At 38.4% G+C, this 144,179-nt stretch overlaps 2 long non-coding RNA genes across 4 annotated transcripts; one reads left to right on the forward strand and one right to left on the reverse strand.

Annotated features, from left to right (window-relative positions):
- Positions 1–32,139: 32,139 nt before the first annotated feature.
- LOC136291742 (uncharacterized) lies at positions 32,140–62,326 on the forward strand. The gene is made up of 4 exons (XR_010721689.1): positions 32,140–32,182; positions 32,325–32,376; positions 60,617–60,934; positions 61,039–62,326. It is a non-coding gene; the product is annotated as an uncharacterized lncRNA (long non-coding RNA).
- Positions 62,327–66,969: 4,643 nt separating this feature from the next.
- LOC136291741 (uncharacterized) lies at positions 66,970–101,004 on the reverse strand. 3 transcript variants are annotated; one of them, XR_010721687.1, is made up of 4 exons: positions 100,891–101,004; positions 75,923–76,050; positions 75,574–75,643; positions 66,970–67,137 (listed from the first exon to the last, which is right to left on the reverse strand). It is a non-coding gene; the product is annotated as an uncharacterized lncRNA (long non-coding RNA). The 3 variants fall into 3 exon arrangements; XR_010721686.1 differs by lacking the exon at positions 66,970–67,137 and adding an exon at positions 68,824–69,421; XR_010721688.1 differs by lacking the exon at positions 66,970–67,137 and adding an exon at positions 68,824–69,421 and having other exon boundaries at positions 100,888–101,004.
- Between the last annotated feature and the right edge of the window lie 43,175 nt (positions 101,005–144,179).

Raw genomic sequence — 144,179 nt, forward strand, 5'->3', positions numbered from 1 at the left:
AAAAGACAATGGTGCGTTCATTTGCGTAAAGACCTTGACTGTGTCTTTGAGTTTAACTAAATGTATGGGACCTGAAGTGTCTGGAAATCTCAGTGAAGTGAAATTGTTTCCAACAGACCAAGGGGTCTCTTCAGACCCTTGGAGCACTCACAGGGCTTAGGTCATGCTACAGCTCAGGATGACCAAGGTATTGAGTAATTAGTGGCCATCCTCAAGGATGAGTGGGACTCATGGTTTTCGCAGCATAAATTACTGCCATGTTCTGCTCTGTTCTCTGTTCCACGTATTTTGATCACCAAAATATTCATGCTGAATCACATTCCTAACTGGGCAAAATTCCCCGTGTTTTACCCTTTACTTTGTCTACTGCATCCCAAGAAACTTGAGATTGCTACAAGGTTTTCTATATCATATCTAATAAGGTTCAACAGTGCTCAGTGTCTAAGTCTCAGTTCTCTGGAGAGTTCTCTTTTAAGTTCCTGAATGTGTTGTAGGAATCTGACAACACAGACTGTGGGATGGGGTGTTTGTGCTGAACTGAGACAGTATGGAGGTGTTTTAATTGGTGTTCTACTGGAGGTGTTCTAATTGCCCATATTCTGCCAGCCCTAATGATGAAAGGTAATCACAGGGAAATAGTTGGACTAATGTGATAAACACAATAGGAGCGCTACTACAGGCTCTACTAAATGGAAATGAACTCTAGAATCCATAATTACTAATCTGTTTTCAATCAAAATTAGGTGATTTGAGATACTAAATTTTCAAAGTATTTCCCAGAGAGCAGTTTTCACCTTAGTTGTTTAAACCACTGAGTTTCCTCAGTGAGAGAGTTTTCTACTCATTCTTTTACACAAGAAGGTATACTGATATTAATTGCATTTTCTGCTATTTATATACAATAATCTCAAACAGAATAGCCTTCAAATTTTCTTCTAAGGATTGACTATCAATGATGTGCACAGGCTTTTCTTCTGCCTGAGCCTGCTGTGGCTGAGCTGCCAGTCACAGGCTTGCCAAAAACACCATGAAGCACGGAACGATTTATTGTTTATAATTAGTAAAAAAATAAAACAAATTTAAAAATTTACTAAAAATTTACTAATCACATCAGCATCTTCTGTCCTCTAAGTGCATAATACCAGAACCCTACTTGTTCAAATATAAAAAAAAAAATGCAACTACAGATTATGCTTAAATTTTCATCACTTCAAGTACCTTTTTCTCATGAGGTATTAATACAAGCTCGCCAGTTCTATGTATGTATCAAAATTGGCATTAGGTGGAGGACTTTCACAATCAAAAATATATTGTCAAAAATCAAGAAATAAGTGGGCTCTTTATTTCAAGATCGTACTATTTTCTCTTTTAGTGACAGAAACTGAATCCTGCTCTAAAGTAAAGAAAGGGAACTGGAAAACATCCCTCCAACAGTGATTTTCATATGCTGACCTTAGTCATGAAATCTGCCCAGAAAAACCTTAAAGTCCAAGATGCTTGAAGAGGATGCAGGGCAATTTTGTAGCTATACTGACTGCCATACAGAAAAACTGGTGGTAAATATTTTAACAGAAAAACTTTTTGTAGAAGAACACATTTATCAAAATGCACTCTTGAAATTATTATATTAAAATTATTAAAATAAAGTCGTCTAAATTATCCAGATAAAATGTTTTAATTTGTTTTAATTTTTTTCTCAAACTAGAATCACGTTGTGTAATTTTGCCAAAAAAAGTCTTGGATGTCAGATTTTGGTGCTGATATGTAAAGGGCTATTTTCTCCCCTTGTTATATAGTTTCATGCTCTTCCAAGATGAAGGAACAGTCTCTTTGTTCTTCAGATTTTTATCACAACATGCATTTCTAGCCAGATGATAGTACTGAGTATTATTCAGTATTTATGTATGGAACAGCATGTTTAAAAGTTTGGAAACACAAAGGAAAATTCTTTACATCCCCATAGTATGTTTTTGTTCAAGTCAGCTCTCACTGGATTGTGAACATGCTTTGGAAGCAGTGTTCTACAGCCCATGTTTCTTCTGGAAACATGGCAGGCAGAGAAAAAAGTTTGGTGACAGTCTATAGGCCCTATATTTTATGAACTAGTGACAGAAATACAAGCATAACCATAACGTAAATTCAGGAGGATAATACCTAAAGTACTCTAGGACTTAGTAGCAAAAGGAACTTCTTTTTTTGGGATTATCCTTGAGTAAAACATAATCCAGCACCCTCATAAAGAGACAGTGGCCTCTGTCTCAGCATCCTCCCTGCCCTTACCCTGAGACCCTCACATTTTCTACTTAGCTGAAGTATTGATAGATGAGATCTGTGATAAGTTTTGTCCCTCTTCCTGTGAAATAGAAATCTTGAGCTTTTTCACACTGTACATTCACACAAAAGAATTAATTTGATTTAATCATAACTTGAATTAATCATAAGCAGAAATGGCATTTTCCAGGACAGCCCAGAATGGATTGATTAGAGCATTCTCTAGTGATGTGAGAATTCTGAATTATGTAAGAAACGATTCTGAGAATTTTGCTGGCTCTCTCTGTCTCTCAGACTCCAAATCCCAAACTGGAGTTGAAAGGGCTTTATTGAAAGCTGTCCTTAAAACTCGTGCAGCATTGAAAAGTTTGTTTTAATTCATTAACATTTTCAGACAAGGATATTTCAGTAAGATCCAACTTTCTGACTTTATCATATTCTTCCCTGGCAGCTACAAAAGATCTACATTTTCATTTCTGATTAATTTAAAAGATGACTGAAAGCTAGAATAAAATGTCATTATCTGATATGTCCATAGTGATGGTAGAACAAGAGAAATGTTAAAAATGGAACAGTATGAAGCAAATAGTTGATTAAAGATACTCTGGCCAACAATTTCTGTGTTTCCAGTCACAACTGTATACTGGTTCCAATAGAAATCAGAAACAGTTCTCTGGTGGTTCAGTGTTGTGGATTATATATAGGAGAGCTTGACAATTTGAAAACCTCTCTTTCCTCCATTAAATCCCTCTCAATTTCAAGGTCTAAAGGCTCCTTCCATGCTAATCTCCTTCATGCCTATACCTTGCCAAGGACTTCCACACCATCCTGCTTGTCAGTGCTGCCATCAGTTACCTGATGAGTGCTCTCACTGCTGATTTTGTGTAGTCACATCAGATCGAGCCACAATTCAATCTTACTTCAATTCCTGGCTCTAGCAGTGGCCAATTCCTGGTGTTTCAGACAGTCAGTTCCCGCTGAAAATATTCTTGCTTAATTTGAGGTGTTCTGCATGGAAAAAAGATTACTTGGGATGAATCTGGACTTTTTCAGCTTCTGTGGTGATCAGTTTATAATAAACATCATTACATTGAACAGCAAATAAACTTTGCATGTCCATAGGATATCACTCTTGTCCATTCTCTTCCATGGATTTAATTCTCCTTCCATAATATGCAAATATATATGTAATATAATAAATTAGACAGAATGTACACAGGATTTAGCAATTGCCCTCCCTTCCCTGCCTCACCTGCACTGAGTTTTTCCTTATAGTTATTCTGAGCTCCAGTGGTCTCTGAGACTTTAACATCTGTTTCATGGAACACAAATCCCGGAGTTTAACAAATAGAAATGCAGCATTGTCTCAGTCAGATATTTAAATACATGATCCTAAGTGGAAGACAGTGCTTCAGGCTGAAATTACTCTGCATGATAATTTGCTGTTCTTATTTTAAGTAGAATCCGTTTTACTTTTTATGAAGGACACTTGGCTCTCCTATTACGGGACAAGAAGCCAAAATGAAGTAATATTGTGTAAACCAGTTATTCATTCAGACATGCCAACTAACAAGCCTGGAATTTTTCCAGAGCATAAAATTTGACATACCCCTAGGAAAAGGTCACATAAAATAAACAGTTTAGGCAGACGGGGGGAAAAGGCATCAAAAAAAAAAAAAAAGTCCCAAATTCCAGAAAATTCAGAACAAAATATTTTAATACTGCCAAAACTGTTTGTTCATTTTCTCATATTGATTAAGAGGGAAACAAAGGCTATTTGACAAGGCTATTTAGGTACCTAAATGCTAGATAAAATCATTGCTTTTAAGTTCTTATTTGCCCTATTCACTCACTACAGCAGGAAAGAATAAATCAACCAGAAAACTTGCATAAATCACAATGATGCCTTAGTTCACCTTAAGACACAGAAAATCTGAGTTCAAATGTCCTTTTTCTGATTTATAGTAGGAATGACAGCTATATCTGTGAGATACTCTGACTTTCATCTTGTTCAATCTTTCTGATGAATCAGGGTTTTTTTAAGAAATTGGAGAAAAATTAAAACTGTTCGTTTATTAGTAAGGTGTCCCAAATTTGTTTCATATGTTATATGGTGCTGCCCATCTCCAGATCTCCTACTAATACAATTTCCTTCCATTGTGGAAATTGACTGATTCACAGTTTACTGCTTAGTTATGATGTATTAAAACTCTGTGAACATTCAAAGTAAAACCAAATTTAATTTTTATTTCTGTAGGTGCTTCCCTGACAGCCTAAGATGCTACCTTCTCTAAAATGAAACATAAAGATTGTCTTCCATTATTCTGCTGCTGCAATTCAGAAACTGCAGGTTCAAAGAACTCTGAAAGATGCTGCTGACAGTGCGGTCTAAACATGCTTGAGGCTCTATCAAAAATTCTGGTTCCAATTTTTTTCCCAATATTATAATATAATTATAATATAATGTATTATAATCAATATAATATGTGTGCAGAGCAGCATAGGGTTTGGCATGGACAAGTGTGTATGGTGAGAAGGGGGGAAGACAGCCAGAATGACAATTTCCCAGTATTTCACATGAACACTTGCAAAATAAAACCTGATTCTGCTGTTTCCTCTTGTTTCAAAGAATGTTTTAGCTCCCCACTTCTCGCATTGCTTCAATGCAGTGATCTATATTTCTCCTTCTCTTTCTCTCAACTCATAATTTTTGAAGCTTGGCCTTTAGACCTGTTCCTCTCTTTAATAATTCCATTACAAACTGTAGTTGTGACACAAGCTGTCAGATTAGCTCTCATTCTGGGCTGCTGAACAAACAACAACATCATTAATTTCTCTATGAGAAAATAGTGGGCATACAGCTATTTGCCAGCTTCATGTGGAATTCACACAATATAGCGGGATGGTGTGGACAGCACATAAGGGCAACACTTCATTCAATGCATCACTGCCTCAAATGAACATGACCCACAGCTTTGCCCACACAAAGCTGTTTAAGATTTTTTCAAGGGCTGAATTCCTCTGTCCAGTTCATTTTAGGCTATATTCCTCTATGTTATTTTATTGACAATGTATCCATGCCTATGTGTTTCACATCTCCTATCAACTCATTTAAATAAAGGACAGCTATAGGAAACCTCCACTTTCCTAGTCTACTAATACAGGCTCAGATAATCTGAAAACAGTGATGTTCAAATGGGTTTTCAATTCCTTGCAGACTCCATAAAAAACAGGAAGGGAAAATCCCTCCTACAAGGGCCTGTAGTGGCAGAGCATGGAGTAATGATTTTAGAGTGAAAGTGGACAAGTTTAGATCAGATGTATAGAAGAAATTCTTTACTAAGGGTGGTGAGACACTGGAACAGGTTGCCCAGAGAGGTGGTAGATGCCCCATCCCACAAGGCCAGGTTGGATGGGGTGTTGTGCAATCTGCTCTAGTGGAAGGTGTCCCTGCCCACAGCAGGTGGGGTGGACTAAAAGACCTTTAAAGGTCCCTTCCAAACCAAACCATTCTTTGATTCTTTGATTCTATAATCACACTCTAATGGTATGTTCTACTTTTGTTCTCTTTTTGTGTCCTGAACAGCTAGGTCTAGGCTTAGAAATTTTCACCTCCTTTTCATGCACAGTTCTCTTATTCTGTAAAAGCCTTTTTCAAGCATCTGTCCTGCTGAATTTCACTGTATATGGGAAATACATAGTTCTGTTCAAACAAAAATTCCATGAAAGCTTAAAGCTGCTGTTTAATTGGAAATATTAAATGGACAGTTTGAATTGGAATTGGAAAAGCTCTTTCCAGAAAAGATAAAACTCATTCCACATTCTAGTGTCTCCCTTATATTTTAAAATATTCCCAATGAAACGTGTTTGTAAACAAAGTGCATGTAGGAGTGAAATTTCCATAAAATATGAAAGAAGAAATCTGGGACTGCTCTCAGTATGCTCTTCTGTAACTGCATTGGTTTTAGATACTCTAAATTCCTAATTTACAATTTGCATAATGGTAGGGATCTAATGATGCATTTGCATCCTGACCAAAATCTTCCTTGTTGGGCTTACTCCCCAAGGTAAGGCTCAGAACTAAAAGACTAGAAGTTGGGGCACCATAACAGGCTGTGTATCAGAAGAGACACCATATTATTTTCTTTTTTTTTTTTCTTTTTTTTTTTTTTTAATCAGAGGTTTTCCCTCTCTTCAAGCTAAGAGATCTGCAGATGGTTAAATGCTGATTCTTCTTTTTTTTTTTCCCTCTAAGGGAAAAAAGGACACTCCAGAGCACAGAATTTAATTCTGGGTTAGAATAACATTGCAGTAATGGGCCTTTCCTACATATGCAAAGGACCATTCTACTGTTCATTTTGCTGACAGACTAAGGCTGCTGTCTGTGCTCTCCTGAGGCATCTCCCTGGAGGGGTGGCAGCACTCCTGGGTAAGGGATGCAGCCCCTAACTGCACCAGGGTTTGGTTCTCCAGAGCTGTTCTGCTCTGAGAGGAGGCACCGGCCAGCAAAACATCTGTCACTGTGGAGAGAGGAGTGGCCCCCAAGGTAAACAGCTCATTGTGAGGCATTTAGAGGAAGCATTCTGATTGTAGGGAGGAGATAATAATGGGGTGGACTGTAAGCACTCTGCAGGACTCCATTTAATGTTCTCTTCATTTACCAAGCCATTAAACTGGAGCTGATTTTATTATCATAATTTTTTCCACTGGCATCTGAAGAAGTTTTATGGCTTTCAATAAAGCCTTCACTCTACTCAGAATCCTGTTTGATTTTATTATAATATCTTCTAGTGAGATTTATGTTCTTGTTTTTCTTAAGATCCACATTTTAACGTGGCCATAAAAAGAAGTTAGATTTGCTTGTTTGAGGGAATCTTATTTAGTTAATTATCAGACACCACGTGGCAAATCATTTAATTTGGCTTCTGTTATACAACAACTGTTATTTATTTCTTGACTTCACGTTGGAAAGAAGTTAGGCACAAACAAGAATAGGAAGTAAGAATCCTCACGTAAGAAAGGTACCTATTTCATAAATGGGGGTGTTCGTTTGGAGAAAGTAAAGAGCCTCTCTCAAATTAGGAATTTTTATAACCATCCCAGACCTTTTTGAAGTTAACTTCATGTTCTTTCTGCTTTAAATTTAAATTTTGTTTTGCAGTAAAATTTCATGTGATAGTCTCATGGCAGTGTGGCCATTAAAGCTTTGGTCATCCCTGAGATTTCCTTCCAAGACAGTATTTGACTGTTTCCTAGGCTACAGGTTTCTTTGTAGACTAGCTTTAAGGTTTCTATAACTATCTAAAAGATTGGACTAAGTCTATGATGATTAAAAAAAAAAAGTATGTGTTCCTCCTAATGCAACAGATAATATTTTTGAGGGGTCTTAGTAATTCTTATAATCTATAAATTGTATATTAACTAAATGAGTTCTAAACTCAATAAAACCAAAGCAGGAGAAAAAAAAAATCTGTTCTATTCTGCCATAAAGCAAGTCATAATGTGTGTTTTAATCAAGAGTCAATATAGCCCATGTCTGCCATTCTAACTCTAAGTACTAACAAGTGATATAAATTTTAGAGTTGATACAGGGTGATCCTCCATTATCCTTCTCACTTGATGGTCAGCACTGGCTTATTCTGTGAAGTGAGAGAGAATCTCCTATTTATAAATGTGCATTGAGAATTTGGAATTCCACAGGTTTAGACTGCTTCATTTTTTCACTGGAAGTGTCACTGGATTATATTTTTATTACTTAGGTAATATTGGAGGGTGGTTCCTCCGGATGATACTCTCTCATGTGAACCAAAGGAGGCTCTGGCAATAAGTCTGACTTCCAATAAAATCATGAATCAAAAAACAGATGGGAGAAGATCAGGGCTTTGCTCACCAGATAAAGACTGAAGCCTGCAGAATTTTCTCTCCAGGAAGCTCAATGTTGATGGCTGAAGTCTATCACCTTTTTATTGATCTTCTAATGAAAATTTAAAGGCCTTGTTTAAATACCTGTTTTATAAATTTTTCCACTTATGAAGGAAACATAACATTTTTTTGGGCATTTTAGTTTTCTTTGTATTTTTAAAAATTGCTATTATTATTACTATTATTATTATTATTATTATTATTATTATTATTATTATTATTATTGGCATTCCAGTCTTTGTCAGCTCCATATTATTTCCTGTGTTACTCACACAAGAAAGAGTCCAGGCTAGAAAAAGAGAATTCCTTGGTCTCAGTTCATTTCAGTACCATTACAATTACTGTTAGTATAAATTTTGTTTTAAAAAAATTGCAATTGAATTTAATTCAACTATAAATATATGTTTATATGCTTGTTAAAAAATAAACTGAACTTCATTTCAAAGTAAAAAAATAATCAAAAATAATTTTACAGTTGCCTTTAATTTAAATTATTAGGCTTTTTAAAAATTCATCTCCATTCCACTGATTTCAAACTACTTCACAAACTCGACATTAATTAATTAAACATGTCCATTGACCCAAATCTATTTATGTTGGATATAAAAAATATTTGGTCTAAAAGTTTCACCTTGCCCTATGGCTGAACTTCAGTGACTATCAGTAGGAGTTTTATCTTCTTTAAAAAGTTGTGACAGTAATATTGTACCCTTGTGAGAAATTACTTAATTAGTGCCTTCCAATTACTGAGGTCACTGAATGGAAAATTCTGAAAGTGTAATATCATGCTGAATAGAAAGTGGAAGAGTAGACTAGAACTGATCATTGCTTCAATCAGATTTATCATGTTCTGACCTGGGTCATGCTGTCCCTGTGGACACCAAATGACCCCAAACAATTTATTGCAGAGCACACCAAATTGCAACAGCTGGTGCCTGCCAAATGCCCTGATGAATGTGCTTTGGCAACTTGCTGTTTCGACTTCTTAAGCAGCAAAATGCCCAACCATAAACCAAATCATTCCCAGAACATTGTCTTATTATGGTTCTCTCTGTCAACACTATTAAATTTATGGTCCACGTATTTCACCTTTCTCAAGATTTTTGGAAATAAGAAGATGTAAAAGAAAATTTCTGCCATAAAGTTTAGACCAGAATCACAGCAGCAGCGCTGGAATATTTGTTAAATGGGTACCAAGATCCCAAAGTGATGGAGTTCTGGTCCAAGGATAGCTACAATCCATTATATAAATGAGCAACCTGAGTATACAGAGTGAAGTGATTTAGACATTTCACTCAAGAAGTCAGAGGAAGAAGTATTAGTAAAACATGATACTCATGATTCTTAATACATAGCTCATAATGTATTCTGCAGTACTCCTTGCTAGAAATAAGTGCCTAAAGCAGATGAGGGAAATGACAAATTAGACAGGGCATGCACAAGGAAGTGGAGGACTTCTAAAGCAGTTATATCAGCAGCATCTGCACAAAATTATTCCTTATTTAAATTTTGTTACTTTTGTCTTGATTTGTGTCCTCTTGTCATTAACTGTAACAGCGTATTTAGAATTTAAAATTATGTCACTATCTAGAGGACTCAGTCATCTAGATGGTCTAGACATTAAAAATTGTGTTTGGGGTTTTTTTTATTTAAATGACTGTGCCTAATCCAAAATATTTCAGGCTAAATTCTCAAAAGTAGTTAGTGTCTTGCTTCTGTTGAAATCAGAGTTTTATGCCTGCAGGCCAGATGGAGAAGAGCTGTAGAGTCCAGAGAACAGGGCATAATAAAATAATAGGACAAGCAAGTGTAGGGAGAGTTTTATTTCTTGCTCTTAATTTTCCTTAAGAATTTAGCAAACCTTATTCTGTGTGTCTTTGGTCTCCTGTAACTGTAGTGCTGACTTAGGCTGTCTATGTGCAATATTAAGTGCTGGCTTTCATTGCTTTTTGCTGACTTACATGAACTGGCAAAATTTATAATTGTACCCCAGCTACTCAGGAAATTAACAGTCAATGAATATTTACTGGAAGTGAAACGTTGTCTACCAAAGAAATATAATGCCCTCTGGCTTCTGGCTGGTAGTATATCAGGAACCACTGGAGTCAGTTGATTCTGGTTTTGTCATGTGGCTGATTATTTGTCTTAAAACTCAGAGTCATGACATGGGCTCAGTGTATAATGTATCTGCTTATTGACAGCAATCCTTTGTTTTACACATATGTTACTTGGCATACAAGGAAAATAAAGTGTTCATAAAATGCCTTCTGAATCCCTTGACCTTCAAGAATTTTGAGAAGACCTAAAGGAAAATGAAAAATATTTCCAGGCATCCCTCAAAGTTTGTGACATGAAAGAGAAACTGGAAAAGAAGAGACCTGCCATACTAAATATGAGGAAGAGCTTCTTTACATTGAGGGTGGCAGAGAACTGGAACAGGCTGCCCAGGGAGATGATGGAGAGTCCCTCTCCAGAGGCATTAAACACCCACCTGGACAAGTTTGTGTCTTACCTGCTTTAGATGGCCCTGCCTTGGCAGGGGGTTGGACTGGATATCTCCAGAGGTCCCTTCCAGCTCTAAGGATTCTGTGATTCTGTGATACAGGGGGCTCAGAAGACTTGCCAACTTGACAATACTATAAATGTCACAAACTACAAACTATTTGACAAGAAGTAAAATATCCAAAAATATCCAAATACCATTTTAAAATGAGACTTGGAAATTTAGATTCCAAAATACTATGAAAAACCAAAATGCTTCAAGTTAGCAAATAGAACTTAGGCTCCTGATTTACAAGAATAATTCAAAATATTTTGAAATTGTAGCCCTTTAATTCTTGTTTTAAGAATACAAAGATCCAGATATCACTGTCAGTTTGGAAAACCCTTTCTACAGTAAATACTCATTAGATGACATGTTTGGTCTTAATTTCATACACTACTAATTTAGCTTATGCTATACATTGAGCTGAATAATTAACGGATGAACTAATTAATGACAAGAGTATATGAATTGTAATTAATAGCTAAGAAAGATTACTTGTAGAAAGGCTTTGTCTCTGCAGCTATGGGTTCTTGCAAGTTTAGTGTGAACTGTATTTTCCAAACAGGTGCTGTGACTTAATGTGTTCCACCACAGTGCATACCTGGGCATGAGATTCATTCCAAATTCAAGAATTTTATGAGTGGATATCCATTGAATTAATCAGAAACTGGTCATCAGAGATCAAATTTGTCTGCAATTATTGTGTAAGCCTATGGTCGGACACATTGAAGAAAATGCTGTTCTAGAAGTATATATATTTTATTTTCAATAAATTAGGCAGGTTAAGAGGGTTTTTGCTTTGGTGTTGAGTTTTTGGGGGGTTTTTTGATGGGGTTTATTATGTATTTTTTTCTCAAGGGTTATTTCCCTTCCTTTTTCTCCTATCTTCCTACCACTCTTACACCCACACCGAGTAATCATTCTCCATTTTCTGAACTTGCTTTGACATTTGCAAAATGGTCAAGTGGACTCTGCAATGACTCCAAGGGACGAGTCTATTGTTTCAAGCTTTAATGAAAACTCCAATACCATCTACGCATAGAGGCTCCTATATAATCAGTATGAATTAGGCAGGTAGAACAGTAATGACCAGTTCATGAGCTACCAGAAAAATGACCTTGGCCCACAGCTCAGTGTTAGCCGTGCTTATCCTGGAGCTGCGGGACCCTGAGGGATGATGGTGGCTGAACACCAGCTGCTGCAGTGAGAAGGAGCTGACTGCACTGCCCCTGTGCAGAAAATGTTGTCCTTGGTGGGGAGCACAGGCAGCAGGAATCCTTCCCTGGCACTAGGATAGGCTGTGTAATCCACCTGGCGAGAATGACTGCACAATCTCCTTTTCAGTGTTGACCCTGCACATTCATGTTGGTCTGGGATGTGCTCCAGCCCAGTTGTAGCTTCTGAGTTGCCCAATGGCAGGCAAAAATATCAAACAAAGCCTTTTTGCCCTTTATGGTTGTTGTGGATTAGTAGCAGCTCAGCAGTTCACTCACTCCAGTGGAATGGGGGAGAGAATTGAAAGTGTTAAGAGTGAGAAAATGTATGGGTTGAGACAAAAGCAGTATGTTGTTGTTGTTGTTGTTGTTGTTGTTGTTGTTGTTGTTATTATTATTATTATTATTATTATTATTATTATTATTATTATTATTATGAGCAGCAGCAGAAACAACAACACCAACAATAATATTGTAAGTAAAGGTAAAAAAAAAATCCAGCGGGATAATAAAAGCCAAGAAAGACAAGTGATGCAAATATAAACAATCACTGCCCAGCGCCCAATCAATGCCCAGCCAGCACCCTTGCAGGAGGGCTGTATGAGAAGCACAAAAGGCCTTGAATCTCTGTAAGCACTGCTCAGCATCAATTAAAACGTTCCTTTATAATCAACACTGTTTCCAGCATAAATCTAAACCATAGCCCTGTACTAGCCACTGTGAGGAAAAACAACTCTATTCCAACCCAAACCAGCCCACTGGCGAGCTTGGCTTCTGAGTTTTGATAAACATGCTTATTTTTGTTCCCTTTCAGCCCCTAAAGTGCTGACAGCCCTGAGCTGCAGAATTTACCACTCGTATTTACTCATATTAGATATTCAAAGAGCATATTTTTGAATCACTAAAACTTCTAAAAACACACCAAGTGACACCTGAGTCAGCTCAGGGCTTTCCTTTTGTTTATTATTTGTATGCAAATTGTTTATTTATTGAAAATAAAGTCTGATATTTGCGGGCAAATCATCATTTTGGGCATAGAGGTTTGAATTGCTTTCTTTCTGACACAAAAATCCAACATTCTTTTCTTAGGAGTAAGAACAAACAATATTTATAGTATTTAAGAAGACAATTCCAACAATCAGTGACATTTTGTCAAAAAAGAGGCAAGATAAATTGAGAATAAAGGAAGTGATATTTTGAGTGATATAGCATGTCATTTCCCTCTTGGCTTAGAGGTCCTATATGAATAATGACAGAATGGAATAAATGTCCCAGTGCTTTGTTAGAGGTGATTCAAGTCTTGATGAAGAATTTATATTGCCATTGTAAAACACTGCTAAAGACTTGACTTTTCCAAAGTAAGATTTCTGCTGTTTTATAGAAGCTAGCTTTGACTGAAGTAATAGATTTTGTTCAGTCAAGTAAAAAAGCTGATAATAATGTGTGTTATTAGTTTTATAGAGTGATAATGAAAAAATAAGAATATACAGAAAGGTCTCAAAAGCAGTGTTAATAGGGTTATTCTTTTCTTCCTGCATGTTGCATTTATTTTCAACAGAGAGTAGCCAACATAGAAAATCCACTGGAATGATTCATTAGAAGAGTAACCATCCATGTAAAATAGCATTTAGAATCTTCAGTTTCTAGAGCTATCCTTACTTCAGGGGCAAATTTTAATTTTATATTTTATTGCTTTGTTTATTTGGCTGTTTACTGTCAACATGCTGTCGCTGCTCAGAAACTGAGCTGTGCCTGGTTAGAGATGTCACGCAGCACATTCAAATCCACACAGTTGTCATTGGGACAAGTTTGATCCACAGGCTGCCTTAGATCTGTATAAAGCTAATGGATTTTAAGTGCCTTAGTTTCATTAAAAGCAATTACACTTCTTTTTAGAGGGAGACAAGTGTAAATACTAAAAGCTTCAGCAAGAGTCACGTGTGGCCAAAAGTGAAGCAATTTGGCCAGGCATCTTCCTATCACAGAATAAGAAGGTTAGTAAATATGCTGGGCCAGGAAGAGAGAGAAAAAGGATGATAAGCAGGAGAAGTATCATGTGTGTAAATCTTAAGCAGTAAAAAGAAGCAGAGCTTCTTAAAGCACAGAAATTGTCAGAGGGACAAAATTGGAAATTGATCCATGACACTGTGATCAGGATGGTCATGTTCATTCCTTTTCCATTGAGAGTTGCAAGATTTTTCTCACTTACTTTACTTTCTTTGGAAAAAAAAAAAACCCAGTGTGAGAGAATCTTTCTTGTTTTATCTATTCTTAGGAAGCTGGGAATTGACAATAAAGAGCTTTGCAAAGAGCAACATGCTGCAAAGCAAAACATCTGCAATGTATAGACAGGAGCTGATGGGGTGCCCCTCCATTTGCTGATGCCTCTGCTGTGCCTGAAAGCAGCACCACTCACTGCTTCCTTGAGCCTCCAGCTCCTCTTGTAACAGGTGTGGAGTTTGATTCCAGGCCCTTATGCAGGGCAAGAGTATGGTACACTACAAAAGCATGCCCTGTTTGCATCCTTCTCTATGGGGCATATCTATGGGGCATGGTAGAATAATCTCCTTATTTTGCCTTTACCCACTTCAGGAAAAACAGGGTCCCTTGCAGCACTTCCACCCGTCTCCTAAAACTTGGACTCATAAAGCACAGGCTAACAAATAAATGGGTTTTGGACACTCTTGTTCAATGCCATCATCTGCAGCCACATGTTTTTAGGTGGCTGGAATTTATTCTTAGGACACAAAATACAATTTTGAGTCCAGCTAAGATGAACAAAGAGGCTATTTTTATAGCAAGTCATGAACAATCATTAGCCAGGAGCAGATTCTGGACTGAAACGTGTCCCTTTGTATCTGTTTGAAGTTTAAAACTGTCAGTCTGGAAGATGAAGTCTGCCTTCTTTTGTTTTGGGTACTTTTAATCTTTTGGTACTGGTGATTGATAAAATAAGTTAGAATATCTTGTACGGGTGCTATTTAACAAAGCAAAGATCATTTAGGAACTCACACATCCAGGCATGTACACGCCCAACTGCTCCAAGGGAAAAATAAATTTAAATATTTCACCTATCTAATTAAATCATATGGAAACTTTGGGGTTTTTTAAGGATGAAAATGTGAGCAATGACTTTATGGTTAAAGCTATACTGAGATTTCCACAAGATCCAAATAATTCTGTTCGGTATTTTCAGAATATTGACTAAAAATTAATTAGCTGTTGAAATAGGCCAAATGATTCTCCAGTAGACATTTGAAGTAACTGAGTAGCATTTTAAATGAAAAATTTCCATAACAAAAACTATTTAAAGTCATTTAATAATATGTGCCCTAAAGTGCCCTGACTGGTTGTTTGTGGGATTTTTCTCAGTTTCATACATTAACTCCTAAATCAAAAATGGTGTTCTATTCTATCATCCATGTAACTGTAACTCAACACTTGTATACTTCAAGAAATGTCTACATAAATACCATATATGTCAAAAGTATCGTGTTACTGCTTCTTTTTTTTGTTTGTTTCTTCTAAATTCATGAAGACACCACTGCGCTTTTAATCCCTAATTCAATGTGAATTTCCTCTTGTAAGTGTCCTTGGAGAATTCTAAGGAAACAAAGAATTGCCTCGTGATGTTGCAGAAGATTTTCTTGAAAGGAGCCGCTTTTCCAGTAACATTTAATTATTTAGCAAAATATGTCCTCAGTGTAATGCCCTTTATGTAATCTTAATAAAGTCACCATGATCAGCCTTGCACATGAACCCTGTCTGAAAAGCTAATGTTTTTAGCGACTCTGAAGGCATACCAAAAGCTAAGGAAGCTCATGAGGAAAAGGTTAAAAGAATTAAGTGTGCATAAAATAACTATAAACTGAGGAAGCAGAAGTAGGAAATCTGCCGGAAAATACTGAAAGGACATTAATAAAGAAATTGAAAGTATTGCTTGTGAATATAGGAAAGAAAGTATCTATAAAACAAAAAAAGGGGAAAAGCTAGAATTATTTGTTAAACAGAAAGACTAATTACAGTGTTATCAACCTCTTAGGGGAAGCATTAGAAATCTCTTCACTCAAGCTGTTCAAATTTAGGCTTTGGCAAAGCGTCAGGGGATATTCTGCAAAGAACAATGCTTCTCTGGTGAGGTGAACAGGCTGGAGAGAAGCTGATAAAGCAACAGTATTAGCATGGTGCACAGCTGTGTGAGAAAGACACCGTAGATGCTGAAATCAAAAGTAAGCAGTTTTGTTTGAAAAGGGCACAGGTAATTACTGGTGCTGGAGTTTAAAAAGTCTTGGTGACATTCTGCACGGTTAGAGAAACTGGAAACTTTCAAAGCTTTCCTCTATTACCTCTGGAATAGCCCTTTTGGGTTCATTATGGCTAAACAATTTTAATAGTCAAGTCATCTTTCTTAATACAGAATGTGAAGCACTACGAAGAACAATACTCCACACCCTAAGAAATTAATTTAATACAATTAAAAATGCCATCTATGCAAAATGCAGGTACTCTGGTTAATGGGATGTGGTACGAGCTGCTTCATATTCTAAAAAATAATTTGAGGACCGTGGATGGATTTAACAATGTAAGAAAGATCCAGTAGTGCTGCAGTTGTTTTTCTTGAGTCTCTCTTCTTGTGAGCACATTGGCACAACCAATTTTTTTCCCTGTGTTATAAGCCTGTGCTTCTTCCTCTGCTGTTATTTATCTACTTCTAGATTCTATAGTCATTTCTGGATACCACTTTGCATCAAAGATGGAAACTGAAAGCTGTTCTGTCGTATTTTACTATCCATCGCTTTTTTAAAATTATTTATTAAATTTCTTGTCAGATGAAACTTGTCAAGTTTTAGTCTATACTATATTTGTCTAGTTTAGTTTTAGTTTTACAGTTTCAAAAACCAAGCAGTTTATAATTGGTAGAATAACAGCAACTTAACTATTTCAGCTAGTAACTCCTGACATAATCTGGTGTTTGTATTAAGTAGAATAGAAATAGAAAATGCATAAATGAACCCAAAATTTAGTAACTCTGTAATTTCACTCTGTTTCTCTGGGGGAGATCAGTACTTATTTGCTGCAGAATTTCAGGATCAATTCCTTACCATAAAGGATATGATCATCTTTAAGTATTCATAGGAAAGGTAGAGATGAAAGGTTTCGTGCAGATATTTCAGGAAAAGAACGAAATTAAATGAGTGAACCTGGCTAAGATGAAAGTTACTGTTTTCTGAATATTTTAAACACCAACTCACTCATGTAGACTTGACCAAAACAAATTTCCAACTTTTTTAGGAATGCTAGTGATATTACAAATGTGGAGGCAAGCATTTCCAATACCTTATACTAAGAGGAAAGTAGAACCTATCATCTATGAACGTAGGTCTACTCAGATGTGAAGAATTTACAAAAGAAAAGCCAAAAGATCATCTTTTATAATAACACAATGTAGTTGAGCAATGGAGATTGTGAAATGGTTATTTTATGAGAAAATAAAACCCTTTGGAAATAGGCTAGGTAAAATACAATGTAAAAAAAAAAAAAAAGTGTGCTTCAAAAGAAATGTGTCATACTGGGAATAAAAGGGACATTGGTGAAGGTAACTGTTGCTTCCTTTTATTGTTCTAAAAATGTTACCCTTGGTAAGCCCCCATTCCATAGGAGTATATTTTACTCAAGTGGAGCTATTGGAAAATGAAAAAATAAACAAGAAAGAATAAATATCAGTGAATATCCCAGCCAAGGTCCAGGCCTATGTCCCTCCTGACCTGTCAGGATGGAAAGGTTGATTCCACATTACACATCAGCCTGAGCACACCACAGCAACAGCGCTGTCACTAACTCCTTGCATCCCAGCTAGGCACATTTCTGTGGGCTGCCCACCTCACACACAAGCATTAACAGCTCCAATGGATCTCTGTAAATTCCCAGACGTGTTCATATTCTGCTTTACACTGCCTAACTAGCCTTGCCTGATGCTACTTCTGCTGCTGATAGTGACACAGGTGACAGATCACACCACAGAATGACACTTCATGAAATAACACATCCTGTAGGATGGTCTACTACAGGATAGCATTCAGGAGCACAGATACATCACACAAAAGTACTGTGCACAGTGGAAAGGCAGGTCTTTTCCCGAAGGCATAGCTGCCCTTTGCTTCCTCAGCAAATATTGGCAAGCCATGACTGGGAAATTTGATTTCCCAAGTGCCAGATATGCTAAGCAGGAAATATCTCCTACCCAAAATAGAAGTTCCCAATTCAATGAATATTAGCTCTTCTGAGAGTAAATCCTAGGCTAAAACTAATTTACAGATGTGTGAATTATCAGGGAATAAGAACTGCTACACCCCACCATGAGTCATCTAAAAGTACCCTCAATCTCAGTTTGATAAGAGAATGAAAGACGTTAAAATAGAATTTTAGTTGTTCTGAAATCAGTTGAACGAATCTGATTAGTCCCACAGAACTAAGCCTCTACTTTTCATCAGTCTCATGCCTCATGACCTCCATTTCTCTCAGCTCTCTGAAGCGAGATACTGTGCCCAGTTAGGTGCAGTCAGAGAATTCACTTCTGATCTAAGAAAACCTCTGCTATTAGCATTATTTTATCTCTAAAAACCTGCTGGGTTTAGACTCAAGATTTTTATAGCAGCAGACCATTGGATAAAACTAAAATACTACCATTTTTCTAAATACAAACCTTCTTAGTGAAGCAAGTAGGATTTAAACTTAAATCACATACACACACAGTACACAGTCTGAATTGGTAATATCTGATGAAATTACATATGATAAATTTCTCTGCAGATCCGTATTGATGCTCGTCTCCTGTAGCCAATGGGGGTTAAATCAGCCCTGGAGAATACTGTGGGATTAGGGTATTAGGAGTTCTGCAGACATGACTCTAATGCCAAAAAACAGTGGAGCACTATGAAGCACAGTGCAGTCATGGGTCACACTGAACACACTGACTTGAGAATCCCAGGATTTGATTATTCACTGCTCTGCAGCTTAGACAGTCACTTCTAACTAAGTGGAAAAGTCAATGTGAATGCCATAATTCTAATTTGACAGCCTTTTATGCCCTCTTTACATGAATTTTGCAGAGATGGAAATGAGTCCACAGGGATTGTGTCAGCAGAGAATATAGACAAAGAAATGGTGGGAGTAAAAAGGACACAAATTACACCAAATAAAAGAAATAAAACAATAAACCTCAAAACTAAGAAGAGATAACTGGACTGGAAGATCTGCATCAAAAAACATCTGGGGACATTTCAGTGTACTGCATGTAGATTTTAGAATTGTGGAGAAAGGGACATGCATTAGAGATCAAGCCATTTCAAAAACTCTTGTTTACCAGGGGCTTTCCTTGACTGTTCATGATTTCAAAGGTTATCATGTTACTCAGTAAGTGATAACATGTCCCTGGATAATCAGCATTTTTAGCAAAGAAATATATAGTAGCCAAAGTTGAAACTTCATTCCAAAATGGCAGAATAATTGTGATATTTAGATATTCTATGCCTTGCAGAGGAGTTTGCCATTGAAACACCAAAAGCTTTTCTTTGTATTTCCTAAGGTACAAAGAATAGTTTTGATAATAAGTTACTGCTTGATTCCACAGCATATGTGTCTGAGATAAGTGAGCTGCCACAGAGCCATCTTTGGTTTTGATGCACGCCTAAATCAACTTAGAAAGAGATAAAACACAGACATCACAAGCCCAAATAGATCACATGTCTTTACATTATAGGCAGCTGAAGAAGGAGGGTTACAGTAGAGAATGTTAGACAACCTATATGCAAGACAGCATTGCTGTTCTGTTTCTATCACCTTATTAACTAAACTTTTATTTATGAGAGTCGTCTAGAAGAATGATCAGTGAGTGACTGAATGGCTGTAAAATATCCACAGAAGAAAGATTAAGACCTTTCTGCACCGACTTTTTTTTTCGTTTTTTTTTTTTAAAAGGAGTTTTCATCTATGACCTGAAAAAGTGAGTCAGGTTCATTCCTACTGTGAATACAGGTGTTGGATTTGGCCCCAGATGACACAGAATAAGCAAAGAAATATAATCCTGACATGAACATTCTCCTCTTTCGTTCTTTGTGTGTTCCCAACCTTACTGTAATCATTAAAGCCATTTACAAGAGGTTGGAAATGGGGAAAGTATTTAAGAACCGCAAAATTTATATGTAAATAGATAATGCAAATGCACATACCTAGAGGTTTCTTTACCCATTTATTTAAACAGAAGGATGCTCAGTTAAATGCAGCCAGTCTCATTTAATGCCTTTCTGCTAGGAATGAAAGCATTTGGCTATTGGCCAATTCTATTCAGTACTTTTAGTCAGGCTCCAGCATATTACATCCCATCACATCTCCTCTTCTCTTCCTAAAGAACCCCAGGAAATCCCCATGGTTATGGTGTTGCAGATATCAACAGAGTCAATGCCAGATCAAGTACTCACAGAGTAGATTTCCTCCCAAAGTTGAGGAGATTATTTGGAACCATGCAATTAAAATACATAGGGGGGAAGGAGTGGTGACAAGGCTGGTTTGACTGCTGTCCAAATTCATCTATTCTCATGCTGTTTTTCACTCCTCTTGCCCTCATTTGGGCTATGTCCCTCTGAGCCCAGTCCTCCCTTTTTCTGTAGCATACAGAGAAGAGCAGTGAGTTGGCACGCTGGAGGTTATGCACAAAAGAAACAGTTTAAGTTTGTTTTTTCTTCTGAAACTAAACCTAAGGGCGTTCCCACACACATATATACAGTGGGTGCTAAATTTTGTCTACCAAAAGACAGGATTCAGGTCTACAGCACCAATATTATTCATCTCCCCTGTGGCCACTTTCTAGATTTGAAAAGTATGAGTCTCACTGTCAGATCATGTCCCTTTTTGTCCTTGAATAGGGATATGAGGTTAAACATGAGCCGACAACAAAGGAGGACAGCAGTTTGGAGGACTCCGCTGATTACCTGCTCAAAGGGGAAATTGCAATTATGGATGGTCGAACTCTTAGATGTGCTTATTTACACTTTCCAGACAGATTTCATCCATGGATATTATCATGCCCTTTGGCTCCAAAACAAAGCTGTAGTAAACTGGTGCAAACCTATTTAAGTAAGAGGGTATGTTGGAGGCAGCACTGATCACCAACCACTTAAATGGAAATTTCACACGAGGGAGAAAGGAACTGTGGAAGAAATTAATGATTTGGTTTTACTCCTGTGCCTGTGTTACAAATTTACAAGAGACAGCTAAGGGTCAAATGTGTATGTTCATCTCTTGCAGTGCCATGGATGAGCACAATTCCCAATTCTGTGCATGTGAGAATACACTAGGCTGAGCATTTATATATCTATATGCTGAAATGTGGTTGTTTATATTTTGTATTGCACGCTAAGGCAGAAGTTAAGTGAAATAAATGAGCCTCAGAGAAGTCACACATAAGGATTTAGTTGGTTCTGTTCCTGAACAAAGACTACCTGCAGGCATGTTGCAGGTGCCAGAAGTTAAATGCATATTTCTTTATCCTCAGCAGTAAAATAATCATATGGCTCAGATCCTGGCCCCGGGGTTCAGCAATAGCAGCACAGTGAATGCAGGGCTCCCATTTAAACACAGTTGATCATTGTCAAATCCTGGAATATGTTTTTACAGTGGAAGGACTCCTGGTGAGTGCTTGCTGAGTCAGCACATCTGCATTCCCCTCTGCGGCTATTCCATTACGCTCTGAGCAGCGTGGTCAGAGATGGGAGAGGTGTTTCAGGCTGTAACAAAGTGCTAGTATGTGCTATCATGTAGAACCAACATTTTCAGAACAAACTCTACTAGTTACTTCACAGAGCAGCATTGTATAAATTTGTCCCTACTTTCCTTAGTAACTAGTTCTAGTGTATTTAACGTATCTAGTGTGTTAATGGGATGATGTGGACAAAACACCTTTTCTTTTAGTTTTCTGGTCAGCATCACACCAAATCCAAGTGGTGTTTTCCTCTGCAGCTGTAGTGGAGGATTCACAATTCAGCAGAGTCCTCACAGATCCCTTTGGAGTTTGTTGGTAACCCCAAAGGCAGAACTGATGAAAAGGCTAAGCAGTGGGCAAAGCTAGGGAAAGAAGTAAGTAGAAAAATTGATATGTTTTCATTTATGCTTTGGAAATGCCTTAGTGTGGAATCCAAAATGTTCCACAAAATTAAGCTGAAGGTTCCTTTTTATCTTCCTGGATTTGGGGTTTGTTTTTTAGTGTGTGGGGTTTTTTTTTTAAATTATTGTTGTTATTTCTTTAAAGCAGTGAATAAACAGGCAGGATAAAAGCAAAGGATGAGGGACATTTTTAGACCAGTTGTTTCAGAGGAGTCACTTGATGAATCAGAACAAATCCCCTTTAAAGCAAAGTGCTGTAGACGTGTGAGTGTGTGGACTTTAGGCAATCCCTTTCTCCACGATAAAGACAGATATTCACAAATTCATGGCCTACATGTGGATGAGTTAACTCTGCTTCCTATACCTCTCTCCTGTCTTACCTTCCAATTCTTATTACTGCTTTCCAGAAATATCCTTGGAGAGAGGTCACATTTTATGAGAGAAAAAAGAGACATGAGAAGGAGAGAAGATGTTTGTACTCTGAGCCTCTTGGCTTTTCAAGTCTTTCCTGCAAATGCATTTCATTCTACAGGCACCTTTGTTACAGTCTAGAATTGTCCTTTAACATGATTTTATCAGTCCTATTCAAAGGCTGCTCATCATCTTGGACTGCGGGAATAATGCTATGCTCTCTTGCCTTCCCTCTGTGCTTTTCCATAAACACCAGCCTCTTGATGCTGTTCACATCTTTTTTCAGGACACATGGAACCCCTTGTAATTAACACCCAACAAGATCTCTCAGGCTTTGGTACTGATCTCAGCCAAAGGATAGATGCAAATTGAGCATACTGCCTTTCTTAGATGAGCCATCTCTATCCCTACAACCATGCGAATCACAAAAGCTCTTTGGGTAACACAGACTTATGGCTTGGGTTATTGGAAATTTCAAATCAGTCTATTTTATATAAATCTGCTAAAGACTTTGCAGTGGAAGGTATTGACAGCAATCTCACACATTACTGCAATAGACAAGCATAGGAAAATAGGTGAGATAAACTAACCATCCCCCTCACTCCTTCAATCCTGTTGTGTTTGGGCTCACAAGATTCACTATCTATCAGTAATTTTTGAAAACACTGAGTATCCTCATGCTCCAGGGGGCTAAATCACCAGTTTTGCTTCTGTGAGTGTTTCAAAAGTTGATCTTTAGTAGTAAAACTAAACTCTACGAAGGAAAATTAAACATATTCTTGCCCTTAGCTCACTATCTTTATTACTCAGGATTTCTAAAGCTACACTATGGGCAGAAGTGGAGTGTCCTCAGACCTCAATACGAGTGAAAACTGGAGCAATTTCTCTCTGAAGCCATGCTGCAACTTCTGCTGAGGTAGATGCTGAAATAGTCATGATGCATAAAGCTGCTTGACTCCTCATTACTAAAATCGAACAACACTGGTATTCTCCAACAGCTCATCCTGTGAAGACAATGGGGGAAAAATCTGGTTTGGAGCATGAAAAAAGGATATTTTTTGACATTTCCTGAATTCTTTTAAGAAGGTTACTGCTGCTTTGACAGAAAGGAAAATATTGCATAGCTGCTCCTTGCCAGCATGATTCTCTCTGGATTTCAAAGGCAAGATTTCTTTGTTTATTAAGAATTTGTTTTGATTGGCATACAGGAGTCTCAGAGCGTCCAAGGTCTCTGCTGGCTGTGAAAAACCTAGAGAAGCCAAGTGAATCTGACTATAACCTTAAGCAACTGTGGGACAGCCTTTGAATGAACAGAGATAGCTCTCTCCATTTTTGTGTGTGTGCCTGATTCATTGGAATAACTTTCCAAGCATTGCAATAATAATCTGTGTGAGTTGGGAGTTTTGGCATCTGATAGTTACATGTTATAAAAGAGCCCAGAGGTATTATGCAAAGAGCAAGAATGATAGAATGTTCTCCTTGGAAGGTTTGTTTGTGTGTGCTAAAAGGTAAACAACCCTTGATTTAGATTCCAGATGGGTTGTTTTATTTTCTGTTATTTCCCCTTGTTTTTCAAAAATTCCAGAAACATCATTGTCTGCCTATCTTACAGATATTTATGTGACCCTTGTGACTTTGCAGCTAACACACAGACTGCTTAGATTCATCACCGAAGGAGGGCAAGAAAAATGTAGTACAGCTGAGCAGCATAGTGGGTAGTATGTATTGCTCAGGAGCAAGGCAAGACTGGATTCAAATTCCTGAGCTAAGGGTGAGGTTTTGATTAGGATTTTTGGGCTAATAACTCTTTGATGTGAAAAACAGAAACTCCTCTTTGAGCAGGATGCTGAAAGACACTCCTGCTCAGATATTTAATGGAGATTTATAATAAAATTATTTACATAATTTTATCCTTTACAAATAAATTGTGACTTTTACGTTTACTATTCTAGGAAAATTATTGTAGTTAAATGTTTTCATTCCAAGTACTCTATTATAATACAAGATTTAGTGTGCTATAACTTGAAAGTGATAGTTATGCATGAAGTGGTGAGTAAAAGTTGAACAAGCTACTTTCATTTTGACACCTGTAGCTTCTTGAGTGCCTCAGTGCTCAGCATCAATATTGTCATGATGTGATATTTAAATAGTTACACGAAGGAATCGGGCTATGAACTCACAGAGAAAACTGAAGGGCTTTACAGTAAAACTAACCAACACTTAATATTCCCAGGCTTAGAGATCATAGTGGGCTATTTCATGTGTACAGAACCATGGATTTCCATTTAATTCTGAAGAGGTTATTTTGGGTGCAGCCTCAAGAGGGACTCATTAAGTTTTGCTGCTGCAGATCCTGATGTGTCAAAACATCAATATTACTTTCCATATTTACCCCAGTTTCCCAGCAGTGCTCTCCTAATCACATAAACGATCCAGCCAGATCCTAATGGACTGTGACTCTGGCAGAGCTGTAGGATTTAGCGATATGCTAGAATATTTTAGAAAAGTAGGACAAATTTTACTAGAGGAAGGCACTATTATTATATATAGTCTTACCAAAAAGAGAGCAATCATGTCAGTCACTTTTCCTCTACATCACACCTTTCTTATTCTCAGTCTCTTTGTTAGTTTATTGTCATTTTTCTTAAAAAAAACCCCAAGGTTCTCAGGAAGAAAAGGACTAAATTTATAGATGTGTTTGAACAGAACATGACAAATTGTGCTATGGAAAAAGAGAAACAAGAATAACATTCATAAAATTTTAAAATTCACTCTAAAACATGTTCATCCACTAAGATGTATCAAATTTAAGTCAGTGTTTTGGGGGAACAAAATGAAGAATTCAAGCCTCGTTCAATTTTGGTCTACTGTTTTATGTTTTCTTCAGCCTGTTTTATGTTTTCTTCAGCTTGTCAGGACAAAGAGATATGGGTCACAGCTGAATGGAACTTTTTTTGTCAAAGAAAACCTGAAGTCAAATGTCATTGTCATTCTATATAAATATTCAGCATGTGTGCAGTTCCTCCCAGGCAACATTTCTTTCTCCTTTAGGGCACTGGCCTGAGTTAAATTTCTCAACAGAAAAGTAAAAAATCAAAAGCAAAAGCAAAAAAAAAGGTAGAAATTACATAAATGGTTCCAAAATCCATATTCACACACTTTCCCAGCTGAAGGCTTAAGAGTATTCACTGAATCATTATTTGCTGAGGACAGGTTAAATTCACAATACTTTTGCTGTCACAAGACAAGCTTTTTCTGAAATGCTAATGATGTTGTTTTACTGTAGGAACTTCCACTGCATTTTAAGGAAAAAAAGAAAAACAGACATAAAGGAGCAGAAGGAACACTAGGAATACCCCAACAGTGAAACCACAGCCCACCACATGTAAGGGTGGTTTCCTGTTGGCAGCTGTCACAAATAATCTGGGCTTGCTGGAACCCAGCTTCTCATCCCCAAGCGCAGAAGTGATGGCACGGCACAGAAACCTCATCTCTGCCAGGGTTAACCCCATCTTCTCTTATCCACACACATGTCCCTGAGCTGCCTTCACACTGAGCAGAGGAATCTCAGCTGTGCTGTGAATCTTGCTGTTTGAAAACCAAGATTTTTCTACTAATTTTGACAAGTAATGACATCCTTTTTTTTGCCTCAGAATTCCTCTTCTTCCAGGAAGCAGATATTAAAGTCAGAGCTCCAATGTAATGACCGTCCAATGATAAAAATCCATGTGGTTCCCATAGAAACTTTCAGGGCGTACTGACATTTCCTCTCCAGTAGGAACACACATTACTGCATTCAGTGGTCTTTGTGCCCCGCTATCTCAGCCATCTTCTGGACCTCTGGGCATCTAACAGTCCTAACTCTTGGATACTCCAGCTTCCAGGGCAAAATGCTGCTACTGTTGTGCATGGAGTGCTTTGGGCATGTCATCCATGCTGAGTGTGTGCTGGTTTTGTGATAAGGGACCATAACAAGTGGGAGGAGAAATTGAAAGAAAGTCAATAAGAAGAGGATGTGAGAGCATTTCTCTCCCCCTTTTCTTTTTCCTTTCCTATATTCATTTGTCATCACAAGCCAAGTCTTCAGCTTTGGCATTTAAATTGATCTTGCTGGGTTTAAGCCCTTAAAGAGGGCTGACAATTAACAATTATTCATCTCCACACTTTAAGCTGCATCCTTAAGCATTCCACGTAGCTCTTTTACCTAGCCAGGGCAACAGCCATTTTTGTCTCTCTTTTACAGACTGCATTTGCAGTTTGTACGTCCACCATAAGATGGCATTGTCAGTTCCTACATTTGTTCTACCGTTCGGTGTGGTCAGGAGCCAAACTTTCAGCCGTACTTCTCGAACAAAAGTCAGTGGTGTGTCAGCACTTATCCCACCGAAAGCATGTGTAGCTGCTGGGAACACTAGAGGATAAGTGCAGCGTAACTATGGAATGAGTCAAAGTTTTTAAACCTTCTCCAAGAAAGCGGCAAGAATAAAAATATCTTTAGAGATAAATGTAAAGATCAAAAGGAAAAAAAAAAATCTCAGCTCCCAGAGAGACTGATGTTCTGAAAATTGTAATAAAAGCAATTTTACTTAGAAGTACTTCAGAATACAAAAGAAAACCCAAATTGAGAATTGGATATTTTAAAAAGGACTGGCAAGATATTTTGCTCAAAATGATGGCCCTGATCCCCAGTTAGGGCTGGAAATTGGTCAGGGCAGCTAAGAACTGGGTGTTGATTTTGGCAGTAGCTTGTTCGAAGTTTATCTCCAGAAACAGAGTAGAACAACCATGTCTGACCTGACCAGACAAAAAAATCTTCATATGTTCCTCTTCTTGCATTATTCACGAGCACTGTTTCAATGTCTGTAAAATGTTGAAGATTGTTTATTGTTTTTCATTTTTTCTTCTTCCTTATTTTTCATTTCTGTACCTTAATTCTGAATTTCATTAGTTATATGGGGCCTCTTGCAGTATCCCTTTCCATTTTTCAGCTGGGGTATTTACTCTAGTGCACTTTGTGGCAATAACACAGGCCAGCTTATTGATCCCAGTGGGAACATTCACATGACTCAAATCGTTCATTTGCTTACGTGCTCAGCTGAATTGATGTTTCTCAGCATTAGGTTCATCTTGAAAATTTACATAAATTTGAGCTCACAATCCTGGATTCATTAGTTTGACCACCAAGCCGAGAGTGTTTTCTCAGTTGTTTTAGCCCCTTCAATTAACTCTAAATTCACCTGGGAATGTTTCTGAGAGAAATGGGTCCTACACTGTGATGTGGACATGTAATATAAGATATGTACCTGTATCTACATTCCTGGAAACATACAGAATTGACACTTATTTCTCAACCTCAAAAATTAAGTTAAGAAAAAAATATCTTTATGCTGGTATATTCTGACTCATAATCTCTTTAATTTAGAAGTGCTTTTTGAAAATTATTTTGCCTTGGCTGGTAAACCAGTGCAGATGTGAAACTAGAAGAGACGCACACATATACATGTAATTATTCTCCTGTATTCCCCTCATAAAACCCAGCCTCATAAGGGTAGGATTGGAATCCATCACAAGTAAGGGGGTGAAAATTTTGGTGAGAAAGTGGTAACAAAGAGCAGAGCCTCTTAGCAAGACACTGCCCCAACAGCGAAAATTTCTATTCAATTAACTACTTCTTCAACCCTGCACATTCATCATCAGCTCTCGTGCTCCCCAAAGCCACTTCTTGCCTTCCCCACAGAGGGTCCTCCCACTCACTTTTACAAATGCTAATTAATTGCTGTACATGAAGTAACACGGATGAAGAAGGGAATGGGGACTTCTTAAAATGGTTAGAAGGCATTAAAATACTTGCCATTCATGAAAAATTACCACTATAGTTTAAAACAAAGTATCATTCCTTAGACAAAAAAAAAAAAGACAAATGCGTGCAATCTGGCATTTGTGAAGAATAAAAAAAATTATTATTTTTAATTTCTTATCAGTCAATACATTTATTGTTGATTTTGGCAATCAACTACACTTGTATCTTGGGAATCTGATAAAAAGTCTCAATAAATTTCACAAGGCTACTTTAAGTGGTCAGATAGTGTATTTTTAAGTCTACCTTTATTTGTATGTTGTAAGTCTACCTTTATTTCAGGTAATGCAGTACTAACTAATAGCACATTCCTTTGATAAGTCTTCAGGGTTACCAGAGGGAGCTCTGAAATGCAATTTCTGTGTTTTAACCAGGCATTTAGGCCTGAAAGTAATTTTTTAAAATACCTGAGTACAGTAAATCAAGTTTCATCTTTCTGGTTACATTTCCTTCTGGTACATCATCGCTGAAGACTGTAGTGCAGATTCCTCCTTCTGGATGCCACCATCTATAAGTCAAATCCTACAGATGAGAGGTGCACACTAAAAGCATTAATCAATCATTGCTCTTTTCAAATTTGGATGTATCAATCTAGGAACATATCAGTTAAAGGCACTTTTACCCCTTAATGAAATTTTTATGTTCATTAGACATTACTGCAGGTTATGAAGTACAACTACCAGCTTATTCTAGCTTTGTTAGTCCATTTTGTTTTTAAAGATACGGACAAATTTTCTACCCCAAGATTTTTCATCTCTGATAGCAGAATAGACCAGCTGTGCATGATTTTTTTTTCTTGATTGTCTGAAGAAATGTCATCACTTTGGGAAAATAAGTTGTTTATTCTGTATCTGAACTACTTTATTCACAGAATGGGATATTTTGTGCCATAGAGAAGTGCTCAGAGGATGCAGCACTTAAACATTTTTATGATTTATGTGGCAACATGAGAATCAAGAGGTAGGCAGACTATTGTTTTTTTGCTTTTTATTTTAACAGTTTAGAAGGGGAGTTTGGGAATACAACTGACTGACAAATCTTCAGCAGCATTTTTTTGAAATCTTTATTGGATATAAAATGTTTCAAGTGAAACATTTTGACCGATGTCTGTAGTGTGGAAATACACCTTGATTCCTGTCTGGCTGCTGAGATCCTGTTGTGCACAAACTGTAGGCACTGCAACTCCAATACAGATCTGAAATTTGAAGTCCAAAAGTGTTGCAAGAACCTTCCAGGGCCTGGAGACCCAAAGTATGCAAGCCAGATGGAGCCCAGTATTTCCAAGACACCCAGTTTATGCGGAATCAACAAAAATCCAGAGTGCAGAGTCAAAAAGATGTGGGGATCTTCAGAAGTCGACAGATAGCAGAACAAAACTCCTGTGCTGGTCTTTAAATGCCTTGCTGCTTGGCTGATGTCAGAGAACATGGCATTCAGGGTCAAGTTCATTTTGTGTTTATTGTCATCATCCTATTTCATCACTTGTGCTGTTAAGGCCTGTCCTTGTCCTGCTTTCAGTGAGCACCAAAGCAGGGTCAAAGACAGCATGTGCAGAGGAGATATCAGTGTGAATCTTGGTCTTAACTAGTACTGAACTAGAACGGTTTGGGCTCAAGCTAGGAGCAAGAGAGAAATCTGATGCTTCATGGTTAATGTCTAAAATAGTTTCCAGTTCTTGTACAGTTTCAGGTATTTAATCTTAAATTTGACTCTTGCTGTTCTGGAAAAAATATGTAACTTAAATCACATCTTTACCTCAAACACCCAGGGTGTAACATCTGTATGCTAGCACGGTGTGGCTACAAACACTGTGTGTACCACTGCACCTCAATGACACTGAGAACTGCTGAATCTTGTGCAGAAAATGCAGGTGTGGCAGTCTCAGAGCTCAACCATGGGAGACTGTGGCTGTTGTGGTGTGGTGATCTCAACCACCGAGTAGTGATAAATGGATGTAACTGATCTTTACCTGAAGGTGTTCCTGCCTTTTGCAGAAGGTTTGGACTAGATGACCTTTTAAAGGACCCTCCAGGAAAAAACATTTAGGGATTCTGGGATTTTTCATCTAGATGTTGCTATCTAACCCAAATACATGATAATATAAAATAAATGAAGTCCTCAGTGAGCAGTTGTGATCACCTGATTATTTAAGGTCTTTTGAGCAGAAGATTTTTCCAAGTCAGTGACAGAAGTCCACAATTCCAGAGGAAGGTGAAGGTACAGCTGAAATTGAAGAGAAATTTGGCTCAGGAAGAATCTATCTGAAAGTCCTTTTGTAGTGTGATTGTGACTTTCCTGGCAGTTATTTTGGCACCCTGCCAGACCATTCCCTGAGGAAAGTCAAGTACAGGCAGCAGTAGGAACAGTGTTTAAATAATCAGTGTTTGTGCTTAGATCTGTCCATTTTCAAATACAGCTCAGAAGAAAGTAATAAAGTGGTGAGGAATACATGAGGCTTTCAAAATATCAAGGAAATAGCCTCTTGTGTGTCAAAAATGGCTTATTTTGCACAGTGCTTAAATGTGATAGATATGGGATTTATCCTGTCCTATTTTTGGAATTGTTTAATGGTCAGTTTGTACGTCTCAGATGGCTGGTTAAGAAATTAGGCTGAAACACTGGATGGCCATACCATCAGCCTGCAAACTCCATTTGTGAATGTTGATTTGATTTATAAATTACACTGTATGCTGGTTTCTGTCTGGATGTTTCTCCCTGCTGGACAGTGTGGTGCTAGCTTGAAATGTAGAGTCTGCTTCCCTGTCCTTGGCTAGCAAGTTAGCTGCAGCCTCTGGAATAGTTAGGATTTTAGGTGGGCTGCAACCAAACAAAGACATCAGCTGGCTTGTACTAGGGGCAGGAGAAAAGATGGGCTGAAACTTTACATAACAGTAACTTTAATAATAGGCATTTATTAAGAATGAGGAGGCTTGCGCAGGAAAATGAGAGAGGACCTGAAGGAATGAACAGACTGACTAAAAGAGGTAAAGATTTTGAAAGATGTTTCCATGTGACTGTGTCTTTCCACAACTGATTACATTGTGAGCAGTGTTCACGTGTGAAGCATGATTTTAGAAGCCCCACTGAGAGTATTCTCCAAGCCTTTCTTTGTCTGTGGCATCATTTTAACCAGTGAGAAGCTATGTCCCCAAGCCCAGGATTTTGAGGATTGTGCAGTTTCTTCTGAAAAGGCTGTGGAAGAATTACACTCTTAAGTGGACACGGGCTGTGAGACTGTAGAACGCTAATTTTCAGGACAAAGCAAAAGTGAGAATATCTGTATCCAAAAATGCATGATTAGAAGAGCTGAGTTTATGACATACCATTGGAATCTCATTAGTTTTTACAGTGTAAGGGCATGGGATATCCAGAGAATGAAGATTCTTGCTGAAGTCTGGTAAGCATCTTAGTGGAGTGTCCGCCAGGGCTATAGAAAAAATGCTTCTGGGTTTTGTTGGTGCAATGCTGTTTTCTAATTTTGCTCTCCATGGAGCAAAGATTTTATTCCCCTCTCAATAACAAAATATCCTGTCTCCATGAGTGCACATTATGTATATTTAATGTCCTATCACTAAATGCCCTTGTAAAAAGTCCCTCTCCATCTTTCAGCAAAGAGGAAATTGTTTACTGTGAGGATGGTGGGACACTGGAACAGGATGCTCAGAGAGAAGTGGTGGGTGCCCCATGTGCTGTGCATTTTCTAATCTGAGCAGCCATTTCCACTTGGTAGAAAAGAGAGGCTGATGGGAACCTGCTGCTACCGGGCTTGTGGAAACTGACTTACAAGGATCACAAAAGGAGAATGTAAGAATTCACAAGTGTGACAGGCATTGTTTTTCTGTGTTTGGGTTTTTTCTTTTTTTCCCCACTGTTGACCTGCCCCTACTTATACTTACTTTAATAACTAATGTTCTTAAAATTTATGCTCCTATGCTTTTTGTCCTAGTCTACTTTCCTGGCTGTAAGTAGGTAAAATAGAAGAAAAGTCAAAGCAAAAGGTAAGTTTGTAACAAATACTTCAAAAATATCCACTGTTTTGTCTTGTGGGGTATTTTGGCGTGGATTTTTAAGATTTAAGTTTAAATTGTTATTTTAAATATTTTTATTTCTGGTTTGCTAACTTCTCTGAACTTATAGCTGAAAGCAAAACTTGCCGATTTGAAGGTCTCTTTACACTAGCATTTTGTATGTGGAACGTGAACACCTCACATTTGTGATGTTAACTGTCTATTACAATATAGGCAGAAGAATTGTTTATGTTACATACTGCTCATAAACATGTAAAATTTGATATTGTTTTGATGAAAGGCACACTAGAGGGAAGAAATTGAGCTTATACTTTGTTTCTGTCTCTGCTTGATTGTTTGGGAAGGCTTTCTCTAAATCCCTGACGCTGATAAGAGACATTTGAGAAGTTCCCCTTAGCCAGACCAAGCCTGGGCTCACAAGCACAATTCCATTATTTCATCTGGATTTTATTACTGCAAGCAGCTTACCCAGCTGCATGGCAGGAATGTTTAACCAGGAACAAGACAAACTTCCATAAGCTGCTTAATTCAGACTTGGGACTGTTCCTTCAAATCAATTGATATTGAAATAATTACTTCTCAGAATCTGTAGAGGAAAAGGATGTAAAAAGAAAATTAAAATCTAATTAAATGGAGGTAGAAAGCAGTGTCTGAGTAGACAAATCTTAAGCTTTAGCAAATTTTCAAAGGTTACATTATTCTTTTCGTCCCTAGAAGTCTGTCTTTTTACTTTTCTCTCCTCCTCTTGTACTTTTATCACTTTTTTTTAAGCAACAAGGAAAGCTTTTTTAAAATAATAACTTATATTTCTAGGCTAAATTAATGTAAAATTATTATTATAAAACTTTTTCTTTTTTTAATATATATAAAGAAAATGTCATCCAACAGAATTAACTGCGCTACCCTGACAGTTTCAATGTCCTGAGTAGAAAAACATAATGCTGTTTTCCTAGACTAAGGGTCTTTATTTGTAGTGTTTGCAGCTACATTTCAGCTTAGACAACTGTTCTGCTTCCTCTAATTCCCTCTTTATAAACTGTGTGGTGGTTCTCATCTTCACTATTAAACTGCAAGTTTAATTTATAACTAACATTATAAATTCACTGTGGTGGATAAAGTAACTAATCTATAGTATGGGCTAAACTTCCTTCTTTAGAACTAATTTAACTGCCCACCCCAATGTAATTATAGTGATGGATAGCAGAGTTTATGATACTTTAGTGAGGCAGAAAGAAGAAAAAAAGCCATATTGAGTGAGTGAGTGTGTGTGTGTGTGTGTATATAAATATATATATACACACACATATATACATAAATATAATATAAAGATTAAAATACTGAAAAAATTTTGCTTCGTCGTGGCAGGGGGAGTTATATTTAAAGTCAAGCTGATGCATTTTCAAAGGAAATGACACTGGAAATATGGAAACTTGTTTGTTTGTTTGTGTGTAAATCTAGATTGAAAGCACAGACAGTGAAGTGCATGGGGTAGGAAATGGAGGTCAAACTTCCCCTTGGGAAAGTATTACAGGGCAGAGGGAGAGAAGAGATTTATATTGGGGTCAGGGTGTTCAAAAGCAGTTTTCTCAAGTGAAGCAGCTAACCACTAAGTCAACAAAAATGAACAGTGGCCATATACAATACCTGAGGAAGAGTGAAAATGAGGCAAGCATGTACAAGACTTAACACATGTGTGCATGCCCTCTAGATCTCCTGCTTCATTCAGTATAAGTGATTTTCCAGTTCTGTTGTAGTTTGTCTCTCTAGTAATGCCAAATGTACCTATCCCCTAAACCTTTGTCCCTTTTTTTCTTGAACCCATATAAACGTTTTTATATTCACAACTTCCTCCAGCAAGGTATTAGACGTTTCTGCTACCATGTGCCTTCCTTGCTACTTTGAACATGGTTCCCTATAGTTTCATTTACTGGACTTCCTTGAAGAGACCATCTATCCCTGTCCAGCCTTTCTGTGTCTTTTCTGATTCTACACATCTCTTATATTCTGCCTAAATCCCTGCCACCTCCTGTAATATTTTGCCTACCTTTTGAGCCTCATAAGGAAGCTACTCGTTTTTTTACTGTTTTGACTTTTTTTTATCCCTGTTTCCCTTTCTGAAGGTTTTTGGTTGTCTAATAACAGACTGAATTCAAGCCAAGGGTTTCAGCCATACACATACCATTCTTATGTATTTATGTTCAGTAAGATGAATTGTAGATTGAAACAGTGGCATAGTAACCTGTTCTGTTTATCCTTCTTTTGCTAATTCCAAAAGTTTTCTTCTTTTTTTCACTGCTATTGAGTGCTTGCTTGTCACTTTGCGGAACCAATTACTGCGACCTCCAATTCTCTCTGTTAATGGCCATATATGAGACTAGGAGTAATTATCCTTGCTTTATGCTTATTTCTACTAGGTTTCACCTGCCAGGTGAATGGTTTTGTGAGGTCCTTCAGGTTTCACAGTCCTTCCTCATTCTTACTCCTTTGAATGCTCTTCCTAAAACTGCCACACTTCCTTGCCTTGCCACCAACACTGCTTTCAAGGTTAAGATTTAATAAAATGAATAGCACAAACTCAAGAGTTTCCACTAATTACTTTCCTCCACTGCCATACTAACCAATTATCCATATCATACCTCCTCCACCTTCCATCTTTTAGCTACTTGCTTCCTCATTACCAGACATTTCCCAATTATTCCACTGCTGCTTATTTGTTTTAAAAATCTATGGTATGAGAGTTTGTAGAAAAAAACCCAAAACAACAATTCAAACCTTTTGGTTATATAACTGTTTTTCTGTTCTTGATTTCTTCCAATACTTCAATAATTTGATGAAATACAAGACTTCCCTTTGCAGAGCCTGTGCTGGTATCTGTATCTGATACACAGATCTAAGGAGGTCATGTCTTTGTAGTTGCCCAGTAATTATACCTAGTGGAAATTGCTTTCTGTTTCTCATTTGATTTTCATCCTTTGTCCCATGATTTGCATAAAGTAAAGAATTTCTGAATTTGCATAATGAAAAACACTATTCTGAAAAGTGTGTTCTTTGCATTCATTTGGCTTTTTCTCACTCATTAGTTTCAAAGTTCATTCATGGTCTTTTTTTTTAAAGTATTGCAGCTTGGTCCCCCTGCAGTTCAGATGAAGTCCATCACTCTTTTGCAGGCTTTTTTTCAGATGTGTACCTAGGTATTGTTACAAATTGAAGAAAATAGACTTATGAAGTGTTTTGCTTCAGATAAATTTGTACTGGCTTCAGACTGCATCTATATCAAATAGACATGTTGAAGGAAAAGACACATTTTAATCACAAAAGGTTGACTTTTGCTTTAACTCTAGGAAGAGATAAGTTGCCACAGTTGAAAACATTTGAAAGTGGGTTTTGTGTTTAATGTTTAGCTGAAGAGATCTCATACAGCGTAAATATCCTCAATTCTGTGTTAATTTGTTTGTGGAAACATTGCATGTTTTTTCTTCTCAAAAGTAGCATTACAATGAACCAGCAAATTTCTCCAACTTCTCCTTCTGAATATTCCAAATATTAATTAATATATTGAGCTGATGATGGGGTTAGTGATGCATTGTAGAAATGTTAAAATTTCATATAGTCCTGCTTCATTCCTATAGCTATAATGAAGAAGGCTGTATTGTGGATAATTTAGATAATCTGCAGGGGAACTAAAGCAATGACTGTGAAGGAGAATGTGGCGTGTCATCCCCCTAGGCCATGGAGCACTCCATTTGCTGGAATAGCTTCTAACTGCTATTTAGTGGGCAGCTACTGGAAAATAAAATTGCTTCAGGCAAGTGCGAATCTTATTCTGTATTATTAATGTTTGCAGTCTGGGTGAGGAATAGGGTAACTCCATTTCTAATAAGGGGAGAAAACTAGAGGCTAAAGGAAAAGGAGGAAAAGATCAATATCTTCTTTTAGCAAGATTTCTTTTGGAGGATTGTTTCTGTTGTGCTGAGTTTTTGTTGAGGGAGGTAGGAGCAGTAGGTTAGACACCTGTACCTTCTTCTGGAGACAGTGATTTCTGTTATCTGATGGTCATCCGCAAGTGACTTGTTGATGGTAATCTCTGGTTTGCAAGAGCTCAGAGATTTCTGGAAAACTTAAAGTAAGAGAGGAGCATTGTGTGAGAGAAACATTTCACACCCTGAAAGCTGGATGAGTTCACCATAGTGTGCTGAAATCCTCTGGGGAAATAAGAATGTAGATTCTGTATGCTAACAATTGATGAGATTAACAGGATAGATTTCCACTAAGAAAATCTGAAAGATTTCAAATTCTGAGTTGTGTTTTGTTTGTTTAATGGGTTTTGGTTTGTTTAGTTGGTTTGGCTTGGCTTGGTATGAGGAAGATGAAATATTATAAATCTATATAAATAGAATCCAGAGGACCTTGTTCATCTGGGAATCTGTGTGTCCATTTATACCAAAAACTATTGGAGTCCAGAAGGGCTGTAGAAGGAGCCCATCAGAAAATCTTTTCTTCCAAGTTTTCCACATCCTAGCCATAGAGGAGACTTTCATCTTTATAAAGTAGATTTCCCGAAAGGGTGTCATCTGTGAACTGGCTGCCCTCAGGACACAGAGAGGAATGCTTCAGAGATGATACAATGTTTTCAGCAGAATGGTATGATGGTCTTGCCTCAGGCAAGATTTTCTGTTCCTTCCCACTCAAATTTTCTGTCAACTCTTCTCAGTGTGCCACCTGTTCTCCTGTGGACTGGATGTTAGACATAGGAAGTGCATGTGATATATCTCTTCTGGGAAATATCTTCCAAACTGTGCATGACTCTTTCCTGACACTTCCTAGTTCTTGTTCAGATTGAGTGAGGGTGTGCATGACTTCATCAAGAAGAGAAAGCAATATGTTCCAGAACACGTGGGCTAAAACACGCATGTGACGTGAATGAGAGTGAGTGAACTGGTCTGTACTCCTGTCTAACATGCAGATAAACTCTAATACCCATATTCAGTACTTACATTTCTTCCCTGGAGAAAGAAATCATGCAGTAATCACTGTGCTGGGAGGGATGGTCGTGCCTCTTTGCTTGCATCCATGCAAAAAAAAGCACACATCTGGCAAGCCAGATGTGATGATTTTGTATAATCAGCATAAATCTTTGGAGATCTTGTTGATCATTGTGTCTGGAGTGAATCCATAACTACCAAGTGCAGAGTTTACTTCTAAAGTCTATAAAATTCATTTTTATTTTAAATACAGTGGGCTGACTGGACATGTGCAAATGCTGAAATTCCTATTAGCAAACTGGAGTCAGAAAACATTAAATGAAGACTAGCAGTAAATCAAAGCCTGCAATCTGTGTTGGGATTGCTGAGAAGCACCAAGCAGAAACCTGCAACTTCTGCTAACATTCTGAGTGGTTTAGATTTTGACTGTGACAATAAAGATGGAGAGGATGAGAAGAAATCTGCATATAAAGCTATCGAGAGAAAAATAACTACCTGTCAAGTGAGATATGATAAGAGATTTTTCCTTAGTTTTCCACTGGATCAGTTGTGAAGCATCATAGGTAACAGCATTCAAACAAATGTCCAACAATGTTGCAAACAATAATTTGCATGATTTTTTCCCTTCAAACTCTTCCCAGAACAGAAGTAAAGCTGTACTGCCTAATTATTCATTTGCCACATAATTTTCCATTTGTGTAATTTCTTTTGGTGCATTGGCTACAGTCCATTGTACTATCCTACAATACCTCATCTGTTGTGTAAGTTTAAAAGTAGTTAATGATGGAGTACAAAGGGCTAGCTTGACAATAATTATTCAATTTATCCTTGATTTTCAGTATTCCTTTCCACCATCACATCATTTGTATTTGTTTTGGAGGCAGATTTTCTTACTTTTCATTATGAGTCTTTGATTATTCTGTTTGGAGAGGGCCATTTTTTACCTTACTGCAGGATAGTTTATCTCCTAAAGACAGCTCTGATTTTTTTTTCCTTCCATTAAGATATATAGCTTTGCTTTTAGGGTATACTCTCTGGGGGCTTCTGGGTTTCTTTTTTGAGAACAGAAATGTAGACTTATGCAGCATAATTGTGATCTTAGGCTTCAGGGAGGCTCAGAAACCAAGATTTTCCTCCTGTCCATCTCCTAAACACCAAGCCTTGGTGTGCTGTGTGACCAGTCAGACAAAGCACCTGAGAATCCCTTGGACTCTAAAGAAAAGCAGCAGACATAGCTAATGTGGTTCAATAAGAAGTTAATCCACTGTCTGCTGATAAGATTTACCTCATACTTTTTCTTCAGGGAAAAGTTGATCCCCAATATTCTTGAAGCCCCAGTGTCGCTGAGAGCAGATTGCTGTGAACGTGTAGGGCTCAGTGCTAATGGACACAGTGGCTGTATGCACACTGACTCTCCCATGTCTCTAATTTGCTACAAGAATAGGAAGAGGCTTTGCTGCTCCTTGGCCAAAAAAAAAAGCTCTTTCAAAGATGAATGCTGAACTTCCTATTGGGTCTCCAGACCTCTTGAGGTGAAGGCTGTATGGCCTGCAGCATAACTGAAATCATGACTAAAAGTCAAGCTGCAGAGGCAGGAATCCTGTTCAGCTGGTATTGATGGAGGAGAGTTAGTTGATCGTGTCCTTTTAGCCACAAGTCTGTATGTGGCCTTTCTGACCAGAGAGGGTTATTTCTGTCCCCAGCACCAGCCTCCAGAACCCACAAGAGACATTAACTACAGCACTGTGGAAAATGGAAAACAAACAACCTGTCTATTGACTTAGCTTTCATTTTATAGGTTAACTTACAAAGATTTTTTTTTTGTTTTCTGGTTTTGTTTTAAATTGAAAGCTGAGGTTTTCATTTAAACTTCTAAATCACAAATTCAGTGTTAGATAGGCAAAGAACACCTTTACTCACCACAAGTATTTATTAGCTACTCTCTAGTTTCACAGAATCACAGAATAGTTGAGATTGGAGCAAATCTCTTGGGACTGCCTAGTCCAACCCCCCTCTCTCAAGAAGAGTCAGCTGGAGCAGGTTGTTCAGGACAGTGTGCAGTAACATTATGAACATCTCTGAGGATAGAGAATTTACAGGCAATGTTTTAGTTTTGCAGCAAAAAAATTGTTCCGTGTTCATACGGAATTCCTTGTGCATCATTTCGCACCCATCGCCTCTAGTTCTCTCCTGTGAGAACATATTTGTCCTCGGGCAACTGTGACTCCACTTTTAAGCCCTCTCATTGGACATTTGTGTACTTTCGCCTGCCAAAACTTCTCTTCAGGCTGAAGAGTCCCAACTCTCTCAGCCTTTGCTCATGTGAGGTGCTGCAGTGCCTTTCCTGTCTTAGTGACTCTTTCCTGGACTTGCCCCAGGAAGTCCATGTCTTGAGCTGGGGCACCCAGAACTAAGAGCTAATACTCCAGATGGGGCTTCACCAGCACTGAGCAGAGGGAACATCACCTTCCTCAACCTGCTGACAATGTTCTTCCTAATGCAGGTCAGTATCTTTTTTTTAACCTCTAAGCTGAACAATTCTAATTTCTGATCTTATAAACAGTGAATACTTAAATATAAAAATAAAAACACTTCCTCCTCCCCCTCCCCCCCAAAAAAAGCCAAAATCAAAATAGGCAACCACTAAACAGCACTTAAAATTATGGATTAAAAGAAGAACATTTAAGTTTCTATGTAATCACCATGTCAGTAATGCTTAATGAGAAATGACTCTTTGTAATGAGCTATTTTTCTGAAATCATTGGGTAAAAGAAAAATTGTGACAACTTAAACTTAACGGTGTTTCCTCTCCCTTGCTCCCCTTCCCCTTCATTTTTCAAGGTAATAAGAAAAAAATATCATTTGTGGGAAGGAGGACATATTCAGGATTTTTGTCCGAACATATTTGATTTTACTAAAACCAGAACTTTGTTTTCATCAAAATTTTCCTCTTATGATTAATAGGAAAAACACCAGGTGAGACCCTCAGCACTCAATATTTAGAAACCTAGAGCAAGATCTCTGTTTATTTAGACCCGGTCCACCAGTTGAGAAGATGTGAGATGTGCACTTGCTGCATCCTTTTAGAAGCAGGGGTGAAAATGGCCTGCTTTTTGGGTGCTCTGTGAAAATGTATTGCATTTGAGCACTGGCATATTAGAAATGGGGGAGTGGATCTGAGGGAAGGGCAGGGTAAAATATGCAGTTCTAAAACTTGTGATTGTCCATCCCAGAACTGAGCTTGCATTGAGCATTCATAAGCTCAGATAGACAGCAATTCCCAGGATATCACAAAAGGAGCTCATGTAAGACAGGACATTTTTTGTCAGTCAGAATTTAAAAACCTCTCCCAGAGAGGCTGGTAAAACTGGCAGTCAGCCTACAAAGTCTTTGTTATCTCAGAAGTACAAATCCTCCTTGCATTCCTTGTGGGATACCACAAAATTAAAATCACCCTAGCTTCCCTTGATTCTAGCCCACTTTGAGACTTATCTTGAGAACAGGAGAGTTCTTAGGCCGGTACAGTCCCATTACACCTGCCAGTCGCAGTGAAGATTCAGGAGGTGGGTACCGATGGACAAAATTCAAGTACAGAGAAGAGAAGGATATAGTCTGTACATTTTTATGAAGCACTGTTGGGAAACTTCCCTGTCTGACCATTCAGGAGCACTCTGGCAGTCATGCTCCCACCACCAGACACTCACTGCTGGTGCCTTCACAACAGGCAGGTCCACTGACCAAACAGGACCCTTGCCTGACTCTCTGCACACCCCACACTCACATAGTCAGACAAGATTTCCTCTCAGGCTCTACCCTAGGTTTTTCATAACAGGGTCTCAGACCTAGTCTGGATTTCTTGAACTAAATTTATCATGGTACAGAAACAGAATAACAGCTCGAGCTGGTGCCTCCATAGAGGGACCCTGAACAAAAGAAACCCTGGGGTTTTGTACCCTCACAGTCTGTCTGAGGTGTTCCAGCTGAGTCGTCAGCCCCTGCATACCTCCAAGTGTCCATCATCCATCCATCTGGGCCACAGGGCCCCACTGGGGGGCACAAAGGGTCAGCACCAGTTCATGGCCTCTTGCCTCAGGCTCCCACCACTCAAGGCTCAACCTGTGGCTGCCACTGCACCTCATACTGTATTCCTCAGCAATGTGGTCCGTAAAGTTTGAGTGCATTATTTCTTTTTGTTGCTTAAATGGTGCCTAAGAACAACCGTCACATGGTACAATTGTCCCTTCTTGCTAGGGCTACCAACTCTTTTATTCTGTCTGCAGTATGAGATGCAAAGTCTCCTTAACTGTTTGAGAGAAGAGTACCATCATTGCAAGATGACCATACAGCAAAATTATGCAAGAGCACTACCAAACAGATGGTGTTCTGGTAGAGTGCAGCACTCCTGTTTGAGTTTCTTAAACTCTTATATACAGAATATTATCCCTGCATCAACAAAAACATCAGAAAAACATTCTTTAAAATGTTGTCCTTCAGAAGAGCCTTGCTGAGAGCAGGTAATAGCCAAGAGACTTTGGCTAGATGATCTGTTACTTTTAGGCAGCATGCAGTCACTAATCCATTGGGCTTTATGGGTCTATTTAAATTAGATATATGCAGGCAGTGCATTATTTATAACCAAAAGCATGAATAATTCAATGTGCCCACTCTCAGCAGGTATGCAGCTTGTGCCAGAAGCCTGCACTAGATGCTTGCTTTCAGAATAATGAAGAGACTATTAGATAAGTCTCTTTTTCTTGTATGCTCCAGTTTGCTCTGTCTGCTCTTCCTTTTGTATTTCGAGTTTGGTTCTTTTGTCAGTGAAGAAGAATAGACGATGTATTCTCTACATTATTCCCTTCATCTGGAGATGGCATACTATGTCTAAAACAAATTATGTAAATCCGTTTAGGATGAATGCATTAATTTCATTTCTGTTTCATTGTGATGGAGACAGTGGTGTGTTCAAGACAAGGGACTTAAAGGCAGTATGACACAGGGAGAGCACAATGCTCCTGGCCTAACAAATCTTGTCTGCTGCACTCCACTGCACAGCTTGGGCTGAGCTGTGTCCTGAGACTAGTTGTGGCCGCTCAGCCTTGTTGGAAGGTGTCTGTTGTATCACCCTTATGCTCAAATCCAGAGCCTGGACAAGAGTTCACACTGTGTACCCTCTGGCTCCCTCGTCTTGTTATAATCAGTGATCTGAGTTAGGGCCTTCTAGTAGGAGGGTTGCTGCTGCTTGTTCCTCTCTGAAATTTGGACACCAAGTCCAGAGCAAGCAATACAGTAAACTAAATTCATCTGTCTATTCTGAGTCTGAGCTTCTTTGAAAGAGCTTATAGTGCCATTACTTGTTTCTTCCCAAGAACAAGAGTAACCAGGTATTACAGTCCGATTTTTAAACACTGGGAAACCTGAATAATTTGGGGAAGAAACAAAAATTCTTCAGAACATGTGATGTGCAGGCTTGTTACACACACAAGCCAATGCAGCAGAGACCTCCAAGTTCCCTACAGCTGAAAAAAGAAGGCAAGTGCTTTAGCTGTAAGCTTTGTTATTAAATCCTTAGTGGACTGTTCCTGAATCAGTGAAGAATTGTTGAGGTATTTTTCTAGGAAATAAAATATATTGATTCAAGCTCTCTCTGTCTGTATGACTACAGATGAGCCATTATTTTCTGTACCTCAGGTCCTCCTTTATATACCTGCATTATTATAACTCCCTAATCATTGCAGTAATGTGAAAGGGAAAATGCACCAAAGATAGTAAGGAACTTGAGAATCATGGTCTGGAAGGCAAGTAGAGTTAGCTAAATATTGTAAATATAGTTCTCCTACAACAGCCTGAGAGAGATTGCTTCTGCAGTTACCAAATTGCAGCAGTTAGAGTGTACAGCCAGTTTATAGGTAAAAACCACAATTAAACATCTTGCAAGGTTGCTGCTTAGAATTCTTACCCCAGATGATTATAACAGCTCTGTGTGGAAAATTTCAAGTCTTCAAATCTTGAGGTACATCATAGGGTCTTCAACTACAGAAGACCTTAGTAAAGTGCCTAAATGGATAATGTTCTTGGATGTTGTTGCTTCAGAAATAAGAAGCAGAGAAAACACGCTGTGATCAGATAAGTTATCATTTGTACCTTGTTGACTTTTGACTTCCACACTCCCTGCCAAGTTCTCTTATAAAAGCACTGACCTTAGCCAGCATGGCTTAACAAAAAAGAATCTAACCAAATCACAGAAACAATTGAAAGTCCAAAAGTAGAAAAAAAATATGCTCTCTGGCAATAGAGTGGTATCTTTAACTGGGATTAAGCAGTAAGATCTATTTCAAATGCCCTGTAAAAAATCCATACTAGTGTGAATTCTTTTAGATATCTTTTTCTTGGTAAAGCGTCTTAATGACTGCTTATAATTCTCCCGTGAATGTGCAGTTATTCAATGACAGAATAATTTCACAGTATCCCATTTTTTTGCTCCAATAGGAAAGACAGGTTCTGTGCTCCAAGAGGAGAACTTGGCTTATTGGGGCAAAAAAACACTCAGAAGTTAAAGGCCTCACAGAACTGCATGATGATCTGGAAAGAAATCTTAATGATGGTATTTGGCTAAGAAGGGGAAATTCTTCCCAAACATAATAAATTATCAAAGAGCTATGTGTGATTTGAAGCTGTGGTGGCACACATGCATGAAAGTTTTACAGTAGGGATGAGAAATAAAATGTGCAGCAAATAACTTTGGTCATTAGTGACCTCAGTGGTTCTACTAATGATTCTGCTGCAAGATCCCTTTTTGTCCTATCAGGTGAACCAATAAGGGGGAGAAATTCTGACCCAATGATGGCTTGCATGTGAAATTTATGAATCTCAGAAGTAGAATCTGAAAGTCTTCAAGAGAGCTTCAAGCTTAAGCTTTCACTAAACCTTGTTACAAGTTCAAGATGGCCAGCTGCAGCTGAAACATTGGTGTGAGATTCTTTGCTCTCATAGATCTGTGATCATAGAAGAGTTCTGGAAGTCAAATTTTAGGAAACTCAAAACTTTATTTTCACCTGTTGCATGTTTTCTTTTAAGGTACTCCTAGAAAACATAAATCATAAATTATATAGAACTGATGAAGGAATTGGAATCCCAAAGCTGTTTTGTTTGCAGCTATTCTCCACAAACCATGCTGTCTGCATCACAGCCAGTGCCTGTCATTACCTGTTTGTAGGGGAGAGTGTTTTCCTTAAGCTGTATTAGCAAGATATTTACTGCTCAGACTCTTACTTCTTACAGGTACTTGGATCCCAGTACCACACTGTGATGGATTTTTATGTCAATGTTGCCACCATAAGTAAAGAATAAAGTGTTGAAAGAGAGTGAGAAGGGAAGAAATATGATTTCAAATGTATATGTGCATTGGTTTGGTTTAAGCTAGGTTCATTTAGCATTCTCTGATCACTACAGAATCAAAATAGGGGTTTTTTTTTAAAAACGGGGTATTTATTTTCATAAAATCCTATCTGTAGAAGTGAGATAGTGCTCCTCTGTTTATCTGGGGAAACAAGGCATAGCAAGATTAATGCAGAATTTCATTGGATGTAAAGAGCCTGGCTTTAGGATGTGTTTCCAGGGCAGGCTTCTCAGAATAGGAAGTATCTAGAAGACATACAAATCATTGGAGAGATTTGTATGAGGCCCAATAAATATCAGGCACCAACTTCTGCAACTTTTTCCACTGGTCAGGTTACAGTTGGGAGCAAGCAAGTTGAAAGATATGTATTCCTAAAAATAAATTATAGAGGAATGGTATCTAGATGATTAAGAACTTGAAATGAGTAAAATTTTGTAATGAGAACACTACCAATTTGAGAAACACTGAGGAGGGAAAAACAGAAGGGAACTCTCCAAAAGGCTGCTATCAGTTGTGAGTAGCATTAATTGTTCATCCAAGAAACTGTTGTGTACCTCTCAAGAGCCGAGAGGGCACACAGCTCTTCTGGCTGTGCCCCTCAGTGACCCTTGGGTGGCCACAGGGCTTGTGAGAGCTTTGCTGATCTCATTGTATATGCTACTTCCACCTTAAACTAAAATAGAGATATAATCTCTTCAGTGCTGCAGAGTATGGGTGTCACCAAACATTCCCTTGAGGGCTCAGAAAATAGGGCAAGGTAGAGGCAGGATTTCCATTCATTTAACGCACTGATGATCTGCAGTTTGTAAGAGCACACGTCAGATTCTGCAATTTGACTTAAAAATCTGTTACTGGTTTGGAGGCAGCAACTCTGTGACTTGAAGCCAGAGCAGGGCCACCTATTCCCCACTACCTTACTGCAGCTCTGTGAATGCTGCAGTGACGATAATTTGGTTCAACTTCTAGCAGAGTACAATCTCCAAGAGATCATTTGTTGACAGATGCTGCAGAGACAGAGGCCTTGAATTCCTTCTTCAGCCTTAAATATCCTCCATCAGGACCTCCAAAGAAATGCAGAAGGTCTGCAATTACACCATCACTGGCATATCTTCCTCTTTGATATATTTAGGGCTTCATTTCTCAGGACTATCAATTTGGCAACTCCTTACCCAGTGCTAAATTTACTGAAGGTTGAAGGAAGTTTCTAACCTTAATATTTGGATTTACGAGCTCTTTCTTGTAAGACATGTTCTCTTTGAATATCATTGACTAGGAAATAAGTTAAATGAAGATGTAATCCTGCAGCATGTCAAGCACTGTCCTGTGGTATAGTCTTTCCTTCTGAAAGAGTGCACAGGTTGGAATTGCTCTTACTTTGGGCAATGACATGGAGTTTCAGCCTGAACTTTCTTTCGTGTGTTCCTCCTCAGTTTTGTCACCCAACCACCCCCTCCCCAATATATATTCACTCCTTTCCTTCCTTGCAGTTTTTCACCCAACCACCTTGTTTTCAATCCTTATGACACTTTAAGGCTGAACAAGTTTGTCTTGAGCCAGCAATTGCCTCAGAGCCTTTTTTTGCTCCTGCTCCAGTTCACCCTCTGTCTGATCCTTTTGGATCCTTCAGAGATCCTTCGCCATAGCACAGTGATTCAGCAAACTCTGCATCTGGTTTCTTTCTTGACAAGCAGAACTGGTTTGAATAGGATAGGATGAGAAAGCCAGAGATTGCAGATATTACTGTATCAGATATTCCTGTATCAAACTGAGACTTGTTTGAAGTTTTTGAATAAAAAATCTGAAGCCAAGTCACTGCTGAAGCAAAATATTTTATTTAAACTTTGACTGCTTCAGTTTTAAAGCAATCACTGTAAACAAAAGAGAATTATTTATTTTCAAAAAGGTCAAAAGTGTTTAGATTACTTTGAAATGCTTTCAAGATGCAAATTTTTTAAAAAATTGAAGTCCAGTCTTTCTCAGAAAAAAAAAAAACAAAAACAAACAAACAGACAAAACAAAACAAACCCCCCCCCCCAAAAAAAAAAAAAAAAAACAACAAAAAACCACCAAATGACAGAATACCCACAAAGAACCTCTGAAAATCAGTGAATTTCCATGAAGCATGTAACAGAAACACTTTCTCACCAGCACTATGAAATTTTAGCTCCCCTCACTTTCTCCTGTGATGCTAATCCTGGACTGGTATAACCAAATAGCTTCAGTCATGCCTGATTAATTCCATTCTGCAACAAACACTGTGGATGAGCCACATTGAGTCCAGTGATGCAGCTTATCAGAGGTCAGGCGGAACTGCCTGTGCTGGTCCAGAAAGAGCAGCAGAGTTGTGTTAGCCCTGAGCTGAGCTCTGCCTGCTGTGCTCAGTGCACGGCTTCTGGGTAGAGTGCCAAGCTGACAGAGGGTGGCTGCTCCTGATACCCCAGATGGGTTATTTAAGACCAGGTGATGTGCAGATACTGAATACTCAGTTTTTCAGTGTAAATCCTTTCTTTGTGTGGTGGAACACAGCTGAATCAAAGCTTTGTAGGGTCACAGGTATTAGGAAAGTCTGAGCAGAAACCAGCTACAGCTCTGGCTTCCCATGTTTCCACAGGCATTCTGCTTAGCACACTTTGAATTTCTTGTTATGTGTCAGACAGTATAAACTATTCTATTTCCCAGTTCTGCCAGGTATTATGTAGGCTCACAGTGCAGTAAAAGTCACGCTCAACAGACTGAGATAAACATAATTTTAAATGAAGAATTACTGTCTCATGCTTTGAGAAAAGTGCTGGGGAACCTCCACCTCAGAGGCAGCAGGGACCAGGTGGAATAGAACAGAAAGATTGTTACTTAGCAAATACCAAAGACTAAATCTGCACTTGGTACAGAACAAAAATCATGCAGAGGTACCTGTCAGCACTGGGTCCTTGGAGGTTTGGAGTACACTGGGAGGACAGGGGCCATTATCAGTAGGGTTTGCAGTGTCAGAAAGAACTGCAGTAGACTGCAGTGAAATTCGTTTTAGCTGGGAGTTGAATTCTGACTGGACTACTAAAATGTAGCATTATTTTCCTGTATTTATCCAAGACAGGCTGAAGCTTTTTAAATTGCCTTCTTGTCTGCTGGCAGCACCTATTGAAAGTTGAAAAGGCTGAAATGGCTGAAGAGGGAGATGATGAATAAAAATTGTTCAGTTGTCCATTGCTCAGTGGATTAGCAGCCTCCTTGCTCATATCTCACCAAATGACCAAAAGCGAGGAAGGCAAGATACTGAAGACACTCCTGGGGTCTGAGTGTGGCACAGCGGGGACAATGCTTTTGGAAGGCACAGAAGCATTACTCAAAGCTAGCACTAATGTCTGTTTCTTTGCAGTAGACAGGCGCCACTATTCCAGTCAACTTATCTGACCGATGTTTGTGCCTATAGGGATTTGTTTTCTGTTGGGATGGTCTTTTTTCTTGCACGAAGATGCCAAATACCTTGTGTCTGGGCACAGCAAGCTGTCTGGCAAAACCTCTGTTGTTCTGGTATTTTGTGTTTCCCTTTGTGAAGTAAGGTGGGAAAGATAAGGTACTGGAAAAATAACCTTAAAAGCAATTGGAAAGTGATGTTAAAAAAAAAAATCTTGATTTGACACGTTTTCCTTCTATTCCTTCCTTCCTTCCATTTCTCCTGAGTTCTGTCCTACTAGTGGAGGCACACTGGCTTAAGCCCAAAGTAGATTAAACTGTGGTTTTCCTACTTGTATGCAAAGTTTCTTTGCAATTAAATAGAGATTTTGTCACAAGGAGGCTGATTCTGCCCATTTGTCCCAACCTGAATACCTGCAGCTCATTCATATCTCCTATTGCTCTCACACTGAAGTGAATTTATTTTACATATTAGGCCCGATACTACAGCAGTTAATGTTCCCTGGGATATGCACAGGATGTAGTACCAGATGCTCAGCATCTCCTAGGTCAGGAAGTGTTAGACACTAACACTGGCCTGAAATGACCAAAGACTGGACTATTAGCCCACCAACACATCCCTTTCTCTGTCACCATTATTCTACCTGGACAAAGTACCTAGAAAGGATGAGATAAAGGCAAGCAGGGGTGGAAATGAGGAAAATGGATGAATTTCCTTTTGTTTCCTGGGCTTTATTCATGGTTCCAGGCCTGTGCAAGGCAAAGAGAGAGAAAGCCATGCGAAAATTGATGTAACCAACATGATTTCATTTTACAGCTTCCTTCAGTTACTTTAACCCATGGCTCAAAAAGAGTCAAAGGGATGTCTTATTACTGTGACTTGGCAAATTTTTGCATGGCTTTATGTACTGATGCTGCACATTGTTTAGATGAGTGGTACCCTTGTCCTTAGGCTCAAGCCCTGGGAAGAGTGATGATGGAAATGCCAGTACTGCCTCAATATGTCACTTCACATTGGTCTCCTGAGATAAGAAGGCCACTTGTTTCCAGAAAGGCACAATAATTTGTGTCAGCTCGTTAAGCTGGCATACTGCTGATTCAGGCACTGAACTCTAACGAAGCACTTTGTCCCAGCTCTGTAATGGCCTGTCCCTTGTATTGCCTTGGGGATAACTGGGATAAATTCCTGGAGGGAAAGGTCAAAGAACTCAGGAAAGATTGTTATTGTCAACCTGAATTAAAACTGATGCTGGAAATATAATATTTGAATAGTGCATTGAATAACTGGGAGGGAAAATCTCTTGGAGGGTATATGTAAGTGCTAAACTCCAGACAGAATAGAGTTGCTGCCTGTATACAAGTCCCTGAAAAGGAAGGACGGATTTAAAAGATTAGGAATGGAACTTGGTCATGGCTTTATTAATTCATTTCCAAGACTGAGGGAGAAAATCTTTATCAAAAATTCTGTAAGGAGAAAATGCTAAGTGACCAATGCAAGATAGGCCAAATAATTTTGCAAGAGGCAGCAGGTAGTACGAGAGATTATTCTAGGAGGTTGAACAGAACAAGTTTTTGAAGGATTTTTCTTTGGTTTTGGGCAATAGGCAAAGCTGTTCTGACAAAACTATTTAGGACAGATGTTTGGGAGAGTGGATCCTGGAGTATACTTGTTTATGGAACTAAGACTGGGTGCAGTGTTTTGTTTGCACTTTGTATCTGCTTGGGTTGATTTAATCTGGATCTTTTCAGAATCCTGCTTGGGGAGTGTCAGAAGTGAGAGAACAAGCTCATTCCTTCTGAGCTGAAACGGCAGCTAAGAAATGTGGACAAGGCTGCTCAATTTTGCAGAGAGGTCATTTTGTTGGGGGATGGGGGGAAGTCGGGGGAGATCTGCTTTACAATACGTTCTTTTGATCTCTTGATATTACGTGAGCTAACTTTTTCAGATGAAATCTGCAGCAACAATTTATGTGCCTAATTGGATGAAGGACTTTAATGCAGCTGTAACTTTTATAACCTCTGTCCCATGTATGCCTCACCTGCTTCTTCACCTGACTCTTCACCTGCCTTTTCTTTGTGCTTTAAATAGTTACAAATATTGCTAGATGACCCAAAAATGCTCTCACCAGTCAGTCTTCTTATTAACTGGCAGATGAGGAAACTTTCATTTTCAGTGTGCTGTGTTTTGCTGACAGCTTGCTTTGATTTAGTAGTTTAAAAACACCTACGTAAAACCCTCTTTTTATTTTCCTAGGATATAGCTATGGAGTCACACTTCTCCTATATCAAACAAAAAGGGAGGGAGTTAAAAACATTTGGTTTTGGGGAACCAGTTCAAAACACAGGCTCTTTGGAAGATATTATTTTTTTTTTACAGAATCTTGCAAAAAATGTAGTTGAAACTCAATAACCCGTTCAGACAAAGAGGTAGACCTCGTGCTCAAATTGGCAAAGCAAATCTGGATTGACTTTATTTTTGAGGTATGTGGTCCCCTGCTTCTGCCTTCTGTGACAACCACCATCATTATGATTTCACTTACACATTGAAAATGCCAAGCCTAATTCTTCTGGGACTAGAAAATACAAAACAACATCAGAAAATGTGAGCTTGATAAAATTTTCCAACTTCTTGACAGAGATATACATGAAGTTTGAGAAATCTAAACCAATATATCCCTGAAATCACACAATTGAGATTTTATGGTTAATTGTTCTAAAAACACACATGAAAGTTAGTGAGAGTTGTCTCCGTCTGTCTCGAAATACTGTTAAAATTTATGTTTACCATATGAAATTTTGGATATATTCCTAAACTGGATTTTTATCTTGGTCTTCACAACCAGAAAGAATTGCTTTCAGTAGACCTTGATTGCCACAGCAGCTTCATTAAATCTTCTTCAGATTATTTCTGACAGCAATATTGGATACTGGAAGGGCTTCCAAGGGCTGTAAATTTTCTTAGAGTGAATGTAGCTGGAATCCCTGAAGAAATACAATGCTGTTTAAACCTCTTTTTGATTCCTACCCCAGTCTCTTTCTCTCTCCACTTCTCAACCTAAGAATCAATTCAGATGTTTCCCACACATTTTATATTTAAAAGTTATCAGTGATATTTCTTATACGGTGTTTAATTTAGATGCTGTTTTATACAGCAACTTCTGGCTTGGCAAAGGGAAGATGGCATTGTGAACTTGCAGAAAAAATCACGTCAGTTGTAGGGGTGTCTGCTAATATATTTTCTAGGCATTTGCATTACTTAGCTGCATTAAGTAGGCTCATTTAATAGATGTGTTCAACACTTTGTTTCTGAATGAACCTAATTCCTATCTCTTCTGCTCCTCATTTAACTCTGTTCATTATTTTTAGTAGTGTAACTATATATAAGCCCTCAAGTAGCATTCAGTTGTTGCAGCGGTTTATGGAGAGCTTCTAATAAGTTTGTACTAGCTTTTAGTCTCTGAATTCAGGCATGAAGTGGTCTTAATGAGCAAATTCTGAAAATGGATACATGCCTGGTGAATACTGACTGCCCTTAGCAAAGTGATAAGGGAGGCCTCCCTGGTTCCAGCACCAGCTTCCACTAAAACAAGCCTGTTGTCACCAACATGTCTTGAGGAAGGGAGCACTCCACAAAAGCTGTCGGAAGTGGTGCTAATGCATGCCTTATGCCATAATCCAAGAAATGCCAACAAGACAGTGCTGTGTGCACTACAGACTTATATATATATATATACACACACACCATGGTTTTCTCCCGAGTAATTGCAGTGACTGGAGAAACCAGGAAAATATTAAAAATTATGTTTGTATGATTGTATGAGGGTTTTAGGATAGGTTCTCTGGTTCAAAAACTGTTCTGGCATACATTTATTTAAATACACATATATATATGTAGTTACAGATTTTTTTTCTTTCTCCCTCCCATTTTCATTTGAGATGACTGATGTATATACTTTTCTTGTAGACAGAAAATAATATCCTTTAAACTCTGTAATATTTATTTCATGCTGTGAGCTGATTGTCAGGTGATTGTCACGTAGCACATTTAGATCTGTCTATAAATCAGTGTACATTAGCATGTTCTTAAGGTTGAGCAGGATTTTGCTGGGACAGAAGGATCTGCTCCTTACTCCACAGAACTGTAATCACAGTTTCAAGTAAGAGAGTCTAACAGATATAATGCTGCAGAAGACTACAAAGACTTTTCACTAGGGTCATTCTCTATATGTCCCCGTAGCTGGGGTTGAATTATTTAGTAATGAGATTAAAACCATTCATAAACCCTTGCAATGGAAAATATTTAATATTCAGACACTGGATATGACATAATTTTATTCATGTTGGAATAGACAGCATGATGCAGATAAGCAGTATTACTCTGCTGAAAGGTAGTAAGCATCTTACAAAATTTCTCTTTTGTCTCATTTTGAGAAGTCTTGTCTTTAAGGGAGATGATTATGGAAGCCTGCCAGTGACAGACAATATGTGCAGCTCAGTTCTGTCACGTATGAATTTGTTAAAGTGGTTAAGGTATCAACAGTCTGTTTTTAGCCACAAAATTAGACTTCAAATCCAGATCACAACCAAAATCAATGTGTCTGGGCAGGGTCCTCTATCTAAAACTGTGTTTGAATATGGCTGAATATTCCAGAAAAGGAATTATTATTAGCAGGAACATGTGCCACTAATGCCAGTAGCATGTAAAATCTACTTTTAAAATCATGTGAGCCTATGTAAAATAAAATATGCTCATGTCCTACTGCCACATTCCTCATTTTTCTAGAGTGAAATCAGATGGATGAATACATTTAATTAAGACATCAGAGAAAGGAATAGCTGGCTTTGCTAGTGTAAATTAGTTTGAAAGCAAAGAGCTTCCATTATTCTCTTTGCTTGTTAGGATAAACAGATTGATTTTAAAATTTCTTTCAGACATAGAACTAAACATTGCTTTTAAGAGGGGTGTGGGATACAGAATGTGTAATAGCTGCATATTCAAGAGGTAACAACAATGTTCTGTTAGAGTGAGGAGAAAAGATCTTATTAAAGTGGATGTATTTGTAGAGGCTGAGGAAAAATATTCACCACATTTGAGCAGAATTACTGAGTTTCTTTCTCCATGGGCTAAATAAGATCTAGTTATTTAGAGTTCCTCAGGGTGGCTCATATATTTGTGAAGCTGTGAGTATTTTGTATGAAACTCTTTTTTGTGTGAAACATTGCTTCTCACATGCCCTCAGCTTTGTCAGATTTGAGATGGGAAAGACACAGTGTAATTGCAATTCAAATAAATTGGATGTGTGCCTCTGACTTTGAGCCTCGTTCTCAACACAATGCTCAGAAGTGGAGGAATGAAAGTGAGTTTTTCCCCCCATGATTTTTTTTCTACAGATTAGTATTGTTCAGATGTTGGTGGAATTACACAGTCCCCAGAGATTTCAAAAGAATCAAATGAAGCTTTGGGTTTATCCTCCATCTACATTCTAAGATTAAACTGGATTTTAAACATACTGAGGCATCCAAAATCTCCTGGGTTCTCAACTGATGCTTGTAGCAATGCAGACTTTGTGACGGGAGGTGGGGAGGTAAAGCATAGGAGCCTGGAGAAAGGCACTCTGTGCTCTGTAGTCTGATGGCACAAATGAGCATTCGCTGCAGAGGGGCTGTGCTGCCTTACACTCACTGAGGATTTCGTGCATTAAAAAAATTTTGTCTAAGACGAATACTCTCCATCAGCTGTCAGGTCTTGTTTTTCTTCAAGTCAAATGAGAACTACAAAACTAACTTTTTCCCACATCCTTTTGCTGCTGAGCTTGCCTAGCAATCTTGAATAACAAAAGCCATCTTGAATAACCAAACTTGAGCCAGATGAAATAGCTACAAATCAAGATTGTGCTCTGCAATGTGGAAAACAACATCAAGATTTTGATTGTTTTATTTATGTATTTATGCAAATTATTAAAAACACTTGGTTTGCACAGTTTTATCATTAGAATAATGCTACTTAGTCATGCAGGCATGTCAGCATGTCATTTTACAGTGACTGTGGGAGCTCAGTTTATTAATGTGAGCCTAGTAAGAGCTCAGGGTAACTTCTCAGGGTATCATATAGGAAGGCAACATACTGATAGGATTCACAAGAACCAGAAAATTCCCCAGGAATGTTTATAATCATGGTTTTTTGTGCCACTCTTTCCAGGCCCAGGCATCTAACCTTGAGGTTCAGGGAAATATCCCACCCAACTTCACATCCCTTTCATCAAATAAAGAAGAGAGATGCACACCAGTGCCACACTTGTAAAACACGTATTTTTGGTGATGGACAAAAATTAAATTTTTTCTCTCCTTAATTTGATACAAAGATAGATGCATTACCCAAGAGACAGTACCCTGCCCCAAAATATCTTATAGTTCCTGGCTAATTCTGTCTCTAGTTTGATTTGACAAGATGCAACAAGTCAAGAATATTTCACTCTAGTACAGCGGATCCAAGACATGTTTTGAAGATCCCATTGCTTATCAGTCCCTATTTCAGCATTTTACGGCAAGTGAAAAAACTACAGAAGGTGTTGAGATCCTAACTGAATGTCTTGAAACTTAGAGTTCACTGGTGAACCAGCTTCACATCTTTACTTGAGGCTGGGCAGGCTTGCACTTGTGTCTCTTGCATGGAGAAGGAAAACATTCTGTTTCAATACTAAGTTTAAGGTGGGGTACTTTATTTTGCTGCTGCCTGTGAGGGGAGGGTGTGCTCTGAGAATGCCAAAAATGCAGAAAAGTGTGACCCATGGCACACTCCTATCAGGATTTAGCAGCAAGATGAGAGGCTCTCAATTTGTGTCAGGCTGAGTGGCCACTATCAAAAATGAAGAAAATGAAGCACATAGAGACAGACAAGGCCAGTGAAAAAGAAAACTGTAGTGGCACCAAACATAACAGCTTTGTCATTTGCAACCACAGTCCTGTGTACCTTTCCTCTATTCTCTTTTTCTAAGCATATCTAAAAGGGGAATTTTATGTTGGAATTTTAATTGCAAGACCCCCTCTCTACTGAAAATTCTTGCTAACATTGTGCTTTGCTATCTAAAACTGGACTTATGATATGTAACTGAGAGTTACGTTAGCAACAAAACCCCAATACTTCTGTTTCTTATTTAGAAAATAAAAGAGTAGACCACAAGTTCCTATTACTTGTCCATCACTTAAAATATGGTAGAAGTTCCAGGGATATTAAAAAAAGGCTGGGTTTGGGATAAACTTGGTTATGAATGCTGTACTTTAATTTGAGATTTTTGTGGCTATAACAAACTGGCATATACTTCAATATTACACTTAGGCTGAGTTAATTTAATTGAATAAAAAGAAGCTTGTTTCTAAGTGGCTGTTTATATGATTGTCCAGTATGTACTAAATACAAAGTTTGGAAATTCAGCTTGGCTCTTTCCTGAGTTCCCCCATAAAGAAATTACCTCAATTGTTCTGTGTTAAAGTGCTCAGAAAAACAGGTGTCCTGTTTCTGGACAGCTCCAAGACAAATACCAGTAATAAATAAAAATTAATTGTAAAGATGGAGAATTAATGAAGGCTGGACTTAATACAAGGGCCTATAGCAACAGAACAAAGAGGAATGGCCTTTAACTGAAAGAAGGTTGGTTTTGATTGGATGTTAGAAATAATTTCTTCACTGTAAGGGTGGTGAGACACTGGAAATGGTTGCCTAAAAAACTTGTGGATGCCCCAGCCCTAGAACTGTTGAAAGCTGAATGATCTAGAGAAAGATGTCTCTGCCCCTAGCAATGGGTTTGGAACTGGGTGATCTTTAAGGTCCCATCCAACCCAAGCCATTGTATGATACTGTGATAATAAAAGAGCAAAACTAAATATCTGGGCTGGTGACTCCTAATCAGAAGTTCATTCTTGTTTCCCAGTTGCATCAGTGTTTCATGTGTGATGGTGTTTGTGGGCATACTTGGCAAGATATCCATCTTTTCAGCGGAAAGCAAATGGAAAACAGAAAAAGGAAGAAAATCCATGATCAGTGTACATTTTCATTTTGGTTTCCCAGATAATTTCTCTGCAAGTATTCTTAATGAGAACTGCTGCAGCATGAAGCAAAATTACTCAGTTATGACAGAAGTGTGTCCTGTGCTATAGGAGCAGGAATACAGTTGTGTGTATGCAACCTGAGTTGAGATTTCCTCTGGTTATGATTCAGTTGTGGCACTTAATTACTGCATATTCGGGTCTTCTGTAATAGATGTGTTTTCTCAACCTCCAACCTCCAAGTCTCCCAGCTGCTAGACCAAGAATTCTTTTATAATTGAAAAGCTATTTGGGAATACTCCAATCTTTTTTTGAAGTGAAAACCCCAGCACAGCATACTAAGAAAGCAATTTATTCGAAGTCAGAGGGGCAGGTCTCTCTGTTTCAGATTGTCAGTGTGTTTTCAGTAGGTTTGGGTCTTTTTGATTAGGACTGGGGCAGGAGGGGGGTTGATTGGACTTTGTTGAATAGACTCCAGGTTGTGAGCTATTTCCTCTGAAATACTCTTCACACGGCAGTTGATTTGCAGTATGTAAGGTGCATGATAGCTTCTCATACAGAATCCATATAATCTAAACCTCAAGATAAATCAAAAAGTGTTGTGCATTGTGATCCACTCTATTCTGCCTCTTCTAAAAGTCAAGAATACACTGAAAAACAGTTTGCATGCCCTTGGGATATGAATTCCCTACTCTTGTCTAAAAGCAATATCAAACCTGTGTCTTTGGGAAAGACACACTAGCATATAAACAGGTTTTATTTTCCTTTCACCTCTTAGACTTCTAAGCAAGAATCTATAAAATTAAATACTGTTATTCAATTTAAAATTGAATACCTTTTCTTTTTTAAACAACGAAATCTATATAAGTACAACACAACCTGTACAAATGGTTCCAAAACTAATTAGAAGGAAACCCAATCCTTACCTGGGGAAATTCCAAATTTCATTTGTAAAATAAATTGTGTCAAATGCATTAGAGCTACAATATGCCTGATAGACACTTTAAATAGAATATAGTGATGTGCATATTTAATGAGAATAAAGAAAAACAGAAATCTTGCTAAGCTTCCTTGGTGATTTACACGCTAACAGGTAACAGTTGGGTCTATTTTCCTTGAGTTGTCTGGATATTGTCACATGATGCACTGCCTGTTGCAAGTGACTAGGAATCATAGACTCATAGAATCATTAAGGTTGGAAAAAATGTCAGAGATCCAACTGTTAACATAGCACCATTGCGTTCACCACTAAACCATGTCCCAAGTGCCACATCCACATGCCTTTTGAACACTTCCAGGGATGGGATTCCCCCACTTCCCTGGGCAGCCTGTTCCAATGCCTGGCCGCCCTGTCAGCAAAATTGGTCCTGACACAATTTTTGGGGTTTGTCTGTAAAGTGTTGGGCTGTTCAGGAGTGTTTTGCAGCTGGCAGACTGAAGACAGTTTTGAGGTTTGAAGTAGATGGTGTACGGACTGAGAGTCCTCATGTGACTGAGATGCAGGAGACTTTCCTTTTTCTCATCCGGTATTTCCATCCTGTCAAAAATTGTTCTGCGTATGAAATATGCAAATCAGCAGTGCTGTTAAAGGCCATGAGACAGGAGAGGAGATACGCGGTACAGCTGAAAATCATGGTTCTCACTGACACCCCAGTGTAGGTGCTGCTCAGGGACAGAAATGATCTTGTACATTGGGCTGTAGACCTTGAGGAGGGCTAAGTATGAACAGGGTATGAATAGAAATGGTCTTGAGAATGGAACAAAGGTGAAACACACCGACATTCATAGCTACTGACCACAGAGGGAAAAAAATCTGAAGGCTACTGATAGGTACCTTTTTCTGACAGAAAGGTGGCCAGTTCTATTTACCAAACTGTGCAGGCGAATACTTCAGTGATGGAGATACTGGATAAAAGGAAAACAACCCACACAGCCCATGTTTTCTGGGGAGTCAAAGGCAGGTGGAGTAGCTGAACCACAAATGTCTAATTGGGTCATTTTTTTAAGCCAGGAAGAGAACTATGTCAGGTGGAGGATGCCCAGGGCCTATACACCAAGCAGCTTAATCACCACCAGGATTCATTGTGCCTGTCTAGTGGAAAACACAAAGTAACACACGATTTAGTTATCTCCAGAGTGACAGCTGGACAGCAGTGTTGAAGATCTCAGCTGTGGATTTATGTCTTTAAAGTGATGCTTAAATAGTTGGGTCCCTGTGTGAACCTAGCTGATAGTATGTTACAGTCTTTGGAAATGTTCACATTCCAGCCTTGATAGCTCAGAATTTGACATAATTTTTCCTTCTAAATGAGCTAGTTTTATATACTGGGGAAGCAGAGAAATAAATAATGTGTGGTGACCATTTTTTCCCCCTTAAATTAACTCCCCTGTTATCCCCTTATTTATAAAAATTGAACCAAAGCATGGTGTAGTCTATATTTATAAGTTATGATAATTATTTTGTGATTTTTCTACATGTAGTTTGCCTAGTTTTCTATTTATACAGTGAAAAGAGAGATTAAATATTGCCACTAGAACTTCCAACTGGGCTCTGGAATTACAGCTGTCCAGCTGGCTCTGACTCATTTCAACAAATAAAAATGCTAAAACCTGAAGTCTAATAAGGTATGTTCCTGCTGCATGTAAGATAGAGGGGGTTGCCCATCTTGCTTTTTTAAATACTTTCAACCTGCAGCTTCTCTGCAGACAAATTTTCCTAGCTAGCAGGAGTATGGTTAATCGGAATAAAGGACTGCAGCCATGTAAAGCTGGAGGCACATTCGAGGGTAATTGTGGGTCTTTATATTCTGCAATTCCAAGAATTCTAAATTCAGCTAGAAAATAATTAGATCATTCAACACCTGGAAGGATGAAAGAAGCGCAAATTTAAAAAAGATATACCTGTACAAACTCAATAAGGGATACTTCTGATGAATTCTTATAATAATGATGATTTATAATAATTTATATTTGTGACAGTAGGTTTTTGAAACAGTAATCTAATGATATAAATGCAGTATCTTTTGTTATGAAAGAAATAGGAATTAACTTACAGTTGTTTTGTTTAGTGAAAAGTTTTGTGACCACTTAATAATACATTTTCTTATCTTTTCAAACAAAAGAAGACATTTTAGGTTTGTTGTACAATGAAATTCATGTATAAAAGGTCTGAGGTCTTGGGAAAATTAAGTTAATTTGGCTTTGATTAAAATCAAAACCTGTCACCCTAATTTGATTGCCTATGAATTTTGTGGAACTTTTAAAGTTAGTTCAATTTAGACATGTTGTTTTGGACCAAAACCAAAATGCTCTATTCTCAAAAATGTCAAACAAATGTTTTAAATGTTTCGCCTGTGTTTCCAAAATGAAATTTCATTGAAATACCTTTAATGTAAAGATTGATGAAAATGTTTTCCATAGCAAAAACAAAACTGGCAATCTTTAAACCAGTTCTCTTTAGAAACAAGGCTTTAGCCTTACACTATTCTTCAGCACATTTTAAAAGTAATATCTAATACCACAGGGAACAAAAACATAATGTGGGGGTTGGGAATCCAGACTTAGTAAAGCAGTTCCAGAGCAAAACTAAAACCTCTGGTGCCCTTCAAAGAGCTTCTCAAAATGTGTGAGAGTGCATTTTCAAGGCTCTTCACCATCCAGGCAACAAATAATTTTCTCTTTGTATATGAGCCCATCTACTACAGCTAGAAAAATTCAGTTTGGCAGTGATGGCTGGATGATTTCTGGTAACGGGAGGTAAGCGTCTCTCTACCCTCTCCACCTTGCCTACTGCCCTCCTTGTAATCCACATAACTTCACTGGTGGGAAAGTTTACAGTAGGATTTACATCCCAAGGATAACAGTATGAGCTGTTGGTATAAGCCCATGCACAGCTTGCCTTCCGTTGACAGGTAGCACAGAATTACTGTGGATGGGAGAAACTTCTGGAGATCGTCTAGTTCAACCATTCCTGAATAAGCCAGGTCAAATTAGAGCAAGCTGCCAAGGACCATGTCTGTGGGTTTTGAATATCTCTGAGGATGAAGGCTCCACGCTGCCTCAGGACAAGCTGTTATAGAACCACAAAATCCTGAAATGGTTTGGGTCAGCAGGAACCTTCAGAGGCGATCCAGTCCGAACCCTTGCAATGAGCAGGGACATCTTCTACTAGATCAGGTTGCTCAGAGCCCAGTTCAACCTGACCTGCAGTGTTTCCATCACCTCTCTGGGCAGCCTCTTACTGTGTTTCACTGCCCTCTTCTTGAAAAAGATCGTCCCTATATCTAGTTTGAATCTACCCTCTTTTAATTTAAAATCTTTGCCACTTGTTCTACCATAAGATGGCCTACTAAAAAGTCTGTTCCCATCTTTCTTCTAGGCCCCTTTTCGGCATTGAAAAGCAACAATCAGGTCTCTGTGGAGCCTTCTTTTCTCCACGCTGAATGACCCCAAGTCTCTCAGCCTGTTCTGACAGGAGAGGTGCTCCAGCCCTCTCATCATTTTTGTAGCCCTCCTCTGGACCTGTTTCAACATCCCACATCTTTCTTGTACTGAGAAACTGTGTTCAGGTGTTTAACCACCATCACAGCTAAAGAAGAGTTTTTCTGTCTGTCAGTTTGTTTCCACTGGCTCTCATGCTCCCATTAGACACCACTAAGAGGATTCTGGGTCTGTCATCTCAACCCCCTCGCATCAGGTATTTATACACATTTGATAAGATCCCCACTGAGACTTCTCTAGGATAAACCTTCTCAGTTCTCCATGTCTCTCCTTGTATGACAGTTGTTCCTTTCTTTCCAGGAAGTCAATGTCTTTCTCATTTTGGGGCACCCAAAACTGGAGACATCATTTAGGCTGTGGCCTCACCAGCGCTAAGGAGAGATGAAGGATCACCTACCTGAACACAGCCTGAATATTATAATTATAAATGGCTGGTGAAAGCTAAATTGTGCTAGGGTGGATGACTAGCACAGTCCTGACAAACATCAGCCTTGGAGTGGATGCCCTTCCCCTTAAACAGATCGGTCTAGTTGTGCTGATGAAAAACATGGTTTCAACTTCCTTCCTTGAACTCCTGGCACATGAGGATTACACTGAGATTGGCTCCAGCCCTGCACCTTGTCTAGGGCAATGATACTTGAAAAATGTCACACGAAAGGTAATGATTCTTCTAGTACCACAAAAAACCAAAACCTTCTTCAAAGTTTAAAACAACACACACAAAAAAATAAAAAATATCAGTCAATATATCAGTCACAAAATCTGAATGCACAGTCAGATTGGGACTTTGATTGGTATCAGTGCATGCAAAGGCAACTACTTGGTATCAAGTCTTCACTTAAATGGACTGAGCTACCAATTGTCACATGCAGCTGAAATACCAATTTAACATCAAGTTAGGGCCTACACACTTTAAAGGAGGTTAAATCCAGGTATTTTTCCTTATTGTTTTACATTTCAGAACAGAGAAAAAATCTGATTGCTAATTTTGGCTGTAGAATTAAAATTTATCCTCCTGCCTGCCTATCTATATTACCTCTCTTTACCCTAGAGGCCAAAGTCTGCCTTGAACCAAACTGATATCCAGGTACATTTTTTAAGTGCAATTGGCATGAAATAAAAATGGATCCATTGTGAAGCTTTTCCTCAGGACTGTTCTGAAGTTGTTTGTAGGTATAGTATCCAAATTGAGTCTAAATGTTTTCAATGATGGTGGAAGTTTGAGCTCAGTGTAAGAGCTGAAGGGTGATTTGAAATGCAGTTTAGCTTACAGATGCATAGACCTAACTTGTGGAGATTTTGGTATGAGCTAGTTTCCAGCTTACAAATTGATTTTCTTTTTATCATCTAAGACTGTTTGTGGCTTAGTCTAGCAGTACCAAAGTTGACTCACACACTTGCACCAAAACATAAAACCTCATGATTTATTGTGAGGACCCTTCCTGAAATCCAAGCCATATTACTTTCAGCTGAGTTTTGCTTTCAGATTTGGATTTGTATGGAACAAAGGCTAGAGTGTGAAATTCAGGCAGAGTACATTTGAGAGAACTGCTCCTAGTGTGAGGATAGTAGCTCAAAAACAAAGGAAAAACTGCACAAGCTGGGGGGGCGGGGGGGGGGGATGCCTTTTATTGTATGAAGATTAGTCCAAAAATCTAGAAAAATACCATCATTAACCAAGTAAATGCAATTTTGATGTATTTCCAACTGCAAATCAGTTTGAGGAATACTGAAACGAAGTAGAGTGGCTCATTTTTCTGTGGAAGAATCAGCCCATGAGATAACACCACACTAATAAAACAAAGTGAAAGATCTTCTGTTCTGACAAGGGACAGACAGAGCCAGAACAGTTTGCAGCTGCCAGAATAAAGCTATATCATTGCATCTGAGGCTTGTCACATTGATCCTCATGCGACGCTTTGTGCTGACTCCATTTCACATATGAAATAGTCATGGCTGCTTCAGAAGACTAATTAAGTTGTGGGTTTCTTTCCTATCTTTTTCAATGACTCTGGTGTTTTTTTTCCCCAGTATATCTGTGCTAGCTTAACTTGAGCAGTTTCTAATGTGTGAAGGAGGGGTTTTATTATGAACTATGGATATTGATACAGTCATGGAAAACTCTATTATAGGAACACATAAATGCTAGTAATAACTTCTCCTGATTTAGTCACTGTGCTGTTGCAATTATGATAATCAAGTTGGCAATTTAAACATTGTAGATCACTAATAAATACCAGTAAAGATTATAATTAATCAACTTATTTTTTTCCAGTTGCCAACGTCCAATCAGTCATCAGCTCCTAAGAATATTTTTGAAACAGTGGATCTCGGGCCAGATTTAGAACAATTCTGATGAGCTTTTTAATTTTTAGGTTTGACAAAGTTGCAAAATGCAAGAGCAGATTCTCTGAAGGCAGGGTGCATACAAGAGTGGCTTTCTAGAACATATCAGAAGAAACTGCATGTCATCCCGGCATTTAGTTTTACTATAATTCTCCTCAAATTCTCCTATTTTCTTCCTAAGTATCAGCTCATATTACTGTATTCTTTGGGAGATATTTATAATCCAGCCAGGCAATTAGGCACAGCTGGATCACTCCTAATTGCCCTGGCCTAAAAGTTAATTTGTGAAAGTGGGTGATTCACTCAGAGGGTCATGTGTAGGGTTGGGAGGGTTTGTCCAATCTGATTGTTTCAGAATTTTTAACCAGATTAGCAAATGTTCCCTAGCGAATCTATGGGCAGTGTGGTTTTTAGTAAAAAAAAAAAAAAAAAAAAAATTGCTGATGATGATGATGATAAAGGTGGAACAATAGCGTGAAATTACCTTCAGTGTGATTGGACAGACACCACAGCATAGAATACTGAATAAATGGCAGGTCAGAAACACAGTGAGGGCAGTTCTGCAAGTGTCACATACACAGTCATCAACTCCGGGCAGAGTGTTTCTGACTTCTAGGATGAGGACTGTAGATGTCTCCTCTTCCCACACAGTGACCCTTGCTTGGCTTTTTTGTTTCTGGATTTGTTTGAGGGTTCTGTTTGTTTTGTTTTGGGTTGTTTGTTTTTTTTCCTAGTGACTAAGCATTTAAATTGAGTCAGCTGTGGGAGAGGAGAGGATTGAAGGTAAAGTAGTGCTTTTTATTATTCAGGTTGTCGTTAATTGCTGTTTTCAGTTCACAACATTTAAATGAAATATTCACGCAATTGGGCTGGTTGTAATTCAATCAGAAACTCATCCAACTACCCTGAGGAATCCCATCAGGGCTCCTTACGCAGCAAGAAAGAATTTTAATTAGAAATTTGAAATAAGCTTTCCTCCAGTTTTGCCAGAAACAAAATGGGCTGGTGCTTAGTGCTTCCATTTGGGGAATTAAAGCCTTTGCAATAAAAATCAGCATTTAAAGAAACATGTAGAATTTGAGTGTGTGATAAATGGGTCTCTATTTGCACTTTCTGGTAAATCCCAGTGAAGAACATGAATGTCTTGCAAACAGATTTTTAGGGTGTAAAGTACACCACCACTTCCCCTGTATCTGTATTTTTTAAAGTACTATCTTATCCTAAAAACTGATGAATTATTTAGTTGCACAAAGCTATCTTTGAAAGTGCAGCTACTAAAAAATAGGAGGTAGAGAGCATTTTGAATGTGAAATCACTACAGAGGCATTTTCAATAGGTCACATGGTATTAGCCATGAGATGTATTTTGAACTGTTATAAGAATTGCAGTAAGATGCTTGTTCCAACCTAGGGTAACAGGTGTAACAGGATCAGTTCCTATCATTCAGAAATCATGATTTTTAAACCAGTCAGTAACTTTGAGGAGTATGTCTCAACTCTAATAACTTAGGGGAGAGTAGCGGGGGAAGTTATTTGACTCTGCCTTAGGTTGCTGTAGAGTAAGTCAATCAGGCAATCTACTCTTTAGTAATTTTTACAGCTGCAGACCAGTTCTGGTACCTGTGTAGCATTTGGCCTCCATTGTAAGTGTGAGAACAGCTGCAGGTTTGAATCCATTACAGCTGGATTAAGCCCCCTCTTAAAACAGAATAATAAAGTCAACTGGGTGGCAGATGACTAGTAAGGTGGGGGATTTGGGGTTATGTCCATTTGGCCTCTGTTGTTTGGCTTTCTGTGATTTAGCTGGGTTTTTTGCATGTTTTGCATTTTTTTGCATGTTAAGGAGTTTTTTGTATGTTTTGAGTTGTGGAGCTTTTGCTGGGTGGTGTGTTGCTTTTCTTTTTGTTTGTTTGGTGGGGTTTAGGCTGGCATGTAGGTTTTGTTTGTTTGGAGGGTAGAAATTTTTGTTTGGTTTGGTGTTTTTTTGCTCTTGCTTAACTTTTTTAACAGAGTTTAAAATAACCACCTCACCTTAAGCAGCTTTTCCTTTTGCCTTCTGACCCTATGTCCATGCCTTGTTTCTCTTCTGCTAGTCTCTTACTTAAAAACTCCTATCAAAAAATACAGGGCTGAACACAGAAGTCTTTCCCTCAGCATAAAATGTAGAAGCCTAAAACCGAGACTTGCAGACACGGCCCAGCTCATTTTGACATGTTTTTCCTAGTTTTTAATTCTGGAAACATAGTTCTTTTTTGTTTATATCATTTGCATTTAATTAGAGAGACAAGCACAGTGAGACTATTTTGGAGACCTCCCAAGGCCATTTGCTCAAGGCTGTTCAGTTTGTCAGTGGAATCAAGGACTTGCACCTCCCTGTTCTGCACCTGCACCAAAGCCATCAGCTGCTTCAGACCCTTGGGAAGGGCAGGTGGGAGAGAGAAATACAGGACTGTAGGCAGCATCCTTGATTTAGCTAAATTGGCAGCAGCTGGATTGACTGGACTTACACTACCAGCTGATGTTCTATGATATTTAGATGCAGTCTACTAAGAAATACCCTGCTGTCCCAGCCTTACCCCTTAAAGTGTCTTTCTCTGTGCTCCAAAACTGTTAAGTGTACAAAACCAAGCTTCCACTTTCAGTGTTTTTATTCTGCTGCTTAAAATCCCTATAGCTCAGCTAGGGATAAGATCAGCCTGATTATATGCAGGGTGAATCCAAACATACAGCTAAAATATAAAAGGTCGTACTGTTATTTAGTTCAGTATAAGTAAGGGCTTGGTCATAACTATTTCTGCTGCATTTTTGGATTTTTTTCCCCCTTCTCCATGCATATTAAGACTTGGGATATGTGTCTTAACAAAAGCCAGGAGCAAGTTTTTGTATTAGAGCATAAGTTACATCTTATTTTCATATTTAGAAAAAGGACTAGTATAAATGGATAATAAATTTGGCTATACATGACATAAAATTTTTTCCCAACTAAAAGTATTCTCATTTCACAAAGATTATGCAATTTGGTTTTGCATGGAAACAATATTAGCTAGAAAACAGTTAATCTCTTGGCATAGGAAACTAATGTATTTTTATGGCAAAAACATTTATTAAGAGAATAAATTTTCCTTCAGGGCTATCTCACTGATTTTACAACCAGTTTCACATTTAATTCCAGTTCTTTGGAGCATGATATCTCAGATATTTCATGCTAATGATTTCAAAATGTTTAGTAAGTTGTGCTTGCAAATAGGCAAGTTTAGTTCACCTCATTTCAAAAAGATTTATGATCATGTTTAAACTGTAGTTAAAGGATAACACTCTTTATAGCATTTTGAACAAGATCAGGTGTCCCAGTTCAGTGTGCGGAGCAGAAGATCAGGTTATAATCACTATAATATTCCAAAGGTTAGTTTTAACTTACAAGAGCAAAGTGATTTTAATGAAAAGGGGAAAGTTTATTTAAACAAAAGCTCTTATTTTAAAAAGGGTTCAGACATTATAATCCCAAGGGAGTTCTACTTAAAAGTTCCTGAGGAAATAATGAAGAGAAGAACAAAAGGTTGAGGGTTTAAGGAAATCTGCTGAAACTGAGCAGTCAGTAGAAGAAAAGAAGTTATAGACATGGAAATGGAAGTTCTCTACCTGTTGTCTCTTTGGCTGTTTTTGTGTTACTTGCAGGGACTCTCTAGATTGTGTAAAGCAGGAATTCAATGAGCAAAATCTGCCATCATAAGAGTCAGTCCCTGTCAATTATACTGATGATTTAAGGAAAAAAATAATCCTCGCAAATGATCTCTGACTGAGGAAATCCAACACTCAAAAAACCAAAAAAAACCAAAAAAAAAAAAAAAAAAAAAAAAAACAACAACAAAACAAAACAAAACCCACACAGCAACTCACATCACTCTGAAACTAGCGTCTTTGTCTTTTTCCTTAATCTTTTTAGCTACATGATGAAATGGGGAAATGGTAGCACACAATGCTACAGTTAAAAACACTGTAGCTTCCACGGGTATCAATTTGCTCTCCATCCTCAGATGTCAATGATTTTTCTTTCCTACAAAAGGGATAAATTCAAAGTTTAGCTTATATTTTAAGCTACATGATATAACTACAAAACAGGTAAACATTATTGCCTCTCTTGGATCGCTGCTTATCTTCAGATAATATGATGGGACAAGTACTTTATATTCAGAGAAAATGCCATTTGAAGTCTCTGTCAGTGTATTAATTCTGGACTGTACATTAGCTGCAGTAGCAAAAACATCTTTTAGGCTGAATATGAAATCTTTTCTCTTGTCTGCTTAAGCAGGGAGTAGGTTGTCAGTTCATACTTTTCTCAATATGTGCAAAGTAATAATAGTGATATGCCTAGAGATTATCATAGAGAGTTTTCTTTGACAGCTGGGAGCAGCTGCACTATAAACAAAGGAGATGCGGAAACAAGCCTGTCTAGCCAGACCGGTGCACATTGTGTGTTCCCTGGGGAAACTAATCTCTTCTGCTACCTTCCATCGCTCAGCTTACCCAGCATGTCTCAAGCCATGTCTAATTACCATTTCTACCTTTCACTCAGTCCAAAGAGGCATTGTAATATCAGACAAAATATGCATCCTATTTCTGTGTTAGTCATGTATTACTTCTCCCTTTCCCCTTCCACCTGAGCTTTTACCAAATCTGTGCTTTCAGCTGTACCTTGACTCGCAACTTTATATGTGAATGCAAATTTCCATCTCACTGAAGTGGCCTTTGGTGTTTCCTGATGCTTTTTTAAAACTTTTAGAACACTTTTACTATTTGAGTTTCTGTTATTTCTTGCTGCTTTATCTGTTTATCTTATCTAAGCTTTTTTTTCCTCTCCTGGTTTTCTGTCATTGGTTTACAGACACTGTAGGCATGAAAACTTGATTTTATCCATTTCTCTTGGAACTATGATGTAAATGTGTGGCCTGCACAGGTATACACAAATATCAGTACTTATGAAACATGGTGAGTAAGCCTCCAAGTCAATCTAAATAATGCAAAGTATTACTTTCTGGTTAGACTGTAGTTACTAAACCCAGTCATCTTTGCAAAACAGTATACTTGCTCTTTCCAGGATACTTGTTTGAGAACTTGCTGATGTGGAGCACAGCAAAAGGCTGCAAAAACGGGGTTTTGAGCTCTTGAGCCACCAAAACTAATCTAGTTACTGCTTCTATACAAACCTGCAGTTATTTTCTGTGAACGAAATATAAACACAGGAGGGAGCACCTCTTTGGATGTCAACTGCTTTGACTCATTCTGGCACTCAGCCTGAGCCACCTTTCATCACCCTGAATTCTAAGTTGGCAAATCTGAAATTTTATAGACAGGAATGAAAAGTTCTGTCACTGTCATTCAAAAAGAATGGTCATTATTTTTTTTCCTTTAGAATTCCAGAGGTACCTTTAATATTCTGTTTTAGTTGTAGTTGGGAAAGAAGTCAGTAAGGAGTATCAAGAAGAAAGTGGAATGAAAATAATTATATGATTTCAAAGAGCCACTGGCCCTGTAAAGATTTTACTCTGAGTTACTTCTAGGAGGCAAGCTCATAATGTATAATAGAAGTACCAGATTTCCCATATTGGAATATCTCCTATCTTCTCCATATCCAATGTTTTCTGAAAAAATGAAAAGTGAACATGCTTATAATTACATTTTTAGGATTTGAGCCTCCCTCCTTTCTCTGAAGTCAATCAGGCACCCCACAAAATAAGGAAGAAACCTTTTGGCCTTGTCAAGGAATTAAGACCTTCATTTAGTTCAGCACTGTAACATTTAACTGTAAGAGATCTCTGGATTGTCCTCAATAAAATCAAAAATGCTATATGTTGTTGGTTTCTAGCAAATTTTACTGCAGTCTGATTAGTGCTCAGTGCTTCTTGAGTATTAGAATGTTTTAATCCAAGGAAAGTGAAAGTCATACATGCCAGTTTCAGACATACATGTATATATGACATCTTTAGCTAAGCAGCTGTTCAGTTTTTATTTTGCATATTAGTGTATTGATAAGTCCTGTGGACAGCAGTTCTGTTCTTTCAGTCCTATTTGGCTATGGTCCTTCCTAAAAGTATTGTCTCAGAGACAGGGACTCTATCTTGCCAGTCAAGGAAGATTGTGAAATGTTCACTGACTTGGGAAATTTTATAAAATTTTGTAAACCTGTACTTTTCACTTTTCTTAATATTCAAGGAGTGTCTTGAAGTGATCTAGTTGATGAGAATGAAATTGATGATGGATATCTGATTTCCAAAGATAGCTGTTCTCTAAGCTACAGTTGATTTCAAAAAGGATGGTATGAGCTGAGATCTCAAATAATCCTGTGAAAGGAAAGGAAATCAAGACAAACAGGTTAAGGTAAGGAGACTCTTTTCTATTGTAATAAGTTAGCTGAGATTCCATTTTCTTCATGTGGGAAAAGCCAATTCTTTATTCACATAACTTATTTTATACAGTTTTCACACACCTCATGTGTAGCACCTATTGGCTGGTAGTTTTCATACTACTTCATTTTTTGGTCAGAAGGTGGTTTGTGTGTACGTGCTAAGATTCAGATTGTTTACATTTTCCCTTTATGGGTTCTCATGGAACAGATCTTATTGTTTACACAGATGCACTTATTTTTTCAACCCAAGAATATGTTGTTGTGTTAATGAGCCTTTCATACCAAGATTGTTTTCGCACAGGAACTTGCAAATTGCTTAACTACACTTAGAAGAGATGACAGGCTAGCTATTAATATAATAGAGCAGACCTGAGTTTATGAGGCCTTTCTTTTATAATTCTTCTATCTGTCACACAACACTTTTCTAGATGGATGCTTATCCCCATTGAGGCCAAAGGTGGTTAAAATAGCATGTGACATAAAAGATATTGAAGACCAGATAGCGGAGGACCGTGCTTGTTCTGACAATCCCTAGAGGGAAACAAATTAGTAAAACTTTAGAAGGGGATGTAAATATGAAGTTTGTATGTTATCTAAACCTGAAAATCAATTGCTTCTTTCCTCATTTCAAAGGGCTGACTCTTCAGTTGTTGTAAGATAATTTTTAAAAACAAAGTAGAGAGAATTAAGGCAAATTATGAAGTTCTGCCCTTAGTGGTGCCATAGGACTACACAGTATTTGAAGGCTTGTGCTTTCCCCTACACATGTGCATTCTCTGTACCATTCCCCTTCACAGCACCAGGGGTTCTCTCTGTCTGGGGAGGACCAAGTTCTAGAAAACCTTTCACTGGGAGAAGGTGGAGGTTGTTTTAAATATAAAGTTTGAGCTTGACTGGGTTTATTAATTTTAGTTAGGCAGACTACTCAGTCCCTACTGATAGCTATGCATAATAACAGAAGTATTGTGTTCTTGAAATCTGAATAGATTATATGGATATATTAATTTTGTGGTTTAAACACCCAGGTAAAGGTGAGGGGTTGGCCCTCTACTCCCCAGTGTCCTAAACATTTTAACAACAAGCAACAAAAGACACAGCCAGCAGAAAAAAATATGGACTACAAGATAGTGCAATATCTACAGGAAATATCCTGTATTAGAGTTTGTTTCCCTAACCCAGGAATAAAAGGGACATGAAAAATTACAACTATTCTTTTCATGTTACTGTACTTCCTTCTGTGTCCTGTAAAGCTGTAGGTGGGTCTGTTAAGTTACAGTTTGACAAAATGAACAGTTTTTATTTTTAAGTTTGTGGCCACTAGGTGTGTAAAGAAGTACATAATTCCTCAGAATCCAATAGTTCTAAATAACAACAGCATTATCTTACTAGCAGGTACTTTGATTCATTTAAATATTACTTTCTAATGGAGTTGCCTGGAACTTAAGTCCAGCTTTTTTTTATGTGTTTCCAGTTACTGACTGTTGATATTGTTGATTAACCACTAAGATAAGGACATTCATGAGTAAATTCACAAATTACTCCCGTATCAGTCAATAAACACAGGGAAAGCTGGGACAGGCAGAGCTGAAATGGAAGTCTCTTCAAGGAAATAAAATTGAGATGTTTTGTGACAGAAACGATGTAGAAACATGTATGATATAGAAACCTCACTTTGGATGAGAATACTAAGACTTTTCAGGATGTATTCCTCTCCTTTCCTGTCTCAGTTGATTAGCTGTCCCTTGATGCAAAGTAAATTTATGGTGGACTTCCATTAGTATGTGTTGCTGAAATGAGCAATTGTTGGATCAAACAGCTGTCTTTAGCACATGCTTGAAGGTAGTATTTTAAGTCCTTATTTAACTTTATGTGTTAAAAACAAAATGCTCACAAACAACAAGATTTAGGGAAACTAATTTCTTTTCCATCTGAAACTTGTTCAAACTATCTGCTTTTTTTTCTTTCCCCAAAAAACCTGATTATAAAGTAAATTTGATAGACATTCAACAGCACTGTTTGGATCTTCCTCTGCACTAAGATGCATTTGCTGCCATAGTTTCCTGCTCCAGAAAGAAGAGTCAATTACAGGAGGAAATTAGAAGCTGACATAAAGGTCAGAGAGTAGGTGAACAAGGGAAGGGAAGTTCTGCAATTACACAGCTATTGCAATTAAGGTCTGATAGTCCTTCTTCTATGGGTCATAGGATCTGAGGCAGTTTTGATAAATGTTTTAACTTTTATAACAGATTTATCCAGGATAGCAGTGGCAGAGGAAAATGCTCTTTTTACAAAATCACTTACAAGAAATGAGTACAAAAGTTCTTCCAGCTTTCTTAACCTTATTGAATCTAGGTAATTCTACTGCCACTTTCACCCTCAAAAGTTCTTGTTCTAGCAGCACAAATATTTGCCAAACTACTAGCTAAATCTATATATATTTACTGTCAGATTTGACAGAAGATTTAAAGTTTCAGATTTCAGCATAAGTAACCTTTGATTTAGGATGCAAAATCATGAAAGAATATATCACACTAGATTTCACCTATGACAGATTTAATGAAGACTGAACCCTATTGAAATTCTAAGCATACTTCATATTCAAAATTCCCATATTTTAAGAGTTTTCTGTGTAAAACATTCTCTGAGTTGAAAACAAAGCACTGGTTTTGCTCTATTTGGAAGCAGGTAAAGTCACATCAAAAGAGAAGACTGCTATGATGGTAAAAAAAGACAGAGCCAAAAACCTAAACAATAAAAAGGAGTTTAAAATAATAGCAATCGTACACTATTAGGATGATCATAATAATCCTCTGTATTAACCCCTAATTTTGCATTCATATTACTACTGAAAGGAACAAGTTGTTGGATCATATAAGGAATTATGGTTTTGCATTATTACAAAGCTCCCAACTGAAACTGAACTCTGAAGTTCTTTCTGAGTGACAAAAGAAGCAAGGGGTGGGAAAAAAGGGATTACAGTGAAAGAAGTCCTCAGTTTTCCTTGTAATTGAACAGAATAATCTGAGCATTTTTATAATAGCTGTACTCACAGTTGCAGGATTGGGGATTAGAAGATCACCTCCTTACAGCTTTAGAGAAAACTACAACACAGCAAATTCTTGGTCTGGATGTGTGCAAATCAGTTAATCAATAAAAAGTAAAAGAAGTAAACCCTGTCAAGCCCAGATAAAGCATGGAGTGTGTTTTAACAAGTAAGGGAAAGATCCTGACTACAGGAAGAGAGGGCACAGAGTGGTTGCATTACTATATTTTTTTCCTTAGGCATCAGAAAGTAGAGTCAGAGGAAAAGTTATAAAATGAAACCAAGAAAGTCTTCAGAAAACACCAAGGATGAAAGGCAATGGCTACTTTGAATAAGTAGGTAAGACTCCTGAACAGAGAAATAAAGTACAACCACTCAACTTCCCCCCCGGGAAAAACCTCACAGAACAGGAGAAATTGGATCCATAAGAGCATAAACTTGCAGGAGGAACCCAACTGAAATGCTCTGCTGTTTCCAAGAAAAAGTGTTTTAGGCAAATAAGAATTTCGGTCAAATGCCGAGTCAATTGCTGCACTATATTGGTCAAGTCCATTTTCTGTACATCTCCTGTGGCTGATGCCAGATCAGAATTCAAGAAACAGCACTTAATAAATAATGTATGGCTTTAGGAATATTACCACCATTCTTAACCTACATTTTTCATACAGTTCTCCACTAATGCATTTATGCATGTACTGTAAGAAGAAATAATGAAGAATTAAACCTATAGCCTTATAAGACTATCATCCCAAGTGAGTATGTGTAAAAGTAATCATGCAAAATTGTTTTAGAAAAATAAATAGGTATTTGGGTTTGTCATTATTTCCTTCCACTATTTAGCATGTCTTTACATGCTATGACACAAGCAGAACACTTAATTTGTCCTCATCTATATGATCTATCTGTATTTTTTCTTACATCTGTCTTATACTCAGATATGTACAGTGATGCAGAAGAAAAATGTTTCCTACATAAGAAATATGTTAGACATATAAGAAAAATCTTTTCTTTGACCTATAAGCATTCATAAGATGTACAATTAACACAAAAGAATAATCTCTCTTGAAATTTAATCATTTTAACTAATTTTAAGTAAAACAGTATGTTTTACTTTTAAGAAAACAAGCTACAAGCAACAATCACAACAAAAAGTCCAAACCCAAATAACCAAAAACATTTATCTGAGCAAGATGCATCAACAATTCTCAAACCAGAGCTGTTCATGTGATATAATCACTGCTCATATGTGGCTATATTTTGATTAAATGGGACTGGAATAAGGGCACTGTCTCAACCAATTGGATACTGTATGCACCTTCCCTTTTCCTTATGGTCTGATTACCCCTACACTGACACTGTCTTTTCACTGGGCCCCTCTCTGTGCCCATGCCAAGGCTTTCACAGCGGAACACCATGCAGTATTTTACACAGAAATTGTGGACCATCCACCATAACAATCTAGATGCATCCACTTTGTCAAGGAGTCTTCAGACTGATCATTTAAGTTCTGGAATCTGTTTCAAAATTGTGTGATTCTCCATGGAAGAGTAAATGAGATGTTTGCTTGTAAAGAATGCTATCCTCTGAAGCAGAGTCTCTGAGTTGATTAAACCCAAGTGCCCCAATTCCTTGAAGCAAAGCCTGACAAGTGCATTTTCCCCACACCTTCTGCAGAAGTCAGCAGAAGGCAGAGAGAGTGCTCATCTTCATGAGCAGGTACCATTTCAAATTCTGATGCATGGGAGAGCTAAAAAGCACTTTACAGCTCATTCAGAAGTTCAGCTGTCAAGTCTGTGGAGACTCTTCCTTATTATAACATCTTGGTGTTTTTCTTCTTTGACAGGTAGCACACAGTATGTAAAAGCCTCCTCTCTCACTCCCTCTCTCTTGCTGTCAGTCTAGCGTGTCTGTCCCTAGAGTCCTCTCCCCTCAGGAAGGTGGAAACAGCTTGCTAAAGCCCTCAGACCACATCAGAGGAGGGGAGATTAAACAAACCCAGTGCGTGATAAAGCCAGGGGCAGGAGGAGGGCACCTTCTGGCAGTGGAGCCCACAGAGTGCTCCAGTAAGAGTTCAAACTGGGCAGGAACACAAGAAACAAACCTCATTTCACTCAGACTCAGAGAGATAGTAACAGCTGCAAACACATCAGAGTCAGTGTTTGCTGTAAAAATTAAACTGAGCTCTAAGGGACAGATGATAATTGGACCAAAAGGCATTTGTGACCCAAAATCTGAGACAAAAGTATAAAAATGAAAACAAACCAGGGCAGAATAATTCTTCACAGGATTGCTCCCTCTCCCTAGCACACACAGGGACACATGCAAAGATATCTGAGCTACGCCATGAAGAATTAGGGGGGAGTTTCAGAACCATATTAGCAAGACGATGTCCCACACTGCTGCTGTAGACAGATATACTCACTGTAACAGGAATGTGGAGGCATGAGAGAAAGTGCCACAAAAGCTGAAATCACATCTAGTGAATAGGTCAGATTTCCTGTGGGGGTCAGTCAGGTATTTTTCCTTCTGTGTTGGAATAAAGCAAGTTCTGCTCCAAGTCCTAGTCCCACATTTTACTCTTCATCTTGGCCATGATACCTCAGCCCCCAAACTTGTCAACAAGTTATTAAACATAGCATCTTTTCTGCACCAGAAGATTACAGATTAACTAGATACCAAGTACTTTCTGCAGTTCCCTAGCATCTACATCGGCATTGTGCAACCTGTCATCAAATAGATAGTTCCTCATTTTAGATGTATCCTTTTCCAAGAGTTAACTCTGAAAAGAAGTTCTTAAGTACTACTTAGTCAGGAGAAATAAGCATTTAAATAAAAAGCACATTGCCTATTGATGGGGTTAGTATTCAGAGACACACATGGAGTATCATAGTCGTGAGCAGTGGACTTTTCCACTCCATCACTCTCTCTCAAACTCCTCCAGTCCCTTACTTGTATTTAACTTCAACTTTGAAGTATGATAATCTCATTTCAAACTTTAAAGCACCAATCCTGAGCAATTAGAAGTGGTTAACAGAGTTGATTACCTTGCTGGCCCAGGACCAGAGAGTCACTTCTTATCCCAGCTGAGTACAGACTAGCACAGTTTCTTCAGTTCTGTAATTTCAAGTAAGATTTATAGATATTAGTGAGAATAGGAATAGGATGAGAGGACAAAAGTACTCAAACTACTTTGGGAGCCCCTTAACCAAGCTCTAAATATACCCAGGCTCACATAAAAGCATTTAATTTACTGCTTAAATTAATTTCCATATATGGTGTTAAGTGCTGTTTCAAAAGAGCTTCCAGAGAGGAAGCACTGGAAATGCCTTATGCTCTGTGCATTCTGCAGAGGTGAGAAACCTGCTGAGGTCTGTCCAAAGCACTTAGCCTTACCAGGAATCTAGCTGCTTTGTATAGTGATATTGACTGTCCTCCAGTTTTAGATGGGAGTGGGATATATTTTCCTCGAAAGTTTGAAATATCAGTCAGTAGAAAACATGAACTTGATCATTACTACAGTCCTGTAACAATAAAATTTTTCATGAGTAATACAAGAGTAGACTTCTATACTAAATGAACAAACTCAAAAAAAGAAGAAATGTGAAGCAAAAATATTTTTTCTTTGGTTAGAAGTAATATCTTTGTGCATCCAAGTGTTCACAATGGGGAAGCACAGCAGAAGACACGTGCAGTTGAGACAACTAATATTTGATTAATAGTGCAATTCCAAAATTAATGAAACAATAAAAATTATTTAATTAGCTTCTGTCTATGAAAAGCCAGCAAAAATAAAGTACAAACACAGTTTTATGAATACTGGCAGGGACCCCTAACTTCTATGTTTCCAGCTACTCATGGATGTAATAGCACAAATCCATGATGGAGCCTAACCCAAACAAATGGAAGGTCATCCTGCATTAACCAAAAAAAAAATTAAAATAAATAAATAAATAAATAAATAATCCCTCTGTAAAGAAGTAGCATATGGAGGAGCATTTTTTAAATGTTAAGATCTGGCCACTAAGGTGATACATACACCATATTTAAACCTCTTTCTATGGGAACCTGTAATGTTACCTGAGCAAAATTCAGCTTCCATTTAAAGACAAGGTTTATTCAATGATCAGAAAGATCCTTACATTCTGGATATTAGCTTAACACAAAGGATCTTTATGCAAAATTATGTACAGAAACTCAGTCTAATGATAATTTGGATAAGATCTGACTTCCATCTTTGAGTTGAGTCAGACAGACACTTCCTGTTCATGTATTTCTTTATTAGCCCCAATTTGCTCATAACCTGTTCTCTCTAAAAAATGGTGACTGAACCTTCTTCATTCAGTCACCATTTTTAGTCACTGGGATCCCTCCAACTTGAGGTTTCCCGTTGAAATGATGCAGTCAGGAAAGGCTGTTCCAAATCAGTACTTCTCCTGTCATTTTCTAGAGCCTTGACATCCATTTCCTGGTGATTTTCTACCACAAGTCCTGTCTGCCAACCACATGGAAATGAGATACACAAACGTGGTCCTTTTTAAGTGTATAGAATTTTCCTGTAGAATATATAAATTTCCTGTAGAATTCAAAAAGTATGGACAGGAACACCTCAAACCTGCAGGCAGCAGGGCAGAGTGTAGTTTTCTGCAGATTCTGAAGAAAACAAGGATTTAAAATTGGAACTATTAAGCATATCAAAATTGTCCTCCCTACAATGTTAGTTGCATTTGCTTGAGGAGTGAGATGTTACTTTGTCAAGCCTAACAAAACTCTATACTCAGCTGGGGCTCTTAAAAGGAAGCATTAAATGGATTTTGGCATGTAGAGTTTTATGAAGAGTGGCTCTCTTTGCAATCCCATTTAGCACACACCAGTTGTTCTGAATGCCACTGGGATTATACTGACTTCCAGATGTGTTTCAATAGGAACTGTATGATTTTCTAGAGCAGAGTAACTGAAGGAAAAATTCAGTATTTTTGGTGTGAAGGAACCACACAAAACAAAAACAAAACAACAACAACTGAAGTTATTCACAACAACAACAACACAAAAAAAATGTAAAGAAATATAGAAAAATATCCAAATAAATAAATGCCAGAGAAAATATCATTCACTGTGACATTTGCTGACATCCAAATCTTGCAACTTATATGACTAAAACCAAAGTCACTCTTCTTCCATTTGCAAATTGTGGTCAGCTGTTAGCCCTCTCCAGACACTTCATCTGTAAACAAATGAAGTATTCAAAAAAGAAGCAACAAATCTGCGCAGACTTTGCATTTCTTTGTGAAGAAAATTATCTTTTAAGACAACTAGCTACAAACAACTTCATTAGAACAGAAGTGACCAAGACAACAAAAAGTCTTTTCAAGAAAAAAAGAACAGCACAAATACTTCTGCACTAAAATCTGAAATAGTATAACCCAGTAAAAAGGCTGGTCTTTAAACAGGAGAAGGAGCAGGGCCACTGGCGTGGCTGCTAGCATCTACTATCTATATTTTGCTAGAAACAGAATTAAAATTATTAATCACAGTAAAAATCTGTGCAAACTGGAAATAGACCTTGTATCAGTAGCATTTAGGAGAAGCATTTAACCAGAAACTTATAGCTGAATTAAAGAAAAATACTTTTTATAAAAGCAAACCATTGAGAACAAGATGAACTCCCTTCTCTGTTTAGAGGCTTCAAAGAGCATGAAATGGATGTTTCTATATAGAGAGCAATAGGGAGCAGTGACCAGTACTGTTCAAGGAAAAACATTTATTGATTAGCTGCTATTTTCTGTACATGATTCAAGCTTTTGGTTCACCTAGTTCCATATCCTATAGCTGAGAAACAGCAACACCAAACACTGAAGAAAGGAGATCAAAAAAATAGTTACTATAAAAATAGTAACCAGATACAAAATTGTCCATCCCTGATGCAAGTCTCAGCCTACTCCCTCATAATTAACAACAGGTTTAGACTGCTACCAGCTATAGTGTCTCACTGGTTGACAATTAGCAATGAAGGCAGCAGAAACATAAGCATGAATCAAAGCCTTCTGTCTTTGCTCTACTTTTCCCAAATACTCTATTTTCTTTTTAATTACAGCACATTATGGATACAGCAATAAAATGCCCAGCTCAATAGGCTATACAGGTTTCTTTCTTTCCTTGAACAGGTATTTTTATTTTAGGCTCCTGTAAATAATCCTAATAGCAGGTCACAGATCAGAGTCATCAAGCAAATACAAAATTCTGAAGAAAATAATTTATAGCACAGCTATTATTACTGTTGTGTAAGTTCTAGTTCTGTGAGAACTTGAAAATGTCATCAGCATTTTCTCCATGAATTATGTAAGGGCCATCCCTGCAAACATTTACAATAATCACAATCTACTTAAAACAAATCATAGTTTCCCTCTTCTTAACCATAAAAATACAACAAGTAGCATCATAGCTTAGACATCATTCTGATTACACAATTAACTCTCATTCCATATAATGGAATATTTATATACAAGTCACACCACATGAAGATAGGCAGCAGAACAGTTAAGATTATTTATGGCATCTACTCCATATTTTGCCACTCTGACATTCTCTCCAATTATCTATCCAGTCTCATTTGATTCAATGTTAACTGAAATTAGACGCAAACACCAAATATCCATCTTTTCTAAAACTATTTTTAGATTTTGATTCAACAGCAAAAATTCTCAAATTTTCTTATTAAGTGGAGGGGGACAAGGAGGGAAAAAGGTATGTGTGTGCTGGGGTTTTGCTTGTTTGTTAGTTTTGGGGTTTTATAGGAATACAGTGGCTGTGAAAAGTAAATAAGTAAAATACTAAGTAAAACACTTCTATATCATTTAGACTTTAATTTTGATTATAAACTTCTATTGAGATGTGCTTATTATCTGTCCTTTCCTATTGTCCCCTATCAAAATGACAGAGGTCTAACTTTTGTAGATAGATGGAAGTGATGAGTACTGTGAACTGTTGGACAATTTTGCTGCTGTACAAAATTTGAAGATTTCTTGCTTTCCCTGATAACCAAAGGGAGAAACTGCAATTTACCGAGGAGTTGAAATTATATTAGAAACTGATCAGCAGAAATCTATCTGATGTTGCAAAATTGCAAAACCTCTTTCAAATGTTTTCAAAGTGGGGAAAGAAGGCAAAATAGTCTGAAGGCAGAGGCAATAATAACCAAAAGGAGAGTAATTAAAATAGATCTGAGACTGCTTGAAGTATAAATACATTGGCCAGAACAGGTCTACTAGGGCAGATTCATTCTAATAAGGGTTAACAAATAGGACAGAGAAGAGGGAGGGAGCCTGGAAGGAAAGCTCAGCACTGACATGAAAAATCTGCTGTTGGAGAGAAGGTAATTGAAGGGTTAGGTGTTAGTGAAGCTCTGATTTATGAGCGCAAATAGTTGTGGATAAACTCCAGCGTCTAGCCTAAGTGTAAGCAGGTCCTTAGCCCCAAGGATGCACAGTATGTCCTAGAACCATTTAGTAAATCATACTCACTTGACTCATAGCAAAGGAGAGAAAGAAAAAATTATTTGAAAAAAATATTTGAAAAAAAACATTTGCCATACACCTCCCAGTTGTTTTATGTGATAGACTCCTCTACAGAGGGGGAAGCCAGGCTCTATTCTACTACAGAGCATCCACCACCTCTGAATATTCATATATTACATAGCACCAATTCACCCTGGTGGTCTATGTCCGGCTTTCCAAGTGTCTCATTTAGATGTATAAGATTCTTTCCTCAAAAAACAGAGAGAGAGTTAAAATGAAATAGTGAATGAATGAATAAATAAAAAGTTCATGGCAAATTAAAGTTTCCACAGGATTTCTGAAAAATTTCCTTTTCTTGTCTACATATTGCCTGTGTGCTACTCTCAAGACAGATTTTATTGGCAGTGTATAGAAATGCACATACTGATGCATATGCTAAGGCATTTCCTATTTCAGACCTTAGATTCTATAGCAAGGTAAAAATAAAAATTCCAGAATATTTAATTCAAGTACTACCTGTGCCACAGTCAATGCACGACAACAGATGTGTCTTCTACCGTTTATGTCTCCGTTTGTCCATTAACTAATTAAGACCGAAACCAAATTACCTCTAACCAACCTTGCAAAATAGGGAAAAAATCCACTAGTGTTTCCAAGCCGAACATGATTCTCTGAGGACACAGCCTTAGCTTTTAGATGTATTTTCTTTGTGCAGTGACTATTAGGCCTATTGATTTTAGTGCACTGATTTTAGCGATTTTTAGGCTTATTCATTTTAGGCCACCACTGGCTTCTATTGTGATACCAATTCAAAGCCAATACAGCTAAAGGAGGTAAATTAAATTGAGTTCTTTTTCACCCTAAATCAATATGGCTGTTTGCTTTCAGGCAATGGAGTGACACTGGCATACCACTGCTGTTGCTTTTACTAGCCAAAAAAAGTGTCTTTTCAGAGTATCATAGTTTTAAAGTTTCTTCTAAATCTCTAGTGCATTGATGGCAATTTATATTTTCCACAGAAGGACTATTGAAAATTAACACTGGACAACCTGTGGATTTCACTCAGCTAGCTAAATGCCCCGGTAACCACTTCATCTACTTTGAGCTTTTAACATAAACAAAAATTAGATGAAACTAGGAGAAAACCTCATAGCTGTTCAACCACTGTACACATATCTTTAGAGGGTCTAAATCTAGGGCAGTATGCCTTTGTAACAGGTGGAAGCCAGAGAAAAGGTTCAGCTTGAACATTCAAAGAAACAGCAGGACAATGAACCTTCTTCTACTTCTAAACTGAGCACTTTTTTTGACGAATAAGAGACATGGAAACTTTAAAGCCCTTCTCGCTTCTTTTCAGAGCACAGCCAAACTTTGAAGTTTCCTCCAGAGAACCTATACTCAGAAAATATGATGTGGCCTGGGGTGGCAAGTCACCCTGCCTTGGCACTGTGGGATTATTCTGTGACTGCCACAACTGGTCTCTTGCTGACACAGCTCTGCTTTTCTGAGGGATTATTTAAGGCAGCCCCACAACAGTGGTAGGGACTGTTGCTGCCCCATATATAGCCCCATCCTGAGCACCAGCAAGAGGAGAAAACCTGATTGATTCTCCAAGACCCTCTTTGGAACTTCATCACACAATCCTTCTTTGCAGGGAAGCAAAAAATGTGGAGAAAAAGAGAACCCCCACACCACAGGCCTCACAGACCTTCCTGCTCACTCCTCCTCATCAAATTCCATACCAGCTACTACTAAAATTGTGACTTAACAATAAAATCATTGAACAGTTTGGGTTGGAAGGAACCTTCAAGCTCATCTCATTCCGACTCCTCTGCCATGGGCTTTGCTAATTGCTAGATGCTGTAACCTTATAACTCTGCCTCCTGATAAAAACTCCTGTGGTCTCCCAGCTGCTCTTCTCTGTGCCCATATCCTGCATCCACCTTGAGCACTGCTGAGTCCTCCCTGCCTCTCCTCCAGTCAGCCTCAACACCCCGCTCTCCAGCTGCCCATGGGATGGCAAACCTCAGCGTTGCTGACCCTGCTGGAAACTTGGTGTCAACTCTGGCTTCATCCTCTCTAAATTCCTTCTTTAAAAATCAAATAATTATATGTATTTCTTTAACTAAGTCTCCTTAGGTTGAAGGACAGCTGCAGAAGGCAATGTATTTTTAATGAAGGGTAGAAAACTGACAATCTGAAAATACAGTTACAACAAATGTGTTACTTTTTTGCCTCACAGAAACACTAATATAGTTGGTTTAACATCTATGAAATCATTGATGCACCAAATAGAAAGAATTATGCCTCAGAGAAAAGAATACTGAAAATTTGACTAATTAAATTAGTGTAGGTTTACAAATCCTCCTTTCCACACTATTTGTATGAAAGGAAGAGAAGGCAAAGACACAGAGAAACCTGCACTTTATGGAAGAGCAAATGGAATACGGAAGAGCAGAAGTCCCTAGACTGTAGTTGTCCTCAAGCCAGTTCTTCACATTTTTGTAGATAAGTATAGCCTCCTGGATTTCAGTAGAGACCACATGTACTTGCATCAGCTGCTGGTCTGGTCCCTGACTTCTGTGCTAAGCCAGATTCCCTTCACAATTGTACCAGCACAACTGTTAGCTTTATTGAAAATGCATTTTTGTAGCCGAGCATACTAGTGGTCCTACTGAATTTATTTTTCTACTGTAAGAAAAATATTTTTATTTATTCCCTCGAGTCTTTTTCCAAAGCTATTTTGTTTTCACTGTTCTTTTTTTCCCGGTTATCTAGCTAGAACATGAGGTTCCAAATGTAACTTGGCTTCACTTCATAGGTGCATGGTGAGTCTGTGGTTGTTTCCAAGGGTTTTGGAACGGAACTGAAGTGCTTTGTCCAGCTGTCACCTTTACCTGTCAGCAATCACCTGCTCACCTTTGACTATATTAAAACAACCATGTCTCAATATAAAGCTGCGTCTTATTTAAAGCACAGAAAGAAAAAATACATGAGAGAAACGCAAGTTGCTAGGCTGCTGCCTGTCCTCCTGGGCCAAGCAGAGTGCACTCCCATTTGATAGATACACAAATGCAGCTAATGGGTAGTTGGTCTTTGAATCTAAAAGCTGATCATAATTATATCTGCCACACAATATAGCTCCACAGTTATCCTCCTGCTTCATGGAAGCTCAGCCTAGTTACAAGACAGTGCAGAACTTTGATGGGGACACTTACAGGGACTGTTGATTCTAATTTATTGCCTTCCTTCTGGACTAAATAAGGGTTGGAAATTCACTTGTGTAGAAGATAGATTTGCTATTCACTATAAATAAATATTTAAGGGAGCAAAACATTTCCTTTTAACTTCTCCCATCTCCTCCCTGTGGGGCCCATGCACAGAGAGGTTTTCCCTGCAGAAGGCATGCTCCAGCAGTGAGTGGTTATGTTCTCACCGATTAACCGGATTTGCAATGGAGGAGGAGCTAAGATGGACGGCTGCTTTCCTGCCACCGTCACTCAATCATCTGGAAATCTAATTTGTATCTTATTTGGCAGGCAAGCAGCCATCTGCTCCAAGGATATGCTCCAAGGGCAGTTGCCAAATACAGAACAGGCTTTCTGCCATGGGGAAAACTAATTGCCTTTATTGGACTAATACAGGTTGAAAGCTAATGATATAGGATGCTTCACCACAAAAGAAATGAAAGTATGGGGGTTTTTAAATATAGTTTCTATTAACTTCCATAAAAGCTGAGTCTTCCAAATGAGCAACATCCATTCACATGGGTTTGTGACTCAGACTTATATGGGCCAGAGCAGCAAATGAGAAGGTTGTCAGTCCCACAGGACTATTTCTGCCCTATAAAAAGTAACATGTGTGTGCAGATGGACCCTGCTTAATCTGCAGCCATGATGCCAATGGAGATGGATTAGCTGCACACAGAACAAGCAGCTTGAAAACATCACATCCTATGAGAGCATTATGTAGTCCACATCACGTATCACATTCTTGCAGGATTTCCAGTTTCAGTCAGATCAGAGAGGAAAATTTTCTTGGCATTGCAAGGCCATTTTTTGAGATTTTTAAAGTGGATGATACTAGACATTTAAAAAGGAGAGGAAAAGTGGTGGGTGGTGGGGAAAACTTCTCTAAATTGGTCAACTCTTATTATCATATGCATTGAGCATGCAAAACTCAAGCAATTATTCTAATCAATTCTCTCAAACCCTACTTTACAATTCATCTTAGTTTTGAAAATATTCTTGGTAAGTTTGATTGGAACTGATACATTTCCAGAAATTTCTATTTGTGATGAATGGAATATTTTTTCAAGGAAACTGCAGGGAGAAGCAGGAGAAGGGAGGATATGAGGGAAGCACGATACAGGGGAAATAGCCAGTTTTAGTCACAACAAAAACAGTCCTGTCTGTTTATGTTTAGGGAAGATACCCATGAGATCACTTGCCACTGCTTTTTCTGCAAATGCTGCTTCATTCCTTACATGTCATCAGCCTTCCCTCACTGCTTTTTCCAAACACAGCAGCCACTGCCCTCATGACTCAGGAGCTGTTGAGAGATAATCAATCTAAAAATCAGGAAAACTGAAAAGATTTTCTCTGCATTTGCTCAGGTGTGACTGATGCACCTTGGAATAAGTAAGGACCAGATTACGGACTAAACTGTTTGCAAAACACCTCCTCTCTGACCATTCCTCCCAAATTAATACTGCTCAAAGACCTGGGTAGGCAATTCTAGAATCTGCCTTCTTTTACTCATCCGTGACAAGAAATACAAGTTAGTTTTTGGTACACTTGCAAAATACACAAGCAACTTATATACAGAGAAACAGATACAAAGATAAAAAGCATACCGTTCATTTCACATCTCCATTGACATTTAGCCCGAGTTTAAAAGAGGCTGGGGATGTCACTCATAACAAATTTAATCCCAGCCATTTCTGTCCAGAAAGAGCAAGACAGGGTGTGATCTTTTTCCTGTACAAGCCCTAAAACCAGCAGGTTTTCTGCATTGCTGACCTGGAGTAAGTTTGAAGCTTACAAATAAAGGAATCTTCCTATATATCTTTGCCCTAATTCCCTCAAAGATTCAGATGCACCACATGATAGAAGGGCTACTAAATCTCAGACCTCTAAATACAAGTTTTAGAAATATAAGCACATGTTCTCTTGGTATGATTCCATCCTAACACAGTCTATACTCATCAACTACCTTGGGTTCTTCACTGACAAAGGAGGATAACTAAATGTTATCTGACAACATAATGTATCTCCACATGATATTTTCATTCACTGAAATAATGAAAGGAAAGATGTGGGAAGGAAGGGGAAAGGGCAATGGGGGAAAGGAGAGAAAATCCTGAAGTGGTTAAAATCCCCATAAAACTATTTGCCAGGAGTAGGTTTGTGTAAATGGACAGAAGGGAAGAAAGAAGATTGGTGAGATATAAACCAACATGCTGTGCAATTCTAAGCATTAAAACAAAAATCATTATCACAAAAAGGATTCCTAGTCTCCATTTTAATATGCCTTTACGACATCAACAGCAGTGGCTGAGTGTGTATCCTACTCATGCCCATATCAAGCATGCAAAGACGTATGGAAGGATTCGCTTTGCTGTTACGATGACATCAAGCTGTCATCATTGGTGGTGATTTGAATATCGGCCTTTTGCAAAAGGAGTATTTCTGCTCAGAGGAGATCGAGGTAGCATAGGAAGGTCACACATAGTTTAGCAGCAGGACAAAGTTGCTGATATTAATCAGGAACATGAGACCAGGGAAGATCGAAAGGCTCTACAGGTCTAAGAAATCTTAGGGATATCAGATGGCTGTTCATACCAATAAGTCTTGGAAATGTGCATTGAGGTTGATGGGCTCTTCTCTTGTGTTGCAGGTTTTTCTCAATGGCAATGACACCAGAACCTCATTGAGTATAGTTTTGTTTTAACAAGTCACTGACAGGAAAGGGCATGCACTCCAGCCAACACAGAACAGAAGAGCTAGGAAAAGAGCCAACCAGCAGTTGTGAAGGGAGGAATAAAACAATAGTTCCAAAGACAAGAAAGCAGGGAATAGCATTCTGCAGGTAACTGTTTTTTCTGTACGCACACTTAGCAGGAAACTTATATCCACATCCACTAAATTTTTTTCAGCTGGTTTCTTCCATCGCAATGATCTTTTCCTTGTACATATTTATTATTGTTAGGTTAATTTCATCTCAAGGCCCTTTAGTGGAGGAGGACATTGCAACTAAAACATGAAGCAATTACTTTCTTAAATAACTTCCCAATGCTGCAAGTCAATGGCAAAAAGTCATGAGCAAGACTCACTTAAATGATCACTATGTTTAATTTAGGATTCTTGTTTGTAGCCCACATTTTTCTTCTTCAGGATGTCACATTGCCAACTGTTATGTCAAATAGTTTACATTTAAAAAAAAAAAAGAAAAAAGAAAAACACAAAACAAAAACCATACAAGATTATTAAACACTTCCACAATTCAATTAAAAATGTAAAGATCACTGCCAAAATGGTGTGAAAAAGTAACACTAAAATTTATGTGAACTTCTACTGTTCATGATAAACAGAAAAAATCCCAAATCTAAAACTTTGGATTCTCATTCTTTTATTTTATTCTTGGTAATCTGCCTTCTATTATTCATCTTCACAAGGCTCTTTATCCCACTTTTTCTAGATTTTAGCCTATAAATGAATTAATTTGTGTTACATATGTGTTCTGTTTAAACAAAGGAATAAAAAGACGCCAAGGTAACAATAAGCATTTCATGCACACTTACTGCTGTTTTTCTTATCTGCTCAGGTCCTTTGGTGGGGACTAAAGTGTGGGATGCATTTCCTATTCTTGTTTTCCCTTGTTGTACTACATGGACTTAAACCCTAAAACCTCAGGGCACTTTACTCTCTTTGCCACGGCTCTGCAAGGCTCAATGGATGGTTCTTGAAAAACTCAGTGTAGGATCAGGGATCAAATTATAAATCCCTTTGGGTAACTATCTGGAAGTGTCTGTGAAATGCCATATGTCTTCTGTAGCACTCATGATAAAAATAAAACCACTGCTCAGAGGAGGAAAGGCAAGTATCAGCTATCTCTCTGAAGCAGCTGAAATCTCAGTCTCAAAAAAGGTTAAGTAAGGATACAGGTTTAAAAAAAAGCAACAAACAACAGTAAATGTCACAGCGGTATTTCCTGGAAGAGTCATGTAAATGTTATTTATTGTGCCAGATACATTTCCAAAGCAGATGTCTTCCACAATCTATTTCGCTCAGCTACATCAAATCGAAATAGTCGCAGTTTCAGCCTTTGAGGCAGTATTTGCCATTCACAGGTCTCTGTAAGGCCAGTTCATCTCACCACAAGAAGGGCAATTCACCTTGTTCCTCTGTGCTGCCCTTCAGCCTTCACTGGGCTATACTTACCGCAACTATTGCAGATAGGGGCTGTTTGGGGTGTTTGTATGGGTCATCCTGATCTACAACTGACCTAGGCACAGACTTCTCTAAAATTTTTGTCACCCTAGACTCTTCAATCAGAGGTACTTAAGGCTTGCTCTACTTTTTCCTTCAGTATTTCCATCTCTGCTTTGCTTGTAGGAAAGCTTTGGAGAGTTTGGGGTTTGGTTCAGGCCAAAAATCTTTGGCATTGTATTTGGGTTTATGTGGCAAGGTTTTAGAAATGGGTGGCTAAAGGGGTGGCCTCTGTGAGAAGCTGCCAGAAACTTTCCTGTCAAACAGAGCCAACACCAGCTGGCTCCAAGGGGGACCTGCTTCTGCCCAGGGTCAAACCCATAAGTGACAGACGCAGCACCTCTGGGATAAAGTATTTGAGGGAAAAAAAAAACCATAGTGCAGAACCAAATTGCAACCAGAGAGGAGAGAAGTGAGAATGTATGAGATGAACAGCCCTGTAGACCCCAAAGTTGATGAAAAAGGTGGAAGGAGCAGAGATTCCCCTGAAGGCCAAGATGCAAACCGCAGTGAAGCGGCTGTGCCCCTGCAGCCCATGGGGGTCCCCAGTGGAGCAGAGATCCACCTGCAGCCCATGGAGGAGCCCCACACTGAAGCTGGTGGATGCCCAAAGGAGCCTATGGGAAGCCTGAGCTGGAGCAGGCTTCTGGGCAGGACCTCTGAACCTCTGGGGAAAGGAGCCCATGATGGGGCAGGTTTGCTGGCAGGACTGGTGACCCCATGGAGGACTCACACTGGAGCAGTTAATGAAGAACTGCATCCCTTGGGAGGGACCCCTGAGGAGGAAGGAGTGGCAGAGAAAACATGTGATGAACCAACCATAATCCCCGTTCCCCATCCTCCTGTGCTGCTGATGGGACTAAGGTAACAAATCAGAAATAAGATTAAGAACAGGAAGAAGGGAGGGGTGGGGAAAAGGCATGTTTAATATTTGAGTTTCCTTCTCATTATTCTATTCTGATTTGACTGATAATAAATTCACATAAATTCCCCAAGCTGAGTCAGTTTTGCCTGTGACAGTAACTGCTGAGTGATCTCTCCCTGCCCTTGACTCAACCCACAAGCCTTTTGTTATATTTTCTCTCCCCTGCCCAGCTAGGCATGGGTGTGACAGAGTGGCTTTGGTGGGCACGTGGCATCCAGCCAGGGTCAACCCACCACAGACATCAAATGTAGAAATTTGTAAAAACAACATGAAAGTTCAAATAGAAGTGTTATGTATATCCGAAAAAGATGTGACAGACAACTACCAGATTAATCTCTCCTTTGTGGTTCCTTTTAGCTCCTACCACTTATCTAATTGTATTTCTAGACTTCATAGATCTTAGAAATTGACCACTTTTATGGGGCCCTGAAGTTGCTAGGTTTGAGTGACAGAGCAGGCTGAAGAATTATTCAGTAAAAAAAAACCTATTTCTTCAGGGAAATTTTCTGCAGGAACATTTTGAAAGGTACACAGATCTACAACTTTCCTTCGGTAAAGCCTAAACAAAAAAAATTTGAGCCAAAGCATGAAGACTTTGATTTTTTTCAGATAAGATCAGCTATTCCCTTTTGGATGAGTTCAACATTAATTTACATTTGTTTGAACATGCTGCCTCAGTGACAGATGACCTTAGCCATCTTAGGGTCCTTTTTCTTCTCTGCCCAGAAATCTTGCACGACATCTCCTATTCCACTTCTCTCCCAAGCAAGTACAAGATAAAAGGGAGGTGCCACAGTTACAGGGCACCCCTTTGGAGGTGCTATCTAACTACTGAGACCAAACTTTCAAGCTGAGACAGCTCAATCAGCTGAATACCAAACTCTTGATATTTTATGTTTCAAGTTGGTCCAAGAGTTAAAAAGTGAAAACAAATCCCTAAAACTAGTCTCTCATCAAGAGTGCAACTTAATTTACAAATAGTCCTGTTATAGTTATGATGAAGCTACAGGATTTCACTTGTTAGAACATGTCACTGCCCTGTATATCATTAATACATTACAGCCTCTCAACTTCTGATGTTTGCCTTCTTGTCTGAATCCCGTTGGTACATACATCTAAAACCCATTAAGCTTTGAAATTGAATTCAGACAGCACCACCAATAATAATAAGACATCCGTTTGTCCAGAGCTAAGAAGCTTCAAGATTTGTTGCATTTGAAGAACCTGAGCTGAACTGCACATCAGTCAATAATCTCTTAATTTGAATAAAGGTCCTCATGGCCAGTGTCAGCATGCAGGCAGGTGCTGTTACAGCACCAGAAAGCACCACTGCGCAGGGTCTGTAGGGTTTCCTTTACCACATTAACAGAGCTGCTTTGATTTACAAAGTTGAGAAAGAGCCAAGTAAGTCTGGTGTCCTCTATTGCACCTTCTCAAAGATTAGATCCTCGTTGTCTTTCCCCATGCCTCCCCTATTTTTTAAATACAATAGCAACCCACACACAGTGCAATGAAGTCCCAGTACAGCAAAGCATACAACCATGTCATATTAACTGTATGCAGCACTGGACACAAAGTCTCCTTCAATCTGATTAGACTCTGTTTCAGTCTTTGCCCTGCAAACGCCTCCTCTCTCTTTTTATATTTTTCTCTTCAGCTTTGCCCAAGCTTGTTAGTTTACACTACGATTTCCAAAACATAAAATATATCATTAATTTAGCTCTAGGGAAAGAATAATGGCTTCAGAGACTCAACTTCTCTGTTTAGAGTCTGAGCTACACAACTACATAACACCCACACAGGGTTTCTCACATGTGCATTGGTGCTCCTGTTGGAGACAGCAAAAGGAGAGGAGAAGAGAAAAAAAGTTGTTTCTACAAGCAGTTCAGTCCATAAGCACAGAGTGTTGGATTTGAGATGTCAGGGTTTTAAGGAGGTTTTTGTAACACGGGCACCACTGCAGCCCTAGTTGGGCTCAATTTATCCAATCAATTCACAGACACGACAGAGCTGCCACCACAAGGCAATATAGATTATGCTTAAGAGTACAGGTATGCATCATGCTAATAGAGCACATTCATTGATTTAAAATGTTGGCAGGAACAGCTCATTTCTGTTCAGGCAGAAGGGCACTGACTGCAGCGCATCATTGGTCATATTGAAATCTCAAAGAAAATTTCCCACCCACTCCCAAAACCTGGTTAATTCCCTCTAGTTCTCTCTTTCATTTTATTAATGAAATTAATTAATTTCTATTTCTTAAGTGCTAAAAGGTCTTTTTAAATTTTACAATCCTGCACATAACATGCACGGTTAGAAGCTGAATACGTGATTTTTAGATGAGTGAGAAGTGGCAACAGAATCCCTCTGAACATCTTTTCTTTCCTGACCTCCAAGTTAGCTGTCTGTTTCACATCAAGAGCTATGCTAGTACAAGGAAAGATGTGTCTCCAGTTGTCTCAAAGCTTATTCCTCACAAACATTGATCTGGCATGCTGTTAGGGAGGACTTTGGGATGTCCTTGCATGTCACTCAAGTGGTTTGTCACCCCAAGCAGGCTAAGTTAGAAGAGGTCTTCCAATACCTAAGCATTCTCAAATTCGCATCTCCATGCTGTGCCTAGCCTGTGCAAAGTGTTTAAATTGGTGATTTGTACTGAGCGTTGTATTACTCCTTCGTGCAAAAGAAATTTTTCAAATGTCTTTCAAGAAACACTTGTTTTCCAGGAACACCAAGGTATTTAATAATCAATTAAGAGAGAGAAAAATATCAAGAATAGTGTACTTTTGAGTCTGTAACTGCAACAAAGAGAGGGTTTCAGACATAGTTTTGGAAAGGCAAAATATGGCCTCGCCTTTTGATCCTCCTTGCGAGGTGAAGTGTTTAGATGATCTTATGAAGCAATGAAATTCTATAGATTTGCTGCTGACTAGCTTCACAAAACTCAAATTTGAATAAATTTGCTTGGGCTGAAGAAATTACCCTCATTTTATCACATGCTAAAGTCAAGATCCACAGTACTGAAACAAGAAGTTGAGTAGACATGGATCTACAACCCTGCTCAATTCCATCTTTCATAAGAAGTTCCCCAGAAGAAAGATTAAACTCCACTGAAGAAACATTTTCTATTGCACAGGATCTCTCCTATCATTAATAGAATAGGCTAAAAGAATATCAGAATAACCTAGTTCACACCAACTCTTGGAAAGCAGATGAAGTGAAAGCATTTTATGCTTTTGTCAAATCAATACAGACACTGTTGAGATGTTTATGCTCCTCCCTACAGTGTTTCCTGAATTGGATCATGAATACTGAAAAGATATTCACAGCTAAGCTATTATCCTCAAGAGTTTTCAGGCAGAACCATGACTAGGGCATGTAGGCAACTGAGTATGATCAGAATTAGCAGTTTCCCAGGAAAAGGTAAGAGAGAAATGTCAATGCCTGTCACAAAATAAAATCCTCCTTTTTCAACAGAGTGCATGCTTGCAGTCCCCTTAAAAATGGGGAATTTATGTTACTCCAAGGATGTGAGAGAATATAAAAGAATAATAGATGGCAGCAATTCACTTACAAAAGTAAGAGTTTTAACATGGCTTCCCTCTCTGTTGGGATTACACTGAAGCTATTTTAGAACTTCACTGTCTTAATTAGTTAATAAAGGATTACGTAGAACCACGATAAATGGCTTCAGCTCAATCACATCAATGACAGCAACTAAACATGGATAAGAGAAAACTAAATGAAGAAGGAAAATGTTCCATTTACCTAGCAAGACTCAGGCTACATTCTGTAAGAAGTGTTCTACCCAAGACTTGCAAAATTTCCTAGAAGTGGACAGAGATCTGATCTCCCAAAGAAGCATTTGGGAGTGTTTCCATATGTAGGGATCAGCTCAGACTTTCATTCGAAGGAAGGATCTGGTTGCATCTGATTCTATGTTTCTGGAAGTCAGAAGCATCACTGGGAAGTCTAACATTTATCAGAGAAAAAGTTAATCTTTATATTATTTGTATCTAGTCTGTTTTAACATCTGGGTGTGAGCAAGGTAATCGCTGTGCCGAATGAGGCAATAAGACACCTTTAAGACCATGTCCTTCATCTTCCCTTGCCACCATTTTCAGAGCTCAGACCTTATTCCTCTTGACATTGATGATGACAATTAATGCAACAGTTTCTCTAGCAGCTTAGAGCAATCTTGTTAATGAGTCTGACAGTGCCAAGGCTTGACAGGGCCTGACCACCACAACAAAGTATCCAGAACCCTGAACTAATGCACTTTTTACTTGATGGGGTTCAATACAAATTGGACACCGGAATTTGTGGATAGCATTTTACATAAGTCCATTTCTTATGCCAGCTTTAAGTAAATAATCACTTGGAAGCAGACACCAAGAATTAAACAGCAAAAGGTTCTAACCACAGAATAAAGTATTACAAGGATTCTCGCAAATTCTTGATGAGAGCCTAAGAACCACAGTGCTCCCCCTGCACAGCCTGTCAACACAAACCCAAAAACCTGTTGGAAAGAGCTGACAGTAGTAATTGCTTTTTATTTCAAATATTCATTAGAATTACTGAGTCTCTGAGCCAGGGGTTGACTGTGAGTCAAATACGCTTCAGAATATGGGAAGCAGATAATGGATATAACACTTGATGTGTTTATACCAACCAACACTAAAGATTTATTTTCTAGAAAAGAATACTACTTTTACGTGAAAGAGGCACGCGTCATAACTTCACTATGTTGAAAGCAGCAGTAACATGTTAAATTATATCTTCATCAGCATTCAATCCAATGTGAGGAAAATTTTCATTTAGTCAGCTTACACTGGAAGTCTCAAAAGAATAAAACCAAAACACATCTACACCCTATAGTGTAAGACATGAGGATGACAATTCCCTAGGCAAACTATTTTTCTTTGAATACTAAATCTGTTCCCATTAAAGTCACTGGCTGATGAAGTTCATGCCATTGTACCTACGCTCTGACCACTCATTCAATAAAGGTCCCTGGAATGGTAAGGAAAGTCTGCCTGAAGGTCTGCACAGACATCCAGGTTACTTACAGCTTTATTACAGGTAAAGTTGCAGCCAAGCTATTTCAAGATTACTTGAGCCTTCCTTTTGCCTACAATCATCAGAATCCAACTACTTGGCTTGAAGCATTTTTTCCCCTTGAGCTGAATTATTTTGGAAGTTTTCAGTCACACTGTTCCATCCATTTCTGAAAACACCACCAGTGGAACAGCTGCTTGGTTCCTATTAAAATCCAAGATGAGATACAAATGCAAATTGCTGCTTTCCTGTATCACCATGAAGAGCCTGCAAGACACATGAAGTTATCTTTCTATTGCACTGAGCATTGATAAGACCTCATTAGCAATATTTCATTTGGTGGAAGACACTTCTAGAGTAATAAAAATTAGTCAAAGAAGATGTAGGTGAGAGAAATGAAAATGGTAGAAAGCTAAAACACATCACCTGCAAGAAGCAGATTAGAGAGATAAGCACGGTACAGCCTTAAAAGGCTGAGGGAAGCCAAGTCATCAAATGTGTAAAAGGCTGCTACTAAAAGATAAACCAAACCCCACCAAAACCCCTGCAACAGTATGATCTCAATGTCCTCTTAAACCTGTTTTTCTTCTTCTATCCATTATTTCAGGATGAATATTCAAGATGAAACATTTTAAAAAAATTTTTTCATAAACACTGCAATAGCACGCTGAAGCTGCTTTGTCACCCCAGGATTTGTCACCCCAGCTTTTAAGAAAAAGTTAGACAAGCATCTCTAAGACTCATAAATACATAGTTGAGTCCACCATGAGATGCAAGCCAACTCTTTCATTTTCTTGCACTTTATTTGTCTATAAATTACAGCTACATCCCTATACAGTCAGTGTTTCTGTGAGTCAAGTTATAAGTCTTTAATTCTCTTAGGTTTTTTTAGTTTAGAACATTTACCCTTTGTTTTCTTGCAACAGACCCTGCTAAACTTTTGCTGCTACTTGTTTTTGTAGGCTCCATTTAGGTACTGAAAGGCTCCCTGCAGCCTTCTCTTCTCCAGGCGGAACAATCCCAAACCTCCCAGCCTGTCTTCGCAGGAGAGGTGTTCCAGCCTTCAGATCACCTTCCTGGTCATCCTCTAGACTCACTCCAACAGGTCCTCATCCTTCCTACACTGGAGAGTCCACAGCTGGTTGCAGCACTCCAGATGGATTCTCAAGGGCAGAGGAGAGAAGGAGAGCTGCCTCCCTTGACCTGCTGACCACTATCTGGCTTCTTTAGGTACAGCCAAGGATACAATTGGCTTTCTAGGCTATCAGTGCACACTGCCAGCTCATGCCCAGCTTTTCACCCACCAGTACCACAGAAGTCTTTCTTGGCAGGTCTACTCTCAATCCCTCCCACCCCCAGCCTGTATTGATACCAGGGCTTTCCCTGACCCAGGTTCAGCGCTGTGCACTGGGCCTCATTGAACCTCATGAGGTTCCCATGGTCCCACTTCTTGGTTTCTCGAGTTTGTCCAGGTCTGTCTGGATGGCATCCCATCCCTCAGGTGTGTCAAGTCCACCACTCAGCTTGGTGTCATCTGCATATCTGCTGAGGGTGCACTTAATCCCAGTATCTGTGTCATTGCTGAAGATATTAAGCAGTGCTGGTCCCAAGACCCACCCTTTTATCTGTACACTTTGTTTGCCTGCTGTAGCAGCTCTCCTTTTCTGTTCTCCTGCCTCTTCCCTTTGTTAGAAAGCTGCTGTGCATAGGCTGATGCAATTCCATTCTGGGGAGCCACATAAGAGAAATGCAATTAGGGATTACATTGTGAAGGACACATGCATATGGATGAATTAAGGCTGCACGGCCATGCTTCATGCTGGAAATACTTGAGACAGGCTTGGCCATGCAACCTTAACGATATTTATTATCTAGGCTCCATGTTTGAGCTACTTAACATTAATTAACTAGCTGCATGTTTCAGCCACTGTTACTATGCAGCCCGTTTACTGTTCCCGCCCTTCTCTGACTGACTGGAAAATTTCTAATTCTGGTGGAAGAGAGAGAAATTCATCTGCTTCCCAACTCCAGGATTATTTGCTTGAAGGGTAACCTGGCCTCTCCTGTGGCCTGTTCTTTACGGAGGAGCACAGACGATACCCAGAGAATTGTCTTGGCAATACTCAGTTGTTTATAGGATTTTGCAAGATTTTACACAGTGATTTCCTGTCCTCCTTCCCAGTAAAGTTATTGATTTCTTCTCCCTCCCCTTCCCCACAGAAGGATTTGAGAGAGTAATTTCTGAAAGGGCTAAGGCTAAACTTCTCCATTTTTGAGAACATGGTTTATTTAAGACAGAGATGAAACACTTGCCTCAGAAACCAGATGCAAATGAAAACAACAGTGTTTACACCTCTGACACACCGAAAGGAAGAGCTGGAACTGCAGGTTTTCGTGATGAGGAGCAGATCTAACTCTGCATTCATCTATGGAAGAATCTTTGCAAAGTCCAGCAAGCAAAAGGGACAAGTGAAAATGGGGCAGGGGCAGGGTAGAGAGAGAGAGAGAATAAGCGAAGGATCAAGGAGAGAGACGTTGTGTAGGACAGGGGGACATCAACTAGCAGAGCTGGCTAGAGCTGAAAATAGGCTGAGGGTTAAACAGTGAAGCCAGTTGTCAGCAATACTGTGACAGAAGCAAAGACAGCCACAACAGTAACAAACTCAAAACATTTTGTTGCTCCAGAGGCAGCATTACAAAGGCACCCCAACACCATTGCCAGAAATGGACTACATTACAAATGCTCATAGTTTTGTCTTAGATGGGCACCCTATAGAAGTTAAAAAACAAGGAATGATACATTTCTTTCTTGATTGGACTTCTCCCTCCAGGCAAAGCAAGACTGAACTGCAAAAGCCCCTATCACTGGTGGATTTGGGGTGAAGTGGGGGTTACAGGTAATAACAACAAAAACAGACGGGAGCACAATTATTTATTTAGCCAATACTTTGTTTTTTTCACTTCATTAAGAGCAAGGATCAATATCTTCTAAAGGTCAGAGCAGCCACTGTGCCCACCTCCCATTTCATGGTTTGCAGACCTTGTCAGCACACACAGAACAGTGACTCCCTCTGGTTCTAAAAAAACAGAGAAAGATGCTGCTAGTTAGGGAGGCAGCACACAGTTTCAAAAGCACCTATGAATATGAACTACAGAGCTCAGGGATGACCATCACCACACCTAAGGGTGTTCATAACAGGACTCCCTGTTCCAAGTATTCCACAGGCTCCAACCACCAGAGCTAAAGTTTTCCAACACAGGGCACCACTGTTAAGGTCGTAACCAAAGAGCAAACAACTGACCACCAGCCAGCAGAGAGAAATCATGCACATGGCAGTCATGCATATTTTGTGCTTTCTAGATCAAAACAAACACAAACTTTAACTGAAACTCATTTCGTCCATTAAGGAAGAGCAAAACTTAGCACACCGTTTTCAAATCCTCCTGTGGTGACACACACGCTTGCATTTCCTTTATTCCAGTAGAGGGCAAGAGTTACACAAGGAAAGTATTTGAGAAGGCAATTAGGTCTGAGTAAAGGGAAAGGTAAAAGATTTTCCAGACTCTTGTCACCTAAATGTCATTTTTAATAGCATTAAATAGAATTTTTTGCAGGTTTCTTTTAGCTCTTAGAACAACATGCAATACAACAACTAAATCTTCTCTTCATGCCTTTAAAAATATCTAATAGCATCACAGCAGTTCACTCATCGCTTTGATGATACATAATTCCCATCCCTTCAGACTGCATGCACTCATTTGTTCCACTAAGTTTACAGTGAACAGTTTGGAAAGATGATCTGATCTGACAACAATTCCATTGCACAAATTGACAGTGCTGCACTTCAGTGTGTAACAGACACACCCCTGAAAAGCTCATAGAGAAGAAAGATGCACAGGTTCCTTCAGCTTAACACTTGACAAATAGCAGTATAAATGTAGAGTGGCAATCTGCTTCTGTTTATTGGACAAATACACAGAAACACTAGGACTGAACAATTATCAGGGGATGTGGCCCTGTTTTGCCATAAAAGTGCTCGTGAAGTGCTGATCAAGCCCTTGAGCATTGCTAGATTATCTGTATGTCACTTTGGTAGAAATATCTGTGTGGCCAAAGTAATAGCAATAACAATCACACTACTCTTTGTCACAGCTCTTTTCAGTACACAGCGTTACACTGTAATGCTTTGTCACTTTGCTTTTGTCTGAAAGAGTCAAGCATTTTGATCCTGTTAAAAAACAACAACAAAAGCCAGAGTCTTTCAGGGGTAACATTAGGTTCCAATTCAGAAGTTTATACTTATCAGGTAAGTTTTAAATTTATACAGTATTTAGAGATGAGACTCATTCAACACTTATTCTTTTACATCAATGTGAGTGAAATTAAGGAAAATAGAACATAATATAAACATCATAAGAAAGCGTTGCAAGTGTAGAAAGAGATGGTGAAATCTTCTCTCACCTGATTCCTTTAAAATTAAGCTGGACAAGCCCTGAAAAGTCATTGAGTGAAGGGCAGAGGAATCCTGTAATAAAGTGTGGAAATGGGCTGACATGATCTGTCTAGACCAATCCTTTTTGTCTTTGATTGAGGGAATTCTGTGGATGTAAGCGTATTGTTGGTCCAGTAATTAACATATGAATATTTGGCTCTGACATTTTTTATCAGCTAAGTAGAAATATATGCCAGGTTGCTTCCTGCAACATTTGGCGAATGAACTCATTTTGATTAGAAGGTAATTTATTGCACACTGGAGTTCAGTGGGTGTGATCATTGAAAATGACAGATTAACAATCAACAGTTTGGGGAAATAATAGGAACAGCGACATATTTACATACAGAGATGAAGATGACATCTCTAATGTAAACCATTGCAAGCAGTTTTTCATAACTACACACATCACAGTGACTTATAAACCCAGGGGCCAACACTCTCAGCAACAGGATCGCAGAGATAGACTGCTTCCTCTAATCCCACAGGCAGCTTGCTACTCCGGTGAACTGAGTTCCCAAAATACCAAGTAAGCATTCTTCTGCTGAGAAAGGTTTAGGCTGCCTATAATACAACCGAACGCAGAGTTAAACAAGCTCATTTGGGCAGTGGTAGCTACGCAGTTATAAAAGAAAAAACTGCAAAAACAACATAAGCTGAATAAATCCTTAGGGAACTGGTCCAAGACGGCTGCAGCTGATTTAACACCAAGCATAAACATTTGTATAAGCCTAGCTTTTGAAATGCACTTACGGGCTGAGAACCTCAGTCTAGGCTGATTTTCAGAGCACCACATCAACTTAAGGAAGCTGCCAGTGGGCAAGAGATAACTTTCATAACTTTGAAAACTTTGAAAAAAAGATGTCAACAAATGAAAATCCTGCTTATGCCAGCAATTTGTTATGCTTCCAGTGAGTAATTTTGGGTTTCTCTATACTTGGGGTTCTTCTGTATAAAACATATTCCTATCTCTAACAGAATTGCTTTTAGAGGTTAACTTTGCCCAGTGAGCAGTCTGCAAGTGAAAAGCATTTTGCTGCTGTTTAAGTGCAGCTTTTGGAATTTGCTGGGAAAAAAAAAATAGACTTGCACAAATGTTGCCACAGAGCTTTACAGTTCACAAATGCACAGAACCTTGGAGGACAGCATCACCTATAAAACCACCCAGAAGACAGCAGACCATTCAAGCAATGGTTGCAGATAATGCAACTAACTGATGCTGTGGACTCATCATAAATTTAGCAGGGGACAAATGCACTTCTTATTGACCCTTGCTAAATCTTTAAACAAATGTCTTTACAATCTATTCCAACCTCCTTCAGAGAAACTCATTCCTTTCACTGTTGCACCAACTAATGTGAGTATGACCAAAGGCAAAATGTGTTCAACAAGACCAAAGGAATAGCAGTGCACAAGATAAACAAGCCTGGAATATGGCCCAGAAGCTATTAGCTAGCCTACAGGTTAGACATGAACAATTTCAGTTTATATGAACAACCTAGAGTTTAACAAAAAGCAAGTAACAGCATTTTTATTTATATTTCAGCTTTCCAAATATTTAAACAAAAATCCAAAGGCTCCAAAGACCACTTAAAAGTTTCTCCCCATTTGCCTCTATTAAGCTAAGAAAGAAACTGAAAAGTGAAACAGTTGAGATGCATTGGTACACTCAGATATAAAGTCGACAAAAATGCCTTTAAACATTGGAGAATCCTGCAAAGAGGATTCCCATGGCTGTATTTCATTTGATGGGAGCCTAAATTAAGACATAGGTGTCCAACAAGCTGTAATCAGATCCAACAGGCAGATGGATCCATGGCAGATCCATGGCAGAAGAGTCAGGCTTTTCTTTAATTCCAATAAAACTAGTCTTGACTGTCACTGGAGAAAATCTTATAAGCAGAGTTGATTTGAGTATTCTTAGCAATGTAAGCACCACTAGAGAAGATATGGCCAGGTTATTATTGCTACCAGGTGGGATGAAAAGCAGAGTTAAACATTTGAAAGGAGAAATTTTTCTTCCATTGATTTTTCATTACCTTTTTCCCCTCAGCCAAGTGTTGCTATCAGCCTCCAAATCCCCACACCTCTCCTGGCAGCAGGAAGTGGCTGCCAGGTCTAATGCTGGCATAGAGCCAACTAGGCAGCCGCACTCCCTTTTGCCTGTGCCTAAAATTAGGGGTAGGTAAAAGCAGAAGAAAAATACAGAACTGCTTTATAAGGAAATAAATCTGAAAAGGAGGTGGGAGAAGGAATAAAGACAAAAAGAAAAGAAAAAAATAGACTTGAAACCCTAAGCTTTGCCTTTTGGAGTAGTTAGGCAGTGAGTCAGGTTCACTCTCAGGCCTTGTCAAGGGCAGTATTTAATTTCCAGCTGAGCCTAAACAGAGCCAGGATTTCTGGTTCTCTTATGATTTCTTATATGCACCATTTTCATACAAAATATAAACTTCTCCTTGACCATGGTAGAAACAGTTGTCTTCAAAGAGAAGCCTTTGAATTCCAGGTCAGACGAATGCAACACGACACTGGAAATGCCCGTTTGCCAGGACTGACATACCAGGTCTGCCCAAAGAGAAATTCAATGGCTTAGTGCCTCCTGTAATGCAAAGCAGACCCAAGATAGTCACTTAAAACAGGATTATGCATCACAGCAGCTGTGCAAAACAGGCACACCACATGAGCAAATACTTGTCATCTAAAGGAGAGAAAAGAATTCAGAGCCAGCGCTCCTACTTTAGTATCACCATACAAGTGCCTGTCCCAGGAGACAGAGCACCCCGAGGCACTCACAGGATCAATAGAGAAGAAACTTTGATTAAAAGAACATGCTGACAGACACAGTATCTATCTGCAAGACTTATAAACAGTAAACAAATACCACACTTCAAATGCTGTCCAGCGCTTCCTTAAGTTACAGCTGCTGCATGATCAGGTCAGGTGCTGAACTTCCTCCTGCTAACAGAACTCAGGAACACCCATGTCTGGAACTGAAGGAGGCAGGGAAATGAACATAAGGTGCATGAGAAACAGGTGTAGACAATGTGAGGTCCCCATCAGAGGCCAGGCAAGGCAGGTTCCCATTTTCACTTGGTTTATGGGTAACTGGTCACCTGCTGGGAGAAGGGACTTTATTCTTTCCACCTGAAGGTTAACTAAAACCCTCCTCACCCCTACTCAGGTGCATTGTGCACCTTGGATCTGTCTTCTCCCTGTCTCCACAAAAGATGTGTCATGTATTTGCTTTCCTGATATTGATCTGAGAGTATTTGTGTATTTGTGTTTCCAAGGTCCCTAGAGAAGGGCTTCTTGCAATTTTTATATATATTACTTTTGGTTTTAATGATTTTTGTGGAACACATTTTCATCTGGAGCCTCTTCCTATGTTACGCTGTTCTGCTTTCTAACCAATATTTCTAAACGGAACATGTGGTGGTTTTTACTTGCCTTATGTAAATTGCATATTCCAAGTTGAGCTGAAGACAGGAAAGCAGTGCCATGAGGTCAGTGTTCTTACAGAGCACTGTAAAGATGAAAGATGAAAAAAATTCAAAGAAAAATCACGGAACTGATAGGTATTTTCAGCAAGAAAACTTTAAAAGCTGACCAAACGTAGCGGAATAAAACTGGGAACACATAGTCAGGACTGGTTTTAGGTCCTCAAGTACCAATAAGAATTGTATAAAAGTTTCTGAGGCCTCATTAAGAGTTGGCTGCTTAAATAAAAGTGGAAATGGAGATAAGGCATTTTTGGGGGGGGGGACCTGCTCTCCATGATTTTTCATGGCTTTCAAAGGGAAAGTCCCCACACTTGTAGGCAGTTTCATCTTACGAGAATATAGCCAACATCAGTGGGTTTAAAGGACGGTATAGAACCTCTGCATGGTGACTGACCTGCTCCTTTACCTGAGATTGTGGCATACATTCAGATTTCCCACTCTGGATAAACCTTTCCATTTTGGAAGAGAGGCCATCAAAATCACCTGGAGAAGGGTAACTGTTTTACACAAACTGTGCAGAGGCTGATCATCTGTGGCATCTGGGAATAGGAAGTCATACCTGTGCCCCTCAGCATGGCATTTGTTGCTGCCCTGTGGGTAGCCACCCTGTGATCTGGGATTTTTTTGAACCGCAAAGGGCATGAGCATCTCCCAGGTTCCTCACCTGGAGGAGTGTGTAAGACAGCACTCCAAGGCAGGAGCACAACCATTAAGGTAGAACAGCATAAATTATTCCCTCCATGGTTTTGAAAGTGTCCTACTCCCTTTTCAGACAGAAAATGACCATTTACAAAGCCTGCAGGACCTCAGCAGGGCCCACACTGTGCTGGAGAGCATGGTGAGCCACATTGGCTCCCCAGAGAGAAACAGAGGAATCACTGAGCCTCTGGGATGGCTCCTGCTGCTGGTTCAAGCCACGATTCCTCCCCCTCTGCGTGTCAGGCTTTGTGAGACCCGACTGAGTCCTGAACTCACCATCAGATGGAAGTCCTTACCTCTTATCACACTTTGATTCTGTTAGTAGCAGCTGCTCTTATTTCCTAACTTTTGCTGAGTCCAGACTGACTAGGTTACCCCTTTCTTTCCTGTTTCAGGTCTCCTCATCATTGCCAACCTCTGCAGCCTCCAGCTCTGCCAGTGAGGTTCTGCTGACCTGGGAATCATTTTGCATCTTTTCAGTATCACTCTCAGGTTTCTAAAAAGTGCAGCCCATTTCTCATCTTTCCTCCTGTACATCTAAAAGCACAATCCACTGCTGTATCTCTCAGCTAAGAGTTATGAATAAAACAGTGTTATGAACCTACAATTTTGTTATACCTATGACTCATTTCAAAAGCCTCTCAAGTGGAGTGGCCCAATTAGCAGGTACCTGTGCCGTTTCCTATGGCTCACATCTGTTAGATACTTTTGAAAAGTAGAGTCTTGCTGCAATATCATCAGAGCGGCCTCTTACCATAAGGCTGAAACACAGCACTTTTTCTTCCCAGTCTCTTTTTCTGTCCTTGAGGCACATGATCTTCTGCCTCTTCTGTGCAGCGTCACACATTTCTCCCTAACATGGATTTTGTCCTTCTGGTGAATCAAGCAGATATGAGAGCCTCATGCAACTTCACAAAAAATCAAGAACAGCCACTTGTGTTGAAATACCTGAAGTTTAATAAGTGTTCTCAAGCAGTGTCCCCTCGGAGTCAGTGTGCAAAGCTGACAGATTAATCCTGGTACACAACCTACAACACCCATGTCACATTATTGCTGTCCCCAGAGCAGAAGATTCTCAAGGATACTGTGGGGTGTACACAATATCCATGACATGACACAAAGCAAAATAAAATTTCACAGGTCATTAAAACTCTCAGAGTTCAGGCAATTTTTTCTTCATATGTAGTACATTTAGTAATTTCAAGAGATTTCATGTGTTTAAGTCTTTTAGGATTTAATTATTCTCTTCCTGCAGAAAAAAAAAAAGAGAAATCAACTTTGAGTAGATCCAGTGGCAGCACTGGAGGAGAAAATTTTGCTTCCAAAAGAGCAAGTAGGCTTGCATGCCTCCAAGCTCCTGTTCTTCCTCTTTCACATGAGCTGCACTGAAGATACCATTCACTATCCAGGTGAACTAGCTGCTAAAACACAACCAAAGAGCAGATTCCAAAAAGACTCCTCTCTCAGGAACTGCCATGACTGCGGTCTCACTTGCTGCTCTTCCAATTCAGATAAATCCAGAAATCTCTGTCCAGTCTTTAACCCCTAACTGCACATCTAGAGCTGAATACACTTGGGCTGACAAAAATCCTCAAAAGCCCTGAACTAGCTATGGTACCAAATTATTACTCATGGGATTTAAAATCTTACATCTCTTCATGATGGCAGAAACATTTTTAGTGCCATGATACATTGTTAAGACAACCTCATTTACTATCAGATTCTGATAGGCCTCTTTATTATGAATAGTTTCTGAATCCTTCATTTTACTTTGATTTGAAGAGCCAGGGATGTGCTCATAAATTATGCTAAAGCCACTATCTAACAAATGCTCACATTTTTCAGCTGTCAAACCTTCATCAGTCTTGACCCCTATGCTTTGTGAATCAGGATATGACCACAACACCCCGGACAAGGTAAGGTGGCTTAGGTGTGCAAGGCAGTCTGCAAAATGCTCCTGAGAAGCAAAGCAATCCCAGGCAGAATTCTCTGCAGCCACAGTCAGCTTTCTTGGCTATTTCTGTGAGCCAGTATTTTGCAGTGCAGATGAACTGGCAGTTCCAAGCAAAAATGCTTTGTGTACTGGGCCCAGACTTTGTCTATGTTCTGTTAGCTATTGAATCCTTTGTGCATACTTTTATTCTCCATAAAATCCAGCACTGCCCCTGGCTGGATGCTCCTCAGCTCTTATGTCAACTCCCCGCCTCTTCATCTGCTCCTTCTCTGCCGACTGCAGAGAGCTCTGATTACAGCGAGCCTCTCTCTTTGCAGGTGGCATTGCTCTAGTAAGCTGGCTACATGTAGGAAGTCATGTCCCCACATGTTAGTATCTCCATCCTTAGCACTGTGACTCAGATAAGAGTTTAATTTACCCACACAGTGAACAGGAAGAGGCATAAGCTGAAACCTGTAACGTAGGAAATACCAATCTAGTTTCACAAGTGCTACTGTGTGTCCTTTGCCACACAGAAAAGAGAATTCTTTAGTAATCTGTCCACACTTTCCTGGTTATCACAACTCAGTTCCTCCTAATTTTGAACCTCTATGCAGAGATCTGGGACACTGAGTGACGTGCAATTATAAATAGAGTTGGCCCATCTTGACCTGAGGCAAACTCCCTTGAAGGGCAACCACGGAGCAGAACTGATGGCTCTCATCAGTCACACACCTGGTACAGCAGAGCTGTGCAGAGCAGGATGCTTTGCTCTGGCCTTCTGCACCCTTGCTGAACATTATCCTCACTAACAGCCATATTTGCAGGGAATATCTTTTCAATAGTTAAAGCCACAGCTGTAAAGGCTCCTGACTGTGGAAATACATATCTGTCATGGTCTTTAATGGCCATGTTTTTACTATCTACTCTGAGCTTTGAATTTCTTATGTACAACCCAAAATAATATAAGTGATGTACAGTTAAATATAAACTATTTTAATCAGTTTGGGAGAGTAACCAAAAAAACGTAATTACCATTTAAGTTTCATGCATCGTCACCCAGCACAGTTAAATGTTAAAGCCAGGTATTAACCTTTTGATAAATACTATTCTTAAAGGATTAAGTTCTGTATTTATATTTATCAGTCTTGCAAAATAGGACATCAATATAAGGTTATTTTCTGTCTACCCAAAAAAATCTCATGTAGAAAAATTGTCAGTTCATCTTTCTTCAAGACATTGCTCCCCCCTTTTAGTTATCCCCAGAACTCCCCTGGAGGGAAATAACACTTAGGTTCTGTCTTTTTAACTCGCCTGATTTACATAACTCTAATGATATTTAAGTGCCTTTGGCTGCACTTTCCTTCCTTTTCCTCGTTTCTTTACTCCCAAACTCTCAAGGCAGATGAAGTAACAGTTGGCAGCATCTTGCTCATTACAGCATTGCCTGTGCTGTTCTGAGTCACGCCACCATGGTTGCAGCTGGCTGAGCAGCTCTCCAGTCCTCCCAATAATTCCAGTTGTCCTTTGGGAAGACACTTCTGACTAAGTGTCCTTTGCAAATGGGGGAAAAGAGCTCTTCTTTGGAGTCACATTGTTCTCCCAGGAGCAAGGGCTGCAGGAAAGCAGAGAGGTGCAGAAGATCAGGGCAGTTCTGTCTCAAGCCTGACCTCTTCACTTGGATGAGTGATGGGGACACATCCTGTGAGCCTTTCATCTGCACAATCTATGCCAGATACAGAAAACACAGACATCACTCTGCACAACAAGGCCAGAGAAAAGAAAAATTACAACTAACACTGATAAAAAATAGCAGGACTGAAGAGATGCAGAAGAGGACAGATTTCAAATTGGGAGTTGAATTTATAGTTTAGGGATGGGAAGACATCGAGTTGAAGAGTTCCTGCAGATAGGATGAAAGGAATCTTATTAAAGACCAGCAATCTCTCACACTTTTTAAGGGTGAAATGTGGGGTAGCCACCACAAATTTGGTCTTCTAGGGATGAACATGTATTTGAACATTCACAGTCATCAACTGATAATTGACCTTCCTTGTTACTCAGCTTTCCTTTGTTTTCCTATTTTGATTTCCTTTTCATTTTATTTTTTCTCTGTACAAAGAAAATTGAAGCATGGGAAACAGAAATAACTGCTTTTCTTCACTGCTCCCCTGATAGACCATATGGGGAAGGAAAAATAGAAACCATTCCTGTCAGTCCCAAAGTTGTGCCAGCAGTCAGACATATACACAATTTCTGCTCTCTGTCTTTCTAAAAAGGGACTGGAGTCCTCACTGCACACACGGGCAGAAGATGTGGATGACAATCCCTGACTCATGAGCCCTTGTGATCATGTCTGAAGTGATGGTTTCCAAATGAATTTGTGGACCACTACTGATATTTAAACTTTTTGAAGTGCCTTCCAAAACATCCTCAAAAGTCTCTAAAAACTATTTTAATCCATGCTGTCTTCCTATCCTTTTGTCTATGACAGCCGCATGCCACCTTCTGCATTGATGCCTGGCACAGTGTCATTGGGAGCCTCTGCTGTCACCATGATCAAGCACAGCTCTCTCTCCATGATGGACATCCAAGCAAACTGCATTCAGGAATACCTGAACTGTTGAACTTTTTGCTTCACACAGAACAGGCAGGTGCAAGAAGTGCAAGCTTGCAGCAGTTCTTATCCAGGATCTTCTCAAACGAGAATACCATTAAAACAGAAAAGTTGTCAGAATCACTTAGGTTCCCATGTGATCTCCTATCACCAGTCTCAGTGTATACATACGTGTTCCTAGTAGCCCCCCACCCTTTTATTTTCAAATGTGCATTTCCCAGAAAATATTTCACCAAAAGTAGCCAATGTTATTTTTGTTAAACCAAAAGTAAAAATTTACTGTTCCATTGCTTTCAGACAACTAATAAAAATGCTTCTTTCTAATAGAAAATGACAGTCTTTCATGTAAAAACTAATAAAGGTAAAGATTAATATAATTTCTTTTATCGGTCACAGTATCATCTTCTAAAATTTTGTGAGGATTAGACCATTTGTGTGATTACATTTAACCAATAAAATCCTTCGAAAGGCAAATCTATTTCTCTCAGAAGTTTGATGGGAACAAGACCCTTCAGGCTATTTATGTTACTACCTTTTTGGCTATTGTGAGTTTACTATTTGGTTTAGAATAGATCAGCATGGAAAAACAGGAGATTATTCGCTTTTTACATTTTAAAAGAAATCTGTACCATACCAATGTACAGTTGGCACAATAATGGCAGAATAATCTTGCAATCAACCCCTCATATTAAGGTGTGACCTTGAAACCATAACTAAAACCATCAGTCACACTGTGTGCTAGAGGAGGGAGTGCTCCTTGGCACACAGACAAAATGTCCCAAAGGATCTACCTACATCTCCCACGTTTCTTATGCAGATGCTAAATCTCTCTACCTGCCCACCAACACATCACGATCTGCCAAACTTGTTTTCCAAAAATTAGAAGATGCAACATTTTAATGACCTTTGAACTGCTCTATGCTCCTAGGTTAAGATAAAACCCCTGCATTATGAAAAATATTGGTTTGATTTGGTTGGGGTTTTGGGGTTTTTTTGTTTGTTTGTTTGTTTGTTTGTTTGTTTGTTTGTTTAAATATAGTGCTCTTGACAGAAAGAAATTACATCCTTGTATGTCTTTGGTTATCCCTAGATCACCCACCCTGTAATCTCCAGGGTGGGTGATCCAGGGATAACAGCTCTTATTTTAAAATAGAAGAATTTTCTTCATTCCTGTCTCCCAGAGGAACACCCTTTTTATAATGGTAAAGGGCAAGATGCTGCCTGGGTGCAGATGCCACAAATCCCTGTAAATATGTGAGCAATTTTAATGTCCAGAATTACAACTAATCCAGGCAAAAGTTCCAATAGTACCCTCAATAAAAATATCAACTCATCTCCCACCTCAGACTTTTTCTTCTCCCACTTTGCAGCTTCAATTGGGAATTAATAGAAGCCATCCTCATGCCTTTCCAGCAATCCTCAAGCCTCCAGCCCCCACCTGGCTTTCCCACTGAGTGGCTGGGTCAGTGCAGCGCGCTGCTCGTACTGAGCCATCTGACCCTGCACTATTCCCATCTTCTACCACAGCTAACATAGCTATGAGACAATGGTTTCTGCACCTCGGGAATATTATAACAGTAGAAAGATAGCACAGGAGACCCAATCTCTGTTGAGCATACATAGTTTTGACCCAAATGGACTTCCACCTCCACAAAAAAAAAAAAAAAAAAAAAAAAAAAACAACAACAATAAAAAAAAAAAACAAACCCTCAGACACTGTACAGACCTAGTAGTACATGCCTTCAATTATACTCTAATTGTTTCTCAGAAAATAAAATCAATCTAGTTGTTATTTCAGGAACTGGCTAAATTCCATCCTGTCCTACTACAACACCTCTGCATTTTCATTTAAAGGCTTGTTTCTCTTTCATTTCCAATGTCCATTTTTTCAAGCAGCTGCAGTGGAACGTGGCAGAAATAGATGCCCATTCTTAAGGATGGGAGGTGAAGAAAAGCTTTAAACCCCTGAGGGATGAATGTTACTGTGACAATGGAAGACACAGATATTTTTAGCAACTTTCTGTTTTGTAATTAGGGAGCAGGATTTTTTACTTGCTTTTATTTCATTTTCAGAGCAGTATTGTAATAAATATCTTGCCCTGTCGCTTTTGTTCCTGGAACTGCAGCATCACACAAGCCCAGCAGGACAAAGTGTTCTTGTGAAAAACTGATTTATTCTCTCATCTCTGACAATCTAAGATGGAAGGATTAAGTGATGATCCTCTGATCTTCCTTTTCCCTTGTCTCCATGCATACACTTTGCTCTTGCTAGCTTGCTGACCAGTCTTCAAATATATTGGTTGAATGGCCCCATTCCATTAGGGAGCTGACATCTCTCCCTTTAGAGTGTTATTAATATCAGTCCTTGAAAGCATTTAACCAATGACAATCTAACATTAGCTCACAATGGGATTTAAAGACATTACAGTTCATTAATTTATGGTTTAATGCTGCCTTCTTCCAATCTGTTGCCCTTTCTCATTACAAATGGCAAAAAAACAAGCTATAAAGTCCACAATATCCTGCATAAAATGCTGCATAAGGGCTTCATTTATTTGTTTACTGGTATGATTGAAACGCACAAATCCTGTTCCTGTTTTGCAAGTCAATTGCAAAAGAATAACTGCTGGTTGTTTGGCAGATACTCTTTTTACTCCACTTTTCCTCTTTTGACCATTTTTCTTCCTGCACAGTCAATTTTCATATTATGTTTTCCACTCCTATAAAATATCAGTAAAATATGAGAATCATAAGGCATTCCAATCAAGATGAATTCAATAAATAGAATAATCTTGTTTAAAACTTTTGCTAGGATCTTCCTGAAAAAAAAAGGATAGATTAGCAGTTACAACCGATTTAAGAAATACAGAGAGAATGATGTAGAATTCTGTCATAACCCTAGTTCTTTGCAAAATTGGATCTATGTAATTGAGCTTTAATTGTTCAAAGGAAACATAAAGAACAAAAACATGCCAAAATATCTTTCTTGGGAATCAGAATAAAATATTCCATGTCTTCGTTTCACGATCTGTACTTTGGAGTGTGCTTCCTGGCAAGCAGGAGAGCGGCTGTGCTGCCAAGGTCCTGGGAGCCTTAGTGGACATTCTGTTTGACAGTGTGTGTTGCCAGCAAGGAAAGCCAGCAATTTCCTGGGCTGTGTCAGCAGCAGCAGCACAGATCAAGGGAAGTGATTAACTGCCTCTGCTATGCACATACTGGACCACATCTACAGGGCTGTGTCCAGGTTTGGCCTGCCAGGAAAGATGACGAGCTAATTCAGCAGAGGGTCATCAGGATGGTTGGGGGCTGCTTGTGCTGGGAGGAGAGGCTGAGGATGCTGTGCTTGTTCAGCTGGAGAAGAAGGGATTTCAGGAGAAATCTTCAGCCTGTCTATACCCTTAGGAGGCTATGGGAAAGAGCCTGGCTCTTCACAGTGCTGCATGCTGGAATGACAAAGGGCATAATCTGGAACAACAGAAGTTCAGAACAGATATAAGGAAAAACTTCTCTCCATGAGGGCAGTCAAACAGCAGAAGAGGCTGCTCAGAGAGGCTGTGCTGCTTCCATCCTCTGAAGTTTTCAAGACTCACCTGAGTGTCCCAGTCCAACCCCATAGCTGACCCTGTCTGGAGATGCAGGTGGAACTGGAGATTTCCTGTGCATCTTTCCAGTCCAAAGTGCCCTGTCATACTATAAACTTAACTGACTTCTGTTCCTAAATCCTCTTATACACATTCTACTGATAAGACTCTGGGGAAGAAAGGCCTGGCACTAAGACTAACTTTATCTGATAAAAACAGTAAGATACTACAGTGTTTAAAGATCAGAAAAAAGATGGATTTCTCCTTGACTACAAAGTGTCCTTTTTCTCCTAATTTCTTCATTAATTCTTGTGAATAATTGTTCTACTAAAGCTTTAGATATCAAAACTCTTCCCTTTTTCAAATTCTCCAGTATTTGAATTCTGGAGTTAATAACCTTGTAGTATGTAGTAGTTAACAAGGAAAGCCAGAGATTATGGTATGATCTGACTGCAACCTCATGATATATGAGTATGTTAATATAAGCATTAGCAATGACAGTCAAAGGATCTGAGACAGAACATGATCCCTGAATTAAGATGCTTACTCGAACATAGCCAAGAGTTTTTAGCTTCGTATTAAAGCATAAAAAACCCCTGATGAATCAATGTTACTTATATCTATTTTTAAAACATATTTTGCATTTAAGTAAGCTCCTAATTGATATGAATCACTCCTGCCGAAACGAAATAAAGATACTATTTTGACTGCAGGTATGAGCTTATTCAGCAAGATTTAGAAGTAAAAAACATGAGTGGTGACATGGAACACTTGTGTAACTCTGTCCCATTCATAAAGCGTCACCTCTGCTCAATCCTCATGTTGCTCCACAAGAGATCAATGACATACACGCACAGCTTAATGGGAAGGTTTTTTTTCCTAATAAAAATAAGCAGAATATGTGTGTGGGCAGCTTGGAGCAATCTCTTATGTCTTCCAGTACCTTAACAAGGATGGACTCTAACACAACTTCCATTGCCCTTATTACTGTTTTTTCTTGCAATTTATTGTCTCCTCTTCTGATTGAAACACACAGGTATAATGAATAATTTATAATATTACACATTTACTCTTACAGAAAATGCAGACCATCAACATGTCTATATCAGTGATAAAAATGAGTAAGCAGATTCACTAAAAAGAGATAAATAGCAAATGCTTACAGAGCTTCACCAAAATCATCAGCCATCCATCCTTCATAACTGTCCTGTGCTGCTCATCACAGACCACTAATGATTTAAGAGCCAGAGCTGCCCAGATCCATCACTGTGGGTGCTGGGAACAGGCCAATTTCCTTTGAAGTCTATGAATATAGGAAACTTGAGACAGTCAAAGGGGAACTTCTCTAACTTCTCTTTTTTTCTTCTTCTTTTTTTTTTTTTTTTTTTTTTTTTTTTTTTTTTTTTTTTTTTTTTTTAGTAAAGGCCTGTCTGTCCAGAGAAGACTAGGGAGACACTACAATTAGGGTACTAATTATACCAGGTTGTCTTTGCTTCCCTTTTAACAGCTTTACAACATACGGATTTGTTTCTTCGTGAATGACTCTGAAAGTGTTTTCTATGGAAAAGATGGCTGCAGGAGAACAGGAATAAGGGAATTAGGTTTCTATGCATATGCATCATCAGTATTCCTCAATATTCATCTCCCATCAGACACTAGAAGACTAATGTGTTTTTTCAGACAGAAGTATTCTTTTTTTAACTTGAAACCAATTACTGATTAAACAGTAGATAGGAAAATGGTCCAGTAAATTGATCATTTTTAATCACATGCAGGCTAGAGAAGTATGGATTATTCAAGCTTAATTGATGCTTCTGTTGAAAATAAAATGCAAAGTTGGTTACATATCCAGAGTAGAAAAAGTTCATTGCTGAAAAAAGAAAAGGCTTTTCCTTGCAGTATTGTTCAATAAATACTCAATCAATTTCCCCCCATGAAAACAAATCCAGAGTACTGGAAATAGGAAATTAAATCTTATTTTAAGTTGCTGACATAGATCTGATGAGTTTGGTACTGATTCAGCCATTGCTACCAATCTAATTTTGCACCCATAATGCTACCACAAAAAAGAAATATTACCTTTGTCATTAGTTTTTAAAAATGTCAAAGAATTAATGCTTTGTATTGTTATAATACCTCCTTTTCAAAAAGAACTTAGTGTTGGCAAAGACAAATATAATAAAGCTCATATTTTCTTTCAGGATTAGGTATCATGCAAGGAGAAATACTGAAGAATACTCATGGGATTGTTGAAGGTTATTTAAGGTGTCTGTAGCAGAGTAAGGAACAGCACGCACACATTCTGATTTCCCCACCCTGTGCTTTTCCTACCAGGTCATCCTGACTGAAATTTTGTTATCTCTGCTTCTGTGCAATCTGGAAAACATTCAACACAGAAATTCTCTGCTTCACAGAAAGAAGGAGAAATTCTCTGCTTCACAGAGAAACAGACACTGGGATGTTCCAGTAAAAAAGTCAACACAGTGTAGCCTCCTGCCTCTATCCTTCCAGCGCTACAAAAGCAGTAAGGTCTACAATCCTTCTGCCACCTTCCCAGTTCAGAAGTTCAGACTGCCCTGCTCTTGTTGCAGTGAAATTACTGACCATGTGTGCCGAAACATGCCACACATTACATGAATAAAAAATTAAATTAAAAAAAATGCAGTCACTCATTTATTTGACTAAAGAATCAAAAGTTATATATATATATGTATGTATGTGTATATATATATATATATGTATGTGTGTGTGTGTGCATGTATGTATATATATGAAGAGGAGAAACTCAACAGTGAATAAAGTGAGTATGAAGAGGATTTAGGACTTCAAGTTTCTTTTCATCTGGGATTCCTACACGAGCAACATTGACTTAAACGCTCTTAAATGCATTAACAAATCTACACGCAAGATGCAACAGAGTTAAAGGTGATAATTATTTTCCAACCTTGGCCTCATGCTAATATCTTGCTATCAACACAGCATTGCATGACTTCCTCATCTCCCCTGGGATGGAACATTAAGCTTGAAATTCCCAGTACCACTTTCAGGACTATTATTCTTCTGAAGCATTTTTACAGGAAGAAATGTGAACAATCTGACACCCTGGAAAACCAGGTACCCCAGCAAAACCAGAACTTCATGATGAGGTGCAGATGAAAATCTTGAAGCAGACGCCTAAAGAAATACACACGAGGAAGTTCATTTTAAATACAACGTTTACTGATTTTTATGCTGCATTTGTGCATCTTGAGAAATGAATAATGTGATGGCAAACGATATTTGCTATTATTAAAATTCTTCTCTAAAGAAAGCTGCAAGATTTTGAGCACCTTTTGAGTCCCAAATAGAATATCTCAAAACTTTCTGCTAGCATCAAGTACTAATCTGTAGAGCTCCCTAGACTTTTTGGCTTAAAATTTAGGTACAGCAATTATCATTACATTTTCCTTTCATTAGTTAGAAAAACAATTATGAATCACCAGGTAGAATATGGTTTATTGTGAGGATATAATTTTCATAACCACACAGGAAACATAACACTACTTTCAAGATCAAATTACCAATTTATAAGTATAAAATTAATTTAAACATGAAAACATTAAAACTATTAAAATACAAAAAAAATTTAATATTCCTAGAACTTTGGATGGTGGATTGCCTTTTTGTTGTGATATGGCAAGATTCTGACTGTCAGACTGTCCTTTCTGATTGGTCATTTTTTCTCTAATGATTTTTGTATAAACTGTGAGTATGAAATTCCCATGTGGGGTCTATGTATATGAACTCAGAGGTGTTTTCTCACCAGCGTGGACATCAGGGGGCTGCTGCAAGGGGCCCACACAGAGGCAGAGCCCCTAGAACAGGAGGGGTCAGTGTGTAGGGGAAGCCACGCAGCCCAAAGAGGGACACTGAGCTTTTACCCACAGAGCTGTGGAGGTACAACCACCTCCCATCCCCTGGGGCCATACTGAGATCTCACAGCCTGAGCCACCTGCATTGGCAACAGCAGCCCATGTGCCCCCGGGCGCTTCGGGGGATGTGCAGGTGGCATTAGAACATTCAGGAATAGCTAAGGAAGAGTACGTAGGCATTTGCAGATGCTCATTAACATTTGAAAGTGTTAACGTCTGATAGGGTGTTGTACTATTGATACAGCTTCTGAATGTGTAGTTCAAATTATTCATATTGTGTATTTCACATAAATTGTCTTTTAAATACATGTCATTAATAAGTCAACCAACCACTTTAATCTTCCTTGGTTTAAATAATTTGAAATTACCTGTTCTCTCTATCAAACATATATACTATCATGCCACTGTAACAATGTGTCCCTTCAAATCTCATTTTATCCTGAAGCAGCTTTTTTACTAAATGTTTTGTTTCACTAGAATGTTTCTAATAATACATTTTTTTACAATGGATGAAAAAAAAATCAGTAGAAAAACTGAACCATGAATACAGAACTTTATGACATAATGACTCGATTCAAAGGTAAGTTAAAACAAAGACTTGATGACAATATTTTGGCATAAGTAATTCTTATCTAGAAAATTCATCAAAAGGAACAACAGTTCAAAATTATTTCATGCACTAGTGTGCATTTGGCTTGAAATACTTCTTACTTTGCCTTCACTGAATAAAATTGCAGTAACTTCATTTGGCTCCTGTTGGTTTTATGATTTGACTGAGGAACCCAAATTTAGTGTGACAGCTAAAAGGAACTGGGTCTCCTCCACCCTCACTCATGTTCTCTCCCACTTGCAGGCACTGATCACTCAGTCCTCTGTTTGTAAAATAGTTATATTCTGAAGAGGAAATCTGAACTCTTTGATTTTTTCCTAATGAGTTTAACTCCCTGAAGCAGCTCATTGTAGAATACTGAGAGATTCAGTAACGAGCTGAATGAGGCTGGTGCGAACTAATGAGGCTTGCAGGAACTAATCTAGTTCTACCTCCGATTCTTAATTCTCTTTATTTCTTAAAGTTTGGGAAACTTGCTCAGTCCATTCCTACATCAAATATAGCAGCTGAAATAATATTTTCCTCATTTCTACAGATATGGGCAGACTGCAGAAACTTGCCAAGTAATGATTTTGCTGAGGTTTGGATTAAACTTAATTGCAACTGTACATATTAAGACTTTAGTGAATTGTCACAAAACGGATTAAAATGTTTTAGTATAATTTAAATGCTAAATTCCAAGTTACAACAATTGAATTAAAATTTGGGCATATTTGAGAGAAAACATATGCCTTGTTTCAATTAATGCTACTTCCAATGATAATTTCTAAATTAAACCTTTGACCCTGAGTTCTCATTTTGTTGCCTCCTCTTGCCATTTCAGATGACAATGTTATCCTATCAATGCATCTGACCCACTCTCTTTCCTGGTTCTGCACTGGGCCATGTTCCAAGTCCCTGTCCCTACCTGTGAGGTGCTCAGAGACTGTGCCAACAGTACCAGAGAAAATCCAGGGCCAAAAGTCCACACACACAAGAAGAACTCACTTCATTTCACCAGTGCAGAAATCACAGGGCTTTTAGCAATCATCATGGGACAGTGCAAGCACTGCCCAAAAAATAGGAAACCTACTTATCACAGAACTACCATTTTCTGCTCAGACGGCCCGGCACAGATCTGCTGCCTTCTTTGCCTCAGGAAAACACACTGGAGGATGCACATTTAAAGAAACAGGCCAGATTTCCCTGTGCATGCCCTATGAGAACAGAAACAAATCACAGGCATGGTTTCTACCTCCCCCAGAAAGGATTAGAGAGAAGCATTTGTGCTGTTTCCCAGATTAACGTGAAGGAATATCAACTCTGACTGGAGTGCTAACACCATGCCTGGAGCAGAACAGGTTACCAACTCTGTGACTCTCAGCTCTGGCCAAGGAAACATGCAGGGAATGATTCACCATCCTTTCAGGAAGTCGCTGTGCGGCAAAAAATTAAATCTCAACAGAATTAACTCAGTGTGTAAGTCTCACACTATCTGGACCTATAGGGCTCAGTTTCACCCTCATTAATAGTTTTCAGTCATTTGATTAAAGGGGTGTCTGGTGTTAGCTGTCCTTAAGCTGCAATTAAAAGCATTTTACATTTAGTCAGTTATTTGATAACACAGAGAATTTTTCTCTGTTAAGGGACCTCTTCATAAAAATCTAACACATAACAAAGCCTGACTTAATTTGCCTTTATGGAAGCATACACCTTAAAATTCAACCTTTAATCAGAGGATATAAAAACATCTTACAAGAGCAGATGAGAATTATTATGCACTACCAGAATTTGGAGGAGCTCAGGTGTGGGGTCTGTAATGATTTTTTCAGCTTCGTGTTCCAAGTGGAAAAGCAGAGACTAAATGAAGGTCTCCTGACACTCAGGATGTTTACATCAGCTATTGTATTAAACTCCTTCTCTGTTCTCTGTGTGGTCTGCAACTTGGAACAGAAAAAGGAATAAGGCAAACAGTCACCTCACTAGCGTCTGACAGGTTACCATGGCTCATCCAAACCACACTGTATATTTACCCTTTTCTGCCCTCAATATGAGGAAGTCTGATCCAGTTTAAGATTCCTTCAGTGCTGACTAAACTAAATCAAATTTACTTTATGATTGCCACGGGCTAAGAGCAAACTCATAAATAGTACTGAAATCTGGCAGTATATGGTACCTTGGTAAATGACTTTTTTGGTAACTTAGCTACCTGATAACCCCTGTATTTTGATGAGGTATATCTCACTCTGCTCAAGACCTAAAAAACCTTAACAAACTACTGTCATTATTTACATTGAATCATTTCTGACTTATCTGAAAGTGGGCACTATTTTAATCACTGATCTGATGTCTTTCCAAAATATAATATGATTTATAATGTACATATTATAAGTATATAGTGTACATAAAAATATAAACTGTCCTGTACCCATCATCACATCACAGAAATGGGCAGCCCCAGATTTTTTCATGTCCCTTCATCTTGCAACCTTGCAGAGGGTAAAAATCAAGGAGGATATACAACAAAAATATTTGAATGTTCAAAATATTTATGTAGCAGACAAGACATAAAAGGAGATTTCTCCTCCTGCCTCTCTAATTCATTCAATTCTGCCTTCTGGAACCTGTTTTACTTTCTGTACTAAAGAATATCAAGAGCTATTTTCTAACTGGTCCATTTCAATCTGTAATATAAAACACCTATTACCCACAATGTCAGACTGTAGAGGACTCTCCAGGGAAAATCCTGTTTCTTGAGCTACTGACTGGACAAGGAACTAGAGCACATATTGCAGTGGCTAAAGCAGACAGACTGAACAGGATAAAGGTCTCTCTGTCCTCATATTTATGACAGGATGAGTTGGACTATTTAAGCTGCATGATACTCTCTATGAGCAAACATAAACACAAACAGATGCCAAAAGAAAACACATTTCTGTTTGTGCAATAACAGCAGATGGAGAATTGTCATGGAGCCTGCAAGGTAGGGCATTCATTTAATATAGATTCATACTTGCTGATCATGCTCATACTTACTTCATATCACCTCATCTGGTGTTTCTCTTACCCTAGTTTTTTGCTTGGAATCATAAAAGTGAATATTTTAATGTGCTAATCTTCTAGAGACAAGCACAGACAGAATAGTTTCCCATCACTTTAATTATTGGATAGCACACTGTCTGGAGTTCTCAACAGCCACAGTTTCTATTTATTGGAAAACCTTTAGCTCTCTGTGAGGAGGATCATTATCTGATACTCTGCAAGTGAAGTGTTTGATGAGAACATGATAAATCAGAAAGTATTCTGAGCAGCTCAGCTCTTGGTGACAGGCCCATAATCAGAGGCAGTAAGAATGTGCACTAAAGCAATTTTGTGATTAGCATGTACATTATACTGGCCACTACTGTATGCAAAGAAAAGCACTGTGGACAAGTGGACAGAAAATGAACAAAATGTTTTATTTCCATAACTTTTCAAATGAAACCTGAACCAAGCAGGAATAAAGCTGCAATAACCTTCTGCTTTCAGCCTATGAGAACAGTAAATGCAAAATCTAGTGAGTAATACATTTCCTTTTCTTAATTCCAAAACTACTGGCACTCTTTATTCATTTTCTCATAGCCTAGAATATGTCATGCAGTCAGATTTCAAAAGAAGCTTTATATTTAGCTGAAAGAAAAGCTGGGCCAGGCATGGCAAACAGGCATTGATTAGTATAAGCCTGCCAAAAAGATTCTGCGAAGATCTTGCCAAATGACAACACCCCATCCCCATCTTCTGTGCTAGCCTGATAGTGTTTCTGTTACCTGTTTTCTTTGTTCATTTTCATCAATTAATTAAGGTGGCAGTTTGTCTTGCAGTCTTCTGGGCAGCCTAACCAAGAACCATGACAGAGCAGTGATTCTGTTCACCTGTTGGGGACAACTGAAAGATCTCCAGAAGGAAAATATTACTGAAGGAAAGAAGGAAAACAAGCTCATATCTGAACCCTTCTTTCATAAATAAAGAAAGCAGGCAACGGACCAAGACCCAAAAGTTTTAAATTCTTTTGTTTCACTGAACTCCTGTGTTCCTTATCATATTTAAAACACTTGCTACAATATTGCAGCAAAATTAAAAATATGTGATCACTAAGCTTATCAAAATACCTGAAGGTACGGAAGAGTTATTGCAAGGTTCAGCTGGGGTACTAATTTTTACACTGCCACAGTAAATAACATACTTAAATCCTTCTTCACTGGCAGATAAGCTACCTTATGATCTAAGAATGTACACATAAGCAGCAAGCTGTGAAGTAGTGTCCTGCAAGTTTGTACCTTAACTAATATCACAGTAACTTTGCCCTGTGCCATATTCTAAGGGGAACCATGGATATATGTATTACGAGTGCTTCCACTCTTGAATTGGTAGGTCTATGCCTACAGGCAAAAGGTATCTTGGAAATTATTGGAGACAGATCCTCCATTGCTGCAAATCTTGGTACCGCCCTTCCCACTGGCAAGGAGTAGGTATAAAGTACAACAGCACTTTTCAGCCACTTTGTCTTCATTTTGCACAGATGTAAATGACTGCAAAGGTGCAGAGTTATGGAGAATCTGGCACTTAATAAATACTAATTAGCAAAGAATTACACTGCCCCATTGTGGTAATAAGCATTATCATTCCCACTTAATAAATGGTGCTGCAGTCAGAGAACAAGGTTAATTTACTAGTTCACAATAGCACCAGACAATGACAGAGCCAGGAATAGAATACAGGTGCCTCACAGCTACTTGTTAGTCCTGGGAGCCCCACAGCTGTACTTTTTTTGTGTTTGCCTATCTTACTGTGTCCATTCCACTCAAAACAGCTAAAATTACATCATATTGCTGTCTCTTTACCTGGGGAAAATATGTGAAGGTTCCCTGCAGCAAAAAGCTGTCAATGTCACAACACAACACAATCAGCCAGGGATGTTTTCCCCTGGGACAAGAGGCATGACAACCAAGTTAAATGAGCAGCTCAAAGGGATTTTTTGTTGACAAAAGGTTAGATTAAAAATAAGTAGTGTCATATTAATTGTGGTATTTCCATTGACTGTCCAACATTAAAGGACTTAAGAACACACCCTGCAGAGTCTAGTGATTGAGATATATTATAAATTGTAGACAAAATTCAAAGGATTGAAAGGGTTGATGCTGCACCAAGAAACTTTGGTATTTTGATGAATCTTGACTTTTTGTGACTTGCAATGCCAGGCAAGCTCTTCTGTGCTCTGGCCAGAAATACTGAGGGTAAGGGAAACAAATAAAAATAAAAGCAACTTCTCAGGAAAAAAGGTGTCAAATACTCTCAGTCTTTCACAATATCTGTCACATCAAGACACAGATAAAAGTGACACTGAAAATGAAAGGTTTAGGAGCAGAATAAAACTGCACAACTATTCTTTAATCTCCTCCAAAGACCAAATGACATTCCTATTTTAGAGATGTCTTATGTCAATTGAAAAAATTCATTTTAGCAAACTGAAAATTACCTGACTAGAATTCCATCATCAGAAGTCTCTGTTAATTTGAAAAGCATAAGTACAGGACATTGTGGGTTTCAGATTTTGTTTGACAAAGTTCGTAGCCACACTTCCATATAACAAGATAGCTGATGCAAAAACTTTGAAGTTCAGATGAAGGGCACCACAACCCACCAACAAATACAGGAGTTAGTCCAATACTTCTGGAATAAGCAAGAGGACACTATTCTGAAAGCAAGTTATCACTGAAGAGAACTGTTTTCTGATAACTGCTAAATGGTCAAAATTCAGTGATTTGGTTCACCTCAATGTATCCAGCTGTCCATACCTAGCATGAACTCCTGGGGAAGCCAAGGACAAAATGAGTATCTGAAGCTTTCTCACCTCTACAGGTGGCAATGCAAATATCAACTTGGTGGTCTACAAGTACTTTCTCTATTCCTGCAGCAAACCGAAAAGTTAATTAAATTTAACACTATGCTGTAGTGAAACAGCCAGGTGAAGGAAGAAAATCAAATATGAAGCAACGGTATTTTATATCTTATGAACAGTTATCTAAAAGAAAATTCTGCCAGGATTTTGGACAAAATGATAGTGACAGATCTGAACATTCATTTGCATTACCAAACCACTGCTATCCAAAATTAAATATATTAAGACCAAACTGTTTCTCTTGATATATGATTGCATCAGCTCCACTTAGATTTGAGTGATCAACTATCCTCAGTATGAAGCAAATCTGAAGCAAGTGGAGGTAAAACAGAACTGACATGGATTGAAAGCTGGCTGGGTGGCAGGGCCCAGAGAGTGGTGGTCAGTGGCAGCAAGTTGTGTTTGAGGGCAGTAACCAGTGGTGTAACCGGTGGTCAATGCTGGGGCAAAACAACTTGACATCTTCAAGCATCTTGACAGCAAAGGGGGCAATGGGCACAAACTGAGAAACAGGAGATTCTGCCTGAGCATGTGAAAACAGTTTCCTCCTGTGAGGGCGACTGTGCCCTGGCACAGGTTACTCTGAGGCTGTGGAGTCACCATCCTCAGACACATTCAAAAGCCTCCTGGAATTGTTGCTGAACAACTGCCTCTAGGCAAATCTGCTTGAGTAGGGGGTTGGACCAGATGATTTCAGAGGTCACTTCTGACATCACCATTCTGTGATTCTATGAAATATAAAAAGCTAAGTCCCAATATTACTACTACTCCTATTAGAATTAGCATGGAAAATGGCAATCAATAGAAAAGCTATCACATGACTCATTGAAGACATCAAGTAAGGATATGCAACAGAGGCTTAATTCTTCCATAATCTGCATGTTAGCTTCTATATTTGAAAGGAATGTAGTACAATGTAGACGTGTTTCAAGTATTGGTGACTTGTAACAGCCTCTAACAGTGCTCCACTTCCTGGGGATAGCTGGGACTTGGCAGACAAACAAGAGCCCAACTTTTATACAAGGAGAAACCCCCACTGCTCTACCTTCAGTTTGGAACAGCTCTGCTTTCCAGTCAGCCACGAAACTGGGGCATACTGAGCTTTAGTATTCTGTGCTGCATTCATCCTACACTGAATTTCTGTTGTCACAAAAGGCATACTGCAGCTTTGTCTGATACCACTGAAAAATCCTTCTCTTGGCCCCAGCCTGAAATGAACAGGTACTAAATTTATGAAAGTAACATCTGGAAGACAATAAAAATATTCAGATTTGGGGGACTATTGGCGTGTTGTTTAAACTCCTCTGTTTTATCTGTCTAAACAAATAAGCAAACTGACTACATTGAAGAATAGCTTTATTTATATGGGATTCCCAGACAAGTCATTATAGGAAATATTTGGTTGTTTCATGGCAGTATTCAAATGCTAAATGTCAGCTGAAGTATCAAAATTTCTTTGTTGATCACTTAGGCAGTTTCAGAACATGAAAAAAAGCAAATAATCCCCAACATTGCTTTTACTTGTAAAATTCCTGCAATGAGTCAATAAACATTCATCTGAAAAGGAGTAGGGGACGCATTAAAACTTCAACTAGACAGTTCTTTAAACAAGCAGAAACTGCAGTAGGAAAGATTCAGTTAATACTGGGGGTGCAACTCACAGCACTCAAACAAAATCACAGTTCCACAGTTTTTGTCCCAGGCATTCAGTGTTCTTTTCATTCAAGTGACTGAATACTGGATCTGCTATGTACCTTATTCAGCTCTCACCTCAAACAACCTCTGTGGTATATCTCCTGTGTCTCCATTTGCTTCTTGTATCTGACAGTGTAAAAATACAGCAATGTTATTCTGTGAAAGATTTTTCATGCAAAATGTATCTCAAAGCAGAGCTCAAACTTAAATTAAACATTGTATTACAACATAGAAGAAAGAAGTTATGCTTCCAATTTAGTCTGAAAAGTGGCGAGAAAAACTGTACGAGGAACCTGCATGTTTACTGTGTCTCATTAGCTATACTAAAAGTGCTCAGTTTACCAATAAAAGTGCCTATTATTCCCTAACGACGCTGCTCTACTAAATGCCCAAAAATTAGCTTGATCAAGGCACTGTGTTGGTTCTTTACTCCTTTTTCTCGCATTTCATTTTGCAAACTCTGTTAATATCCATTTTGAGAGCTTTTGGTCCTCGATTCAATCACAGGTTAATGATACTTTAATGGAGACTGCGTATTTCTCCAAGCTGATGACCATCACTGACATTTTGACTCAGACTCTCTACTGCTGTGTATCTTTGTAATTAGTGTTCCTGCACAAATAAGATGCAACATTAGAAAATAAAAATGGTTGTGTTTTAAACTCTGCAAGAAGAGTGCAAATGACCATAGAGAGAAAAGTATTTTTATAGCAGAAAGCAGCATTATTACCTTCATGCCAGGACAAAAATTTCGAGATCAATGTTTTTGTGTGTAAAACCAAATCAGCAGATTCACAGAACTGTAATACAGAAGAAAGGTCTGGGCTGCCACATTTTCAAATTCTGTAAACTTCCACTATTGGTTTCAGGATTGCAGCCTGACAGATTTTCCTGTGTTACTAATGTACAAAAAGCCTCTAGGATAATTATTCATATGATGCACCTCTTTCTCTTCCTTCACTAAAGATATTAAAACCCAAACATTGGCTGCCAACCATGCAAAAAAGAAAAAAATAAAAAGACAGTCCTTGTCTGCACCCAGAAACAGAAAGAAGCAGATGGCGACCTCAGTATTAATGGCTCATAGCAGGCGAAATTCCCATTGGCACAGAGGGGTCCATGACATTGTAAAGAGCACATAGCACTTCATAAAGGGAGTGCTGAGCAACACAGCAGTGTCCTTCCCACTGTGCATAGGGGAAATACACCAGCATCAGCATTTCCCCAAAGCACGTTTCCCCAAGGGAAATCCATCCAGACAGTGGTTTAGATATAAAACCCTTGTGTTTCCCAGTTCATGATCCCATTTTTCATTTGTTGCTTCACTGTGTGAATGCAGGAATGTGTCCTTTTCTTCCCACATATAACCCAAACTTATAGCCTCAACAAATGCTAAGCAGTGCTCCATGGCTCTGACTGAATGATGTACTTTACACCAGCATTTGACCCAAAAGCAAACTGAGAACTGTGAATTCAACAGTACAGTCTAACACTATGATCATTTAGAGAAACATGGCAGACAACAGAATAAATCTTACACAAACAATGTGTGCATGTAATGATGCACTTTTGGAAATTTTGAAGAATACATTCAGTGCCAGTAGCAACATTGCTTCCCCTGAAAAGTGAACTTGGCAATTCTACTTGCTGTTAATAAAAGCAGACACTTCTCAACAGAATATACATTTTTAATACTGAATTAGTAGTGACAGGGCCTCCTAACCTACCTACTCACATGTCAAGGAAAGGAACAATAATGCTGCCCTCCTGCTCCTTCACTCTTCAGTTCTGAATTACACATATTCAGTATCAAAATATTATGAGCCTCTTCTCCTAGCTCTTCTAAATGTTATAATATCACTAACACAATGTAAAATTGGTATTTCTGAATTTAACTGATGGCACCAGTGTTACACAAGTATTGTGACTAAACTTGGTGAGAGACCATGAGGAAAAGAAAGGGAATTTCATTTCAGTCAAAATTAATTTCACTTAGTCACTGTCCTTCTCTCATGGTTTTAACTCATTCATTCTTTTACAATCTTTCTTTCGTATCTATATATTCACAAGCACTAAGTAGCCTGTCCATGGCGAACAAGGACAGTGGTTCTCAAGACCTCATAATATCTTCTAGGGCCTTCTTACACTGGAGATTATGGTCAAATTTTCAGATGTGCCTTTTATAGGTTTAGCTTAAGGATTTTCAACATTAAGACTGATAATGACTGTGAAGCACTCTCTTTTTACATTGTCCTTCCTGTCTGATGATTTACTTCCTATCTTTTCATCTCCTTATCTGGGTATTTAATAGCTCTAATTTCTTCTTCCTGCCATATTTTCTTGAGAATAGTCTAACAAGGATACTTAAAGATGAGGCAGAGATTTTTATGAAAGGTCCTATGAAAGGACCTGTTTGTTGCAGAGAACAACAGAAACACACCAGATAATTACACATTTTTACAGCTCAGGACTAGCACATGACTCAGAAGAAGTCAGGAATAGAAAGATCCTCCCACTCCCTGCACTTTCTAATATGGCAGTAATTAGAAAAGGCAGTCTTTGTGCTGATGCAGTCCCCAAGCACTAGGGCCAGATGCACTGAACACTTGTAACTCTGAGACCACCTGCCAGGGACAACGTCTAAGTATCATTTGCTGAACATGGCAAGGGCACCTGCTTGGTAAGATACACTTCCTGCATAACAAGTTCACCGTACCACACTCCCTAAAGCATTAAGTAACAGCATGATCTTCAGACCTACTATTAATTTTTCATGCAGATTGTCAAATTTGTGTGTGATTGTGCAAGTGTGTGAATGCTATGAGGAAGTGTGAATAAAAACAGAGCTGAGTTGCAAGAACTGGAATGAACTGGGAATAAATCCATCTTAGCCCTATGTGACAATATAAATACTTCTCCAGTCCCATAAATGGTGAGAGGACACCAGGCACCTTTTCCTCTCACAAGCCACGCATCCTAGCAGATTTTATCAAGCACAGGAAGAGCCCTGCTTGCCTACAATCTGTTACAGTCAACCATTTTACTTAGGTCTCTTCCTACTTGCACCACAAAGAACTGCACATTTCAAACAAGCTGACTCATCAAAAGCCTTACAGACCTAAGCACATAAGCAGAAGAGTAGCGAAGAAAAATACAGAGGCCAGAAAAGAAAAAGATACGCATTTCTGTCAAAATCATTGAACCAGACACAGTGTTGGTGTAGAAGGCAGCATTCAAATAGCAAAAGCTGCAAAGCATAGGTTTCACCTGCAGGAAGTTATTGTCAGTTCTATTATCACACCAAAAGCAGCAGAAAGCCACACCAAACATCAGCAGACAGTGTCTTTTACAGAAAGGAACTATATAAATACTAAATGCGTAGAAATGACTGATTTATAGAAAGGCAGCAATTGTATGATCTGGATCTGCCTAGATCTCATTCTATAGGAAGATAATGTAAGACAAAAGGCTTTCAAACTGAAGAAGGGATAGGTTATATGAAACAAACATAAATAACTCAGCTTTTAAGTTGCAAAAACTTCCAAGAGACCACATCAAACAGAATGAAAATGAAACCGTTTTCCAAAAACATCTCTCCTCACTGTGACCTTGGAGAGAGATCCTTGCTTGTAGGAATCACTTTGGAGTGCTCTGTGGCTTTCTGGATTGCAGCAAACTTTGCCGGTCTCCTCTGATCCCAAGGAAGTTCATTTGGTTGTCTCTGAGTCCTGCTTGTGGTCCTCAGGGTGGTCTCCGTCACTGTGAGCTGAAGTCCCCCAGGCTGCGCTGACTGTCCTCCTGCCAGACCTGGAACCTTCTCCCCAAAACAACACCCACCCCCTGCTGTCCCTTCCAATGGCTCTCCTTTTCCAGCTACTTCATGCAGGGACACAGCACACAACTGAGAACATGCCCACCAAACACATACCATCTGTCACATTTGGGAATTTAATTTGTGTAGGCATTGACCTGAGACAAGATCTGTAGGCAAGAACCGAACTACGTGCAGTCTCTCTGGCTGAGCTGAGAGGAACAGACATAAATTTCCTTCCTCTAAGCCACTTCCTTCAAATCTTGCAGTAAATACAACACATTTTCTGCCGATTTTCTCTTCTACAATGGGGTGAATTATTTTTGGCACAAGCAAGTCCCATGGGTTTTGATGGAAGCAGTTGGGGCCAGATCTCCCCATCCCCTCTACATAGGTGAAGTTATGCCACAATTACACTAAAAATATCACTGCATTCCACAATGATGGAGATTATGGTGGTTGATTCTGTAAGAGGCACACATCTACTGGTGCACTGAGAGGGTTCCTATGGCATGGCTTGACAAACAGTCTTCTCACACAGCCAGATCTGCACCCATCAACTGAACTGCAGTTTGTAGGATGGCTCATCACACTTGTGTGATGGGGCTGGGAGGAGAGGAGAGAGCAAAGTTGACTCTGGTCTTCTGAGAGGCCCCTGAGGAGACTGGTGAGAGGAAGGCAGATTGATTGTTCTGTATGAGAAATCTGGTCTGCATGAGGGACGCTTCTAACACTGCCCTACAGTGAGAATTAATGTGCTCTAGTTCAGTTTGAATTCCCTATATCTTACTCAGTTCCAACAGCTCCCCATCAAGTGATTAATTCAGTAGAGGTAGCAAAATGAGGCAAAAAAGCCCAGCTGCACCAAACCACAGAAAATCCTGAAAAGAAACATAAAAAAAATTCCTCTAGATTCAGGTTTCAAACTCGTAGCCATGGGCAAGAAACCTGTTATGAATTTCCTGTACCTAAGGAGTGAATGATGCTAACTCTTGTTTGAGTTTGGATAAGGAAGCCAGTTCTTTTTCAGAAAATTGTAGCTGGAATACACCTAAATAATTCTTAAATCAGAAGACCAAACTTTTGGCACACTCTGTTCTAGCCTATGGGCATACTTGAGTTTAACTGCTTTCAAATTCTAGTTGGCCAAATGCTCTAACTCAGTTCTATTCTATTCTCTGTATCTAAGGTTGCATGAGCTTAAATCTGTTCGTAGACAGAATTTCCCCCTTTTAAAGGGGGGCATACCAAGCATTCATAGTGTAGAACTGAATTACAAAGGGATGGCAGCTTCCTTTTTCTGTCTTATTTCTGCATGGAACCTGTCTTTTGCAAACAATCTGGGTATCTTCATGTGAATCAAATATTTTTCAACAAATATGGGCATCAGGATCTTCTCCCACTTTTTAAAGAAAAAAAAAAAGTTTGCAGTAGCAAAACAGCATAGCTTTATTAACTATTTAGGAGTTCAGAAAATTAGTAAGAGATAAATCAGTTTTGATCGTGATAAGCTATGTGTCAATTCTGTAAGTAATTGGAATTTTCTACAGTAGTCTTTCTGACTGACTAAGCATCTGTGAATATGGAGCCACAATCCTCTACAGCAAACCAAGTGCCTCCTCCTGGAGAAACACATAATTGCCATATCAGGTGACAAACGTGGCTACTATATTGACATTACAGCCAGAAGTGGTACAAATGCCCCTGAAGGCAAGACTGCTCTTGTTACCCTTTATATTGATCAGGAAGCCAAGGAAAGTCTATGACACTGTACTACTGGCAATGAAAAATTACAGACTCATTTAGCAATTTCCTAAAACTCCAGTGAATTGTCAGTGCAGAAATCAGGCAGGTGGCAGGTGGCTTGGCTATCCAGTTCTCATTAATCTGCCCTCTGGCATGTGTCAGTGCTCTGAGAGAATTTTGTTTTAATATGCTTTATATGCTTTATTAAAGCCATTCAAGAAATACTGAATACATAGGTAATTTTTCACTGAAGGACATTCATGTGGCAGTCACAAGACTTGGGCTAATTTTTTTTCCCCTTGAATGTTTTTTAAATAATATTTGGCTTCAATAATGAAAGAGTAATATTTTGCATCACTCAGACTCATGTTATTGGATCTTCTGCATCTTTAGAGAACACATACAACATAAACAACACATACAATCTCATATATTTATTTAAATGAACCAGCCCTTCTAAGTTATTACGCCTATGTTCACTCATCTGCAGTCTCCAAACTATTAATGATCAAGAAACAGAGTTGAATGAGATACAAAAAGATAACTCCCTCAATCAAAACTCTGAAGAATATATTCAAGGTAATACTCTTTTTATTTCCACGATGCTTTTTTATTAAACAGTTATTTCACTATCTCAAACCAGTAAAATATCAGAGATGGAGGAGATAGGGAGAGGACGATGTCCTCAGTACATCCATGTGGGTGTGTTTGCTATTATTAGCCCAGATTTGGACTTTCACAAGTCTAACATAACAATCTTTTTTGGGTTTTTTTCCATATCATTAATTGGGACCTGTTAGAAGAATTCTAATGATATTGTTTATAAATGTTCCACTTGAAGGAAGACTGGATCTTATAACTTCAAAGATTAATAAAGCTTCAGTATAAAATGTCACTGCTCATTTTCAAAATGAATTATATTTGATGTGGAGAAAGGAGAAATGTGAAGTCACAGAAAATGTGCCAATCCAAGTGACTGCAGCACACACAAATGAAATACCAGTTAAAAAGCCCTGAAAAATTTCAATGTTTCAGAAAGGTCATCTATTTATTTTCTGCTAGTGCATGGGCAGTTTGTCTGACTTATGCAGTAGAGGAAAAGCAGGTTATATTTTACAGTGTGAGAACCGTATGATGAAAGGAATAACCATTTAGCACATCTGCCAAGAAGAGAAGCCAGAAGGAAACATTTCCATGATCTATTTCATATACTTCTCTGCAATTACATTTTTTTTAACAGGTGTGCTGTAGACAGAAATATTCTGTCAATCCACTGTAGATTAAAATCAATAAATCAAGCACACCAGAAATTCTCTTTTGCTTGCTTAGTAGATTATAAGGAACTATATAGACACACCTGAGTCTTTGCTGCCTCTCTCTCAAATATGTTTTGTTATTCTTCATAAACGAAACTGTGAATGTGTTTTTTGCTTACTTAACAGAAGCATGTCAGGGTAGACCAAGACTGTCAGGAAGTTTATTGTGCAGAACTGTGTAATTTTAACTTCAAAACAGCTAAATGAAACTCTACATACCCTACCCATCCTGATAGCCCTTCAGACCCTTGGGCAGAGATATCATAGAAACCACCACAGTGGAATTCCTGCCTTTCCTCTCCATATCCTCTATGATGAAAACTTTGAAGAATTAGTTTCTAGACAAATTTCTAGATCTTTCTACCTTTTCCCAGTCAGGTGCAGGGAACATGAAATCAATGAACTATTATTAATATTATTTTTTAATACATAATCTGAAAATGAATCTGATAAACATTTGCTTGTCTGACTTCCATTCCTCCATACAGTAAAAAGAAGTTTCATTAGATATTTACTTCCCAATTCCTATTTTCCCATTACTGGTGCTAATCTCACATTCCTATCCAGTCTTGTAAAGCAGACACTACCGGTTGATAGATCTAAGCAAGCAGCCCTTAAAAAAAACAAAACTGCAAGGCTTTGAAAACCTGAAAAGATTTGTTTGTCAAAGAGGCATTTGAATTAAGTAACATTCAATCAACCACTCAGGAGAAATTTGGTTTAGAAGTAAGAAGAAATTTAAAAATCCTGCAGAAACAACAGTTTCACTGAGACCGTGCTCACTCATGGAGCTTCACAAAGGACACACAATTTGACGCAGAAGGACCTCCTCAAAGTTTGTCATGCATTGTCTTGTTTTCCAGCGTTCAAATTCATTACCACCCACAGGTTTCTCGTCATCCACATCCCCAATTATGTCCAGAATGTCTGTCTCAGCTTCATCATGTTAGCTTTTCTCCTTGATATGGGGAATACTTACCTTAGCTGAACTTTCTTGAGAACCACAGACAAGTGCTCTTTTATGTACAACCTGACAAGGTGCCCTGAATACTCCATAGAGAAACAGTTCTGAAAAATTTACACATTTTGAGGCTTTTAGATGCCTTGAAAAAATTTCATGTACAAACCCTGTTATTAGTTGATTTGACATAAAATGTAACTTTAGGTGTATATGTAGCTTATAAATATTAATGTTCTCCTGCTCTTACATAGGGAGCACTAAAAGCCCCAGAGAATATCTCCTTTCAGTATGACTCTGGTAAGAGTAGCCAGAAGATGCACTGACTGATCTCTGTCTGGTCAACTGATGTCCTATGGGACATGTATTTATTATGCACCCCTGTGAACTACACAGATCTCAAAATTACAGCTTGGTGGGGTTGATACAGGCATAGTTTGCAAACAAGGTGCTCTGCTTCTTGTTTACAAATAAGGTGAAGGTTGAGGCTCATGGGTGTGTGAAGGGTGGGGGCTGCCTTGCCTGCAGAGACCATGAGATGGTGGAGATCAGGATCCTGAGAAGAGAGACTGGAAAGAAGCAAGACCACAGCCCTGGACTAAAAGGAAATATACAGAAGGTGAAAGCAGGGACAGGTAACCTGGCAGGAACAGAGTGACACTGGCCCAAGCATGTAGAGACAGTCAGAAAAGCCAAAGTCCACTGGATGCTGAACCCAGTGAAGTCTTTTACAAGTGTATTAGTGGTAATAAATAGAACAAATAAGTTTGGAGTCCAAAACTGTTCAGTGTTTTCATTAATGATCTGGATAATGGGATAGAGTGCACTCTCAGCAGATCTGCTGATGACACAAACTGGGAGAAGTGGCAAGTAAGCCAGAGGATTGTGCTGCTATTCAGAGGGATCTCAAAAGGCCAGGGAAACAGCTGACAGGAATCTGATGGAGGCCAACAGAGCAAAGCGTCCAGTCCTGCGCTGGAGGTGGAATAACCCCATTCCCGCACCAGTACAGGTTTTGCAGCTGGAAAACAGCTTTGCAGAAAGGGATCTGAGTTTCCTGGTGGACAGACAGTCAACATGAGACAGCAATGCCCCCTTAAAACTAAGAATAGCAGTATCTAGATCTGTATTCGATCTGGTTTTTCCTACATTTTCAGATATATCTGTTATTTACTTAACAAGATCACAGCCCTGGTAGAACAGCACATTACTTACATTTTTAAGAAGAAAGGTAATAGAAAAAGCAGTCAATCAGAAGAAACGAAAGGTAACCTGACATTACCTAATCCTTCCTTTGTTTCGTATTAAGGTTCTTTTTATTACATTGTGCAATTTCTAACTTTTAAAACTACATGACTCAGAAAACATTCAAATTATGAACACTACAAGGGAAAAGCTTTAGTAATAAAAACAGAATGCCAATGATTTTCAAAACAATTAACTTGAAAAGGTCAGAAATATTTTGGCACTACCCCACTATTGTAGGCACTTAACAGAGCCTTTGTCTACAATCCAGGCTGTTGGAATCAACATTGCTACTTTCTGACTGTTTTTCAATTCACTCACTAAAAATTTCTAGGCTACTTCAGAAAAAAACAATTTTGTAACAAGAACAGAGAAAATGCATCAGGTATATGTAGGTAATGACATTTATAGTACTGCTAGTCTTTCTACACTTCATTAAATTTTCACCTTTATGTTGTCTCAGATGGAAGAGGATCAGTTCAGACATGGACAAAACAAAATCTGCTTTGCAGTTACTACAGATGCTTTACATCCTCCAAAATCTGAATACAATGCTGTTGCAGTCTAAATAACATAGATGAAAGTGACATTTGCTCAGAGGACAGCTATTTATTACCTTATGAATGCAAAAATCAGGGGGATTAAAAGACAAAAGGTTAATATTATAATGCCCAATCTCCAAAATGGCACATTAAAAGGCATTAAAGAAAAACTAAAATCAGATTACCAAACCTTTCTTATATCACCCTGATACATGAAGAATTCCCATTTTTAAGTTTAGGGTTGAAAAAGGGTCTGTCCACACAGCTGAGAAAAAATGCTGGGACTGTCCTATATACAAAGACTGAAAGAAAACTGTATTTAATCATCATTTTAGCTCCCATCCAGACATAAAGTACCTAATCTTATTTGTTATTTTGATTACAAGATTTCTACCATAGAAGAAGCAATTTTTTTTTTTTTTTCACTTCGAGGTATTTATCTGGAAAGGTTTATCTTCATTTCACAACAGAAGCAACTTTGCAAGCATCTTTGACACTTTAAGTGGAACATGCAGCCAAAAAAAAAATCCCTATTAGTATCCCAAAAAAAGCAGTTGAAGAGACATCCAGAAAAAGAACTAAATGAAAACCCGGCTTCACACAGGATATTCCTGTTGAATTAATGAAGCCACATTTTCACCCATTCATTTCACAGCAGAAAATACAATATCTGCATATGACCATGCCCAGGAATATCTTGTTTGTTATATGAGATAATAGGAAATCTTGTGTGCAGAATATGGGATTTTCATGTATAAATTACAAGTTCTGCAGGATCTAATGGGCTCTTTCCTGTGACATTTATGGGTGTCTCTGATATCCTCAAGTGGAAGATACCAAGAAACACAGAGCAGAATTCTGCTAACAGAGTGTATATGTATTTGTTGATTATGTATGTATTGTGCACAGTATTGCTACAATATATGCTAATACAACAAAATTGATTATATTTTAAACCAGTGAGGATGACCAACAAGTAGAATATTAAATGGATTCTATTAAAAAAAATCTTTCTTCAATTATTATTTAAAATTTATTTCTTCCAGAGAAAGTAAATCTGGGGATTGTAACCATATCACTAGTACACTGCTGTTACAATTACACTGACTCAATACATTTGGATTGTGAAAAAAGAAATTGTCTTAAACTGGATTTAATTTGAAATATACACATCACTGCTGTATCAGCAGCAGTTTATAAAACTGACAGCAGGGATGCTACCTAACAGTTGTTTCTTTTTAAACAACCTCACACATTCAATTATTATATTCTCTAAGGCCAGAGCCCATGCCAAGCATTTTTACATAAAAATATAATCCGTACCTTTGATTTAATTTAGAAAGTAAATATAATCTGTTTAAAATTAGTAGGATTGATTTTCAGGGGGTATTTGTTTGTTTGTTTGTTTTTTGGTTGATTGGTTGGTTTTGTTTGGGTTTGTTTTTTGACATGAAAAATGCAAATAGATTACTTTTATGAAAAGAACAGACTTAAAAAATCTAATTATGTGACAGTGCTAGCTAGAATCAAGCAAAAGCAGGACCCATGGAACCTTCATAGTACATAAATACATAAATACATTTGGAGCTACAAAGCTACTATAGTCCATGTGTTTATTCCTCTTGAACTTCAAACCACAGATCTGTGCAGCCCTAGTAATGCGTATACTTGTGTTCTGACTCAAATTTACAGATCATTTTCCCAGAGACTCTGAAAATGGACCTAGAGAATGACATACGTATCCTACTTTCTTCATCTGAAAGCTATTACACACAGCTTTACTATATGGCACACTGATATCCAAGTAACAGGATTATTACAGAACTTGCAAGTCAGTTGTAACAAGTGACTTGACGATTCTCAAAGGCAGGAAAGTTAATCATCAACACCTCTGTATTAACATCAGTGTATTAACAAACAAGAACAAATAAAACTCTGAAACAATTGGCCCTTGCTATCGCTGAGGATAAAAAAAAATCTGATATAAATTATATGCCTAAAATCCCACTTAAGTATCTCTGCAAATTCTTAAGTCATTAGTGTATCCTGAATTCCTTGCATCTGCAGCCCCCTTGCTGTCCAGTTCTTTTCCTGTACAACTCAGAGTTGGTTCAGTCACGCCTGACCAAGCTGTAGAGAGCAGAACAAACCCAGCTGAGGTAAGCGCAGCTGTGTTCAGCATGTGCAAGGCCTAATTGCACATCTCCTTGACTAACCAGACAACCTTCTTGCTTTAAATTACTGACTGCATCAGGATGAGGGTTTATTCCATTTACCTACTTGCAAATGTAATCATGTCATACCTTCCATACATTCAGAATAAACGCAGGAAACATATAGTCCCCAGAAATGGAGAAAAATCTGCATCACTGGCATTTCTGCAGCTCGTGATTTTGCTTCTCACCAAAGTGCGTTCCAAATGATTACTCAATCAGTGTCAGCACAGTATGCATTTTTTCATAACTTGCTGTTATTTACATAATGCATTATGCATTATTAACAAAACTCAAAATACCCCCATATTTTTTCCTCTCAAGCGTTGTCTATTTTTAGGGTCATATTTTCTCCAAAGTTTACAATAGAAACTGAAGGCTGAATAAGAAAATGTGGTAATATAGTTTCAGGTCATTGCCATGAATTCTTTATCATTCACATTCTCAGCTGCATAACAGAGAGAATTTATGCATCAATTATTCAGCCTTCACAGCATCTGTGTCAAAATTAGAGGTAAATGTAAATTTGCCTTAATTAGCGCAGAATATTACACCAAGCCTCTCCATATGCATGTTTTCTCTGCTTAGACTCCGTGGGGCCTTTCACCAGTATCTTTCATTACTAGGGTGCCAAATATCATCCAGTAAGTAAATACGGGAATCTGAACTGGTTTTGCCCACTGCTTTGCTTGCATTTTCTTTCACAGACACTAATATCAACAACAGAATTGAAGATTAGAGTGTCAGACATCATCAGTGACAACACCTACCTTCTGAGAATTCTCCACCTTTAGCAGTCAGGATCTCAGTCTACTTTTTTGTAGCTGTGGCTTAACAGAAAAAAAACTGTCTTTTTTCATGTAAGTATCTAATTGAATGCACTTTAAAATAAGAAACATAAAATCATTACCATATATATAGCTGTGCTTACTTCTTAAAATATTTCCAAATATTGCACTTATTATTTACACTGACTAAATTTAAGATCCTGATTTTTGTTTTTTTTAATGTAATTACTTGCAGAAGTTTGTAATAATAGTTTATTATCACATCACAGCAGCAGCATGGACTTGTAGCCTTTATATTCAGTAACCTACAAAAATCTCTTTCTGAAATGCAAATTAAGTAAGGGAAGCAGTAATTTGTAACATTTTATAATTCAATGACAATTTTGAAGTGTTTACAAAAGACCTCTCTCCTGTTGCAGGCCTTTGAGCCTGGAAAACTTTAAAGGTTGGTGAAAACAATAAGGTATTAGGTTTTTGAGGAAAAAACCTAACATACTACAAAAATCTAACATAATGGAAAATGCTACGCAATTTAAAGAGATGGTTCATTATCAGTGGTCCTAATAATTATTCCACATTTCTTATTTTGTTTCTTTCCTAACTAAATTATTAGTTCATTGTTCAATTTTACTTTCTGCCTAATGAGGTCTATTCTTCCCTTGCAGCCAAAAAAATTGAAATTCCTTTAGAGGTCTTATCAAAACATGTACCTTTTCAACTTCTAGCATACATACAAGCTTATGGCAGAGGTAAAAAGAACTCAGACTTTTCAATGTAGAGTAATAAATAACCTTTGGGTCCTTATAACTGTCCAACAAAATTATCTCTATTCTGAAACTGTTATTTTATACTTATTGATGACATTTATTTGAGATTCCTTTGAACGGGCTAAAATCTTTTAAAGCATTGACATATTTTTGTTGCATGTGCATACAGTTCCCAAAACCCTAAGCCAAGCTTCTAGGTGTTCTGACAAGGGCAAAATAAACTTTTAAGAATCTATACTCAGCGGGCACTTCGAACAAACATGGATAGCACTCAAAGCCTTCCTTTCTCCCTTCAATAATCTCATAAAATGTCATTATCACCACTTATAAATATGTTGTTTCTTTATTTATCCACCAAAAATAGCAATTGCTCTGACTCCTATTACAGGAAAAAAACAAGTGCGCTAGAAAGTTTTTAAATTAAATTCCTTATGGTAGTTTGAAGAAAATTCCTTAAACTCTGAAATGCATGCTAAAGAGCTCTGTGTTTCTTTTTACATGATCAGTTTAAGTTTTAGCTGAGAGCAGACAGGAAGAAGATAGTTAGTGCTGGAACATTGACTCTGACTCAAACAGTGAGATGAGTGCGTATGTTAATACCATTGAAGACGAGAAATTTGTGAAGTGGAAGGAAAGAAGCAGCTCCATGAGTCTATGTAGACAGTAGCTTTAGATAATGATCCAAGAATTTAGCGTTTCTGGCTTAGGGAAGCAAAAAAATATGCAACAAGGAACGTCAGAACTGTTTAAATCTCTTCTCTCAAATGCATTATGTTCAGTACACAAGGAAATTTAGGGCAATACCCCTGTGGTCAGGAGTATCAGTAAGCATAAAAAACACTGCACACCCCCAAGTATGTTTGTCAGCTGCATCATTCAGCTAAACTCAGAAGCAACCTAATGTGGAAGTATCTACAGTTAATGTGTGATCAAGCTACACAAATTGCAAAACCAATCTGGCCATATACAATTTCCTTGGTTGGCTGATGCCTTTCCAAGACCATGGATACAGACCATAATTTTTACTACCTGATTAATTTCAGGACTATATTGGGGACTGTGTTATACAAGTCTTCATCAGTGACAATTTCTTCTAGGCTGGCTGCCATCGAAAAGAGCTTTAAAAGCAAGGCAGGTGTCCTAACTGACCTTTTTTCTGAAATATGAGGGCTTACAGTGAGCTGCTGTGCTTACAGAGCAAGAGAAGTCACCACTGACACAGTTCTCAACAAATGTGCTATGATGATTAAGCAACTTTTCCAGCCTATTTTTGAAAGACCTTTCAGATTGCTAAGGTCTTGCTTACAGCTGCACAGGCAGGCCGCAGTGTTTGTCCTTGGTTAAGGAGGATACTCTTTTTGCTTTAAAGTATCTGATAAGTTTCCTTCCCTCCAAGTCTTCCCCAGGATGAACAATCCCAGCTGATTCAGCACGGCCGATTTTTCAATCCCTTAATCTTCACGGCCTTCCCCTGGACTCGGAAATTCCAAGTCCACATTTTTCTTGTACTGTTGAGCCCAGAACTGAACAGAGCATTTCAGATATGCCCCTCAACCAGTGCTGAGTAGAAAAATCATTTTTCCTGACCTGCTGGGAATAATTTCCTGATGCAGCCTAAGACAAATGGTAAAATTTGTTGCTGATTCATTCATCTTTTCATCCAGCAGGACCTCCAGGTCTTTTTTGCCAAGTTCTTTTTCAGCCACTTGGTTTCCAGTGCTGCTCTAGTGTGTGGAGTTGTTCTTCCCCAGGTGCAGAGGAGAAACATGGCACTTCCCTCTGTTGACTCCACCAGATTTCTGGTAGCCAATTCTCTGGGTCCCTTAGAATATCAGGGTGTAAAACTGAGGTGCACTCTGCCCCCTTCATACAAGTTTTCCATGAAGCTGCTAAACAGTATTGGTCCTACCAGTTCTGGGATACACCACCAGTGTCTGGACTCCATCTGGATTTGGCACTGCTGATGGAAAACCTTTGAGCCAGCAGCTCAGCTAATTTTCACTCCACCCCGCTGTCCACTTCTCTAGTCATAACTTACTTTGTAAGTTTGACTTGAGGATGCATTTCAGACTCTGTCAAAAGCTCAGATCAAGATAAACAACATTCACAGCTCTCCTCTCATCTCCTGAGCCAGTCAACCTTGCAGGCTGTCAGGTTGATTGATCAAGAAAGTCCTTTCGTAATTGCATGCCAACTCCAAATCCCCTTATGTCTAATATGTTTAGGAATTGTTTCCCTGATTACCAGCCCCATGGATTCCCTTCCCTTGAAGCAAGACTGGACAGTTTTTAGCACCCAAGATCCTCTTCCTCAAGGACAAGAATGTCATTCTCCCTCTTCTGGCTCTTAGGAATCTCCCCCAAACACAATGACTGCTCAAAACCACTTAAGAGTGACCTCACAAACAACATCAGCCAGTTCCATCAGCGTCTGCTGTCGGGTCTGCTCATGGACTTGTGTATGTCCAGTTTTTTTAAATCTCCCCTAAACCAACTCTCCTTTACCAAGGGTAAGTCTCCCTTGCCCCAAACTTTCCCATTGATCTGAGAGACCAGTAAGGGATACCAGTCTCACTCAACACATTTCCGTTCTAAATGCAAGAAGGTGTGGCTGTGTTGATCCTGTCAAAGATGACTGAAGTACTCACAGTAGGTGCCTGAATTAACCTTGGGTGGGGACTTTACTAATCCTGCTTTATGCCAGATCAATCTGAATGACAAATACAATGATCAGAAACTGCAACACAGCCTCTATGAATCTTCTGGAATACATTCACTACAATACTATTTGAGGGCATGAGACTAAGAGAGGAAAATTAGCAGTTTCATCTCTTCTGGACTGAGGTTATGATCAGGAATTAAACCCTCAATGTTTAATAGTGCAGAGAGAATTATCATGTTCAAATTACATTACCTCAGTGGGCTCCCCACTTATACTGTAGAAAGGAGTATCAGTAAAGAAGAATCTTATCTTTGTCAGGAATGTAACCTAGCAGTGCTTTGCAGAAGAATTATATGACTTAAATAAAAAGTAAATAAGTAATTAAAGACTTGGAGAAAATAAAGAGCATGCCAGATCTCAGGACCCTTGTGTGGCAAAGTATAAACCATATTTGCCTAAGGAAAAAAAAAAAACACCCACAGAAAATTATTCCTTTTATAGGGTTTTCTGGTTTGCAGCAGAAATTTTTTTCATGGTCTCAGAATAATCATAACATTATTCAAATAATGATCATTCAAACAATTAGAAACAGGGATAATGGAGCATGCTGAAAAGTTTTGTCTTACAAGTATCCACCATTAAGGCATAACAGTTCATAAATGACAGGTAGCAAACAAAAAGAAAACTTTATCTACACTACCTTATCCTTGAAAGAGTAACAGAAAAATGAAGTACAAGCATAGAGAAAGGTTCTTCTATTCAATTAAAAATATAACATATATTAAATACCCTTGAGTCCTCCCTTAGAATTTATTTCCTAGAGAGACAGTTGTCACAAGTAAACAGACTTGAGAAATCCATTTTTCAAAGAGCACATTGACTTCAGATCTCTTCACAGGACACAACACTACCTGTTAAGTTCATCCACTAAGACGTCATTTTTCTTCCAAGGACAAACAAAGCAAACAGTACCTCCCCCAGGCTATGGTATGTTAATTAACCTATCATTTCTAGAATATAACAGTTTGTCAGCAGAAATTGTGAATTGACTTCAATGAAGTTCCCCATTCCAGATGATAAGTATTTTTAATTAGTATTTAAGTACTACTAGATAGCCATATTCGGATGGTTCAAACTGCTTTTATTAGGCTTGATAGTCATTAGGAGTTTAAAAAGAGCATCTTACATTAAACTTTGTCTTCAAGACATATTCTCAAAAGGGCAACTAGCAAGTTCCTGCTGGCCATCTTAAAAGTAATTTTTTTCAAGTGCATCTACAATTAGGACTTCAGTGTTGTGTAAGTGTGTTTAATCTAGAGTTACACTGAATGGAAGTGTAATCAGGCTATGATGACTTTCACTTTACTGTGGTTATCTACTGTTTACCTCCCTGGTGTATTAAAACTATCTGAAGTATGTCTGACTACAATCCATTGGAGTACTGGCAACAGACCACTGAGAATTGATATACATGAGGAACAGGACTTTTCCTACAGCTGTACCATCTTCCAGCAGTTATGGACTATGGCACTATTAAAGCAAAATTCAATTAATTTATAATCATGCAGCAATAATGATTATGTTTTCTTTTTCTCTGAACATCTGTCATGAAATGTTTTCATCCTCACTGAACATTAGTCAAACACCTGCTTCTCTGAGCTGTGATGCTGTGGGGAATCATTCTCCAACGGGGGTTTAATATGTGTTGAAATGGGAATGAGTATCTGTGCCTGTAATTAACAAGGAAAAATGCAATAATACCAAAATCTTCTGACACCTCTTGGAAGCTGAAACATAAACTTAAGTTCTCTTTCAAACTGAATTGAACCACTTGAAGCCATTTCAAAATAAGGATCAAGACCAATTATGAGGGGTTTCATATCTGAAACAGAGTGCACTGTCATTAATCTTCAGGGTTCAGATTTCCTCCTCCTCTTTGACATGCTTCATTTCCTATAAAAACAGGATCCAAGCATATTAGAGTAGTTTAAGTGCTTGTGCTTTTACTTGGCACATTCAGTTCAATATATATTTCCCATTCTCATTCCTCCCATATAAATTCTACCTTGTTTTTACAAAAAATTGTCCATTACTTAGATTGAAAATAGATTAAATATATATGACCACACTTAGAAAACAGTAATATTTTCTTTAAAATATTAAAATAAAATAAATAATAAAAAACTTATTAAAAGATACTGTTAATAAATGGTGACACAATATGAACGCAAACATGAGGTTCTTATGGTTCATATATTTTAAGGCTTGTATTACACACTGGCAGGCTGGAAGCTGAGTTAGTCCTGCCAGTGGCCTAACCTAAATTATGTCAGGGCAGCTGCAAACAGAGATCACCACCTGGTGACATTTTCATGAGTAATGTTTAGGACCATTAGCATTGTTCAGAATATATGTGCTCAAATTAGGCACATTTCCCAGCCATTACAGCCTTATCAGTGCCAACTTCTGGAGACCAACATGGCTCCTGAAAAAAGAGAAATAAAGAGAAAACCACAGTATGCATAAATTACAATGCAGTTGAATAAATGATAATGGAAAAGTAGTGAATCAACCTGAATATGAGACAGATTGTTTTAAGTTCAGTCAAGAATCTAGAAAGCTAAAGTAGATGGATAGAGCCATACCTACAGGGACAGCTCAGCTCCTGTTCCTTTATTCCCTTTCTGGAGTGAGACTACTGAACACCAGATTTTTACTCTAAACCTCTCCATATATGCAAAAATCCAAGGCCCTCATTAAACACACTCCTAGATTTCAACTACCATTTCAGGTTCCATATTGTCTAAGTGCATTCTCCATCAAGAGACTACAATTCTAGCATTATGCATGCAGGGGCCATTGATATAACCATTTGGAAAACAGATTTCTGGGATTTCTTCTCTAACCACAAGAATACATGGAACAGTGTTGGATGTGAGGGTTTTATTGTACAACAAAGCAAACTGCTAGCTGAGCTGTGTTTAGCATCTGCTCCCTAAACTTGGGTGAAGATTAAACTAATTTTGACCTCGAAACAATTAAATTCTCAAAGGGGTAAGTGTCTGGGTTTCACTGATTAGCATCTTTTAATGCAGCTGAACCAGAGAAGGACTTTTGTAACTTTTCTCAGCTGTATTACCAAACTGCAATAGCTACAGATAGTGTGTGGCTGGTGCTAATGGAGACAAGGCTTTGCAGTAGTGCTAGAATCACTGCAATTATCCTGAGCTAAACTTGGTATCTAGTTCGAAATTTTGAGGCCTGCAGTTCAGGTCTCCCTAGGGCCTCATGCTAGCATTACATCTAATTTAATGAAGAAGGAAAACTTACACTGGTTTTAAGGAAATAATTGAGCTGGCTCCATTTCTGGTAGGATCAAAATATAAAACTATAGAGATCTTGGAACCAAAAGAATTTGGGCTAAATGATAAAAATATTAATTATTCACATTGCTATCTGCACATTTAGAGTGGTCACCTTCATTTCTAAATACCTGGACAATAACAGAAAAACAAATACTAAAATGAGTGATTTAAATTTTCTCATAAAAGGATTAAGTCTGCCCTAACAACATTCTCTCAAAATACAAATTCTAAAACTAACAAAGACAGAATGATACATACACACATTCTAGAACGTGGATAAATAATCTTAAGTCAGTGATGGCTAAGCCAGAAAACTGTCACTATGAATTTGGGAATTACATGTTTGGGGAAAAGCATTGTTAATTATTTCATCTTTTAATAAGGCTGTAAGGGAAAGAACAGAGAGAGAACTGATCTGGGTTTCTTGCCATAAACCCTCAGAAGAAGCTGTTACAGTCCAAGAGTGTAGGGGCTGATAACTAAAACCTCCATGACACTTCATACTGAAGAGCAGAATAAATATATAAGACAACTATCGAGAGAACAGTACATGCACAATTATCTCAGTATTAAAACCCTAATAATTAAAAAATACATACCCATAAAGTATCTTATATTTTCCTGATGACTTACAAAAATGTGGCTGGGCTGGTATTCCTGCACCTAGATCAAGAAAACTGAGGCTCTTCAATTCCTAAGAACACTTCAGGACAGTGTAAAGGAAACACTCTACGCTTATTTCTTTTTCATTATGGAGTTCATGAGGTATAAAGAAATACAAAGCAAGTGGAAAAGTGGGAAAACTGAAATACATTAGGGAACGGCACACTATGAACATAAATCTGTTAGAAGCAATTAACTTTTCTCTTTCTTGACCTGTGTATTCCTATTCAGTGGACATTTTATTCCAAACAATCAATGAATGAGGTAAGAGATCAGTCCTTTTTCAGAACTGATGGAAGGAATGATGAAATAAAAGACACACCCAGAAGAATAATTGTTAAAAATATTTTGGAAAAGGTCTCCAGAGAAGTCATTTTCTTGTATTGGCCAATGAGTAAAGCTGGAGAAAAATTTTGGACACTGAGCAGTCCTGTCCTTGACGATTCACAGGACTGCACTCCACTCATATCTAGCTTGAAATTTTCTGGTGCAAACTATAAGACCTGTAAGATCTTGAAAAGACACAAAATCTGAACAGTTTAATTCAAAACCAAGTCAAGACTACAGTCATTATGACACCTGAGCTAAACACTATCAGTATTTTTAGGAGCTTTGGTTATGATTCATTGAAAACTTTGTAATGATGAAACACAGAGTATTTGCATGTGTCTAGGGCCTCCTGATACCAAAACTTTCAAAAGTCTGATCTAGCAACTTCTGTCTTAAAAAATACATACATATCACAAAGAGAAAAAGAAATGCAACACATGCATGAAGAACACTGCAAAGAAAAAAAAATAGAAATTTTAATAGAGTATAAGACAAAGACACTGCCTTTTAAGGGACAGAAGACTAAGTGCTGGCACAAAGTAAATCCTTGGAGCAGTCCAGAACTTGCAAAGAAAACTATGAAGGAAAATACACTCATTATCATCAGAAGCTGCAGTTAAACAAACAACTTTATTTCCATATTTAATATTTTTGGTAGATATTTTTCCTGGTATTCAGATTAACCTTTTCTTGAATGTAGCCTGCATAGATCAGAAATGCATACAAGAGTAACCTTCCTAGATGCTGCTGAAAAATGTTACAGCATGAAACAAATACTTTGTCAGCAGTCAGAAAATCACCGTTTTTCCCACAAAGCTCTCAGATAATTTGAACTACCCTGTGAACTAAGCTTTCCTTGTCTATGAAGAAATTGTCAGAATAAAATGCTTCAGCTGAATTATTGAGACGTCTCAGTAGCAAGAGAATTGTAAGGGATGCTTTCATCAGCACACCTCCCTGGAATCAAAAACGCCTCCTCAGGAAAACATGGATTCCAAGAGTCTCTGATAAAAGATTTGCTGCCTTCCACACCAAACAGATACATCACTAAATGGTACTATTGCTAAAAATAAGGATCACTCATCTAAGTAATTTTCAATTGTGATTCCCAGAAAAACATTTTCTCTAATTGCAAGCATGCTAGAGATACTTAACTTCAATTTTGACATGATAATCTGATGATGCTCCCAGGCACCCATTCCAGAGCACAAATAATATACATATATATATGTATATATGTAAATAATGTATACAGGAGGAAAAAGGATTTATGGAATTTGGAACATCCTTGTCTGCTTGTGCATA

Source organism: Chamaea fasciata, unplaced genomic scaffold, assembly GCF_029207755.1.
Source record: "Chamaea fasciata isolate MVZ Bird 193981 ecotype frontalis unplaced genomic scaffold, bChaFas1.0.hap1 SCAF_7, whole genome shotgun sequence".
Taxonomy (NCBI): domain Eukaryota; kingdom Metazoa; phylum Chordata; class Aves; order Passeriformes; family Sylviidae; genus Chamaea; species Chamaea fasciata.